We start from the raw sequence: 121,348 nt of genomic DNA on the forward strand, positions 1-121,348 counted from the left end.
TCTTTGGGAAGATTGGTGGTGGTGGTGGTGGTAGCTTAAATTTAGGGCTGGGGATCAGGACGGCACTATCGTGAATAAATGGGTTGGCAAGACGGAGGGGAAACTGGCGAAAGCGCCCCCAGACTTTCCATTTGCAGATTTCTTCAAATATTTAATAACGGTTGGCTTTAAAAAAAAACAACAACGGCAATTCCCAGGTGGTCAAAACTGGAAGGAAGAGGGAGCCTCTGAGCATACGCAGCATGCCCCCCTTTCCCCCTCCGCCCTGGGTAACAAACCCCTGCCTGCCCCCTCCCTTCCCACCGGGAGATAAAAGACGAAGGCGTCTTTCAGGTGCGAAAGAGGGCGTGTCAAGCCTTCCGAGAAGGGGAGGGAAGCCCCCGCTGAGTCTCGACCCTCCGCTCTTCTTTCCCTAGCGCGACCGCTTCCTTTGAAGGAAGGGAAGCCCCCCGCCTCGCAGCCCCGTCCGCCTAGCACACCCGGTACAGCACGGCTGTATGCGGATCTCCTTCCAGCCGCCGAAGGGTTAAGGCAGACGTCGGGGAGAATAACGCGCGCGCGCTCTCTCTCACACACACACCGAGACACCACACCATACGCTGGAGGTGTGCAGCCGACAGCCACGCTACGGTACAGCCGGTCTCTGCGTGTATGTGTGTGTGCGCGCGCGAAAGCGGGAGACATAACACAGACAAGCAGGCACCGCGGCGAGGGGATGAAGAGCCGTCAGGGGCAGGACGCGAGGAGGTAAACAAACAATAACCGCACCCCCCCTACACACACACAAAACACACACACACACCCTCCCTCCTTCCCTCCCACCGCCTTCAGTCTCCGGCCGCCTTCTATCCTGTCCTCCCCGATCCCCCGCCTCGTTTCGTTTGCCTGATCGAAACCCCGAGGAGGGGTGGATTTTCCTCGGCCGGAGCCCACCCAGCGCCCTCAAGATGAGGTCGAAGAAAGCTCCCTTCCCCGATTGGAGATTGGGTCGGTGCTGGGAGTGAAGATCCTCGGCCGGCCGCCGGCTGCTACACGCACACACAACACACACACACACAAACACACACGCCTCTTCTTTTCTTCTGCCCAGCCGAGCTCTGGATGGCAGAAAAATCAGACTCAACTCGCTTAACCAGAGGGGGACAAAAAAAAAATCGCCGCCGTCTTGGGGAGAAGCGAATGGTAAGGAATCCCTCCCGGGATTTGGGCAGAGACAACGGGGAATCTTGGGCGGCGGGAGGGTGTCTGCTCCTATTGTAGTTTGCAGCCCTCCCACCTTAAAAGTTTGCAAGGGGGGGAGCGAAAAGAGGGAGGGTGTGTGTTTTAGCCCTTGGTCCGGTCCTATATCCATGCTCTTGGGGCCTGGGGAGATGGGGGAGGAGATTGAAACTACACAAAAGGGGCAGAATTGGGCTGGGGGACCTTTGGCCTCCATAGGAATTTGCTAGCTTTGAGTCAAGCTTTGAAGGAAGCTTTGAAGGAGTGAGTGGGGCGAGGGGAGGGTCAGGGAACAGGAAAGGGCTTGGATTAAGCCCTTTTTATTTTCATTTTAAAGCAGATAATCAGGGCAATGCATGGTGTATTTCTGTAAAGTACCCTTTTTTTTGCCCCTGATGTTCCCATTTTACAGATGAGACCTTGGCAAAAGAAAGACAGGAATTTGCTGGGCACTTCTGGAATCCACAGCAAGGTTGTGGCCCAGAAAGGCCTATTTCAATGCAGCAGGGAATGTCCAGAGGGTGGGAAAGGGGCAGCATGCAAACTCGGGGGAGGGGGGGAGTATTTAACTTTTCCTTCCTCTGCAGGCCAGCCCTCTCAAATTGTGCTCCAGCACCATTCCAGTCTTTTGCAGGGCAGACCAGCATCTCGCATTTCACAATGACAATTTTGTGAGCTTCTGAATGGATATAATATAAGGGCAAGTTGGCTTTGCTTTCTCACAGGGAAGCACCTCCAAAGGATTTACCCTCCGGAATCAACAGAGGGCAGAGACTTCATTAGAGAGACAGGTGACACTTTGGGTGACTTTGAGGGTTCTCTGAAGTAGATTCTGTAGGTAACCTCTTTCCCTGCTTCCTCCAGTACAGAGCTGTGGCTCGGTCTGGGCTAATAGCTCTCTGGCATGAGCTACCTTGAACCCCAGAGCTTGAGTGAAAAAGCATGCCATAAATAGCTTTTCACTTTCACACTTGGAAACAACCCAGTGGAGAAGGAAATCCCACCAATGAACATTCACACTCTCCTTACCTGAGATGTGTCTACCTTTTTGGAAGTCTTTTGGTGCTATTTGGGGGAGAAAATCTCTTTAGAAACAAACTTCAACGAGCAGTGGCAGTTTGTTCACTGGAAGCAGTGACTCCGAATGCCTTATGCAAGATACTGATTGTGTGTGTTATTTTACTTCAAATGATCTTAGGAGGAAGCTTTTTGGATTATTACAGGTGCATTAACTTTATTTCAAAATAAATGAGCCATGTGCTGTGTTTGGGAGGCTGTTCTGTCCATTTGGCTGTAAAGGCCCTTGAACATCTGTCCCAAAGGAAATGCCACTGACCCTGATGCCAAATCTGTGACATACACACTCGCAGACAGACAAAAGCCATCTCCTATCGCAGGATAAACAGGAACCAATTAAACACTGAGTGAGTGAAACAAAACAGAAATCGGTAGGAGAGGCATTCCAGCCTGATATCAGGGGCAAAACAATGGGACGCTGTGGGTCCAAAGCTTACGTATCAGAAGGGTAAAAAGCCTAGTTGAAAAGGAGTATTCCTTGTCTTTGCTTCCTATTAGTTCGATGTCTAGCAGGATTAATGGCTGTCTCTGCTGGAAATTCAAACTTCTGAGAGCTCTTTCTAATCGCAAAGTGTTAGATCTGGGTAACGAGAGACAGACTGCGGACACGAAGTGACTTAATAGCTCTTTATTAGTGATAGTAGTGATCCAGCTTGTTCGGTAGTCGGAGGGTTCCCCTTTTATAGGGATTGGGTACGCCCCTCGACCAATCAGAGGGATACCTGTTTCCCGCTGTAGGAGCGGACCAGAGGGAAGACTTTCCCCGATATATGTTAATATCTAACATCCCTCCCCTCCTAGATGGGACGTTGCGGTAGGTAACATAATCCTTTAAGTAGGTGGGTGTTTGTCTTGCTCGGGAGGAACGTCGTAGTTCGGGTTGGCTTGAAGTGGTTGCAGGACTGGTTGTGGGTTGGTTTGAAGTAGTTGCAGGATCGGGTGCTTTTTCTATTTCCCGTTCTGGAGGTCTTGTGCCTTCGTTGCTCGGGCGTTCAGGAGTTTGTTCGGTTGCGTTGTCTGGGGGTTGCTCTGCTACGTGCGTGTAGTCCTGTTCTACGCTTGGCTCGCCGGCGTCGTTGTTTCCTATGATGGGGTTTTCTTGTGGCTGACTTTCCGTAGACAGGAAACTTTCGTCTTCATTTCGAAGGTTGGAGTGTGCTAGGCGACCCCGTAGTTGATCGATGTGCCTTTTCCAATTCCGCCCATCTTCTAGCTCTAGCAAATACGATCGTGGACCCGTGATGCCAATGACCTTTGCCGGCATCCACAATGTTCCCCCCGTGTAGTTGTGAGCGTATACTGAATCCCCTACCCTGAAAGATCGGATCTTACTTGTAGAGTCTGGGGGAGCCGTGGCAGAGTAATTCGGGTGGAGCCGGTCTAGGTGAGACCGTAGTCGACGACCCATGAGTAGTTCAGCGGGGCTCCTACCCGTCGATGCGCTCGGGGTAATGTGTTGAATGAGGAGGTAATGGTCAATGCGTGTTTGCCAATCACCTGGACCCATCCTGGCGAGGGCCTCTTTTGCGAATCGCACCATTCTCTCCGCCTGTCCGTTTGATGCTGGATGGAATGGCGCGATGAGGGCATGCCGGATTCCCAACCCTGCTAAAAATGTTTCAAAGTGCATGGCCGTGAATTGGGGCCCGTTATCGGATACGAGGAGATCTGGCAGGCCATGGGTGGCGAAGAGTCGCCGTAGAACCTTTACGACTGCCTCTGCCGTGGTTGAAGTCATTAGGACTACATCTAGCCATTTTGAGTATGCATCTACCACTATAAAAAAAGTCTGACCTTGGAATGGCCCTGCGAAGTCGATGTGTATTCGCGACCAGGGTGCTTTGGGTTTCTCCCATTCTGTGGCGGGCGCTTCCGGGGGTGCTGGTCTCGATTCCTGGCATGGGTCACAAGTGGCCACCCACTCCTCTATTTCTTTGTCCATGTTTGGCCACCACACGTAACTTCTTGCTAACGCCTTCATTCTAACAATCCCCGGATGACCCATATGTAAAGCATCTAGTACATTTTTACGTAAAGCATACGGAATAACAACTCGATCCCCCCACAACAAACATCCTTGTAATACTGAGAGCTCGTCCCGTTTTGACCAAAACATTTTGAATTCCGGGCCCACATTTCCCTTTGGCCACCCCCTCCAAACCCAAGTTTGAACTTGCTTTATTAAATTGTCTTTAGAGGAGAATCTTGCAACATCGTAGGAAGAAACCGGTCCTGAATCCAAACAGTCAATGAGCAATACCGGTACTTCTGGAGTGGGGTCTGGCAGAATGTCAGGTAATGGGAAACGGCTGAGTGCGTCTGCGTGTCCAAGAGTGGAGCCCGGTCGATGTATCAATTTGTATGAATACGCAGCCAGGAAAACAGTCCATCTGGTCATGCGAGGAGAAAGGGAGACCGGAGTGGGGCGGTTTCCCGCCAAAAGTCCCAACAGCGGTTTGTGATCTGTGATCAGTTCAAAATCACGTCCATAGAGGTATTCGTGGAAACGCTTTACTCCCGCGACGGCAGCCAGCGCTTCCCTGTCCATTTGGCTGTAATTCCTTTCGGCCGATGAAAGAGTCCTGGAGTAGAACGCGATGGGTGCTTCTTTTCCGTCGGGCATCCTGTGGCTGAGGACTGCTCCAACTCCGAAAGGTGATGCGTCGCAGGTCAATACCAGCGGTAGGGTCTGGCTGTATTGAACAAGCAGTGAGTCAGTGGTGAGCAGGCGCTTTACCCCGGCGAAAGCTGCAGCTTCTGATCGTCCCCATTTCCATGGTGCGTTCCTCTGGAGTAGACGGTGTAGTGGCTCAGCAACGGTCGCTTTCTGCCTCAGAAAAACGCTGTAGAAGTTAAGTAATCCGAGGAAGGCCTGCAACTCGGTCTGATTTCGTGGTGTGGGGGCGTCCTGGATCGCCTTAATTTTCTTTGAAGTGGGGTGTATTCCCTGACCATCGATTCTATAACCCAGGAATTCTACGCTGGGCACGTTAATTTGGCATTTTTCTTTTTTAAGGCGGAGACCCTTTTCTCTGATTCTGGCCAAAACAGATCTGACTCTTTTGTTTAATTGCTCCTCGTTTGCAGCTGACACCAAGATGTCGTCAAAATAGGGGACGACTCCTGGTATCCCTTGCAACAGTCGTTCCATGACGCTCTGGAACAGTCCTGGGGCAATGCTTACGCCAAATTGTAGCCGGTTGCATTTGAATGCTCCTCTATGCGTCACTATAGTTTGGGCCTCCGCTGTGGCGCTATCAACTGGCAGTTGCTGGTAAGCTTGTGCCATGTCTAACTTTGCAAATACCTTTCCTGGTCCCAACGAGTGCAATAAGTGTTGTACTACTGGCACAGGATATGCGCTCTGTTGTAGCGCGACATTAATTGTACACTTATAGTCCGCGCAGATGCGGACTGATCCGTCTGGCTTGACTGGGGTCACGATGGGCGTTTCCCAGCGCGCGTGATCTACCGGTTCAAGGATTCCTTGCTCCACTAACTTATCTATCTCTTTGTCTATTTTAGGGCGGAGTGCAAAAGGCACTCGTCTTGGTTTAAGTCGGATTGGCGCCACTTTGGGGTCTAAATTGAATGATATTGGTTTACCCACATACTTACCAAGACCGGGGCTGAACACGTCCTCGAATTCCTTAAAAATCTGTTCAGCGCTGCTGTTTCTTACGGCGTTGATCCCGGTGACTTCTAACCCCAGGGCTTCAAACCAATCAAGCCCCAGAAGGTTCTGCAATGGCGCGCTGGCGATGGTCACGGGCAGCTGGGCTTCGATGTCCTTGAAACGGATGTGGAATGTGCCTTGGCCCACGATGGGGACTTGGTTCCCCTGGTAGTCTCGTAGCAGGACGTCTGGGGCGTGTAGTTGGCTCTTTCTGAGGCTAGGGATAGCCTGCTTCATGGATGCCCATGAAATGATCGTCAGGGTTGATCCTGTGTCAACTTCTAGCTCGCAGGGTGAGCCCTCCAAGAGGACTGTGACTCTCAGCCTTTTTGGCCGCTTAGGGCGGACCTGATGTATTGTGGTGAGATACGTTCGCAACTCCTCTCTCTGGGTCAACTCTATCTCACCGTCAACATCCTGAAAATACTCTCGTTGAGCGTCTTGATAGAACGCTCTTTCAGCTCTTTGTGTGTATTCTCTCTGGGGATACGCTCGCTCACTTTCTTGTGAGTAATCTCTCTGGGAATACGCTCGTTCAGCTCTTTGGAAATTTTCTCTCTGGGTAAACACTTGTGGATTTCTCTCTGGGCGCCCTTTTTGGTTTCGCCAAGCCCCTGGGTTGGGCTTCTGTTGGCGGTACATGGGTGGCTGCCGTGAGGCAGGGACTCCGCTCCGGCACACTCGTGCGATGTGCCCAAGTTTGTTGCAGTGCGAACAAACAACGTTCCTGAACCTGCAAGTAGACCTGGGGTGATTCCCTCCGCAGCTTGCGCAGGGCGGCAAACGGGATCCGGGTCTCCCCCCAGGCCTCAAGTGACTGCTCTGCATTAGGTGACTGTCCTCGAACTCGGGATTCTCGTAGTCGGGGCTTGTGTCCTCATAGTGAACTCTGGTTTGTCTCGGTGCTGGCTGGTATGCGCTGGCCCCTCGTTGTATGGTCACCGCTGATTTCTCCGCTGATTCTGACGCTCTTGCTTCGTTTAACGCTGCCTGTAGGGTTAAATTCGGGTTTGCCAACATCTTCTTTTGCAACGAAATGTCTCTTACCCCACAGATGAGCCGCTCTAAGATGTGCTCTTCCAAATCTCTGTATTCGCAGTGAGCTGCTGCTTTTCGTAGGGCTGCAACATATTGATTGATTGATTCTCCCGCCTTCTGAGTCCTCATGTTGAATTCCTTGCGGCAGACATGGCGGGAAGGTTTTGGCGCGTAATGAGTTTGCAGAGTTTGTTGCAACGTCGTCCACGATACTGCCTGTATTGGAGTAGGCGCAGTGAGGTCTCTGGCCGTATTGAAGACTTCCTTCCCGCAGTAGCCGAGGAAGATGTTTTTCTTCCTCGCATCGGTGATCCCCGTGTATTCGTTTGCTTCGAGGAAACACTCGAAACGAATCATGAAAGCTTCCCATTCGTCGTTTTCTGGGTCGAAAGGAGCGGGGGGAGCATGCATCGCCATCTTCTCAGTTTGAATTTGCCGCGCTTCGGTGATCTGAGATGGCTGTCGGAATTGCTGCCGAATTCCTGGGCTGGATCAAATCCGGAGATTCTGGAGTAGCGTTCTTCGTCCTATCTGTCTCTCAATCCCACCCTCGTCGCCAATGTTAGATCTGGGTAACGAGAGACAGACTGCGGACACGAAGTGACTTAATAGCTCTTTATTAGTGATAGTAGTGATCCAGCTTGTTCGGTAGTCGGAGGGTTCCCCTTTTATAGGGATTGGGTACGCCCCTCGACCAATCAGAGGGATACCTGTTTCCCGCTGTAGGAGCGGACCAGAGGGAAGACTTTCCCCGATATATGTTAATATCTAACACAAAGCAATAGCTGGCCCAGTGCATGCGAACAAGGAATACATTCTTGCTACACTGACCTAGTTTGGTGTATCCTTCCCACTCTTCCTTGTACCCCCCAAGTGGCTTAACTAGAAGAAGCTGTGAGAACTGGGAAGGAAACAGAGTAATTGCTTCACCCTATTACATCAAATCAAACCAAGAATCTTGAGCATTTGCAGGAGGACCAATATATCACAGCATAAATTGGGTCCTCAGCTGAGAAGCATCTGCAACTCAAAATAGGTTCTCCAAGGTCCAAAAGGGGATTAGAAGCAGTGATGTTGTCAGCGTAAGACTTTCAGTAGAAGCATAGATTCTGCTCCGTATAATATGTGAAGCCTCAGCAGATCTCTTGGAAACAAGACACACACCATTGTATCTAAAAATGGGAAGGGAGAGAATCTAACAAGGTCTATAGATGTATATAATCTTTCTATGATTTTTTTCATAAAATTATTAACTATCCCACAGGAAGGCACTTCAAAACAGGAGGTCCAAATTGAAAAAAAAAGCAGGGGACCTGTTTTTTTTTTTTTGTGCCACGATAGCCAATTCCTTACAGGACTGCTCTGTTCCTCTAAAGAAGTCAGGGAAGGAGGAAATAATTTGCAACAGTTTAGTGACTATTTGATATTTATTTGCTTTGGGGGGAGTGCTGTGAGTTTGGGATAGGGTCCAAATCAAAGGATGCTGCAGTCAACCTGCCATCTGTCACCTTGAACTTACTGGCTGAAAAAGTATTATTAACAGGGAATTTTTTAAATGTACCAAAAAGAGCAAGATGAATTGAGCAGAAATTTTCCTGCAATCACATCGATGATTTTTGTTTCTTTTTAAGAGGGGAAGTCTGTCTCAGGACGTAGGATCTGACATTCTGTTGGTTTTCACACGCTGATCTCTGTGACAGTATTGGGTATTTACCCATTGTATTTTTTGTGCAAAGTGGAGATTTCCAGACTCCAAATCCACATTCCTTCATCCACCCTTTCCTTCTTTTCCCTTTCCAAAGTCTCCTGCGTTACAAGAGGGTTGGATGGGGCTGAGAACCAGGAATCCCGGAGCTCTTGAAAGAGAAAGGAGATCTGGCCGTTGAGTAGATTAGAAACTGGACTTTTGCCTTGCTGTGAGAAAGGATTTAAGGAGTTAAGCCCTCCAACTCTGTCAGCAGGGAGCTTAGCCCAGCTCAGTCCAGCTCCTGGGAGGGCCCAAGGCAAATTATCCTAGAAGGGTCAGGTGCTCTTCTTTCTCTTGCCAACTTTCTAATCCCCACCTTCTGTGGAGAGAGAGAGAGGAATGAATGGGAAGCAGGCCCGGGACTAGGAGATGGAAAAGCTTTCAGCTGCCTTAATCTGTTCTCCCCTCCAGTCACAGAGAGGGGAGAAATCTAATAGCCCAAATATTCTGCTGAAAAAAATCCTCAGATGTACAAGTCTGGGGAGAGATGGTTTCTCTCTCTCTCTCTCTCTCTTTTTTTTTTTTTGGCACTACTCCTTACTCTCCTGCATAGTTGCCAGAAGTGGGTTTCACACAGTTGTGGGATTCAGCCAGTTCACACCACTTCGGGAGCAGTTTGGTGAACTGGTTGTTGGAAGAAATCATTAGGGCAGAGAATTGGTTGTTAAGTTATTTGAATCCCACCACTGGTTTCACATAATTTTACCGCTGGTTCACCGCGCACTGAAAATGTGAGCGTGCGTATGCCTTTTACACATGCGTGGGGCCTTCCATGCATGCGCTTTGCTCACACACGCAGCTTGCATGCATGCACGCAGCTTAGGAAATGTGGCTAAATAGGACAGCATAACGCCAGGGCGGTTGAGCTGCCCTACCCACAAGTCACCACTAACGGTTCACCAGAACCAGTCCGAACTGGCTGAATACAACCACTGATAGTTGCAAATAATCAAATCACGTCTGGGCATCCCAAAAAGGTGGGAGAAGGGAAGGCTGACATTTCACCAAAATTGTTGGATGAAAAATATAGCTGGAGTGGGAGCTGTGGGAGGGGATCTACATCTCTGCATACTTGATTTCTGGTTTATTGTTAATGTAGTCCACCTTCTCTTAAGAGATATAGATGTTATATTATGTCATGCCCTCATATCTAAATGTTTACAATTCACGAGGATGGGTGGGGGGGGGTTCTTTATTTTTTACACAGAGTTTATCTTATATGGTGTTGTTATGGTAGACGTTTACCAGAAAGGTAAGCCGGTGATTGGGTTAAAATGGCGTTTGATTTGGCAAGATTTTTTAATCTCCTGTCTAGTAGGGGTAACATTAATTTCTTTTAAAATATTACAAGTATTGTACTTTCCTTGGGTCCTACCTATATGGCCAAGTTTATTACTGTAATTAAAAGTGCTTTGAGAGTAGAGCAATCAACATTTTTGACTCTTCGTTGTGGAAAATATGGATTGGGCGAGGGACAAAATTGAATTTGTATACAGTTGGTCCTCAACGTACAACCACACCATTTCTGATGCTTAGCAAAACATTCGTTAACTGAGTTTTGCCTCACTTTACTATTTTTCTGGCCACATTTGTTAAGTGAATCGCTACAGTTAAATTAGTAATACAGTTGTTGAGTGACTTTGGCTTCCTCCATTGACTCTGCTTGTCAGCAGATTACAAAGGGGGATCCCATGACCCAGGGACATTGCAACCGTCATAAATAAGAGTCAGTTGCCAAGCATCTGAATTTTGGTCGCATGACCATGGGGATGCTTCAATGGTCATAAGTGTGAAAAACGATTGTAGCTCAACTTTTTTCAGTGCTGTTGTCACTTTGAATGGCCACTAAAGGAACTGTTATAACTTGAGGACTCCCTGTACATGTCTAGCAAGACTTAAAGGACTTGCTTGATTCTTTAAAACAACCCCTTGAAAAATGGTGCTGTTTTCAAGTTAAATTATACTAGCTTCATTGAATATCTTGAAAAAGCCCATTTTTGTACTTCTGGGAAGAATATAAGAGGCTCAAGGCAATCACTTTGCTCTTTTAAACCTCCTGAAACATTCATGCTCCTTTCCATTCCTGTTGTATCATTAATTCACTTATTTTCTGAGGGCCAGAAATGAAGCACCCCGTGGCTCCTGGAAACGGCTAAGAGCATCATCCAACTGCAAGAAATTTGCCAAAGCGCAGACATTTCTTTGGTACTTATTTTGCTTTGAACAGGACATTTTGACTAATAATCTCAGATTATTGGATACAAATCAGCGTACAGCTAGAGACTTATCAATACAGGTAATCCTCAATTTACGATCACAATTGAACCCCAATTTTCCGTTGCTAGGTGAAACTTTTGTTAAGCGAGTTTTGCTTCATTTTACAATCTTTCTTGCCATAGAAATTAAGTGTATCGTTGTAGTTGCTAAACGAGTGACATGGTTTTTCAGTGAATCTGGCTTCCCCATTGACTTTGCTTGCCAGAAGTTCGCCAAAGGGGATCACAGGACCCCAGAATACTGCAGCCATCATAAATATGAGTTCAGCTGTCAATCGTCTGAATTTTGATCATACGATCATGGGGATGCTGCAATGGTTGTAACTGTGCAAAATGGTCATAAGTCACATTTTTAGTGTCATAACGTCAAACAGTCACTAAATGAATTGTTGTAAATCGAGGACTGTATTGGTATAAGACCAGGTCTGTTATTCAGGGTAGGGAAAATGATCAGTTTTGAGCTCATTCATTTCTCACACCTTATAGTTGTTTGAGTCGGCTTCTGCACCGAGTTTCATTTTTTTTCTTTAAAAAGTCACTACTCAAATTTAAACATGTAATTCTTCTAATGTTTGGCTTTCTGCGTGCAATCTTGTCTGATAATGTATTTTCGCATGCAATTTCCCTAGAATGCCCTTTCCCACACGATAGCTGCCGCAATATATGCTTTTCCCTCTCTCACAGGCATTTTTGTAAATATTATTTTATGGGAGAATTACGGAACTCAGCATGGTACAAATGTCAAAGTATAGCCGGGCTGTAGTCTGCCTTGTGTGGGAAGTATTGAAATAGCTATGTTCACCAAATTAATTCTTTTTTTTTTTAAACTTGCTGAGAAGATTTTTATAAAAATAAATGCAGTGACTTTAAAACAAAATGTAATGAAATAAGGTTAAGAAGGGTCAACTATATCCATAGTTACCTCTTCTGTGTAGAAATGTTTTTTTTTTTTTCTGTCAGGGCGACCTGGTCTACCCAAATAAGAGAAGGAGCATACTCTTTCCCTTTCGCCTTTCAGCCCCAATCCAGGAGCCTTCGCAGGCAGTCGCTTTCACAACAAACGATTTTGTGTCAGTAAATATAAATGTAACACTCTTCTGTGTAGCTAATTCCTTTTTTTGCGATGGGCATATACCATATTTTTCGTAGTATAAGACACACCTTTTTCCCCTCAAAAAGAGGCTGACAAACTGGGTGTGTCTTAACACTGAATACAGCACTTTTTGCCTTCCGAAACCCCATCCCCTTTGCAAAAATGGCAGTGCATAGCCTTTAGAAGGCTTCCAGAGTGCTCCTGGGGGCTGGGGAGGGCAGAAATGAGTGACAAATGAGCCCTTTTAGCTCAATTTTGCCTCTCCCCAAGCCCCTTGGAGCACTCTTCAAGCCTCCTAAAGGCTATTCATGCCTTTAAAAAAAACAGGCCCATTTTTGCGAAAAATGGGCCGTTTTTGGGAGGTCTGCAGAGTGCAAAAACTTTTTAAAAAAATTTGCCTCTTCAAAATCTTGTGCACCTTATACTCCGTGCGTCTTACATTCCGAAAAATACGGTATATATCTTTGAATATGGATAAAATGCAGAGCCTTAATTGGCAAAGCTTTCTACTTGATGGTGTGTGTGTGTGTGTGTGTGTGTTACTGTGGGTAGGTGCTATGGAGCTCAGGCAGATCTGCAATGCCTACAGGTGGCTCTGCAGGGGCTGTGGGTGAGCCAGGCTGGACTGCGACTGAATGGGTGGTCCTGTGGACAGATATATGCTACAGAGTGCAAGTAGACAAGATGGCGGGTAGCTGCTGGGCCCTACAGGTATCCAGGTAGTCCTCGACTTACAACAGTTCATTTAGTGACCATTCTAAGTTACAACACCACTGAAAACTGACTTATGACCGTTTTTCACACTTGCAACCATTGTAGCGTCCCCATGGTCATGTGATCAAAATTTGGAGGCTTGCTAGCTGACTCATATTTTATGACGGTTGCAGTGTCTCGGGTTCATGTGATCTCCTTTTTGCAACCGCCTGACAAGCAAAGTCAATGGAGAAGCCACTCCATTTAACAACCGTGTTGCTAATGTAAGAACTGCAGTGATTCACTTAACAACTGTGGCAAGAAAAGTCATTAAAAAAGGGAAAAACTCAGTTAACAAACATTTCACTTAGTAAAAGAAATGTTGTGCTCAACTGTGGTCGTAAGTTGAAGGCTACATGTAGAGAGTGTGGATGGATGCTATGGAGTACAATATCTCTGGAACCCCTAAAGCTGTTGTGGGATTTCTCCAGGAGGGAAAGTTTGCAGGGGCAAACTTCCTTGCCAGCTTCCCCATAGATTTTGCTTATGGAAAGTCAGCAGGGCAGGTCACAAATGGAGATCATGTGACTGCAGGACACTGAAACCATCATAACTGTGAGCTGGTTTGCCAAGTGTCCAAATTGCAAGCACATGATGGGGCGGGGGGGTGCTGGAACAATGGATCTTCAAGGACCAGTCATAAGTACCACTCATTCAACAGTGTTATAAGTTTGAACAGTCGCTGAATGAGTGGTTGTAACCCAGGGACCACTTGTATTGTAGACTTTAGAGTGATAGGCATCAGATGAGGTAATTGGACATTAGCTTGGGTTCAGTTTGAAAGATCATGATGCAGAATATGCAGCTTTATAGGTGGGGTAAGTATACTTGAAGCTTTAGGCCAGGGGTGTTAAACTAAAGGCAGGGGTGGGCTGGATCTGGCCTGTGGTGCCTCTGCCAGGAAAAACAGAGCTTGGGAGGGCCATGTGCAGCCCTCCCGGGCTCCGTTTTCAGCCACGACAGCCTCCTGCAGCCCTCTGCCAGCGAAAATGGAGCTCGATGATCTCCGTTTTCGCTGGCAGACAGCTGCAGGAGGCTGTAACAACCAAAAGCAGAGCCCCGGCGGGCCACGTTTGGCCTCCCCGAACTCCGTTTTCACTGGCAGAGGGCTGCAGGAGGCCATTGTGGTCAAAAACAGAACCCGGGCAGGCCGTGCGCGACACACACACGCGGCTCTGTTTTTGCTGGCAGAGGTCTGCAGAAGGCCGTCGCTGCTAAACATGGAGCCTTGATGAATGACATTGAACTCACCATGCCCCATGGCCCCCCAAGGTCAAACAGAACCCTGATGCAGTCCTCAATAAAATTGAGTTTGACACCCCTGCTTTAGGCCCTGTGTCTATTTTGAAAATTCTCTGCAGGCGATTAATGTAGCTGTGTTTTTAGTGTATCCTTCCCTGTCACCTGCTTCTTACAAAAGAAGTAAGAGGATGTATTTAAAAAGTGGAAGAAGAAAAAGAGGAGTGTATCATCATGAAAACAGAATATTCGTCCCCATTACTTGGACTCACTTGTACCATTCCATAACGAAGTACCCTCTGTGGGATTTTAGCCCTTGGCAGAAAATTTCCTGACTTATGAGGAAGAGATCCTGAAAGCACTTTGCCTTTTGCTCCCTCTTGATAGCTACTGAGTCAGCAGCAGCTGTAGTATAGTTGTCTTGCACTGGTGACCTGCGAGCTCCTTGTTTCTTACTTTACACAATGCTTGTCTTTGTACCCAGGATGCGTAAGTGTGCTGTGACCATATGTCTGAAATTAGGAAGCAGCGAATGTATGGAAGCATTGTTAAGTTGCAGCTGTTTCTGAGATGGGTAGACAAAGTTGATAGTAGTATTATTCCTCTCCTAGACAAAATGATTCTAGACTAGAGGGATTTGTAATGTTGTGTTTTGTTTTTGTCTCTTTGGTGAGATCAAGGTAGCGTTTCTTAGATCAGGTAATGGATAGGCACACACAGGCTTAATAGTAACAACGGCTCTTTATTAAGTACAACAAGTGAGAACAATCCAGCAAAGGTCCTTTTATAGGGAGCTGTCAGAACCTTTGACCAATAGGATTAAACCTCTGTTCCCGCCGGAACAGAGGACCTTGGTGGAAACCACTGAAGTTAGAGCAAGTATCTAACAGCGTTGATGATCTTTCTTTCTCTAGAGACGGAGACTCACTGCTTTGCCGTCACTGGTGAAATTTATGATGAAGGCATTTGAGTTGGATCTCCCGTATCAGATCCAGCAATATGACTTAGCAACTGGCATCTCAACTGCTTTGGGTGTCAAAAAACCCATTGATTCCCCAAAAGGGCATTCAAACTCCCTGCCCTCCCCTGCATAAAAATGGCTACCATCTCACATACCGTATTTTTCGGAGTATAAGATCAGAATATAAGATGCATCAAGGTTTTGAAGGGAGAGAAAGAGAGAGAAATTAGGTAGGTAGGTAGGTAGGGAGGGAGAGATAGAGAGTAGTTAGGTAGGTAGGTAGAGGGATAGAGAGAGAGAGAAATAGAGAGAGATAGAGAAATACAGTAGGTAGGTATGGAGAGAGAGTGTGTGTGTAGGTAGGTAGGTAGAGGGATAGAGAGAGAGAAATAGAGAGAGAGAGAGAAATACAGTAGATAGGTAGGTGTTTCTGCTGGCACAGCACTTGATCAATGTAATTTTCATCAATCAGTTAAAGTTTATTAAATTGGGTTAATAAAGTTAAAGAGCTAATAAGAGTTAATAAGTTAAAGAGCTTTCGAAAAGGAAAAAAAAAGTTTTTGCACTCTGCAAACCTCCCAAACTATTTTTCGCGAAAACGGGCACGTTTCTTTTCCCAAAAAGGCATGAATAGCCTTGGGGGGGGGCTTGCAGAGTGCTCGGGGGGGGGCGGCAGAAACGAGCAAAAAATGGTCCGTTTTTCGCAAAAACGGGCCCGTGTTTTGTTAAAAAAAATTGCATGCATAGCCTTATGGAGGCTTATAGAGTGCTGCTGGGGGCTGCAGGGTGCAAAAAATGGCCAATTTTTTGCTCATTTCTGCCCTCCCCAGCCCCCAGAAGCTCTCTGAAAGCCTCCATAAGGGTATGCATGGCCATTTGGTGAAGGGGTGGGGCTCTGGGAGGCAAAAGATGCTGTATTTGGTGTATAAGACGCACCCAGATTTTCAGCCTCTTTTTTGAGGAAAAAAGGTGCGTCTTATATTCAAAAAAATAACGTAACTACAAAGCCTATAAAATTCAGCATTCATGCATGAAGTCTACATGATCTGGACATTCTTGTATGAGCTCTCCAGGAATCTGGTCGATCTGAGATGGTGGCTACTTTTGATTTCAACAGAATACCGTATTGGGAGGAGATACTCAGGCCATCATGTGATGGTATCAAGTACCTGAAAAGGTGATGTACCTCTGATCTGTTTGAGCTCTTCCAGCTTAATGTCTCTCCAGATGTTTTGGAGGGCAATCCTTAACACCTCCATTCTGACAGGAGAAGGCCACTTTATGTACTATGCAATAGACAGAGGAATGCGTTCTTCAAAGGGGAGAAATGGCTGCTTCTGAAACTTGTTTATACTCCAAGTGGCTATCTCTGCTTGCAGGAGATTGCTATTTATAACTCTGATCTCTCAACGATGGCGGCTGCTGCTGCACCAACTCTCAAGTCGGAGGAGAATGAGGGAGTAGTGGCAAAAGAGGCCCACTCCATTATTGACCAAGAAGGAAGAAGGTTGTATGGGAGGATTCAGAGCAGCTTTGTTTCTTTGCCTGCAGACGATGAAGCAAGTTTCCTGTAGCAGGAAAACCCCAAGCACTGCACTGCAGTATTGTATAAAGAAACTTAGCCAGGAAAAAATTATTCCACATCAATTCTTCTCCAGCCTTTTATTTTCTTTTTGTTCTAGAGTTGAAAGAGTTTCAAATGTGACTTCCTCATTTAGTGTGGCTTCTGCACTGGGATTCAGTCAGACACAGAATTCTATATCAATATCGTTTTTCTTAAATCAGCGGGCGCTTATAGACCAAACATCATATCCTTGTGATTTACTCAGAGCTCTTAGTGTTGTGCTGTAGGAATTGTGTGCCGTTTGGAAGTTTGCAAACTTCAGTCTATCTCAGTCACAAAAGTGGCCTTTGGAGTTTAGTGAAAACTGCAAGGCAACAGGTTTTGGGGGTTGGACAATTACAAGACATGCTATGATTTTGTATATGCTTTGAATGCAGGGCCCAGCAATCATGGACAGGGTGATAACAGTCTCTCCCATCTCTTTTTCAACTTTGCCTAGCAAAACAGTGGAATTCCAAATCTATTATTCATGTCTCTTTATTTTCTGTCCCTGATAATGCCTGTGTGGTGGTCTCACAGGCTCCTTTCAAATTTGAGCTATCACTTTGCTTTCTTTTTGCTTGTCATTGTTCTGTTTCAAAAACCACAACTGCAATGGGCAGCAGTAAAGTGCATCTGAGATCACAATGTGGTTATGCCTCCAAATAGAGCACCTTAGATGAATGTTACCAGAAATAAGAGCGCTTCCGATATTTTTGCTCAGACCCTTCGGATGTCAAATAGACGACGCTTTCTCAAATGTATAAGGCTTTCTTCTCCATCCTGGTACCTTTTATACTAGGATCTCTGGGACTCGTAGTTCCAACCCATCTGCAGAATGCCAGTTGGGCAAGGCTGGCGTAAAAGCTTCTGAATTCAATCTCGCAAACTTTAAATCTTTTTTGTAACCCACACCCGGAATGATTGTGCATGAATTTTTAATTTCTGTGCTGTGTGGCTGGGATGATTAAGCAGCCAGTCTTCACTGTCATACCCCTTGACAATAGCTGCAAAGCGCTACGTCTTCCAACTGGCAGGCATTTTTGTTGGTTCATCCGTTTGCAGGCGCTGTGGCTGTGACTCCACGTTGATCTAGTGTTATAAAGTCAGGGATTGAACACATTGATTTGACTTACAAAGACTGAAATATATTGATTTGGTGCTAAACTGGGGTTTCTTTAATCTGATTTACACCTGGGGTTAATCCATGATTTTTTAAATCATGATTTACTGAATAAAACACAGTAGGCTGGATTTGTGCAACACACCATATCACAAACCCTGTTTTACAGAGCCACAGTAGCTATGTTCATATAATGCACTCAACTTATGACTAGACAAAAGCAAGCATGGCTAAATGTGATGTGTAAAGCCACTATTTCTGATCTTGCAACAGGCAGAATTCCTAAGAACAGCATATCATGCACACCATGCTCCTAAGGCGTATTGTGGTGATGTGCATGGGCAAAAAAAAAGGGGGGGGAAAGGTAATGTTGCAGAAAAATAGCCTTTATTTATTTTGAATTATAACCCAGGATTCAAGTTATGAAATATGACATGGTTCCTTGTCCCGATCCCCCCCCCAGTGTATTAGTAGGTGGAGTAGGCAGTAGGTGGACCTATCTCTTCGTTGCAACAAACATTTTGAATAAAGGAACTTCAGATGGGTTGGACACCTCGACTGTAAGTGCTTTTGAAGCAGGGGTGAAATCTAGCAGGTTCTGACAGGTTCTGGAGAACCAGTAGCGGAAATTTTGAGTAGTCCGAAGAACTGGTAAATGCTATCTCTGGCTGGTCCCAGGTTGGGTGGGAATGGAGATTTTGCAGTATCCTTCCCCTGGAATGGGAGGGGAATGGAGATTTTGCAGTATCCTTCCCCTGGAGTGGGGAGGGAATGGAGATTTTGCAGTATCCTTCCCCTGGAATGGGACAGGAGTGGGGATTTTGCAGTATCCTTCCCCTGGAATGGGGAGGGAATGGAGATTTTGCAGTATCCTTCCCCTGGAATGGGGAGGGAATGGAGATTTTGCAGTATCCTTCCCCTTGAATGGGGAGGGAATGGAGATTTTGCAGTATCCTTCCCCTGGAATGGGGAGGGAATGGGGATTTTGCAGTATCCTTCTCCTGGAGTGGGGAGGGAATGGAGATTTTGCAGTATCCTTCCCCTGGAGTGGGGAGGGAATGGAGATTTTTCAGTATCCTTCCCCTGGAATGGGGAGGGAATGGAGATTTTGCAGTATCCTTCCCCTGGAATGGGGAGGGAATGGAGATTTTGCAGTATCCTTCCCTTGGAATGGGGAGGGAATGGAGATTTTGCAGTATCCTTCCCCTGGAATGGGGAAGGAATGGGGATTTTGCAGTATCCTTCTCCTGGAATGGGGAGGGAATGGAGATTTTGCAGTATCCTTCCCCTGGAGTGGGGAGGGAATGGAGATTTTGCAGTATCCTTCCCCTGGAATGGGACAGGAATAGGGATTTTGCAGTATCCTTCCCCTGGAGTGGGGAGGGAATGGAGATTTTGCAGTATCCTTCCCCTGGAATGGGACGGGAATAGGGATTTTGCAGTATCCTTCCCCTGGAGTGGGAAGGGAATGGAGATTTTGCAGTATCCTTCCCCTGGAATGGGGAGGGAATGGGGATTTTGCAGTATCCTTCTCCTGGAGTGGGGAGGGAATGGAGATTTTGCAGTATCCTTCCCCTGGAGTGGGGAGGGAATGGAGATTTTTCAGTATCCTTCCCCTGGAATGGGGAGGGAATGGAGATTTTGCAGTATCCTTCCCCTGGAATGGGGAGGGAATGGAGATTTTGCAGTATCCTTCCCTTGGAATGGGGAGGGAATGGAGATTTTGCAGTATCCTTCCCCTGGAATGGGGAAGGAATGGGGATTTTGCAGTATCCTTCTCCTGGAATGGGGAGGGAATGGAGATTTTGCAGTATCCTTCCCCTGGAGTGGGGAGGGAATGGAGATTTTGCAGTATCCTTCCCCTGGAATGGGACAGGAATAGGGATTTTGCAGTATCCTTCCCCTGGAGTGGGGAGGGAATGGAGATTTTGCAGTATCCTTCCCCTGGAATGGGACGGGAATAGGGATTTTGCAGTATCCTTCCCCTGGAGTGGGAAGGGAATGGAGATTTTGCAGTATCCTTCCCCTGGAATGGGGAGGGAATGGAGATTTTGCAGTATCCTTCCCCTGGAATGGGGAGGGAATGGAGATTTTGCAGTATCCTTCCCCTGGAATGGGGAGGGAATGGAGATTTTGCAGTATCCTTCCCCTGGAATGGGGAGGGAATGGGGATTTTGCAGTATCCTTCTCCTGGAATGGGGAGGGAATGGAGATTTTGCAGTATCCTTCCCCTGCAATGGGGAGGGAATGGAGATTTTGCAGTATCCTTCCCCTGCAATGGGGAGGGAATGGAGATTTTGCAGTATCCTTCCCCTGGAATGGGGAGGGAATGGGGATTTTGCAGTATCCTTCCCCTGGAATGGGGAGGGAATGGAGATTTTGCAGTATCCTTCCCCTGGAATGGGGAGGGAAAGGAGATTTTGCAGTATCCTTCCCCTGGAATGGGGAGGGAATGGAGATTTTGCAGTATCCTTCCCCTGGAGTGGGGAGGGAATGGAGATTTTTCAGTATCCTTCCCCTGGAATGGGGAGGGAATGGAGATTTTGCAGTATCCTTCCCCTGGAATGGGACAGGAGTGGGGATTTTGCAGTATCCTTCCCCTGGAATGGGGAGGGAATGGAGATTTTGCAGTATCCTTCCCCTGGAATGGGGAGGGAATGGAGATTTTGCAGTATCCTTCCCCTTGAATGGGGAGGGAATGGAGATTTTGCAGTATCCTTCCCCTGGAATGGGGAGGGAATGGGGATTTTGCAGTATCCTTCTCCTGGAGTGGGGAGGGAATGGAGATTTTGCAGTATCCTTCCCCTGGAGTGGGGAGGGAATGGAGATTTTTCAGTATCCTTCCCCTGGAATGGGGAGGGAATGGAGATTTTGCAGTATCCTTCCCCTGGAATGGGGAGGGAATGGAGATTTTGCAGTATCCTTCCCTTGGAATGGGGAGGGAATGGAGATTTTGCAGTATCCTTCCCCTGGAATGGGGAAGGAATGGGGATTTTGCAGTATCCTTCTCCTGGAATGGGGAGGGAATGGAGAATTTGCAGTATCCTTCCCCTGGAGTGGGGAGGGAATGGAGATTTTGCAGTATCCTTCCCCTGGAATGGGACAGGAATAGGGATTTTGCAGTATCCTTCCCCTGGAGTGGGGAGGGAATGGAGATTTTGCAGTATCCTTCCCCTGGAATGGGACGGGAATAGGGATTTTGCAGTATCCTTCCCCTGGAGTGGGAAGGGAATGGAGATTTTGCAGTATCCTTCCCCTGGAATGGGGAGGGAATGGAGATTTTGCAGTATCCTTCCCCTGGAATGGGGAGGGAATGGAGATTTTGCAGTATCCTTCCCCTGGAATGGGGAGGGAATGGAGATTTTGCAGTATCCTTCCCCTGGAATGGGGAGGGAATGGGGATTTTGCAGTATCCTTCTCCTGGAATGGGGAGGGAATGGATATTTTGCAGTATCCTTCCCCTGCAATGGGGAGGGAATGGAGATTTTGCAGTATCCTTCCCCTGCAATGGGGAGGGAATGGAGATTTTGCAGTATCCTTCCCCTGGAATGGGGAGGGAATGGGGATTTTGCAGTATCCTTCCCCTGGAATGGGGAGGGAATGGAGATTTTGCAGTATCCTTCCCCTGGAATGGGGAGGGAAAGGAGATTTTGCAGTATCCTTCCCCTGGAATGGGGAGGGAATGGAGATTTTGCAGTATCCTTCCCCTGGAGTGGGGAGGGAATGGAGATTTTGCAGTATCCTTCCCCTGGAATGGGGAGGGAATGGAGATTTTGCAGTATCCTTCCCCTGGAATGGGGAGGGAATGGAGATTTTGCAGTATCCTTCCCCTGGAATGGGGAGGGAATGGGGATTTTGCAGTATCCTTCTCCTGGAAAGGGGAGGGAATGGAGATTTTGCAGTATCCTTCCCCTGGAGTGGGGAGGGAATGGAGATTTTGCAGTATCCTTCCCCTGGAGTGGGGAGGAAATGGAGATTTTGCAGCATCCTTCCCCTGGAGTGGGACAGGAATAGGGATTTTTCAGTATCCTTCCCCTGGAGTGGGAAGGGAATGGAGATTTTGCAGTATCCTTCCCCTGGAATGGGGAGGGAATGGAGATTTTGCAGTATCCTTCCCCTGGAATGGGGAGGGAATGGAGATTTTGCAGTATCCTTCCCCTGGAATGGGGAGGGAATGGGGATTTTGCAGTATCCTTCCCCTGGAATGGGGAGGGAATGGAGATTTTGCAGTATCCTTCCCCTGGAATGGGATGGGAATGGAGATTTTGCAGTATCCTTCCCCTGGAGTGGGGAGGGAACGGAGATTTTGCAGTATCCTTCCCCTGGAGTGGGATGGGAACAGAGATTTTGCAGTATCCTTCCCCTGGAGTGGGGAGGGAATGGAGATTTTGCAGTATCCTTCCCCTGGAATGGGGAGGGAATGGAGATTTTGCAGTATCCTTCCCCTGGAATGGGGAGGGAATGGAGATTTTGCAGTATCCTTCCCATGCCACATCATCAATCCACGCCCACAGAACCAATAGTTTTAAAAAAATGAATTTCACCACTTCTTTGATGCTTTTACACAGTTATACAGTGGCATTACGTACTGTTGAGTTTTTGGAAACAGAAATGTAGTTTACTTCCCAAAGGAGTTTCTATCTGGACGTGGAAGAGGCAACAGGGGAAATTGGGGGAGGATGAGGAAGAGAGGAATTAAGAGGGAGGAATGTAAGCAGATCCACCCAGAAACATTTGACTGGTGCTGTTAGTAGCAGACTGTTTGTGTGAAGGGTTAGCATGTGGGTTTGTTGTTTTATGGCGATGCTAGGGACTGCCAGAATGTGTTTTGCTAGACATGGCAACATTGCAGGTGAAGAGCGGCTTGATTTTATAAGCACTCAATGTTTCAGGCGGGTTTTCTTCCTGCAAGAAGTACATTATTCACTAGGGGGCATTGTGCTGCAAGTCTGCTCCCATTTCCAACATCTGAGCCCGTCTCCCTTTTCTAAAAACTGTGCTTGGTATGTACTGTATGTCTGGGTAGGTAGGAATTATTCTGAATATTTTAGAGTTACTTTCTTCTGCAGACAAACTGCAGTGTAAATGAAACAGTGCTTCATCTATACCGGTAGATTAGAAGCCGTGAATCATGTATTCCAAATAAGATTATTCACTTCTCTATTTCAAATACATTTACTTAAATCAAGGTATTCTGGATACCTGGAAATGGGGTCCCTGGACCCCTCCAAATACGACTGTATTCTGAGCATCCTAAATTCCAGACACTCATTAGATGGCAGCAAAGAGACACAAAAACCTTAACAGCTTTGCTGCTCTCTAGCAGCCCTGATATTCAAAAGCCCAGATCTGATAGCCTAACCGCTGTATCTTAATTCTTAATGTGACAGAGATTAGAAATTATTAATGAGGAATAATTAATTGCATGTAATTAGTTTGCATCACATTTGCATTCCATTAAGAATCCTTTTTATCCTTGTCTTAACCATTTTTAGAACATGCCCCTCCCTCAGGTCTGAGCCCAGAAAAAGATGGATGCAGCCCAGGAATAACTCATGATCTTCTGCACCAGACACAGCACTGACCCCTCAAGAAGCAATGCCAAAGCACAGGCTTCATTGTAAATGGAAGCCATTTCTCCTCCCAAAAAACAAATCCAGAATTGCTTTTGTGGAATAATTGAAATTTGTTGGCTGAGGAACCTGTAAGATCCAAAATAACAAATATCTCATTTCCTGCCATAAGAATAGATTCACCAAGGACATACCCCAGATACACTAGAGATGGAATCTCTTCAAATGGGCAGATTTGTGGATGGGGCAAAAGGGCCACTTACCGTATTTTTCAGAGTATAAGATGCACCCTTTTGCTTCAAAATTATGTGAAGCTCCGGGGGCAGCTCATTCCAGAGGGAAGGCGCTCCCACAGAGAAGGCTCTTCCCCTGGGGGTTGCTAGCCAACACTGTCTGGCCGACGGCACCCTGAGGAGGCCAACTCTGTGGGATCGCACTGGACGGTGGGAGGCTACTGGTGGCAGTAGGTGGTCTCGCAGGTACCCTGGGCCTAAGCCATGGAGCGCTTTAAAGGTCATAATTAGTACCTTGAATCGCACCCGGAAAACAACCGGCAACCAGCGCAGGCCGCCTAAAAGGGGGTGTAACATGGGAGCACCTAGGTACCCCCATGATAACCTGCGCGGCCGCATTCTGGACCAGCTGAAGCCTCCGGGTGCTCTTCAAGGGCAGCCCCATGTAGAGAGTGTTGCAGTAGTCCAGGCAAGAAAGGACAAGGGCATGAATGACTGTGCATAGAACATCCCGATCTAGGAAGAGGCACAACTGACATACCAGGCGAACCTGGTAAAAGGCCCCCATGGTCACAGCCGTCAGGTATTCTTCTAAACTAAGCCGCGTGTCCAGGAGGACTCCCAGATGGCGGGCCTTCTCTGAGGGGGCTAAAATTACTCCCCCTATCATCAAAGATGGAACAAGATGCACAAATCGGGATGACGGAAACCACAGCCACTCAGTCTTGGAGGGATTAAGCTTGAGCCTGTTCCTCCCCATCCAGATCTGCAGAGCCTCCAGGCATCGGGACATCACGTCAAGGGCATCATTTGGGTGGTTTGGGGTAGAGATGAAAAGTTGGGTATCATCAGCATATTGATGATACTGTACCCCAAAACCACGGATGATCTCGCCCAGCGGTTTCATATATATGTTGAACAGGAGGGGTGAGAGAACTGACCCCTGGGGGACCCCACAAGTGACATGCCTGGGGTCGATCCCTGCCCTCCAGTCAACACGAACTGCAACCGATCTGACAGGTAGGGGGAGAACCACCGTAAAACAGTGCCCCCCACTCCCAACCCCCCGAGTCGTCGCAGTAGGATACCATGGTCGATGGTATCGAAAGCTGCCGAGAGGTCTAATAGGACCAGGACAGAGGAGCAGCCCATGTCCCGGGCCCACCAGAGATAATCGACCAACACGATCAATGCCGTCTCCGTGCTGTACCTGGGCCTGAAACCCAAATGAAATGGATCCAGATAGACAGCTTATCCAGGTACCGGGGAAGCTGACATGCTACCACACTCTCGACAACCTTTGCTACAAAGCGAAGGTTGGAGACCGGACAATAGTTGGCTAAAGAAGCTGGGTCCAGGGAAGGCTTCTTGAGGAGGGGCCTCACCACTGCCTCCTTCAAGGCGTTGGGAAAGAACCCCTCTCTCAATGAAGCGTTGGTAATCGCCTGGAGCCAGCCTTGTATCACCTCCCAGGAAGCCAAAACTAACCAAGAGGGACACGGGTCCAGCACACAAGTGGCAGCACTGAGTCTCCCCATAATCCTGTCCATGCCCTTGGGGGTCACAGGGTCAAACTCATCCCAGATTGTCTCCACAAGATTCATCCCCGTCGACTCGCCCGAATCTACCCAGTCAGAGTCCAAGCCTGTCCGGATCTGAGTGATTTTATCCTGCTGATACTGAACAAATCCTTCAGCCCTACCCCGCAAGGGGTCTTCCCCAGTTCCTTGGTTAAGTAAGGAACGGGTCACCCTAAACAGGGCGGCTGGGCAGTTATCTGCGGACGTGATAAGAGCGGGAAAATGTTGCTGCTTTGCCGCTTTTATCACCACTAAGTAGGATTTAATATGAATTCTTACTAGTGTTCGATCAGATTCGGACTGGCTGGCCCTCCAACCACTCTCTAGGCTTCTTTTCCGGTGGGAAAATGGGCTGTTTTTTGCTCATTTTTGCCCCCACCCCACCCCCAGGAGCCCTCTACAACCCCCCCCCCCAAGGCTATTCATGCCTTTTTTTAAAAAACGGGCCCATTTTTGCAAAAAATGGGCCATTTTGGGGAGGTTTGCAGAGTGCAAAAACTCCCCCCCCTTTGGAAAGCTCTTTAACTGATTAATGAGAATTACATTGATCAAGTGCTGTGCCAGCAGAAACAAAGTCTTAAGTGCTGCAGATTGTCAGTGATTTCCTTCTCCAGCACATGGATAAATACACCTGGAAACATCTACCTACCTACCTACTCTCTCTCTCTCCCTACCTACCTACTGTATTTCTCTCTCTCTCTCTCTCTCTCTCTTTCTATTTCTCTCTCTCTATCCCTCTACCTACCTACCTACAGTCTCTCTCCCTCCCTCCCTACTGTATTTCTCTCTCTATTTCTCTCTCTCTATCCCTCTACTTACCTACCTACAGTCTCTCTCCCTCCCTCCCTACTATTGTATCTCTCTCTCTCTCTCTCTCTCTCTCTCTCTCCCTACCTACTCTCTCTCCCTACCTACCTACTGTATTTCTCTCTCTATTTCTCTCTCTCTATCCCTCTACCTACGTACCTATCTACATACACTTTCTCTCTCCCTACCTACCTACTGTATTTCTCTCTCTTCTCTCCCTCTCTATCCCTCTATCTACCTACCTACTTTTTAAAAATTTGCCTCTTCAAAACCTTGGAGCGCCTTATACTCCAGTGCATCTTATACTCCGAAAAATATGTTATCTCTGATCTTCCCTTTTTTTCCGGTCTTTAATTGGTAGGCATAGTTGATGTTTTTACTGGTTTGGGGCTTTTCTGTTTATTTATTTGCCTCTCCACCGATCTAGCAGGAGCATGCATCTTCTCCCTCCTTTTAGCATAATTAGAATACGAGAAGAATCTCTTTTGAAACACAGAGGATGAAAAAGAGTTTTCGGTGAGTCAAAAGCTGGGTTTGATGCATTGGGCAACCTCCTTCCTAACCAGAGTGCTGTTTTGCAGCCATGCAAGTGAAGGATCCCACTATCCCGTTTCTGGAGATGAACCAAACTGCCCATCTTGTGGCCTCCTTTGTGGTCAATGTCCTCAAGGCCATGCTGGACAATACATTCTCCTCCTCCAAACAGAGGAGTATCCTGTGGGAGTACATGGATTCTGATACTACCCTGCTACAACCCAAGAAATGGCATGTGAAATGTGCAATGCAGCAAGAATCACAGATGTTTTCTATTTAACCTCTCCCCAGCGCTTCCTATCAAGAACCACTCCGAGGATGCATTATTTTGAAGGAGAAGGGGAAAGGAGAAGCACATTCCAGGAAATGAATTTCATAAAACCCACAAACAATTTGTTCATTTGTGTCTGCTCATCCCATTCTTTCTGCCAAGTAGCACAGTAGCAGCACCTTCCCTTCGGATGTTTTGCTCCTGGCTGGTTTTTATTGCACAGTTTTGCTAAGTCCTTAGTCATCCTGGAAGCTCCATTGTAGGCAACAAGGGTGAGGAAAAGAGGAAGAGGAATTAATTTGGTAGTTTAGTGATGAAGGCAATAATTAAGACAGGATGTATCTGAGCTATAAGCAGATGAGAGAAGAAGATGGGATAACATAGAGAGGAAGAGGCTGTGTAGACAAGCATTTGCCTTGTCACTGCAATTCAGTACATGATGACTGACGAATCCTGACTGGTTGTGGTTGGGACATTTTCTCCTCTAGTTTTTGCTTCTAGTCATCATCCAACCTTCGTTCCATGTTTTAACACTCCACTCATCTTCCCCTGTTCTCATTTCAAGCCCCTTCCAACATTTTCTCTAGAAGAGGCTTCTATAGTGGTCCTTGAATTATGACCAGAATTGACCATGACAATGTGGTGTTGGTCATAAAACAGATCATCACAGTGACCAGGCCTGATTTTACAATGCTTTTTTGTTGTGGTTGTTAAGCTGTGGGGCAGTTTTTGCCAGAAACTGCAAGTAAATGCTTTCTGGCAAAACTGTCATAAATCACAGTCAATTTACCACAGGATACCACAAAGAGCAGCAAAGACAGGCTGGCGGCTGAGCACCCACAATGCAGTCACATGATCACAGGTGGGTAATATTGTAGTATAAAAACTGGGTCATGAGTAGCATAGGGGGTCTGTTGTAACTTCAAATGGTTGCTGAATGGCTAGTCCTAAACTAATTGTAAATTGAGGGCTACCTGACTGGTGGCTCTCATATTTGTTATGCTAAGGCTCACCATGAGAGAGTTAAGTGACTCAGTCATTAGGAATTTACCTGATCCAAACCACTCAGTGTCTCTTTCCCACCTCTGTGGCCTCCACATACCTTCACCTCTCATTGGCCTTAAAATTTGACAATCCTGTTTGAGGCTGCTGGGAATCTAGAATAACAATAGGTTCTAAAATATTGCAGGAAGTCCTGTTGACTAAGAAGTGGCTGGAATACTATATGTAATCTAAAACTGAGGAATGAATCTTTTCACCAAACTCAGATTAGAAGATTAAATTCCATTTTGCCTTACCTACAAAAATGTGGGGGATCTAAATTATTTGATCTGTGAGCACATTCACATCACTAATTGCTAGTTCCTAACAAAACTGTTATCAGTTTTAAACACATCCAAGGCCAAGCCATTTTTTTTTTTGCCGGTGCTTTGAAAGCTGACTGCATATGTCTGTTTCTGCATCATCTATTTGTCCATGGTTTACTCAATACTTTGTATTCACACAATAGGCTGAACTAAGTATCTAGAGGGGCTGGTTTGGACAACACGCAAGACTAAAATGTGGTTAGAGGAAAAACCAGAGACGGCAGGATATGTGATATTTCTATATATTACATTTCTTGGTCTAACGTCCTTGGAAGGGGATTCATAGCTTTCCTATCTTGCATTTTATTCTCACCTGCCTGGCAAATAGACAAAGGGAAAGGGGGACTGGCCCAGGTGTTATGGTAAATTTCATTTTCAAGTGAAAGATTGGAAGATAGATCCCTCCCAGTCCCATTACACAGTTTTGTGTTCATTGGGTAACACTTCAGCCCCCTGAAGCCCAGTAAGTTGAACCTGTGAACAGAGAGCAGAGGCAGAAGGGATTACCCCAGCTTTTTATGTTATAGGGCTGGGGTGTCAAATTCACAGCATCATGTTGTCATCATGTGATGTCCCCCCCCTCCGCTAAAACAGGGTGGGTGTGGCCACTGTGTGGCCACTGTGAATTTGACACCCCTGTTATAGAGCAATCAACTGCAAAGAGGATCTTGTGTGAATAGGATTCCAGGTTGTACGATACACACACTGACACTTTACCTATATGTTTGAACCGCAGGAGATGGGTATGCTACTGCATGTTCAATTTATTAACAAATACAAGGCCCATGTTTGGCTTTTGTTTCTACATTAAAATCCACGCTTGTGTTTGAAAATTCTAGGAGTTGTATTCCACCGTATTTGGAAAGGGAAAGAAAGCTCCATGGCACTGTCTGTAAGAAATTCTGTCTTTGCTGTTCTTCTTTCTGCTAGGATGCCATTAGATAGAGCCTGAGGCTGAAAGGACAGGATGGCTGCTTCTGAAGATACTCCAGGGCCATGTTTCCAACATGGGCTCTTTTCACTGTCGCCCTTGAATATATATATATATTTACCTGCAGGGCAGGAAGCCAAGAATGCAAGGAATCTGATCTCATCCCAGGCTAAGGCAAACACCCAGCATAGCAATACCTTGTGCTGGGTCATCCCATTTGCTTACAATGCAGGGGGGGGGGATGAGATAGAGCACTGCTAGAAGTGGAGTGGAGCCTAGTGGATTAAGTCACTTGGGAGTTTTTATAGGAGGAGCATATAGTCAAATTCACAAGGAAATTGCATCCTCACCTTGGAAGTTACAGGTTTGTATGGGATAACTAGAGATATTTGAAAGACTTCTTTGCATTGATTTTGGTTTCGGTTTGAAGAAAGTTTCTTTTTTTAATTTGTGTTATTCTCTGTGAGGATCCCTCTTCCCTGTTATATTGAAGTTACAAGATGTACAAGAAAGATCCAGTGCTCTTGTTTCCCCACAAATTGACTAGGAAATGGTTTACTAGTTAAGTAGTTTATGGTTTAGCTTTTACACATTTCCTAATATGCTTGTTCTGTACTGGAATTTGAAAGAGTATCAGTGGGCAGGGAGAGGTTAACAGATTCAAGGAGAAATATCCATGTCCTTGGTCTCCACAGAGTTCCACCAATTTCTGAAGGCCGCCTGGGATGAATTTACCTTCCCTTTTCCCTCCCCCCTTCTACAAAACATCTTGTCTGAGAGCGACAAGGTCTTTCGCCTGTTGAACTGCATCAAAGGACTTGTGGCTTTCTGCCTCTGGTATTTGATGCCTTTAGCTCTGAGGGTGGGCCTCTAAAGGAACCTTTCTGTTAGTTTGACGCTGAACTCTGCTTGACGGCTTCATGCTTTTGCACCACATCTCCAGCAGAAACAAATGGTAGCATCCTAAAATGGTTGAATTATACATTGTGCCACACCAGGAATGTGCAAAGCTAACAAACATCACCTTACAAGTCACATCAATAAACAAGGAGAAGCTAGGCTGGAACTGATGCTTATTTTTTCAGGATGTATTTTTTTAGTGGCATCATTCAAACAGGCATGTTTATAATTTGACATTCATTCTTTAGCTTTAGAAGTCTGCCATTTCAATCAGTTGCCTCTGCGTCTTAGCTCAGGTTATGCAGAATAAACTGGCAGAATCCTGGATTATAACATTGTAGGCTGCCCTATTGATGCATAATAAAAACCCTAAAATTGGATCTATGCCTGTAGCAAATTCTTATAGCAGCCAAGCGTTCTCTGATAGATAGCTTAATTAGGTGCAAGAATATTAACTCCATAATTTAATCAACTTTTTCAGAAAATACACCTTGGAGTCAGTCTTGATTTCTGGCGACTCCCTGGACTAACCCATGCAGTTTTCTTGGCATGATTTTGGAGGTAGTTTGCTATTGTCTCCTTCCTAGGGTTGACAGAGAGTGACTGGCTCTAAGTCCGTGATGGCAAACCTGTGGCACACAGAGTCGTCACCCCAGCTCAGCTCCACTGCGCATGTGCCTCCTGCCAGCCAGCTGATTTTGGGGTCTCTGCCATGCATGCGTGAGGGGGAGAACATGCGAGATATGCGCATGCATGCATGGGGAGTGGGGGTCGCCTGCATGCATGGTGGGCGGCACATGGAGGTGCACCCCCCAGCCTGTTTTTGCTCCCAGGAGGCTGCAGGGGGGGGCGCTACTAGGCCCAAAACAGGATGTGGGAGTGTGTGTCACACACGCATGTGCGGGGGTGGGGGGGTCATGTGGTGGGGTCGCACATGGATTGCATTATGGTTTCGGCAGCCAACGAGAAAAAGGTTAGCCATCACTGCTCTAAGTCATCCAACCAAAGGCAGAACTCAGGGTCTTCTGGTCCCTAGCCCAATGCCTTAACCACTACTACAAACTGACTCTCCAATCAACCTATTAGCAATCTCTGTGAAGCAACTTTAAGTGACATAAGGTAAAAGAAGATTTTAAAAAACAGGCTAAACATAGCTAACAATAAACAAATAAAAAACACCCATAAAACAATATAGGCCAATGGAGTCACAAATTGCTCCAGGGTTTGTTGGAAAAGATAGGTGGTCTAAAATTGCACAATTGGGACCATACAGATTTGAGCACAAGCTAATTCAAAAGACGGGGTCACCAAGAAAATGTATCTGAGCTTCCATAGGATGCATGGATTTGTTAATGGAACCTGGATCATACCAACTCTGCCAAATCTTATAGAGCGGGGAGAGAGGGGATTGCACTTCAGTGTGAAATAATCAGCCCATTCCTAAGAATATGCAATGAAAGCTCCTACCTCCAAGGTTCCATGGTCATACATACAAAGTCATAGGATAGGAGATGGAGCCAGCTCCTCAAAACAATTGTTTTTGTTTTTCTCCTTGTAAGAATTTTCAGATGCATCTATAGAGGCATCTAAACACCCACACCCACCCGCACCCTAAAAGCACCCATCATCATCATCATAAAGCAATAAATTGGAGAAGCAATTAAAATGATGAAAATAGCCCTTGGACAGCCCAAATAAGATTGCTTGTGAGCTAATTGCAACACACACACAAATCAAGAGCCTAGTAAAATACAGGTGAAACTCGAAAAAGTAGAATATCGTGCAAAAGTTCATTTATTTCAGCAATGCAACTTAAAAGGTGAAACTAATATATGAGATAGACTCATTACATGCAAAGCAAGATCGTTCAAGCCGTGATTTGTCATAATTGTGATGATTATGGCTTATAGCTCATGAAAACCCCAAATCTACCATCTCAGAAAATTAGAATATTACATGCAATCAATAAAACTAGGATTGTACATAGAACAATCTCGGACCTCTGAAAAGTATAAGCATGCATATGTACTCAGTACTTGGTTTGGGCCCCTTTTGCAGCAATTACTGCCTCAATGTGGTGTGGCATGGAAGCTATCAGCCTGTGGCACTGCTGAGGTGTTAATGGAAGATCAGGATGCTTCAATAGCGGCCTTCAGCTCTTCTGCATTGTTCGGTCTCATGTCTCTCATCTTTCTCTTGGCAATGCCCCATAGATTCTCTATGGGGCTCAGGTCAGGCGAGTTTGCTTGCCAATCAAGCACAGTAATCCCACAGTCATTGAACCGGGTTTTGGTGCTTTTGGCAGTGTAGGCATCTGGAAAATGAAGTCAGCATCCCCATAAATTTTGTCTGCGGAAGGAAGCATGAAGTCCTCCAAAATCTTCTGGTAGATGGCTGTGTTGACCCTCGTCTTAATGAAGCACAGTGGTCCAAAGTCCTGTTGCTCAGTGGTCCAAAGTCCTCTTTTCTAATAAGAGCAACTTTTGCCAAAAGCACTAAAACCTGGTTCAATGACTGTAGGATTACTGCTTGATTGGCCTCTCCATTCTTCCTCCATACTCTGGGTCCTTGGTTTCCAAATGAGATGCAAAAGTTGCTCTCATCAGAAAAGAGGAATTTGGACCACTGAGCAACAGGACTTTCACAATGAGGCATTGCCAAGAGAAAGATGAGAGACATGAGACCGAACAATGCAGAAGAGCTGAAGGCCGCTATTGAAGCATCCTGGTCTTCCATTAACACCTCAGCAGTGCCACAGGCTGATAGCTTCCATGCCACGCCACATTGAGGCAGTAATTGCTGCAAAAGGGGCCCAAACCAAGTACTGAGTATATATGCATGCTTATACTTTTCAGAGGTCCGATATTGTTCTATGTACAATCCTTGTTTTATTGATTGCATGTAATATTCTAATTTTCTGAGATGGTGGATTTGGGGTTTTCATGAGCTGGACGCCATAATCATCACAATTATGACAAATCACGGCTTGAACTATCTTGCTTTGCATGTAATGAGTCTTATCTCATATATTAGTTTCCCCTTTTAAGTTACATTGCTGAAATAAATGAACTTTTGCACAATATTCTAATTTTTCGAGTTTCATCTGTAGGCTTCTGCCTGGTGTTGAGGAATAGCCACTAGGCATCTGTCTCTGGCCTGGTGTCCCAGAGTTGGGGGACTCTACTAACCAGTCCTGAGCCCAGGTACCTTAAAGTTTTATTTTCAGTAAAACTGAGCATTCAGTTCAGAAAGTAGCCTGTGAACTTTGGGCTGGGAGTTTAAATGTGTCAATTCTCATTGGAAACTATTTTCAAGCTCATGGTTGCAACAATAGTCCTGAATGTAATAATATACTAGTATTTTTAAAAAAAATCTTATTCTGCCCTCACTCAATATCTGTGTTGGACACAGCTGGAGGGCACCAGGTTAGAACATGTAGCTGAAATCCCTGGGAGGGGCAGGGAGTTGTCTTGGTCTTTCAGCATTGCAAGGTTTTATAAGTGTGTTCCTGAATCCGGATTTGTGTGCCTGGGAACAAAGGTGATATCTGATCAAGTTTCTGCCCTAATAAATATGCTAGCGCTTAGGGAGCCATCGCACTTGTTGGTTTTAAACCTGTTACGCTTTTAGCATGTGGCACATTTGCATGTATAAATATACAGAAAAAGCTTTGTGTTTTACTGCCCTGTAGAAGGATTTCACAGGTTTTTTTCCCCTCACCCCTTCACTGTTGTCTGTTAAAAGGATGGGGAGGAAGGCGTCCCTTCCCTTTGGGTTGCTTAATTCGCTTCCTAGGCTCCCCGGCATTTTTTTTTAAATGGTTGAAGTTCTAGACAGGGAAACGAATCAACGGCGAGAGGCGCTCTTAGTCTGGAAGTAAGGAAGGAAGGTTTCCACGCCAAAGGGCGTAACAGGAGTAGCTCCTGGCCTTTTGGGAACTCGGCCTCTGCGGGCGGGCGCCTCTGGGCAGCTCGTGGCAAGGCAAGGGTTAAAAAGGAGCGGCCCCTCCCCCCCTCTCTTGTTGCTCTGGAGATTGATTCGCCGTCTCCTCCTCCGCAGTCACTTCGGTTTTGCCCAGCGCTTCAGCTGGATAGTTTCGGGGGCAGCTGAGCTGACTCCCCTTCTCCCGTTACGACCGGCGGCTCTCGGCTCAAGCGCGAGCGGCGGAGGTAAGTCGGAGCTTTAGCTACCTAAGGTGTCCTCTCGGGGAGATCGCGATTTCTCTTGCAGGAGTTTGGCCAAAGTTTAGCCAAAGTGGTTTGGTGGGGCCGGTAAAAGCGCGGTCCGATCCAATTTGCGCGGGGTGTGTGTGTGTAGGAATAAAGCGTCTTAGTTCGAAAGTTCCCGGAGTTTCCCCCTCCCCATGGCGGAAAGCTCCCGGGTGGAAGAATCGGCAGCTCCCTTCGCCGTTTCCTGGTGGAGGCGAGTCTGCGTGTCAAGGGAGGCAGGTGGGTGGGAGAGGAAGCTTGAGTCCCAGCGCGATCGGGAGGTTTCGATCTGGAGTCGCTCCCTCCTGTACCAGGAAGGTCAGTATTGTTAAGTGGGCGCGCTTGCAAACTTTTAAGTGGGAGGGATGGGGGAGATGTTAACTCGTGCCGGGGCGGTTGGAGCTAACGCGAAGTCCATCCAGATAGGCGACTGGTGGCCCATCAATGAGGCTGCATGCCGCGTGGAATTTGCTCCCCCTCCCAAAAAATACCTACTGCTTCCGTCTCAAGTCACGGCATCACCTGATTTCTCTCTCAGGCTTGTGAGTGACCAAACCTTAAGAAATCTCATGCATTTGGGGGCTGTCCTTGGACGGTGTTACAATCGTCAGGAATCCGATTTTAAAAACGATACAGCTAAGAACGGCTTAAGCCTTTCTCAGGGCTGGGGCTTGATGAAGGCAAGGGCACAGGGGCGCTGTAGAAATATTTGTGCTCTGGTTTGGGTGCAGCTGGAGAGTGGCGGGGAGGTTATAGTGGTGAAAGATTCTCTAGACAGGAAAATTGTATTTGATTTTCTTTAAAGATTTGTTATCTAGAAGAGGTAACAAATGCTTTGCTTTAATTATGGTTTGGCCCAGTCTTAGGGGAATATTGCCAGAAAATTGAGCCTGAGGGTGGGGGGGGGGTGAGATAGGCATACAACTTTGATAAATGTTTTAACCTTTTTATGGCAGAGGAGATTTCATAGATAGGTATTAATGTTTATTTGCTCTTGCTAAAGCCAACTAGAAGCAAATGCCTGGTTGGGACAGATTAATTGTATCTATTTTATATAACCTCTACTTCACACAACCAGGACATTAAACCATGAATGAGTCCCCATGAATTTCATCATGTTTGCTAGTTTTAAGCAAAGCTTCCTCTGCTTTGTCCCCTTTACCTCACTTAAAGAATAATTATAGCTACCTAGCATGGTTACTGTAAAGCAAAGGTAGCCACTTCAAATGTTGCTATGCTACAACTCCAGTCACTCTTGGCCATTGGTGTCCTAGAGTCCACTCGTGAAGTCTGATCAGATTATGCTGATTATGCAGAAACTTGGTTGGAATCACATCTCTGGCTAAATATAGTTAAGTAGTGGGTTGTATAAGCCATAATTGAACACATGAAGCAATGAAACCCTGTTTTGCAGGTCACAGGCGTTGGATTCATCCTATACGCTGTTGAAATCAATGTTCTAGTATCATTTAGTGCGATCCACATGCCAGGTATAACTACTGATGTGAGAAGTGCATTCTTTTGTGCATCTCTCCCTCCCTCCCTCCCTCCCTCCCTCCAATTGTCCTCAAAGTTTCCTGAAAGGAGACTCAAGTCTTTCTATTTTAGCAGGAGGGAAACTGAAGACAAGAAAGAGCTCATTCTTCCAGACAGAGAAAGACAGACAGCTGGATTCACCGTGCTTGTTTTAACCTGGGGGCTGTGTACACAATACATTGAACCCAGCAGTCTGAGGTTACCCAACCCACTAAATCACATACTCCATAAAAGTCCAAACAAGCCACCAAATGAAACATACCTGTCTTGTGCAGCTTTTGTGTTTTTCATCTGAATTAAGTGGGTTGTGTGAACCCACCAACCAAATTAGTTGGTAAAAAGAAGCATAAAGCACAGATTTTATCGAACTGTACTGGGCTGGCAAAGTTCACGACAGACGTATAATTTGTCCTTTGTGCAATACGAAGACCAGCATGAAGTGGGCAGCAGGTGAAAGAAAAGTGGGCTGCAATTCCCCTTAGTCATTAACTACATAGGGGCATCTTTGGCTGGGTGCAATCTCTTGCCCCCCCCCCCCACTTTCCAGGGCTGAGATGAAGATAAGTGCTGGGAGGAAAAAATTCTGAGCCCCTTGCAGGGTAAGCAAAGATGAGAACATCAAAAATCAAGAGGTGACCAGGCTCCCGATGGGAAGCAAATGAAAATACTTTTGGAAAGTTTAGTTCTGTAGCATTTGCTTCAAGTCAAGGTCGAAAGAGTTCTTTTGAGCTAGTCAGAGAATTGGGATACCTGCATTTGATCTACAACCTTCAAGAGAATCAATCCCAGGGAGCTTAATTTTGAGTGTAATACAGATAGACCTCGACTTACTACCGTAATTGAGCCCAAAATTTCTGTTGTTAAGTGAGACATTTGTTAAGTGAGGTTTGCCCCATTTTATGACCTTTCTTGCCTCAGTTGTTAAGTGAATCACTGCAGTTGTTAAGTTCGTAACCCGGTTGTTTAGTGAATCTGACTTCCCCATTGACTTTGTCAAAAGGTCACAAAAGGGGATCACGCGACCCGCCCCCCCCCGAGATACTGCAGCTGTCATAAATATGAAACAGTTGCCACGTGTCTGAATTTTGATCACGTGACCATGAGGATACGGCAAAGGTCATAACTGTGAAAAATGGTCATAAATCACTTTTTTCAGTGCCATTGTAACTTTGAACGGTCACCAAATGAACTGTTGTAAGTTGAGGACTACCTGTACTGGGGCTTAAGCCTGTTTAGATCTCTCTTCCTCCTTATGTTTTCGAGTTCCTTCTGCATGTAATGCACAGAATCTGACTCTTGGGGCACAGGTGATGCCTCTGCAACTGGATGCAGTCTGCACAGCAACCACTGGATGGCAGTAAAGAGTGTGCCACTATTGTAAGTCAACAGAGGACTGTTTCACTTTTCGCATTCAGGGATGCACTGAAGTCTTGAGAAAAGGATCTGAGGCTAAAATGAAGACCTGATGGGAAACGGGCGTCACTGAATTTTGTCTAGCACTCTTGGAAATCAATAGTTCCAGAAGCAAAGCAGGGGGTGGGGTGGGGGTGGGTTTGAGGAAATTGCTATCTTGCTGACTCTAGGAGGATGTGTTCCTGCCTGCTCTACTTGACTCTTGTCTGGGGATTAGGTGAACCTTTGCTGCGTGGCTGCCAGCCAAGATGACGTGACCAGGTGTTGTAAGGGTTTCCGGGGAAGGGCTCCACCTACTGAACTCTACACCAGCATTGTAGTCACCCTGCAGGAAATTCTTTCACTCTGGCTGGGTTTCACACCTCACACATTAAACTATAATGCCCTTTTGTTGCTTTGTGAGAACCCAGTCAAGCAGTTTATTCAGTAGGCTACAGTTTGGTAAGCTGGTTTCATGCAGCGTGCAGATACATAACTGTGGCTTAGTGCAGGCTTGTATTCGGATTCCACATTGCTTATCTTCGTTCTCCTCACCCCTGCTCTGTATGCAAAATGAGAAGAATAGCAATAGCACTTAGACTTATATACCACTTCACAGTGCTTTACAGCCCTCTTTAAGCGGTTTACAGAGCCCGCATATTTCCCAAAACAATTTGGGCTCTCATTTTACCGGCCTCGGAAGGATGGATGGCTGAGTCAACCTTAAGCCGGCCAGAATTGAACTGCTGGCAGGGAGTGGTCTGGCTGACTAAATTCCACAAGCCTCGAACATACAAAATAAGCTGAATTCAGGCATCACATTAAGCCATAATATGGTTTACTTGATTTTGGATTAGGAGACCCAAGCCCAGACAGTTATGGCTTATTTATTAAGCCAAAGCAAAGCAACCTGTAATGCAGAGCAATATATGAACTCAGCCACGAGATCTCATCTTTAAGCTCCATATACCCAGTTAGCTCCTGCTCCTGGTTGGCAGATGTCTGTTTGATTTTTCTAGGTTTCGCTTACTTCCATTTCTTTATTTCTTAGTAGAAATGGAGCAATATTTATAGAACAGCCTTAACTTCTGTCCTGGCTCCCAATAGTCAACTTCCTTATCCACTCCCTGAGAACTATCACTGGGAGGGGTAAGAAGGAAGGTGTTGACACTAAAGAGTCATAGAAAAGGAATTGGCTGTGCTAATCTCAAGAGCCTTGGAAGGTAGAAAATGTCAGTAGCAAAGCTGGTTCCCCCTTTCCTTTTGGTCCCCATATTGTTTTGTGAAAGTATGGCTGGACGATCTGTTCATTAACATGTAGAAATAGCAAATGTATGCTTATGCGTATCTGCAACAGAGGAGGAATTGTGGCTGCATGGATTTGTATTTGCTACACCTTGTTTTTAAGTGCTAGAAGATTTACAGGTAACTTTCTCAAGCTTGGCACCACGAGGAGCTCTGAATTATAGTTCCCACACTCCATAGCAATTGTAGGTTGAGTTTGCAGTGGGTAATGGAAGTTGTGGTGGAGCACATATGAACAACATGGAGTGGAGAGTGCTGGAACTTTAATGGTGAGATATAAGGGCAAAAACTTAGTCTGAAAGATGGCACATTCTACTTTTAATTGGTTTCAGTATTTTCAAATAAGCAGCACAACAATAAAAGAATTATAGAAAGGAGAAAGAACACTGAGAAAGTTGATTGAATTTGGAAACGTTACCATGCATGATATCGAACATTTGTTAGGCTCAATTTATAATTTTCTTGTGAATTGGGACTCAGAACCCAAACGTATCAATGACTACAATTAAATGCTACAGAATTGGAACACAATTGTAGATATACAACAGTGGGAACTGTAAGGGGAAAAGAACATTAAATTTACCTTGTGTATTATAGACAGAGAACTGGTACAAAATGTTTTACTGCTGATACGTCATTCCAGCCTTAATTGCTAAAATTAGTTATTTCTTTTCTGGGAAAGTGATGGAATTGTAATGGTTGGATCATTTTTCCTTGTGTGTCGGCAATGTTGCAAAGCTCGGCCATACTGGAAAATTATTTAATATCAAATGGAACAAATCGTGAAAGTTGTAATCCCATTGCATTCTGAGATTAGTTTTTTTTTAAATTAAATTTCATTCAGCCCTATATTTCTTCGAAATATTCTGAATTGGCATTGTATATGTTAATGTACATGCTTTTTATTAGAAAAGATGCTTGATTCCCCTCTTTGGAAGAATGGTTGGCCAAATTTTGGGAATATGCCTCAATGTCTAAAATAAGTTCACATTTAAAAACTAAATCTGATGTAGAATTTAATTCTATTTGAAAACCATTTCTAACTATGATATTGTACATAGAATTGTGCCACATTCAGGATTAAGGTTTTCAATTTTATATTTTAACTACAGATAGTCCTTGGTTCTTGGCCATTCAATCGGCAACTGTTCAAAGTTATGATGGCGCTCAAAAATGGTACTTAGGATGGTTTCTCATAGGTCCAGCTATCACAGTATTCCTGCAGATACAACATTGCAGCAAACTCTGGTCATGTGGTTGTAATTTTCAGCGTGCGCTACCATCATCCCATAAGCAAACGCAGTGGGGAAGCCAGCAGGAAGTCAGATGTTGTAATGATATGAGGTCCTTGTTTAACAATCTACACAGTCCTCATTTAACAATGGTAACTGGGACTGCCATAACTGTCATTGTTAAGCAACACAGTCAGGTAACATCACACTTTACAACTTTGTTTAGTGACAGCAATTCCAGTTGTTGATCTCATACAGTTTCTCTCTCTCTCTTTCTATATAGTGACTTGAATAGTGTTGGCCAAAGACCTTTAGTTTAAAGTTTATTGAGACATGTTTTGATTGGAAAATGGATATGAAATGGCTTATACTACTGGTATTATATGCTGTAACAATGTATTAGAACATGGTTAGTTCAGATTCGTTGGCTATCCACCACCCATATTTCACTGCTTATATTTGACTCTTCACCTGTTCTTTATATTTTCACAAATTTGTACTTATATTAGAATTACCTTTTACTGATAGTTTTAAAAAACCAGAATTAAAAAAAAAAGATAACATAGGCAAGGCCAGGCTGTACTGGACAGATGCTTCTCAAGCAAGTCTACCTGATCTGGAGGTTGTTCTTGGTGTGCGTTATGGCAACAGCTGTTCATGGCCTCAGCTGTGACTTGAACCTGGGTGGTTTTCTGGCCCTGCTCTTGCCCTGGACTCCCAGCTGGCTTGGCCGGGATCGGGTCTCACCGAAAAGCAGCTGCAGCCTTTGGCCCCAGCACAGAGATTGTGTAAGGCAGCGACCAGCTGTCTCACTGCCCCCAGACTTCCCATAGGGCTTGTTTGTCGGTTGAATTGGTAGTGAAGGAGGAGGAAAGCAGCAGGAAGCTCCCTTGTCTTTTTCTCCTGTTGGGGGTTGCCATGGGCTGGGGAAAGGGGGCAAGAGTGCAACTCTCAGTGGCTGTGCAAAAGTTCTCCGTAGGCCTGAAATGACCAGGGCTGCCCCCATCAAGAAAACTCATCAACATAACAATGTTATAGAATATAATACATGCAAATGTCTATTTAAATTGAGAGCACAGTGCCAGGAAGGCTTGAGATTGGCAAATTTTGCTTTTGAGAGTATTCCTGGCTGAGAGGAAGGGAATTAAAACATGGATAAAGTGAAGCACAATGTCTGCAAGCTCTGAATGCTGGAGGTTTGGGGCAGGTAGGGGAGCGTGAGATCAGTGGACACTTTTTTTCCTTTGCTTCCAGCCTCCTCCTGCTTCAAGTGTAAAACCGGTTTTGGTATGTTGGCATTTGAAGTAGGAAATCTCTCGTGCTCTTCTCCTTGCCGGAAAAAGCATTCATGTTTTCACAATACCATATCTAAAATCAACAACTCCTTGCTCCTTGCATATATGATTTCTGGGGTAACTCACATGTAGTCCTTGACTTATGACCAAAAGGGGACCCGGAATTGCCATTGCTAAGCAAGTTGTGGTTGTTGAGTGAGTTGTGACTAATTTTATGGCCTCTTTTTTGCCATGGTTGTTAAATAAATCACTGCGGTTATTAAATGAATCACAGGAAACGAACCCAGCTTCCTGGTTAGAGGCCAAGCAAAGGAAGTGGTGATCACATGACCCCCCCAGCTGCCGCAGCCATCATACATACATGTTACGGCAGTTGTCCAGTGCCTGAATTTTGATGCCATCAAAATGCTGTGGGGGATGTTGTGACCGTTGTAAGTGTGAGGAGAACTGGTTGAGAGTAATTTTTTTCAGCGCCATTGTATCTTTCAACGCTTGCCAAACAAATGATTGTAAGTTGTGGATTACCTCTCTGGCGCTTAACATTTGGGTGATTTCAAACATTTTGTACAGTCCCATCGTGCTTGGGGCTTTTTGTGTGAGGAACTGTTGGAAACGGTAGTCGACGTCTCTGGAAGGAGCCAAGGAGCCAAATTGAAAAAGATGGACAAAGACGCATTCCTCCCTTCCCTCTACAATTATAGGCATAACACAAGTGCCAATTAAAGCTAGTTAAAATGCTGCCCACAGTGCAGTCTTTCTCGTAATAAACATTCTCCAGATGCCTTAGGCCTACAACTCCCAGAATTCCTAAGTTGGGTAAAGCTTCCACAGAATCTTCTCCCGGGTGTAGTTGCCACACAGGCCACCAAGGTTGGGTGTGAATGGCTGTGTCCATCTCCAAGCTCTTGAGCGCAAGAGTTTGGAGTGACCTGTTGCGAGTAGTTGAATGCTACCGTTGACAGGAATCTCAGTTTGCCAAATTTTGTTGGTGAGGGGATGTGTTACCCCCACAAATTTAGAACATTATAATTCCAGCATTGACGCTATGCCTTGGAGGATTCAATAGGCCCCGAGGCAGCAGGACACAGGTTTGGTATTGCAGTTTTCCACCATTGACTCAGCAGTCAATGCTCCTGGGTCAAACAGTAGAAACTGCAAGTCATCTTTGGCTAGCGATTCTTCCCTAGCCTCACATCCTCCTGTTCTCCGTTCTGGCTATGGGAAGTTCAGTCCAACATGTCTGAATGATATCAAGTACTCTTAAGAAAACCTCTCCCCCCAAAACAGGCATCTTCCATGACGTTTTTATTTATTGATCTCTGCAGCTTCCGCCTTCCTCAAAAGTGAGCTCTTCTGAGCACACAATACCACTCCAGTCCCTGCCTGTCTGTGTGTGCTTATGTGTGCCCTCTGCCTCAGTCTGGCAGATTTCCTTTTGGCAGTATCCTGTCCTCTGCTGATGACTCACCTTGCCTGGGCCAGCAGAAGCATATTCCCTTTTTATTCCTCCTTTCTCTCCCTTTGACAGTAACCGTCTGCCGTCCTCCATCTAGGAATTCCGGATGGGTCTCAGAGCCAAGTGATTTCCCTTGGAGGCCAGAAAGAAGGTGAACTTCCCCAGAAGACATGGAAGTGAAGGGGCAGCTGATAAACTCATCCAGCTACAGCTCTTCAGGTAACCCCCTTCCCTCCACCACCTGTTCAGCATCCTTTCGGTGACATGCAGTGAATCTCAAGCCTTACCCCTTGTTCCTCTGCTCTCCCTTTGCTTCTGCAGAAGCCTTGCAGCGAGAGCTGTGTCCTCGGATTCGGCTAGAGCGGGTGCAAGAACTGCTGGAAAAGCAGAAGTCTCTCCAGCAGGTGCTCAGCCTGCGCCTGAAGGAACTGCGGCGGGTTTGCCTGCAGGAAGCGGTGCGTAACCATGGCAGGATAGGAAGCCAATGGGAGGGACTGAGGGAGCAGATCTGCTGCTTTGAGGAGCTAGACTTTCCCATCCTGGGGTTTATCATGTTTGTTAGACCATCATATCGCTGAGCGCTGGCCAAACAGGCTTTGTAGTCCAGGACATCTGGAAAGCACGATGAGGTTAGGTTGACGTATGCAGCCAACCCTGAATTTAACACTTTTCTGCTCTTTACCGGGATTCAAACTCTTCGAATGTTTTAGTTTTAATCAAGTAGGTTGTGAGCAAATGCTCCCAAAAAGAAACAAGGAATGGGCAAAGTCTAAGCTACCATGTTTCTGAGCACACAATACCACTCCACCAAACCCGTCCAGTAGGACCCCATGTGGCTGCCAGACCACTTCTTGAGTGGCCGGATGTGCAGGCATTAAGTTTGGCTTATTTTAGGGGATAGGGCTTATAGTAGGCGTAGTTGTAAGATGGTATGAAGTTTGTCTCCTTGGGAAAATTCTAATGTCAAGTTCCAATGAGTTCCCCTGTTTCACCTCTGGATCTCATACCTATTTCACGTGGCTTGCTTCTCTCGCCTCTCAATATCAGGAATTGACTGGAAAATTACCCCCAGAATATCCTCTGGAACCCGGAGAAAGGCTGTGGCCAGTGCGGAGGAGAACAATAGTGGCATCCCGAATTGCCCCTGCCTTGAAGAATGAGGTGAGCAATCAGTCTTACGCATAAGAGAATGAGGGAGCCCATGCATCTCTATTGCATGTTGGACTTTGGGGATGGTCTGATGCCACATCCCTATCTTTTTATTTATTTATATCTAAGGTTGACTCAGCCTTCCATCCTTCCGAGGTGGGTAAAATGAGGATTGTTGGGGGCAATAGACTGACTCTGTAAACAGCTTAGAGTGGTCTGTAAAGCACTGTGAAGCGGTATATAAGTCTAAGTGCTATTGCTATAAGGGACACGGTGGCTCAGTGGCTAAGACGCTGAGCTTCTCGATCAGAAAGGTCGGCGGTTTGAATCCCTAGCACCGCCTAACTGAGTAAGCTCCCGCTACTTGTCCCAGCTTCTGCCAACTTAGCAGTTCGAAAGCATGTAAAAATGCAAGTAGAAAAATAGGGACCACCTTTGGTGGGAAGGCAACAGCGTTCCGTGCACCGTCGGCGTTTAGTCATGCCGGCCACATGACCACAGAGACGTCTTCGGACAGCGCTGGCTCTTCGGCTTTTAAACAAAGATGAGCACCACCCAGGAACCACTAGCACATATGTGCAAGGGGAACCTTTACCTTTACTATTGCTATTGCTATGTCAAATTTGTGGACTGACCATCTCACTCGCTCTGGTGGTGTTCAGTTAAAACCTTAAAACATAAACATATAAATATGTGTTGTTACAATATATTATTTGTTAGCATAACATAATATATGTTAATAGTTTATATGTTAACATAATATATGTTATTGTAAAATCTTATACGTATTATATGCATGCTATGTATAACCATATAAATGTTATACTTTAGGAAAACCCTTCGCTGGAGGAGCTGAGCCAGGAGCTAGCCTTGCAGCAGCAAGTAGCTGAGGCTGCCCGACGGCTAACGGTTGCCCCCGACTTAACAGTTGATCAGCGCCGGCGCCGGCGCCAGGTCCAGGCAGATGCTGCCCAGCGTCTGCGGGAGCTGGAGGTGCAGGTAGCAGAATGCCGGGTGCGACTGAGCAAAGGACCCCTCCAGAGAGCCGCCCCCGGTGAGTTAAGCCGATTGCTTAGCCGATTTCTCAGCTGCGTCATTGGCTACAGAAATGCTAGGCAACATACTGGAGGGTGAAAACAGGGTGCAAAAACACAAGCAAGAGAGGAAAAAGGAATCAATAAGTGATAACAAACTACAGGAACCAAACAAAAGGATTGGTGAGTCTCAAAAGCAGGCTCCTATCCATCCTGCTGAAAGAAACAGTCTTTGTGGCTTTTGTAAAAAGCACAGAGGGGTTGGGGTTGAGAGCTTTTGATGGGGACGCTGTTCCCCAGGGCAGAGGCAGCTCCAGGGAAGGCTGTCTCTTGGGCCACGTAAGATGGCATTGATGTAACTATGGGACCTTTTAATCCGTTCTTTGGTTCCTCATTTCTAAAACCCAAATATTCTTATTCTTTCCTTAGATCCGCGATGGCAAGTCTATGGCATGCGTGCCAATGGTGGCATGCAGAGCCCGCCCTGTGGCCGTACGTGCCATTGTCTGTTGTTCTTTGCGGGGCTGCAGCACTGTTTTCAGGCCATTTGGGGGGGCATTTTTTTTGGCCCCCCGAATGGCCAAAAAACTGGCATACATGTGCCGGCTAACTGGTCTTTGGGTTTCCACGGCTCTGGCATATGCACACGCATGCACATACATTCCAGTTTGGGCACTCATTGCTGAAAAGGTTAGCCATCACTGCCCTAGATACTTCATTAGAAAGGCTGGCCATTATTTAGCTCAACAGGTACAGGTTGCTGCAGAGGGACTCAAATTCTGTGGGAAAACGGGGGGAGAACATGCTCCAAAGAGGAGCTTGGGGGGAGCTTCATGACAGCAATGATGGAGCTAGAGGGAGATGGGACTGGTCCTCTGCTCCATGTTGGAATTCCTTCAGATTGACAGCCAACATGGGGTACTGTTGCAAAACGTTTAGGGATTTTTTTAAAGACTTTGAAGATAAACACATTATTTTAGTGGTGAAGGTGTTGAATGGGAATATGGAGACCTGGTGTTTATGGTAGTTCCTCCTTAGGCCCCAGAATCTCACCGGGTGATATTAAGCCATTCACTCTCTTGCTGCGCAACCTATCTCGAAGGAGTGTTGTTTAGGAACAAGTAAGAGGAGAAAGTGCTATGTATGCCAATTTGAACTCCTGACTGAAAGATGGGATCAGAGGTGGTACTCAGCAGGTTCTGACCAGTTCTGGAGAACCGGTAGCGGAAATTTTGAGTAGTTCGGAGAACTGGAAAATACCACCTCTGGCTGGCCCCGCCCCCATTCTATTCTCTGCCTCCCGAGTCTCAGCTGATCGGGAGGAAATGGGGATTTTACAGTAACCTTCCCCTGCCATGCCCACCAAGCCACACCCACAGAACCTGTAGTAAAAAATGTTGAACCCCATCACTGTATGGGATATACATCAAATCAATTAAAAAAACCTAACACATTCAACAAATTGAAAGTCTTTTAAAAATCTAGTTGCCACACAGAGAACAATTTGCAAGGGCATTGAGCGTTCTGTGGAAGCATCATAGTGTTATGTTCTCTTCCTTTTTGAACTGTAAAGATACTTGCCTAAGCAGTGATGATTCCTCTTATGTTGGAAAAGGTATCATCGGCAGCAACAGCAGCTTAAATGATAGGTGAATCACGTTGAATGAGTGGCACAGGGCCTACTATCGTTTAGCTGATGTATTACATCAGTGTGTCTCAACTTTGACAACTTTAAGATGTGTGGACTTCACATTCCAGAATTCCCTAGCCAGATGGGGTAGTGAAGTCTACACATCTTAAAAGTTGCCGAAGTTGAGAAGCACTATTTTATCTTTCCCACTTTCTCATCCTTTTCTTCTTTGTTCTCTCTTTTGAAGAAGAGGCATTTCACTCGGAGAGCAGCTCCCTCTCTGAATCAGCCAGCCATGAAAATGGTAAGCATGGCCTAGTTGTCATTCTTGGGTCAAAGAAGAGTGCTTGATGGTCTGGGATAAGCAGATACAAACATTTCTGACAGATAAAATGGTCTGAAGAGTCAACATTTCCTAGATATTCTTGTCATTCTAATTCTTGAGGGATATTGAATGAGGAGACAAAGATGCTCTATAGAGGTACAGAAAATGACTCTTTGCCAATCAATGGGCCGATACCAAACCTCATGGGCTGTCCTTGTGTGCATGCGGTTGTCTCATTTAATGCATGTTTTGAGAAACTATAAGGCTGGTATTTTGCCTTATAGTTATGTCTCTACCTGGAGGGAAGAATTTGGAGAGAGTTACTCATGCCTTCTTAGCACTCTTAGGATGGATTACTGCAATGTGTTGCATATGCGGCTATCTTTGGAGACTACCTGGATGCTACTATTCGTACAAAATGCAGCAACCTCCCCACTGCAGTAGCATTATTGCAGGCACAAGCACAGTATTGCCACTGGTCTTCTGACTATAGTTCAAGGGACTGGTTTTCAATTGTAAAAGTCTGCTTTTCGGTGTTAAAACATGAAATTTTGGGTGGCAAGAGACAATATTTTTGAGCCATTCCTTGACTCCCTGGAGATCAGGAGGGTTCTGTTAAAAGAGAAGTGTGAAAACAGTTATTTCATGGAGCGTTTAATCTATAATGTTTCTGGAATTTTGGATGGAAAGGGTGGATTATTTTTTTATGGTATTAATTGATTTATATGTGAGGTCAGTGGGGTATAAATATTGTAATAGGTATTCGAAACAGAATTTGGGAGTTGATTTAACCATCATTTGGAGTCATGATTCTTGATTTTCATGATGGCTTATACATAAAAGACAAGAATTGTCCAACGCCATCTTCAAAGCCCAGGATATAAAAGACCCCTGAGTTTTTAGAAGAACAAAAATAGTTTAGAAGCTCACATATGTAACTTGGACCTCACAGCTTCTTATTGTACTTCCTGTACAATGCTGATACTTTTAATTAGCACCCTGGGAGTTTTCCCCATAATTTAGTTTTGTATATGTCTGTTCTATAGACATGTTGATGTCTAGAAGTTTCTCCAGGTGATAGTTGTTTGTTTAGAAAAAAAAAATCCAGAGTTTTGAGACTATTGAGGTTTTTATTGTGGGGGTGGTTCTATTTTGGTCAAGATGGGGATGTGTTTCTACTCTTATGTACTGTCTTCTGTCCTCAGATGACCCTCGCAGCTTCCATCCCTCCAAAGTCTCCAACCACCAGGCAGCTTTCTCAGACAGATCCTCACCTCCCAAGGCCCGAGATCACCTACGTGCCATCTCCAGTAGTCCTGACCGCCGGCCAGGCTGGCGAATTTTGCAGCCGGATCTGTACAACGAGGGCAAGGACCGCAGGAATTCTGTTGCCAGCCCTACCAGGTTAGCCAAAAATGACGGGAAGCTGGTCTGAGCAAGTGGTGTGGGGGCGGGTGGGGGGAGGGGAAGCAACCAGGCCTGACCTGTCAGCATTGATTGTTTTGTGTGGGCTTAGAAGCCTGATTTACATATGCAACAGAAATGAGCTGATGGCATTGCGGGATGCAATTATTTTAATATTTTGTTTACAAAATGATTCCTGACCAGCTTTGCAGGTGGTAGGGAAAAGAAGTGAAATAGACTTAGATTCTGAGGGCCTGTGGTTTATTTTGATAGGAGGAGTTCTTTTTTACCTTTTTTCTTTAACCACACAGAAGAATATGGAAATCTGCTACGTGGAAGGATGGTTAAAATAACACTGTCCTGGGAGTTTTCTGCCTTGTTCAGTTGGCTATGTAAGCTTGGCCCATTGTGTCTAGATTAGGAGCATGGCTGGCTGGGGAATCTTGGGAGTTGAAGTCCGCAAGGCTTAAAGTGGCCAAGGTTGGACACCTCTGATCAAAATTTCACTTATGGTTAGGAACTAGAGTGGAAACTGGTAACTACAGACAATAAGGGAAGGAGTAGAAAATCCCATCCAGCGCCAGAAACCAGAAGTTCATTTTCCAGTGTGCACATGCCCCCTTCCAGGTTGCGGCCGAGGCGAGCATGCATGCTCCAGGTTCACCATCACTGCCCTAGAGCTTGTTTTGTGAAGATAAAGGAGATCCCAGTAAAAAACATAGAGGGGGAAAAAGGTCCGCTAAGAGAGGGCAACTTTTAAGCTTCTTCTACCAGCCAAGCTGTGACTCAGCTTTCGGAGCACATTGGAAACTGGGTAATCATCCTCTTTGGTCTAAGTTTTTGCACACGTGTGAGCGTGCAACGTGGCTGTTGAAGCACGACGAGCCGAACCCACTTATTTAAAAAAGGATCCTTGTCTGTTTATACAGCCCCAACCGCACCCTCCCCAGGAGTATGTCCAGCTTTGAGGGCCGGAGCGTCCCAGCTACTCCAGTATTAGCAAGAAACGCATGCAGCGGAACTCACCAATTAAGGTAGCACAAATTCCTTTTCTTCTTTCCTTTTCTTCTGATTTGTTGGGTTGCTCGTACTGACGATGTTTGTTTTACTATTTTTTTCTATGCAGTAACTAGCAATTTGAAGCACAGTAAATTGTTGCTAGACTGTATGTCGAACTGCACTTAACCGAAGCTTTAAATTCAGGGGTGGGTTGGACAAGGAACCCAAAGGGATATTTGAGGGCATTGGCTGCGGGTAGCAAAAAAAGGACAAGATCAGTTTTCAAAGAGCCTGCAAAACTAATTATGAAGACAGCAGTGCCTCTATTGTTTTAGTCTAGTCTGCCTCATCCATAACCTTGCAAACTTTTGCTGCCTTTGCAATCTTTTTAAGGCACATACATGGGAGGAACATGTTTTCCCCCCCCAAAGTGGAATGTTTCTGCTGGAACTCCCTACTCTGGGCATGCCTTAAATTTGGAAGGAGAAGCCTTGATATAGCATTAGTAGTGATACTGTAATAGTAATTCAGGCAGAGAATTGAGAACCTATCATCCTCTTCTTCGGAGTGTGAGGAATCTTGAATTGCCCCAGTCATGCTGGATGCAAACTAACAATAGAGTTATCTAACCCAAAACAAGTGGACTGAAAAGGAAACAAAGCTAATTTGCACCCTGAGATGCAACAGGCAAAACAACTTCTCTGTAGATGCATATTTGGGATATGCAAAGGGTTCTTACTCCCCCTCCCTCAATTATGCATATACTTGCAATTCTTTTTTTCACAGCTATCCAGCATAAAATTAAAAGCGATAATTTCACCCCTACTTCCTCCTAGGTCAGAGGCCCCATCTCTCCACTCCCGCCAGTGGTCAGGCAGCCACGATTCCCAGCTTGGGCCCCCTAGCCGGGACACCAGTGCCGACAGAGCTTCCCTCTTTGCAGCTCGGACCCGTCGAAGCAACAGCTCCGAGGCCTTGATTGAACGAGCCCCTTCAGAAGACACCCTCCTGCCCACTGCCCCTCCATTTAAGAGTGCCGAGGCCCTGACCCCTTGCATCTCGGGCCGGACCCCTCGCCCACCGTATAACGATCTCCTGTTGGACTATTACCTAGAACGCCGGAGCTGTGGGGGTGGTGAGCATTTGTCTCGCAGGGACGGGCCTCCCCAGCTAGAGTGGGGAGCCTTTTCTGAAAGCCCGCTTCAGCGCCGAGCCCGACCCGCTGCCCGCACTAAATCCTGCGGGCCGCTGCTGCCTCCACAGTCCCGCGAGGTTGGTTATGGACCCCCCTTACCTCCTCATCGCAACTTCCACAAAGCGCTTGCTCTGGAGGGGCTCCGGGACTGGTACTTACGCAACGCCGGAGTTACCCAACGGGGGGCACCAGAGAGACGAGGACCATCTCAGTCTGTACATCAGCACCTGCGTGGCTACTGTGATCCGGGACCCTCCAACCCCGACGTGGGATATTACGGGGGGCCAGGAGGTGGACTGCCTCACTCTGTGAGCTATGCAGGGCAGCCACTCTATGGCAGGTATGCAGCCCGGTTTTTTCCTTTACCCTGATAAGCTCTGCTCCCCCTTTCCTCCCTTGCCTAAGGCCAGCCATGTGCCTCTTCTCTCTCTGCTCTCCCCACTCTTTCTTTGGCTTCACTCCCCCCTTTTTCAAAACAACTGGTGCTTCTCTGGCATTCTAAGCTGTTCGGAAGGCCTGGGTGAGGAAGAGAAGGAAAAGGAAGGAGGCAAGTATCCTTATAAAGCAGGTTTCCCTAAGTCACCTCCCCTCTGCTGGCTGGGGACAATGGGAGTTAATGTCTCAAGCAGGGGCCTCCAATCTTGGCAGCTTTAAGACTTGTGGACTTCTGGCTTTGCTGGCTGAGGAATTCTGGGAGTTGAAGTCCGTAAGTCTTAAAGTTGCCAAGGTTGGAGACCCCTGGTCTAAAGCCTCCAGAAAGCAGGTAGTTGCAAGGCTAGTTCTTTGTCATGGCTGACCTATTTAATGAAGCAAAGGAGACTAGAGTTGTGATTACTGTAGGGCAGTGATGGCGAATCTTTTTCGCCTCGGGCGCCAAAACGCACACCCGCTATCGCACGCACTCGCATGCCCACCCCGATAATTTAATGCCCCCCAAGCCGTGTCACCTGTCCTTGTGCATGCAACCCCCCACCTCGCTGCCCCGCGCATGTGTGCATGGCTTTCTTGGAGCCTGGGGAGAGCAAAAACGGCGTCCCCCACCCCCCCTGGAAGCTGGAAATGGCCTGTTTTATGACTTCCAGTGGGCCCAGTAGCTCCGTTTTTTGCCCTCCCCAGGCTCTAAAGGCTTTCTAGGAGCCTTGGGTGGGGTGGGGGTGGGGGGAAACAGCTCAACACGCAAAATGGAATTTTGTTCCCGAACCTCCGGTTTGCAGTTTTGGGAGAGGGATGCCTCTGGAAGATTAAAAATGGCCAAAAATCAAGGCCGAAAATCAGCTTGCCAGCGCGTGCATGCACGCTGGAGCTGACAGGGCAACGCCTCGCATGCCCGCAGAAATGGCTCCGTGTGCCACCTGTGGCACGCGTGCCATAGGTTCGCCGTCACAGGTGTAGGGTAAATTGAATTCAAAACAGGAGACAAACCAGAAATAAACACTTTCATTTGTTGCATGACTCCTTTCTGCCCCTTTGTCTAATTCTTTCTTTCTCTTTCTCTCTCTCTCTCCTTTCTTCCTGTGCTTTACTCTGCTCAGACCTTTCGCGGACCTGCTTTATCTGGAAGATTCTTCTGGCCCTTACAACTTGGATTCCACAGAGCACCCAACCCCAGGGACGTTGGTTTGATCCCCCTCTTCCCCCCTTTTTCCCCTAAGGGGATCTCTATCCGGAGTGCTGATTCTTTTTGTTTATCTTTTTCCCCTCCCCCTGCGCTGGTGCCTCTCCTTTTGGGTGTGACGCACCATTGTGGGGATGGGGGCTCCCTGCTGGCGGGGTAGGTCTCCACATGAGGGTGGGTTGTTGCATGTCACACTGGACACAGGAAGGGGGGGAGGGAGGAGTGTGTCCATAGTTCTTCCTACAATTGTTAACCCTCCCCCATTTCAGACTTTGTGGGGTGGGCGGGGGAAATCTGTGTTTACTGTACTACTTCTCCATCAAAGGGGTTTTTTCTGCTGTGGGTGGCGCCCTCTTGTGTTCACTGGAGAACAGTGCACTGTTACTGCCATGGTGCTCCGTGTTGGGATGTAGCGTTTATAAACCCTGGAATGTATAAATGGAGAGGTTTGTGCAATGTGTGTTTCTTGTGAAATGTTATATAGCACAGACCTGTCATCTTGCTAATGAACATCAGTCCTGTATAAAGTAGAAAGAAAGAAAAAAGGAGATCTATACCACTCCTGTTGCCCTCACTGTGAAAAACCTATTTTACTCTTCAATGTATTGTCCCTTCCTACTCATAGCCTGCTCTTGCAAAGCCTTGAGCGAGGACAAAATGCGTAGAGGTTTGGGAGACATCTGTACGATCCACTGGATGACCCTATTTCATGGCCCTGATCTTTCTTCTAGCAGGGGGAATCCACCATAGTGCTGGATATAGGAATGCAGTGATTAGCTCCACCCATTCAGTTTAGTTATTACCTCTCACAGGGGGAGGGAGCAGGAGAGCCCGGCTGAAGGCGCAATGCAGTCTGATCCATTGGGTGGGCTGTGGGAAACGCAGCCGCTTCCACGTGGCCTTCCCCAAAACAGCTGTGGGCTTACGTGCATATATCAAACCCAATTCTCACTGGGAGTGGGTTGCCCCCAACTGTAACAGGAAGTACAACCCTTAATTTTTTCTAAAACTACGGCTACTTTTCTTTGCCTGCTAAGCTGGACCGGTTATTTTCTCCTGTATCCTTGACCTGACGTGCTTCCTGCCTTCTCCCCCAATTTTTCAAAACTGGAAGGAACATCTTGCCTTTTCTCCCTTCGCTGTAATAATAACCATGATCATCCTCATAATGTGTGTAAAATGTGTGATGGTTTCCCCCTCTCTCAACAATTGCACATAAGAGGAAAAGTCACTTTGTTTAAACTCTGTGCCAATGGAATCCAGGTCACTCTGGAGCAGAGGGGAGGTTGAGAGAACCCAAGAGAGGCTCCGGTCTTCTCCCCCTCCCCTCCCCGGCTGAAGGAACAAGGGCCATACAGGAGTCACTGTCTTGTGTGTCCTTTTAATATACACTAATGTATAGATTATATATGGGGATCTAAATGTAAAACTTGAGCACTGTGCATAAGGGAGAGAAGGTTTCTATAATAAAGATTGTAAACGAGGCCCGTGATGTGTGAACGCTTCATGTTGACATCAGGATCATGGTGTAAACAGTACGGGACAGTGACTAGACAGCATTTGATCTGGGAGCTTAAAATTTTACTTAGTAACTGGAGCACTTTGTGGCTATTTCAGTGTGACTTGCTTTGAGGAATTGATATGAAAATAAAGCAGGTAGAAATGTGCCACAAATGCCTCCAAGTTTTCCTCCTGGAGGAAAAATGGCTAAAAGAATCTACGCCCATTTCATTTGGTTAGGGTCATCAAGGGGTAACATCGACAAGAAGGAACCCACTCTGATTATAATAGAAGAATTGAGTAACGCACACAACATCTGAAAGAAGAATGTGTTTTTAAAAGTTTCCAGCTCACAGGGAATTGGATGGACAGCACTTGTGTAATCCTCTTAGCTAAATGTCAGGGCTTTGCAAATCCTTTGCCTTGTAGTTGGGAACATGCAGGACTGTGTATGAAGAAGGTGTTTTTGATTTTTTTTTTTTTTGGATCATTAAAGCTGCCCACATCTTGTGCAGCTGCTTTGAAAGTTGCTCTTTCAGGAAAGGCGTCGCACTTGCAAAAGTGGTTGTAGAGCAAAAAGACAACAATTGTGAGGCTACGTGTGAAACTGTGTCATGAAAATCACAAGACTTTTATTTCCCATATGCGGGTACACTTAAATTGTACAGTACTGTTTGTTTGGTTTCTGAGAAAAATGTAACGCCGTGCTGTTCCCTTGTCTCTTTCTCTCTCTCTCATGTGTATCTGGATCTGATTGTTCCCTGTACCCACTGGGGCAATGATTCAAAAAAGACCTGTGTACGGTTTTTTGAAAAGCCCCTTTCATCAAATTTGAGGATTTCCACATGAGGAGCAATCTTCAAAGTTGACTCTTCTGCAGTAAAACTGCATTTACATACAGACCACAACACCACACAAAGCTAAAGTAACACTTTAAACCTTAATCTAAACTATCATGATTACAAACAATTGAAAACCTTTCTCCAATTCTATTGCTAGTTGGAAAGACGCCCTAGTGATTTCGGCACGTACAAAAGTATAAAAAGAGAGGGAACCTGCAGTTCACCTCTGTAATCAAGAAGCTTAAAAGCCCCAGAGACATTTGGGGAAAGCAACGTTCCCCATCCTTCAATAGACCGTTTGACGGAGGGACACTCTTCACCGCCAGATTCATGATTTCTCCCTGGCAAAACTCTCAGACCACCTCTGAGAGCTGAGCAAATGGTGAGAAAGCCACTTTCCATATCAGATGTTTCCCTTTTAAGCCTGGATCTCTCTCAGTAACCCAGGAAGAAATCCCAAAATGAAAAGCAACGATCCCTTCAAATGGCAGCTGTACACATTTTGGTCCCTTCAACTTCAATTAGGGGGTTGGGTCTGTATTTTCATGTTCTACATGTGAGGAATGCAGCGTCTAAAGCAGGGGTCTCAAACGCACCTCGTCATCGTGGCGTCACATGACATATCGGGACTTCCCCCCCCTTTGCTAAACCGGGCATGGGCGTGGCCAGCATGTGATGGGTTTGACAGCCCTGCTCGAAAGAATGAGGGAACATTCATAATCTACCATTGGGATTATGTATCAATACTTGTTACATAATTCTACTGGATTGTGAGTGATAAGAGCACCTTTCAGAAAAAAACACAAACTGCAATTTCCCACTTAAAATAAAGCATCTGTTCATTTCTTTTCCCTTCCCCATAAACATCCAGTATGCCACCTACAAGCAGTGGCATACATGCTTTGCATCCTCTAGGAAGGTTGCAAGAGGCTTGCCTCAGTTCTTAATTGATTCATTCAGAGGGGAGAACAGCCCTTTTAAATGATGCCTCAGGACAACTTGGTAGAAAATGGTGCCATGTAGTTTCTTGCCTTCTGCAAAACTATGTAGGCAGGAAGACAAGTATAGATACTTATGTCTTAAACAGAACATCTGTAGCTTAATGGCTATATCAAGAATTGCAAATCATACACCAGGAAGTCCTCTGCTAGGATAGCCAATGGGTGTGCCTCCTGTTGGATTTGATTATACTCCATACTGTCTAAATAATGAGCATATTATGAGAATTCCAATTCCAGCTGCCCCAGTTTGAGCAAAGTAATGTCTACCCGATTAACAACTCTTAAAAGTTTCCTCCATATTAAAAATGGGAACCAAAAGGCTGAGCAAAATCGGTAACTCACTTCAAGAGAAGTATCCACTGGCTTCACCCACTAGTCAACTGCATTTTGATCACAATGGGTTGTATGAATACATCTGAAGTAGTTAGTTTACGGCGCAAATGTGTTCTGAAAATCTAGAAAGACTTTTTGCTGTACACTTGTATAAGTCAGCTTATGTCTTGAAGTGTGTTTTCCCTTCAGCCCTCCACCCAAGGGAATTGTCCTAAATACATGAAAAGCCAGTAGTCTAATGAGATTTGATAGCTGAAGTGAGCTATTAAGGACCCCGGCTTGAGAAAAGTAAAACACACAACAACTAGCTAGCTAGTCATGAGACACAAAAATTAACATCTGGCGTATTGCACATATTCTACAAAATACAAAGGCAAATTGAAACTGCCCATATGCAGTTCCAGATACAACTCCCTAAATATCCAGCCAGCCCCGCTGATTACTTAAGGCTGAAAAGACTTGAAGGAAACATCCTAAGCAGTCAAAGTTTGATCAGAAGTGGAGTTAATGATTGTTATATCCTGCTAATAGCAAACAAGGACCATGCCTTTCCTTTAGAGGTCCTCCCAAAAACCCCGTACAGGAAGTATAAAAGAACCCCTTTCTTGCTAAATGATCATAAAAGCTTAGATGTAAAGTCCTTTTTAAGCAATATTATGTGTTTAATTATTGCTTCTTCCCATCATTTTCAAAACAGCATGATGAAAAGAATATGATCAGTATTGGAACATCTCATTTGTATGTATTGTGTACTACTTAGAACTGTGCAGAATTCCAGGTTTGGTCTAATTCTCTTAAGTTTTGTACAAGAACGATCTGAATTCCAAATGACTTGAATAGAGAGGATTGTTTGCCCTCGCACATAATGCAAAGTCAGATTTTAGGATTATGATTTGTGATTATGCTTTACACATCCTATCCTACTATACTGTGCATTTTAATCTAATCTAAAAGTAAACAAATTGAATTGCAGTTTATTGCCATTCATGAGCCTGGACAACGGTTTTGAAGTTTCTTAATTTGGTCTTGGAAAGAGACAAAAGTTTTTTTTTTTTGCTTGTTAAATATACTCAAAAAGTGGGGACAGCGTCACACTTTTTGATGTCATTTTGTGGGTTTTTTTGTACATCATCATAGCCTCCTTTACCAGCACTTGGGTTGTTAGCCTTCCCTTTTGCTCAAAAGTATTCATAAAAGAATTCCTTAAGATTTGTAAATGATTAGCCTCCATCTTCCATTCAAAGGTTTAGCTAAATCTTCTCTAAATTGCCTTGCTCCCTTCTACTGCCAAACTTCATCCAAGTTGCTTTACTTGCTGCCTCCATCTGAACACCAAGAGCCTAAAATCTCTACAGAAGTCCAAGAGTAAACAAGATAAATATCTATTCAAACTCCCCCCCCCCACATTTCAATCTCAGCTCTGCTATGAACATATGGGCCTGGGGCTGAAGCATTCTGCTCTACAAAATCTCAGCCCACTATGTGCAATATAGGGATAAATGATACTGGCCTAAGTAATGGGGTTCCTACACAGAGTAGTCATAATACTGTTTCTTAAGCCCTTAGAGCAGTGGAATTATGCAAATAATAATACATTGAAAGCCCGTTAATAATCCAGCCATCTACAGCCTCCTGCAAGTCAGGAAATTCCCAGCTAACTGGAGCATGTGGAAACTGTCATCTCGACATATCTGGACCATACCTTGTGGGAGAAAACTCTATTAGAACAACACTGATATCATTTGGTTCTGATCTCAATTTTTGTCCTTCTCTCAACCAGCAACTATGTATTCTAAACCAACAATTTACTACGGAGGGTTTTTTTTTTAATTCTAGTTTTCTTTCTTTGTGATTCCTTCCATTCCAAAGCAAAAAACAATGTGGCTTCCAATGGGAAATACTTAACATTAAACTGGAACGTTAGGCTGATTTCAGTCCATTTCCTCTCCTGGCTGTTACCCAGCCGCAGGTCAGGAGTTCTGCTGAGTTTGATGTAAGCTAGAAGCTACTGTATCTTCCACAGGAACTCACAGCCAGATTGCTAGATTGAGGCAAGCAGAACAACAAGCACACAGGCATCTGTTGGAGGAAGGAAAGAGAGCAGTCCCAGGGGAAAGAGAAACCAATGCTGATGATCTAGGATCCAGCCTCTTGCTCTTGGCCCACAGCTTCCAGGAGCAGCCCCATCGGTGTGCGCTTGAGTCCAATGTTCTCAATTTTGTTCTCAATCTTGTTTTTAAGGTTCCGCAGACGCAGGGAGGCATGGATGAGGCTCACTGCAAGGGAAGGAGGGGGTGCTCATTGGTAACACAAGAATAGGCAGAACCACCTCCTCCCGCTTCGCACCAGAAACTCACACTGCCTATTCCCCTGAGGGCAACAGAGCTATCCTCCCGAACGGAAAGTCGGTCTGCATGAATTCCTTCCCGGAGGAGAAGATGCAGGATTGCAGATCGGTTTCAGTTTTATAAAAGGGAGCTTGGGGGGAGCTTGGAAGCCAAGCTGTCAACTTTCAATTCCCTGTTTATAAAACAAAACAAAACCCCTCTCTTTGTTTTCCTGCTCAGAGCATGGCATATAATAAAGGTAAAGGTTCCCCTCGCTGGTATGTGCTAGTTGTTCCTGACTCTAGGGGGCGGTGCTCATCTCTGTTTCAAAGCGGAAGAGCCAGCACTGTCCGAAGACGTCTCCGTGGTATTGTGGCTGGCATGACTAAATGCCAAAGGCGCACAGAACGCTGTTACCTTCTCACCAAAGATGGTCCCTATTTTTCTACTTGCATTGTTTATTTGCTTTCAAACTGCTAGGTTGGCAGAAGCTGGGACAAGTCACAGGAGCTCACTCCGTTACACGGCGCTATGGATTTGAACCGCCGAATTGACAAGCTTCCTGATTGACAAGCTCAGCGTCTTGGCCACCGAGTCACACTTTGGCTCTTTGGCATATAATAAGGGGGATTAAAAACAGTGACACCTGAAGTGCCACGGTTTCTTCACTCTGGTAGATCACGCAAGTTGTTTTAATGCTTGAAGCCTGAACAAAAATCTCTCCCCCTTCTTCTCTCTACGTGAAGCCATGTGCAGCATATGGGTTGCAGCATAAGATGGGGAAACCAGAGCTGCTCCTGGCTGCAGGAGCATTTGGCAGCAACTACGTCTGTGTTTTCATATTGATCCTTACTGCAGGAAAAGAGAAACGTGTTCTCTCCTCTTAAATGGAATCCAATTCTCTTTGTTTGCATGTCTCAACAAAATCCACCCTTGAAAAATTCTGTCCACGCCACAGTCTGAGACTAAAACATGTGTTCTGCACAAGCCTAAACAGAGTGGGAAGAGGCACAACAGACGCAAGGAACAGCAGGCATACTGGCTGCACCGACAGACTTCCCACATACACCCCAGCTGGGAACTCACACATTATGGGCAGAGCGATGAAAATCAAGAAGGTGGCAGAGCCTTCGAAGAGGGACACCAGGAAATACGCAGCGCCGAGGATGGCAAAGAAACACGTGCCAGGGTAATTCCGCCGGAAGCGTCGCACGGGGGCCTTGTTCTCGGCTGCCCAGACGAAACCTCCAAACAGCAGACAAACGAGTAGGCAGCTTAGCAGGATCAGCATGGGTTGGAAGTACCTGCAGAACGAGACCCCCAAAGTCAGCCTTCATTTCAGCCCATGTGGGGGATACCATATGCAATCCTGATGGGCATTCAGTTCAGTGGGTGGCCCACTCTGAAACCCTTCTGTAGCTGCTGATGGCTGGAGGTCTCCTGGAGTGAGGGAGACGGGTGAGGAACATAGGGAGGGCCTGGATATCTCTCAGCTCAGTGCCCCTCTAGTGCAGGGGTGTCAAACTTGATTACACCGAGGGCCGCATCAAGGTTGTGTTCATAGGTGGGTTTTTACCGGTTCGGCCGAGTAGGTAGTAACTCGGCCTGACACCCCCCCCCCGAACCAGTTCTCTGCCCTTAGGTGCCACCATCTTGGTTTTTTTAGTACTGCGCATGCACGCATCAAGTGCGCATGCACTGAGCAAACTGGCAGTAGCAGCAGCTGGAACCCACCTCTGGTTGTGTTTGACCTCAGAGGGCTGGGGGTGGATGTGGTCGGAGTGGGCGTGGCCATGATGGTTGTGACACGGGACTCCTGTCCGAGGGGGGGGGGGCACCTGTGGTGGCCAAGTGCTAAGGCAGAACTTCCCTCAGACTCTCTCTCACTCTCATTATACTCTCCTTCCTTCCTTCCTTCCTTCCTTCCTTCCTTCCTTCCTTCCCTCTTCATTCTAATTTCTTCTTCCTTCCCCTCTTTTCTTATTTTTCCTTCCTTGTTCTCTTGCCATCTTCTCTCCTTTTTCTTTGTCTTTCCTCTTTCCCTTTCTCCTTTCCTGCCCCTTCTTACACGCTCAAATGCAAAAGGGGAAACGTTTCTCCTTTTGTTTTTAATTTGGATAGCCCTCTGCCAGCCAAAACGGGGCATGGTAGTCCCCCAGCACCCTGTTTCGGGCCTGGACAGCCTCCTGCGCCACCCTGGCAGCCGCAATGGGGTAGGGAGGGTGTGGGCGGTCCCCTCCATGCCGCATTTTGGCTACCAGAGGCATCGCAGGCTGGTCATTTGCTATTTCCAGGCCAAACCCGTGGGCCGGATCCAAGCACCCTGGGGGCCGGATGTGGCCCATAGGCCTTGAGTTTCACACCCCTACTCTAGTGCGTTTGTTGAGGGTCTGAAATCCAAGGGGATGGCATCTATCTAATGCAGGGGTGTCCAAACTTGGGAACTTTAAGACTTGTGGACTTCAACTCCCAGCATAGCTGGCTGGGGAATTCTGGGAGTTGAAGTCCACAAGTCTTAAAGTTCCCAAGTTTGGACACCCCTGATCTAATGGGAGACTGTTCCCAAAAAGAGCCAGCCCTATATGGAAACATTATTTCCAGGATTCGTTCTCCTTGAAGGAAGGGGAACAAAGTCTGTTTTCCTCCTGAAAACAGGGAATAACCAACTGCTTCTAGATCATATCTGCAGGCCAACTCCAGCGGTGAGAAGCGGTGCTGCAGGGCAATTAACTTGGAGCCAAGTTATAAAGGGCTTTTATGCATTTACAAGCAGCAGTTTAAATTCAACTTGGAAGCTATTTAGGGAGCCTATGGAGGGACTTCAATGCAACTGTAAGCACCTGGCCCATTGCATTTGATGCCTACTGAAAATTCGGGTTAGTCTTGAAAGGCAGCCTTACGTACAAGTTAGTCCTTGATTTATCCTAGGCTGTTGTTGATTCATTCATGGTTGATTTTATGAGGGGTTTTTTTTGTCAAGTAAATCACTGCCGTTGTTATGTGAATCACACAGTCCTTAAGAGAATCTGGCTGCCTCCACTGACTTTCAGAAATGGCAATCGTGGGTGACCTCGGGAGGCTGGAACTATTGTGAGTACATGCTGATTGCTAAGTGCCTAAATTCTGATTACACGACCATGTCATGCGTGTAAATGAAAGGACCAGTCATAAGTCACTCTTTTCAGTGCCGCCGCATCTTTGAATGGCCGCTAAACAAATGCTTGTAAGCCAAGGACGACCTGAGCAATATGTTGCCCCAATCTAAACAGGGTGATGAGGGCAATGAGGTCCTGTAGCAAGGTCCTTACATCCGGGGAAAGGGGAAGCCGGCACACAAGCTAAAACGGGGGGAAAGCTCCCCCAAACCACAGCTTCCATCAGCTCTTTCAATACCTCCCCGGTGGCTTCACCTGGATCAGTGATGGCTAACCCTTTTATCATCGTGGGCCCATAGCATCCACACCCATAATGCAGTGCACACATGACACGCGCCGCCCCCCCGGCTCTCCGTACAAGCAAGTGCACCACCCCACTATCCCCATGTGCGCATGCAACTCCCCCACCCGGTGCCCCGTTTTGGACCTAGCAAGCCTCCCTGAAGCCCCGCGCATGCACGGATCTCCCGCATGCCCCCTCTGCGCATGTGCAGCGGAGACCCGAAAATCAGCTGGCCGGCAGGAGGTGCACACGCATGCGCAGTGGAACTGAGCTGGGGCGACAGCTTGCATGCCTGCAGAGAGGGCCCCACGTGCCACGCGTGTCTTAGGTTCGTGATCACGGACCTGGATAAATACTGAATAACGGGAGAAAGAACTGACACCTGTGGTACAGGTAGAGGTAGTCCTCGACTTAAAATCAACACAACAACACAACACAAAAGCAGAGTTGGAAGGGACCTTGGAGGTCTTCTAGTCCAACCCCCTGCCTAGGCAGGAAACCCTATACCATTTCACACAAATGGCTATCCAACATCTTCTTAAAGACTTCCAGTGTTGGGGCATTCACAACTTCCGGAGGCAACTTCTGTTCCACTGATTAATTGTTCTAACTGTCAGGAAGTTTCTCCTCAGTTCTAAGTTGCTTGATCATTCATTTAGTGACCAGAACAGCGCTGAAAAAATGACTCACGATCATTTTCCATAGTAGCAACCGCCGCAGCATTCCCGTGGTCACCTCGATCAAAATTTGGATGCTTGGCAACTGGCATGTACTTATGACGGTTGCCGTGTCGCAGGGTCACGTGATTTCCTTTTGTGACCTTCTGACGAGTGAAGTCAATGGGGAAGTCAGATTCACTTCGCAATCATATTACTAACCTAACGACTGAAAGGATTCACTTCACAACTGTGGCACGAAAGGTTGTGAAGTGGAGCAAAACTCACTCAACTGTCTTTCTGAGCCACAGAAAATTTGGGCTCAACTGTGGGCGTCAGTCAAGGACTATCTGTAGTCCTCGACTTATGACTCCCCACTCAGTGACCATTTAAAGTTACAATTGCCCTGAACGAAGAGACCTATGAAGAGTGACTTAAGTTACAGCTGTTGCTGATCCCCCGTAGTCAATGAAGAAAACCTATGACTGCAGGGCCATTTTAACTTACACCCACCTGCCTGCCTCCCCCTCATCCGTGCCCTTTTGTCCCCCAGCTGCCCTGTGCTTTGCTTCTCCGGCTGCTCTTCGTTGCCTTTTTCCGCTGCTGCCGGCAAGGCGCCCCCGGCCTGGCCCTTTGCAAGGCAGCTGCAGGTCCTGTGAAGTTTCCTTCCCCTGATCACGCACAGCAGTTTCCTTGTGAGACCTGGGGAAGATGGCCTTGGGTAGCTGGCAGCTGCTTCACAAGGCCAGGCTGGGCATCCCTCAGCAGTGGGAGCAAGAAGACAATGAAGATCAGCTGAGATGGTTGAGCACAAGGTGCCAGGGGCCTTGGAGGGCAGACTGGTGAAGGTGAGTCAGCTGTAGCTTTACGCTGTGCTTTTGGGTCAAGGTGGGCGTTGGCTTCATGCTGCGGTGCAGCTCACGAACTACAATACACCTGGAATTCCCCTAGCGCCACCCTGTAGGTTGGGGTTGGGCTTCACACTGCTTTATGCGGTCCTCAAACCACGGCACAGCACACCACGAACAACTGCAGCCCAGACCAAGAGCAAAATATAAAGGGGTTCCTTGGTGCACCCTGACTCTAGGGCAGTGTTTCTCAACCTTGGCAAGTTGAAGATGTCCGGACTTCAACTCCCAGAATTCCCCAGCCAGTACTGGGGAATTCTGGGAGTTGAAGTCCGGACATCTTCAACTTGCCAAGGTTGAGAAACACTGCTCTAGGGTCACAAAAAGCAATGCAACGCCTAGCCCCAGGCCAGCGCAGGAATGGAGCACGAAGGAGCACGCCACACACTACAGCTCTGGGGCTGCAAAAAGCCCAGGTTGGCCCTACAGCCAGGCCAGGCATGCCTCGCCAGCAGCAGGAAGATGGTGAAGGTAACCTGAGACAGCAGAGCACAAGGTGTTGACAGCAGCTGCAGCTGGGACTGGACTGAGCACCTGGGGCTTCCTAGGGTGTGACAGGTAGCCCCAGAGCCGCGCAGTTCAGGGGCTGTTTGCTGCCCTGTAAGGCAGGATGCAAGATGGACAGAAGACAGCGATGGGGAGATAGGTAGGATTTAGAAGCAGTCCCTTGACAAGGTTTGGAGGGATGAAGCCCAGAAGGGCTTGGATTGGCTTGGGTGCTTATGATTGGTGGATTTCACTTAACAGCAATGGGAGGTGCTGGGACTGGCATCACTAAGCATGTAATGCTTTACGTCCACCTCGCTTAGTGACAGAAACTCCATTCCCAATTATGGCCCTATAATGAGACCTACCTGCACCCCAAGGGTGTTAGTACCACACGAGCTCTTCGTCCCCACCAGTACTTGAAGTGACAGGTAGAAGACCATTGTTATTTCTTACTTACTTAGTGACATATCTTCACATTAAGAAAAGTCTAGAGAAGTTTAGCTCTCGTTCCTTGCCTGGTTTTTTTGTTTATTTTAACTGAATAAAGAAGGGGAAGAAATCTCCATGTAGCTTCAAAGCTTTTCTCGCCGTGAAAGTCTCAGACTTTTGATTCCCATCCCAGAGCCACGAGTCACCCAGTCAAGGGCAGGCCTTGCAGTCTTCAGACCATAACTTACAGGGCCTTGAAGTCATGGTGACAGGTTTTGATAAAAAACCTCAGGGTTGGGCTGTTGTTTGCCTGGAGCTTCTGCATGGAACCTAGGACTGGGTACTGTGGAAATTGGCACCCTTGGCGCACCTCTGTTATTAAGGAGCTCCTAGGAGCTTATAAGAGATTTTAATATTATCCTGCTTGGTATGTATTCCTGTTACCGTACGTTATGTTTTTAATCTGTTTGCAATAATAATAACAAATAACAAACAAAACTAATAGCAAAGTTTAAAATCCCTTTATTTACTGGGGTTCATTGTCTCTGGTTTCAAAATAACCAATTGCCTGCACACCTGATCACTTGGCCAAATACTACTGACTAAAATTGTCCACTAAAGAGCAAAAATACCATAAAATCTCGAAGTCCACCGAGAAAAAGGCCATGACCAGCCCCATACAGGGAACAGTGACCAAAGCTGTTTCAGTCACATGCCTTAGCCTGAACCTTGACTTATAAGAGGCCACACAATTTCATTTTTGAAGAGCTATGAAAACATAGTTTTCCAGGGCAGCGTTTGCAGACGCTTGAAGATTCTGCTGCCAGGGGACACATTAGGGTTATCTTGCTGTTACAGTTACACTATGGACGTTCTCGCATTGTACTTTTAAATTAGAATAAATTTACCTAGGACAAAGCTCTAATTTGCCATCTTCCAGATGCGTTATGATTACAACTTTGGTTTCTCATTTGTTGGTTCTATCACCCCATCCTGGGGTCATTAAAGACACAGAAACCTCTTTTGCATTGGACCATAGAATTGTTCAAAATTGCAGAAGCAATTTAAAAAAAAAAGTGGCAATTTTTCTATTTACATCACTTTTTCCCTTCCCAAGACTGAAACGGACATTGTTCTTAGCTTCCGTATCCCACCTTCAGAAGATGAAATCCCTTCTCCTAAGGAGCTCCGATTTCAAATCCGGTAGTCCTTGACTTACGACCACAATTGACCCCCCCCCCAAATTTCAGTTGCTAAGCAAAACATTTGTGAAGTGAATTTTGTCCCATTTTACAACCTTTCTTGCCACAGTCGTTAAGTGAAATCCCTGCGGCTGTTAAATGAATGACACTGTTGTTGTTAAGTGAATCTAGCTTCCCCGTTGACTTTGCGGATAAGGTGGTCACAAATGTTGATCACATGATCCCTGCAACCATCATAAATATGAGTCAGGTGCCAAGCATCCAATATTTTAACTATGGCACCATGAAATAGTCGTAAGTATGAAAAATGGTCCTAAGTCACTTTCTTCAGTGCCGTTTTAACTATGAATGGTCACTAAATGAAGTGGTGTAAGTCGAGGACTACTTGTAATAGTAAGTGGGGGGGAAACACCCTTCCCCATCTTGGTTCTGCCCTCCGCCTCCACTAACCAAGCCTGCCTATTGTTCGATATCCGAGTCTCCCCCTGCACGATCCCCGCCCCTGGTCGGACTTGGCACGATCGGACTCTCCTCCCGGCCCTGCTCCGCCCGCCGCCGTGGCACTCACCCGCCCAGCAGCAGCCCCGCGCCCAGCAGCAGCAGATAATTGCTCTGGTAGTACAGGAGGTTGTTAATCACGCGATTGTGCCAGCGCTGCAGGTCCCGCACATCGGGGGCAGCCAAGCGAGTGGAGCCCAGAAGAAAATCATCCAGCACCCGAATTGGGGGCAGCCGCACCTCGGACATCTTCGCTCGCTTGGGGCGGGAGGAACTACCATCCCCACAATGCATTGCGGCGATGGACCTGCCAGCAGGAAGACGCGGAGACAGGAATGCGCCGCGGAGGAGGTGGAGCAGGGCGTTCGCCTTTAGCGGCCGCTGGAGTTGCTTTCTTTTCCTTCTGGGACTTTAATTGCTTCCTAGCGGTAAGAAAGATGCGGCTCCTGCAAGGAAACATTAGGGACTTCTACAAAGACCTGCAGGCAACTATAGAAACTACTACTTTTACTGATACAATAAGCTAAGCTACCTGAAAACTCCGGCGTGGTTTTTGAAAAGAATTGGGATGGGCCAAATAGATGAAAGAAAATGAGATCTTTTGTGTGTCTTCTTCTGCTAGATTATCTAAAGATTAAATGGATGGCTGGATCAATGACTCCAACACCTTGCCAGATGCAAAATGCTTTATTACAGCATCTCCCAGAGATGGCCTCTATTTCAATGGCTCCAGTAAAACAAAGTCCACCACAGTTCCACTATTGGGTACCACTAGGATTTTTTCTGATTTTAAACCAAAGCCTACTTCTTTGATACGTGAACATGTTGTTCTTTTGGCCTGTTTTTGGAATAAGCCTAAAAAGCTTGCCTTGGCAGCTCTTCATATAAATGGAGACAAGCATTGCATCTCTCCACTGCCTTCTCTTCTCCACCTAAGTGCCTCCAAGTGTTTTTCCTTACAGGCCCTTTTATCATCTTGATTGCCGTCCTCTGAAAATGCTTCAGTTTGTCAAATCTTTAAAATGCAATGTCTGGAACTGGACATAACATTCTAGGGTGTCCTAAGCAATGCACAATAGAAAGGAGAATGGTTTCTCTTGATCCTGATAGTGTTCTTCGGTTGATGAAGCTTAGGGCTTGGCTTGGCTTTTTTAGTTTCAGCTGCACCACATCTATCTCTGGCTCAACTCATGATTCATGAAGATTCCCCCCCCCCAATCCTTTTTTGCCTCTGCTAACCCAGTATGGTCCTCCATCTTCAACCTCTAATTTTCAAAAATCACCTGAATTATTTCCACCCAGTGTTTTAGCTTTTGGAGATTCTCCTGAATCTTGATACTGTCCGGTAAGGTGTTAGTTCTTGTGTGATCAACAAACCTTGGAGACAGTCACGGGAAAGACACAATAAATAAATGGCAATGCCGGGATTGGAAGGTCGTGTTTTTGCTTTTCTTCATTGCAGTCCCATTCGTGTCTGGACTTTCTCTTTCTAGAAACATCATTCCATTTGTAAGATGCTCACATTTCGCTTACTGTATGTTGGGAGCCTGATTATATCAGTAATCACTCTCAACTCCCATTGTTGCTCATAGAAGTTCGGGGGTGGGTGGGTGTTTCCACAATGATTCTCCTACATGTATGACATCAAACCATAGGGCAGTTTTAATGTAGTATGATGTGCAAATGCATCCAAAATTAATGTCCCTCAAGTGCTAAAAAAAATAGTCAGCAAATTTTTCAGACAGTGAACAATGCTGTAAGATTTCTAGAGATGTGACAGAATTGAATTTAATAAATATACAAATAAAATGGTAGAATTTTTTTTTTTGGGGGGGGGGGAATCCAAAATCTCACCAAATCTTATTGTTTCTTAATCTTATAAAAATTTTTGAAGACAATACAGAGCTCGTGAGATTTTTTGACTTCAAAAAGTTCTGGCCAATGCTTATTAATTAGAATGGCAGGGGGGAGGCATTCACAATGGTAGTTATGAGTACTGTACTGTATTTATATAATTAAATACAATAATATTGTCATAGAAAGAGATCAGAAAGAAGGCAGCACTGAAAACAATTAGTAGAAAATGGAAATAATTTAAAGCCACACAGTTCATATATGAATGTTATCAGTTTAAATGAGACAAAAAGGAAGAACAAAAGAATCTGTGTGATTGATTTTCTGCTCTTAAAAACTACTTATAGAAGTAATAAGGCATCTAATCCACTCTAGCCTTTTTCCTCTATAAAGATGGGTTGCTATCTGGCCTTCTCCAATGAAGGATTACATAAAGAATGATATTTTCCACATACATATAGACAATGAGTAAGATTTCACATCATAATTTCAGTTCTTCAGAATTTCCTTCATCCTTTATTGATCACAGAATGTCAATTAAATAACATAAACATCTGTTCTTGATTCTTAATGTTAACTGTGCCTTTTTCCCTCCTCCCCATATCTGCACATCCAGATATGTACCTCCTAAGGTTCCAGGGTATAGAAAGTACAGTGATCTGGCAGGTTCTTGCTCTCCAAACTCAGCTGTCTGTATTTCTCAGTTCCAAATGAATACGGCAGCTGAGCTAAAGCAGCAGTAAGAACTGACTTCTGGAAAGGTGGCATCAAGAAAGAAAAAATGCAGCTGTTCTCCAGAATTCACTCCATCTTATAGCAAGATGCTTTCAGCATTTTCCATCCCAGCACTCTGAAAACCTTTGCAGTTTATCTAATGATGGTCTTCTGCCAGCAGAATTCCCATTCCCTGCAGCTTCCCCCCACACCTCCAAATTTGTTATGGAATATTAAAGAACCTTCTGGAACATTTGGGGGCAAAAAGTGGAGAGGAAAGGAAACTCCCGTTGCCGCTTGTGTAACACTGGATTTCAATGCTTCAGCCTCACATGCTTTTGGCCTGAACAACGGGAATGAAGCTACACTCAAAAGTCATCATCGTCGCATATATCCAAGTAGACATCAAAGGCCTCACGGTTGCAATTTCCATCAGGAGTGAAGACATACTTATGGAAAGTACCATCCACACAGATAGCTGTAAGAGTAGGAAACAGAACTGGATGTGGGTGAGAGATCAAGAATGGGATTCAGGAGAACTCGATGCATGAGGAGATGGCGGGGAATCTACAATGATGCCATTAATAAATATAAGGAAACCAAAACAGGAGAGGGAGGGAGGGGGTCCTTAACCTAAATACTCAATGGAAGAATTGGCCTGGGTCAAGGTTGTATGTGACACACTTCAAGAGGCCCACCACATCTACTGCCTCTTGTCAAGGCCACTCACCAATGACTGAATTGACGTTCTTGGAGGTGTTCCTCCCAAAAGCGCAGATGCAGGCAGACTCCGCTGGCACAGTGAAACTGGCCAAGCTCCACTGAGAATCCACATACTGACCTATCATGGGCCCAACCTTTCCCACACGGGCCAATCTGTGAGAGAGCAGGAGAAAGAACGGGATTAAGGTACTACGGGTGAGCATCTTTCATATACCTAGTCATCCTCCCTGCCCCCCAACCCCCCGTCCCCCGCCACCTACGCTGAGCGGCGGTTTAATCGGGTGTCCTTCAAGGCAAAGATATGGACAGTCCCTTTGTCACTGGACGCACAGAGAAATGAAGAGTCGTGGCTGAAGTTAATGCTGTGGGGAAGAAAGAAGTTTCATCTCACGATTCAAGGTTCCTTCCTATGATTGTGTATCTATAGTAACAAAGGCCTTATTTTCAGTCATCTTGTCTCTTACTCCTGAAGAGGAGCCTGGTGAAATATCTCTCTTGACTGAGCCACCTCTTTCCAGCAATAATTGGGAATGCAATTCCCATAATTCCTAGCCTTCCTGGCTACGGGGTAGGAGTTATGGACATCATTATGGAGATGTCCCATCACAATCGATTAAAACCATGGTGGTTTACATAGTAGAAAACAAAACATTCACAAAGCAACCATGTAACAGCAAAATGAGAACAAAATAACAAAAGAAAAGATGGTCTCGCACAGGTCAAAAAGGTCTTGTGAGCTCTGTCTTCAACATCTTCCAGAATGTCCTTGCAGCCCCAATTCTGGTTGAGCTCGGTTGATCTGTTATTAGTTTAGCAGTTCCTAAAACTGTTAAGATTATTACACAGCCACACCACTGGGGCCTCTGAAAGCACAACCAGACCTTGGATATGATCATCTCACTTGACACCCAGAACCCCTAAGGAAGGGTCGATATTGGAATGGGCCACGAGGTTGCCAATTTTACTACCATCTGAGATGAACCCTCTGAGAAACACATTAACAAGGAATGGGAGTGGCACCTGTTCATAGGGTTGTCAAACTTGGACCAAGCCGCTTGGATCTTGCCATGCTGTGCAATGTTTCACTTGCTCAGCTTGCATCACTTGTTACACGATAAGAGGGCAGGTTCCCTTACTTGCCTGCAGACTACTGGAGATGTACTGCTTTTTAGCTAGCAGGACAAACCAGTCTCTCTTGCAAAGACCTTGTGACCGGCAGTATTTGCACTTCCAGTAATAGTGCATTGATTGATGGATCGATTGATTTGATCTGCATGGGGCTTCCGCTTGACAAGTCACTCTCTGTTGTTAAACAACAAGCTTACAACAATGATACAAACAGCGAACTTGCTTGGTGCAGCACACATGTCTCCATCAATTGCCCTCTAAAAATAGGCTCACCTATCTTCCTGCCCAGTACTTGGGCAAAAGATAAATATTGAAACTTAAGAAGCAGGAAAGTTTGTAACTTGAGCCAGAAGCATTTTGTTCATTTTTCCATGCACAAAATAAAAATAGCGATCTCTATAATAATGTGGCTTGATCAGATCTTACCTTTTCAATTCAAAACTATTCTCAAAAGTTACTAATATTCATCCTAATTCCTTGGTGCCATTATCTGCCTCTGCTGCAATACCCCTGTGAGGTATTTGCCTCAGTTAGAAGTCTCATTATATAGGGCCTGGTTTTTCCCAAGAAGTAACATTAACAAGACTATCAGTTTCTAACCCCCAAGCCTGTAAATAATTCAACAATGCTGCTCATTTCCCTGTCTATTCTTTCATTTGTCTCCAGCAGTTGCGATTTAACAGAATATTATTTATTTCTCCACAGCAGGCCTGCACCAATTTCTGCCAGTGTGGTTTTTTTAAAGTAGTAAATTTACAGCCTCTGCCACTGCCCACCCCCAAAAAACATGCCACTAAACGCTTCCAGGCCTCACCACTGTCAGTTCCAGAAGTTCCACTAGCAGAACACCTGATCAGTAAAGGTAAAGGTTCCCCTCGCATATATGTGCTAGTCGCTCCCGACTCTAGGGGGCAGTGCTCATCTCTGTTTCAAAGCCGAAGAGCCAGTGCTGTCCGAAGACATCTCTGTGGTCATGTGGCCGGCATGACTAAATGCCAAAGGCGCACAGAATGCTGTTACCTTCCCACCAAAGGTGGTTCCTATTTTTCTGCTTGCATTTTCACATGCATGTCGAATTGCTAGGCTGGCAGAAGCTGGGACACGAAACGGGAGCTCACTCCGTTACGTGGCGCTAGGGATTCGAACCGCTGAACTGCTGACCTTTCTGGTTGAGAAGCTCAGCGTCTTAGCCACTGAGCCACTGCATCCCTCGCTGATCAGTAGTCCAGGTATTTCTTTCCAACCCATAAGGATTTTTAATTTATCTATGTGGCCCTTTTGATAGATTTTTCAGACCTGCTCTCTGGTGTGGATGGGTGGAGATTGAAGCAAGAGCTCAATGGAGGAATAGAATCTGAGATGCAATGTAGCCGTTCTAAGTAGCCTAGCCCAGGGAAAGGCAGAGCTGGGCACAGTTTGGAAGGGAGGGCCTGTGTGACGGGAGGACAGAGGGAGTTCTCACCAGTACAAAGTTGCTGGATCAGTCCCTCTCCTGAGCTCTACTAGTTTCTCTTTGGTCTGTGTGTCAAAGAGGCGGATGAGGGTCCCTTTCTTTGAGGCAGAGGCCACAACAGTGCCCTGCTGGTTGAGGGAGATACAGGCGATCTCGCTCTGATGAGCATTGATGGTGAATGGGGCGGACGAGGTTCCAGGCTTGGTGCTTGAAAGATCCTAAGGGGAAGACAAATCATCCTTAAGAACAAATAAACCAGAGTTGAGTTTAATCTCAACAGAATGGTTTGCAAAAACATGCCACATATTCCCTTCAGTCCAGGGCAGCCAATGACCATCCCTCACTAGCCATAGCTCATGTGCAAACCAAAAATAGAAAAGCAAATTCTGAAGGGGAGTCCGATTCTGGTTTGCACAAAAAGCATCTTATCAATTTGGGAAATTAAAGTCAGACCACATTAAAAGATGAAGAGGACCGTGCAAATCAGAGACTGCTTAAAATAAAACACCTGAATCAGACTTTGCTCACTATTTGCAACTGTATGTCTGTTTCATTTTCTACAATGAAATAAATTATGTATTTAGAAAAATAATATCTTCTAAGACAGCGATGGCGAACCTTTTTTGGCTCATGTGCCATAAGTGGGGGGAGCCCAGGGGGGTCGTGTGCGGGCGTGCCACACCCACAATGCAATGTGTGACCCCCCAGTGCGCATGTGTGCACTACAGGCGCTCCCCACATTTTTACATGCTTTTTTCGCCCTCCCCAGGCTCCAGAGCCTTTATAGGAGCCTCCCCCGTCCCCCCGGACGCCCTCCGGAGGCTCCAGGGAAACCTCCGGACGGTCCCTGAAGCCTTCGGAGCGCTCAAAACGATCCTCCGAGCAAACAGGACTTCCGGTTTGCTCGGAGGGTCATTTTGAGCTTTCTGAAGGCTTTAGGGAAGCTCATGAAGCCTCCGGAGGGCCTCCAGGGGGGCGGGGGAGGCTCCTTTCGCCCTCCCCAGGCTCCTATAAAGCCTCTGGGGCCTGGGGAGGGCAGAAAATGGCTTTAAAAAAGGGTGAACTCAGCTGGCCAGCGCTCACATGCGCGCTGGCCAGCTGACAGGGCAGCGCCTTGCGTGCCCTGACAAATGGCTCCGCGTGCCACCCGTGGCACGCGTGCCATAGGTTCGCCATCACTGCTCTAAGAGCACAACAGAAAAAACAATATTAAAAAATTAGAAATGATGGCACAAAGTTGGTAAACTACAAGCAAATATGGAAGGAAGTCAAGGATAAAGAATCCTTAAATTTTGTTTCAAGAGCATGTGTTTCTTTCTTGCTAGTATGGGAATGAAATCCATACCCAAAGCCCCTTCCCCCATATAAAATCAGAACTAATATCCCAATATACAAGAAAAAAAAACCTCTGGTAACTAACATTTCAAAAGCCTGGAAGAGCAATCGAGTCTTAACCTGGCAATTAGAAGAAAATGAAATATGATCCAAGTCTTTAGCAACTTCTAATCTTTCTCATGCTAAATGAAAGCAAAAGAGCCCGTCTGACAATCAAGTTGAAACTGGCTATATGAAATGTCTGGGAAGGCAACCCAGGAGACTCCAGCTTCTTTTTGTTTTTAGTGAAAGCCTCAAACAAGCCTAATAATGGAGGAGGGGCTTAGAGAAGCTGCCCTGTCTGAGTGTGTGTACTGCAATCTTGGGTCTGGAGTAAACATGACTAAGCCATTCTAAGCTAAGCTAATATGACTAAGTAAAAAAAAAAAATCAATCCCTGGCATTGCTCTTTGCCCCATTTTACACAATCAACCAACACAGGTGACTCATTTGATTTCTATATACAGGTAGTCCTCATCTTATGGCTGTCCATTTAACAACAGTTCAAAGTTACAATGGCCTCAGAAAAAAAAAAGACTTACAGTATAATCTATCCTTGAAGTTATGACCACTGCACCACCCCTGCAGTCACATGATCACAATTTGGGCGCTTGACAACCAGTTTGCGTTGACAACAGTTGCAATGCCTTTTGGTTATGTGGTCATGATTTGTTACCTTCCAACGAACAAAGTCAATCCGGGGGAGGCCTGATTTGCTTAACGGCTATGGGATTCATGGAATAGTACATGAGTTACTTAATGACTATGTTAAAATGGTGGTAAAATTTGATCTAGTAATGTGATAGCTCACTTAACAACCACATTGCTTAGGGGCCCCCAAAATTCCGAGTCCCAATTGTGGTTTTAAATCAAGCGCTACCTGTACAGGTCACTTTGTGTGATAAATAGCAGAAGATTCTGAAGTATTTCAGAATCCGATGTGGTTATTATACCTGCCTATGAAGAAATATTGTCATTTTCACTAGCTTACATGAGATTAAATTGTCTCCCTTTCGTATTAGCCATGGTAAAATTTATTAAGATTTCCTCGTGTCTATCCTGTCATCTCCCTCACCCTACCACATAACACTCACCACAAGCTGTAAGCTGCCACATTTATGCCCAGGGAAAACCAGGAGCTGTTTTTCCAAACTGGGGCAGAGATCGCAAAGCCCTGAGGTGAGAGATAGAGAAAAAAAACAGAGAGGCATCTGTCAGAGTTGGACATTGATGCAATAGGAAGGAGCAGCGGGTCCTTCATTTTTTTAATTAAAGGAAAACAGGAGTAAAATGAGGGAATCACTAAGTGAGTGAGGTTAATTTTACCTTTGGGGTTTTCTCTGGTGTCAAACTCAAAGAGCTTAGTGGGGTTGTCAGGGAAAGAGTACACATAGATTCGATTCCGCAGCACAATTATTATTCTGCAAAGATAATACAGGGACATGCAATTATAATACAGGAATACAGGTAGCTCTTGATGCACAACTACAATTGGGACTGGAATCTTGATCTGGTCATTGAGCGACCCAGTTGTGAAGCGAGATGTCACATGATTGCAATCAAGGCACTTCCTTGTGGTTATTAATCTCAGGGGTCACTGAAAAGATGTAATCCCAGGTAAGGAGCACGGGGTACCTCAGAGGGGTGGGCGAGGCCATGGGATGCCAAACATAGGGTATGTCTGAGTCAGGGTGTAGGTGGGTGATGATGACTACTGTCTCTGCTCAGAGGTTGAAACTCCTGCTTCGATTTTGGTAGGGAGGGTTTTCAGCTGTGGAGCAGAGAGACTTGTCCACAGCATCCCAATAACTTGTGCACAATCTCTGACAGCCCCCCCCCCCCAGGCATTCCCCACCCTCTTGAGACACTCCAGGCTCCTTGCTTCTTCTTCACTATGCTTGAATTTTGGCAGGAAGGATTTTCAGCTCTGGAGCAGAAAGGCTTGTCTGCATCACCACTACCTCCAACCTGTGCAGAGCCTGTGCTAAGCCTTCCGGGGTCTCCCCTACTCACATGAGGCTCCTGTGGTCCTTACCTTACTACACTTCCCCTTCACTCTGCTTGGATTTTCAGTCCCTGAGCAGAGAGACAAGTCTCTGCACTCCAGAGCTGAATTTCTTCCCTGCCAAAATCCAAGCAGAGCGGAGACATAGTGCAATAAAATAAGGAGCATTGGGGGGGGGGGGGGTGTAGAGGAAGCACAGGGTTAACAGAATTCAAGCTGCTGGGTATTGGATGTAATCTGTGGCTATGTAGAGATTCTAGGCTGATTCCTCTTTTGACTCTGTCCCAAGATCTGCTACTTCTTCTTCTACATCACCATTCTAGTATTATACAAATGTATTAAGGATATATTGCTGCAGAGGCAATTTTATTTATTTATTACATCTATATGCCACCTATCTTGCCTAGAGGCAACTTTAAGCAGCTTTCAAAGGGTAAAAAACAAGGCAAAATATTAAATTAGAATTGTATATCTTTACAAATTTATATTTGCTTCCAACTAATGGATCAATATGAGAATCTTTGATACAAGAATATAAATTGATACACATTCAAATGTTCTAATTACTTTTTTTCTGCTTCAATCAGTGATGCCAGTACAGACTTTATTGTAAACGAAGTGCATAGCTATAACTGGACTTTAAATATAATATTGGAACAAGTGGTATGTATTGTGGCCATCAAATTCAGATAAGCAAAAGGATATAGCATCCTACCCCTGTTCTGAACCCAGTAAAAAGAGAATGAACTCCAAACATACTTGTCATGTCTCATGCGGACAGCCAATGCTGGTTTGGTGAAGGTGAACTCCAAAACTAATTTGTCTTTGCCTTCTTTCCCTTCACGAGAATCATCCCAGATCAAGACTACAATGGAAGCATGAAGACACAGAAGACATAAATCAACAAGGACATAGAGAAACAGGGAGAAGATATGTCCCTGTTAGGGGATAATCAGAGATTATATTTGTTTGTCTCTGTATCACTGTTAGAGCTGAAATTTACAATTCATGATTCCTTTGCTCTGATTCCACTTCTTCCCTTGAGAATACCTACCTGAGATCTCCGAGAATTTAGGGTTGCCACCTCCTCCTACAATAGCAAGGAGATTAGATCGGTGTAGCATTTCAACCAGCCCTACGCTGCCCACCTGTTCGTGATCTAGTGAAAAAACAAACAAACAAGAAGTACTATTGTAGGACTCATCGCACAGGAGTAGAGATATTCCACAGTCCTGCATTTTTAGCCATCTTTGCTCCTTACCAAGGTGGCCCTTCTCCATAAGAGGTTCCACATTATAGATCCGAACACCTGTCTCCATAGCACAGCAGAAACAGCCTATTATGAGAGAGCATAAATCAACTGTGTGATATATTGGGAAGATCATGACTCACTGGAGTCAAAATGAAGACCATAATCTACTAGTGATATTAGACTACCAGCCCAAGAATCTCTGAAATAAAAAAAAATACATTTCCTAGCAAAAAGAAAGTATATTTCCATCAACAAGGCTATTCTCAAATGCAGGGATTAGAGATCGCCTTATGAGCTGAAAACATCTCAAAACTCTTATTTTGAAGGGCCTATGAATCTACATTACAACCCCCCTAATAAAAGAGTGCCAGACCTCCTGGGGAACACATTCAATAGAATTCAATAACTTACTCTGATCTTGATTGAAGCGCAGGCTATTGACCCCACGTTGCTGAGCCATAAGAGCTTGATGGGACAGCCTCAGTTGAGGCAGGCACACAATATTCCTGGTTCTTTTCCGTTACCCAATAAGGTAGCCATCATGGTGCAGAAGGACAAAATCAACACAGAGATATGATGCCAGTGGAAGGCCAAAGAGCCCAGATGACATTTTGAGTAGGTCCTAAGACTGTAGGAGCTCCCCTCCCTATGCTGTCATCTCAGCTGAAGAGACCAGCCATAAGGGCACCAGGTTGCACAAAAGACACCTTTGTGCCACTCATATCTGTCTCCATTTAACAACTTCCATCTCTGTTCAGTTGTTTCAATGTAACCTCCGTTCTTTCAGTTACCAACCCCGTTGCCACTCTTTCTTCTTGGGCTGACTCCAGGGTTTGTTCTCAGGATCTCTTCTACAGCCCACCAGCAATAAAACGATTCCCTCTCCTAATGGGGGATCTGATCTTATCCAACCCCTCAGTCACCATTTTTTTCTTCCCATTTAAGTGTTCATACCCAAACACTCCTGCAAGGTCTTCTCGAACAACGTACACTTCCCACTTCGGCGAGGTTACAGAGCCACCCGGTCCTCCCCTCTCAAAATTATTCAACTCAGTCTGTCCTAATAGGGGAGATGCCATTGCGGTTTCTTTCCTAAAAATCTGAAGAGGTCCGCCTGAAGTTGCGCCCCCCCCCCCCCGGTCCTCCCTCCGCTTCACCTGGAGGATTCCTTACCTTCCCCCACTTTATTTACATCGACATCAGCTATCCGTGCGGTAAACAACAGCAGGCAGCTGAAAGCTACTTCCGCTAGACCATAGAGACGAGGCAGAGAGCGCTCACGTAAGTTAGGAAGTACTAAAGTCTCGGCGGCCATGTTGGAAACTGGCAGGGAGCCCCGAGCTGTGAACATACGGGGTTTTCTCTCTTGCTACAGGGGAAGCGGCCGGGTGTTTTCAAGGCGGCCATTTTTCAGACTGGTAACACAAGTCGTTCACCTGTTCCGTTGCGGGAATTGACCAGGACTAAAGGGAAAATGTGTTTTATAAAAAGCTTAAATAATGTGGTAAAGTAGTTAAAACGCAGTTAACAACGCTGATCTTCAGAATTACATAAAAAATAAAGGTATGGATAAGGAAGAGAGAAGCACCTATTGCTTCACGGGCCAGATTTATCTCCAGTAAACAAGTGAACAAGCCAAACTGCATCCTTCAGTCCTAGAACAGCTGGCAGTTGCAACTAGCTTAACATATAGATTAGAAACACATTGGACTGACCTTTAACAGTCTTCACCTGGGGGAATCCCAAATCAACCTAAGTTTCCCTTCAGTTTATTTACTTATTTAATAGCAAGGAACCTATAATCCTTTGGAAAGGTAGGCAAGGAGAGAGAAAATTTTTTATTTCTATTAGAGATCCTTTTGTTCCTCAATGCCTTCATCCTATTCTTTCATTGTTTGCAAATGTTTTTATAAAGTTTTGAGATAAGGTAGTAGAAACCAGTAAAACCTAAGAATGCTGGGTTGTTCAACAGTGTTGCAATATCTCAGGTATTTGATTTGTGTTTTTTTTGTTTGCTTTGGAAATTAAAAACCACCTTAGACAGTGCAATTTACTGATCACAGTTTTAGTAACAATCATACAAAGAATAGGCAAAATAAGACTTTACTTATATTATAGCCCAAAAGAGAGTAAACTATCAGCGAAGTCCAAGAAAGCTATTTTACACATAGTAGTTGGGTCTGTATTCATTTTTACACAAGTGGCAGGAAAAATGGACAGTAACTTTACATGACATTTTGAGAGGGAAATGTACACATAAACCTATTCGTTTTAGCAAAATGAGACACCTGCCAAAAGATTATTCATATATATTCATTTCTGATGCTTATTTATGTTTAGGTCTATGATGAAAATAGACACTCCAGGATAATGTAAAATAAGTATTATTCCTTCTTCCACAAATCTTGTCAGTTTCTTCCAACAAAATAACTTTTGCAAACTTCTACACAGTGTAGCAATTCTCTTTTCTGACAACTAATTGCTTCAGGATTTTGTGAATATAAGTTCAATACAAAATGACCATCCTGAAAAAAAATCAGGAAAATACATTGGTTCCAGGTTCCATCCTTGAATGCTTAGAGAATTTTAGTTGAAGAGCAAGTTATTTCTTACATACATTTTACCAGCCTTCATCCCAAATTTTCCGATGACACAAATTGCAGTAGCTATTCTCTAGAAAAGAACTTAAGAGGTTGAAACTCCACCTTCCAAAAAAATAATTTAAAATGGAAGTCCATGAACCACTCGTTTCTAAATCAGAAATCTTTGTGCTAGGGGTGGCTTCATTTTCAGTCCTCTAGATCCAGAGTTGACCAGCAACTGTTTGATTATGCCACATAGTGCCTTTACGAGATCACTCGTCTTTGGCAGTTCCGGAGCATCATTGATTCAGAGATCTCTACGTGTCACTAGCCAAAAGTAACAGAACATCTAACACCTTCATTAGAAAAAAAAAAAACCCCAGCCAAATAACTGAATATGAATCATGGATTGCTGTGCATATGAAGGCTGCTTGTGGTGTGGTCTGTCATGCTTAATACTTCCAACACCACTCCATTGAGATGCCACATTACAGACTGGGCTCGTTATTTTGAACCCCAGAAAAGAAATTCCTCTGTTCTGTAGATGTTCTTTTTTTGGGGAGGAGCGGTAGATCTCAATCATCCTCAAAGCGACCAACATAGTGACAGATGGCATCATAATCCAGAGTCAGAAGCTTTTCCTCATCCTGTTGTAGCTGCACCACTGCACAATTCTGTCCCTTGTCTCGACGCAGAATGCGGCCCATCTAATTTAAGAGTGACAAAGCAGGAATGTGGTTAGTGTTTCTTTTTCTGGGGAAAAAAAATACATCTGAGAATACCAGGTGTGAGCAAGCTGGGGAGCTCCAAATAGTGTGTTATTCCAGTGATCAACAACCCTTACAAGTAGTAAGCATAACTCAATTTCATGTAATGTTGCAGTGCCAAAAAAAAAAAAAATGCTCCAAACCTTATTAAATGTGTGTTCTCACATACGATTTGCTGCATTTTAGTTTACTTTGTAATTGTTTCAAAAAATACATATAAGTACCGTATTTTTCGGAATGTAAGACACTCTGAAGTATAAGATGTACCTAGATTTGGGGCCAGCTCCCTCCTCTGCTCTTCTATACAAAAATAAAAAAGGGAGATAATTCTCTATGCACAATTTGGAGAGTCCAATCTATTTGACCTAGAACTGAGGAGATCCCCAAAATTAGTCCTAACGGGCAGACTGAGTTTTTAAACTGATCTCAATGAGGCAAAGGGAGGGTCAAAGAAAAATCTACTCAGTCCTAGGGCAGATAGACTGTGTTAACCCATGCTTGGACTCTCCAAGCAGCGCACAGGAGAATAGCCAGGTTCCATCTCACTGGATTAGTGACTTACCCTTCCAACATGCTCCCCCAGTACCACCATAACCCAGTCTGAATCATTCCGAGGAATTACAGTCTCCAGCATAGACTCATGGATACCTGTAAAAGAGGTCAAGGCAAGAACCTGAAGTCAGTAATACTACTACCTGGAATATCACTCTTCCATTATCTACCTGAAAAATCATGTAAAAGAGAATGTTTGAAACCTAGTGTCTCTAACTTTAAGTGAAACTGGGAACCAGGCTATCACATGGGTTTCTTCTTATCCTACTTTGGATTGGACCTTAAGCAGCACTTACAAAATGGCTCTCACACCATTTTCTTCCCAATTATCCAGGTAGTAGATTGATTGAAAGTTTTGGGCCAGTTTTTGATTGATGCTCCAAACTAAAGCCAGACTTTCAGTGGTAATGTAAAGCCTTTTGTGCTGAAAACTGAATGTACGGATGCCTTTGAACTGCGGTGGCATAAATTATGGCGTATACTATAGCCAGCCAGAGCAACCAACGGAGAAGTGCTGAATCGTATAAAACCAGAAACATCACTAGAAGCCAAAATTACAAGACTGTGTCTGATTAACTCTGGCCATGTCATGAATGCAAATTCATTGGAGAAGTCATTGATGCTAGGAATGGTAAGTGGAACAAGAAGAAAGGGCAAGCAATTTGCCCAGGAATGGAAGAGCGATCAAATACCAATGGATAGGGCAGTAATAAATAAAATTAATGAATGCGCAGAATCGGATAGACTAACAAAATTAATTAAAGGAAAAAAGGACTCAGAATTCTATAACTCGTGGAAGAGGTGGTACAATTGGGTACGGGAATGACCGAATAATAACAACTGAAGCAATAATATATGTTTAAATCAGATACTGGTAAATAATATTAATCAGAAATTAAAGGACGAATAAGAATTGATGATGTAGGTACGCTGACTAGATGGGCTGCATATAGTGTAAATGTTGGTGCTAAATATTAGGCCTATTATTAGGACGGTAATGTCAAGTTTAGTTATTTAAACGTTATGATTTCTTGCGCTGTGACGGCAATATGTTTGAAATTATGTTTGTATGATTTTATTTTTATAAGAATAAATAAAAAATTAATTAAAAAAAGAAGAAGAAAGGGCAAGCAAAGAACTTTCTGGCTTGATGCCCTCAGAGATGATACAAAGATGAACAATTGATAGAAATGTGCTTGACAGGGTTGCATGAAGAGCACTTGCTTATACAATCACCAAGAGTTGGACCCAACTGATTATATATGTTCTGCCTTCATCTGCTATGTTTTTTTAAAAAAGTGTTCAGGATTAGGTGCTGCAGTTTCTAATCTGACAGATCAACTGAATTTTTTTTGGGGGGGGGAGGGGGGATTTTAGTTCCATAACAGAAACTGTTAATCAGGGGAGACTATAAAATAATCTCCACAGCTGGAACCAAAAAAAACCTAGATAGTAAAGTAATTCTGCTACCAGTAGCAAGCATTATAGAAATAAAAACATTGCAAATGCCCCCATTTCTATCGGTATCTCAAAAAAGCAGATATGCTGAAATTCTGCTAACAGTACATTTCAAAAATGAATTGGCTTAATTTGGCAAACTGCAGATAATCTGCAGTCCTATTAAATGAAAGAAAATCTTGTTTAAAGTATTATGTATTGAACATCTCTTTAAATATGAATACCCGTATCTCCAGATACCAATATATAGTGTTCTTTATTATAAGATTTCAAAATCAAAGAGTAATCTTTATCTATAAAAGTATTAAAACGAACTGTTAAAAGCAGGACAAGAACTTTTAAGTGTTTTGAGAGCATAGGCAGAGAAGCAAAAGTAAAAGACAAAAGCACCATCAACCGTCTCTGAGAAAAAGGTAGTTCAGAAAAGAGTAGACGACCTTAGCATTTGGGCAGGCTGACATGAGTCTTTCAGAAACTTGGGTTCCCAAATCACAAATGTCCTCCTTAGAAGCACTGACTAGAACTTCTGCTCCAAAGTTGGACACTTGTCTTCCTAACCAGCAGGTTAAGATGCTGTTCCAAAAAATCAATGGTCAAGTCTTGACTCTCAGACTTTAAGCAGCAGCACTAATACACTCACCATCCAGAATTTGTCCCTCGGCTATTCGGCAAACACAGGTGTCTGGCTTGAGGACATCTTCAATTACCATCTGGAGACAAAAAACAACAACACAGGATTTCATACCTTCTGTGTCCTAACAATGGGGTCAGCTTATGTATTTATAACAGTTTTTGCCTGGAACTGGCCCTCAGCTGCAAGCACTCCCACCAGTTTTAGATCTGCCTTCACTAATTTGGTGTTCTCCAGATGCAATGGGACTACAACACCCAAAGTTCCTAGGAAGCAACCATGCTGGATGGAAATTCTAGGGACCCAGCACATCTGGAAGATGCCAATTGGGTCAGTTGGTTTGTTGGCACAGCAATTTATCCTTTTCTTCACCCACACTGTAAAAAATAATTACAACTCTAAAAAATTAGATGTATAATTTGTACACGCTAGGTTCAGATAGCAATACTGTATTAATGATGAGAAGCAGGTTTCGGCAAGTACCTTGGTATTATAATATTTTCCCCCTTTGTAGAGCTTATCTATAAAACGGACTCGCAGATCTTGGCGCAACCAGTGAGCAGCTCTGGAAGAGGAACTGTCCCCAGACTTACTCTGCTTCCCAGTATGGTTCTCTCTGTGGGCACAAGAGAAATTATTGAAGAATTATTAGTTGAAAAAGGTCTCTTAGGCAATCACCTAAACCCTACTTAGTGCAAGTATTCAGATTAAAGCAAGATGAATATATACAATTAGATGGCTATCTGGTCCCTGCTTGTATGCATCCCATAAAGGGAAGACCACCATTCCTTTGGGCCAAAGGTTCCCCTGTCAAGCTGTCTGTACTTGTCAGGATGTTTTTCTAATGTTCACTGAGAACCTGCCTTCTTATAATTTACATTCATTATTTTCTGTCTAGAGAGAGAGAGAAATAGGTCTTTGATACCTTCTGTGTAATGTCTTTCCAGGGCTTTGAAGAGGGCTACCTTATTTCCCTCGTCATTTTTTTCTTGAAGTCCAAAGAAACCCAAATCTTTCCATTCTTCATACAGCTTAGTTTCTGCTCCCCTGATCATCCATCTTATCTTTTTCTGAAATTGTTTAAATTTTTCTGGATTCTTTTTGAAGTGTGATGTCCAGAAGTGACCTGATCTGACCTTCCTTTAAATACTCAGTGGCTGTTTCATCCATAGGGCTTGAGCTCCAATGATACAAATTATCTTCCATGTCATTCCCTGGACTTTTTCTCCATTTAACTATCTTCCCTAGAGATCACTGCTTGCAGAGGTGGGTTGCTCCCGGTGCGGGCGAACCAGTAGTAGCAGCGGCGGGAGGCTCCACGCACCTGCCCGGACGCTTCTGGCATGCACAAAAGCATTGCGTGCACGGGAGCACACCTGAACCGCTAGTAAAAAAATTGGCAACCCACTACTGACTGCTTCCAATGTCCATTAGTCCAGTAGGAAATGATAAATCCTACTAACTTCTTATTAGCTGAAGTGGGACCATTTGCTTCTCCAACACTTTGGCTTTTTTTGCTATGAGATAGGACGATTAGCATGTCCTAAGTACCGTGTTTCCCCGAAAATACGACAGGGTCTTATTTTCTTTTTACTTACAAAATATGGCCTTGGGCTTATTATAGGGGAGGGCTTATTGTTTTGGGGTTGCCGGGCGGCTGCTCCCTTGCGAACTGGCTCCCGAAGAGCCAGGCACAGGAGAGCGGGCAGAGGGCCACATGGCTTGGCGCCTTAGTGATAACCCCCTAGGTCAGTGAATGACACTCTGCCGGGCTGGAGAGAGGGTTTTCCGGGCGGTTGCTCGTGAGCTTGGTCACCCCATGGCTGCTTCGCCCCTGAGGCTGTGCCCGGCTCTTCGGGAGCCAGTTTGCAAGGGAGCAGCCGCCCGGGGGTTTTCCAGGGGGTTTATTTTCGGGGGTGGGCTTATATTTTTGCCCACGTGAAAAATGTGGCAAGGCTTTAGTTTCAGGACAGGTCGTATTTTCAGGGAAACACAGTGCTACAGCTTACAATTGCAGATTTGTGTCTATTTACTTTCACATTTGCTTCTCAGGACACCACCTGTTGAAAAACCACCTGTGTTTTTGGTTCCCTTTTTATGCTCTCAAGTTAACCGAGCCAAAACTCTAGCCTTAAGGCTTCCCATTTGAACTGGTTTCTTGATAATTTCCCATTTGCTCACTCACGAGATCTAAGTATGCCAACTTACACTGAATCGAAAACAGAAATAGTGGGATAAGATGACATCAAATGGGATTTGATTACAACGATTAGAAACACACATTTTGGAGTCAGCACTGTAATCTCCAAAGAACAGGCACTCTTGCACTAATATACATTAGATTCTAAAATAATTGTATAAGCCAAGTGAGGTCTTTTCTCATTTATCCCTTCCCCACCGTTGGAAGCTGTACTCTGGCAAATGCTTGATCCAACCACCTGCAACCACATAGCTACAGGTTTTAAAATAGCTCCCAGCACTTGCAAGAGCAGAACACATTTACCTATCTGAATCCGCTGGGTGCTTCCTTTTTTTGTCCCTGCTCTCGTTTTTTCCTTTGGAGGCCCTGTTATCAGAGCTGTCCTTGGCTCCATTTCTTTCTTCCTCCTCCTTCTCTTTATGAGCTTTGCTGAGGCGACCTATACTGGGGAAAAGCAAATAGTTGAGAGAATAACCCATGTGGGGAACAGATATTTATAGCAGATTTTTATCCCAAGTTCTGCAATCAAGATGACTTGGCTTTTATATTGACAAGGAGGACCACTATGATAGGACAGGTAGTATTAGTACTTAGCATCCCCAAAGAGCATATGTCTATGTGGGAGCAATGGGGAAATCTACTGTAACTTACTTAAGTCTTTAGCCAGTTTATCGTATTCTTTCTGGGTAACAGGCTGTACTCCATGTTGACTCACAGTGACCACTTTGCTGCCAATTGCCAGTTTCACCATGACACGGGCATTATCTCCATCAACACCTTCAATCTACAAAAGACACACATCAGGGCCCAGTCATTAAGTGAGTGTGGTGGTCTGATCCTTCTAGTGCTAGATTGAGACTAGGAAGCCTTAGATTCAAATCCCCCGTGGAGCCTGGAATTCACTGGGCAAATTCGTATAATTCTCTCCCAATTCAGTCTATCTCACAAGGTCACCACTAGGAGGATAAAACAGTAAACTCCATATTAACTACCGTGAACTCTTTCAACAGAAAAGTAAGTACAATAATACATGAATAAAAAGAAATGCTATGAGATGTGGGTAGCTGATATGACAGATTGCACATAATCTGTGCAATGCCTGCGCTGCAAACTGATTCAAAGCCCTGTTTTATCAGAGCTTCCTCATTTAAAATAAAACTCTCAGTAGCTTGCAAAGCCAAGATTAGGACCAGCCTATGTTTGCACAGCAATTTCACAAGCAAATGAATTGTCATGAAATTAGCATTATACACATTTGGGAATTAAAAATATTTCCCCAGTACTGCCACAGCAAAACTCATCACTAGGACACAGGCAGAGGCTGTCTACCCAAGATAAAAGGGGAGAGGTTGCAGAGAAAACGGGACACCCCTCCATTCCAAAAGAAGAGCAAAGGGACTTATTTCTCAACTTGTGCCCACTTCCCAAATCTTATTTGGAGGGGGGTGTGTGTGTGTGTGCTTCCATTCATATCAGTTCAAAAAAAACAACTAGCTTAAGAAAAGCGTTAGTTTACCTTTCCATACAGCTCCTTATGAGGCCCACTTTCAATGAAGACGGCACCTCCTGGGACCAACCCCAAAGGCTCATCTTTGCTCTTTGAAGGTTCCTCGCCTGGCTTTGGGGGTCGCTGGGATCCTGAAGGTTTCAAGTCCTTAGCTGCTGAGCAATCTGCTCCAAGGCCCAAGCCCTTGGGCCGAAGACGGTTTTCTGCTGGCTTCACATCCCTAAAGTAGGCAACAAAGCAGAACAATGGGATAAAAGGGAAGAAGTGAGGTCACTCCACCTGCAAAAACGCAAAATTATGTTATCTATCAGAAATAGCATAAAAAAGACATGAAAGCACCTGGTTCAAATCTTAGCCCAAGACCTGAAACCTCGAAATGAAGTTCTTATAGAGGAAATATGGGCTTGATAATAATTGAGCATCTCTTCTTACAATGTTAGCAGCTTTTACGCAATTAAAACTTATATGAAATAATGTAATTGAAAGGGTTTGAAATTGATGGAAATAAAACTTATATTGCTGTGCAATTACATGTGGGGTAGACCCAATCCTTTTGTTCCCATGCCCAAAGCATTCCCATTCTGTCAAATAACTTTTCTACAATAAAAAGTTTTAATTCCTTTCCAAAGGCATGTGCATTTCTTTCCCTTGCTTCTATTACAGTCTCATGGAAGATCTTGAGGAATTATGTGATGAAATCAAGGTACACTATGGCTACCATTTTCCTGTGGTTAAATAAAGTGGCCGTTCACTCTATCAAACAAGGAGAATAGACCAGTGTGGCATGATTCATTACAGATAGTCCTCACTTAATGACCACTCATTCAGTGACTGTTCAAAGTTACGGTGGTGCTGAAAAAGTGGGACTTACAACCTATTCTAGTAGTTACGGTTGTTACATTGCTCTGCAGTCCTTCACTGCCAGCTTCCCATAAGAAAGGTCAATGGGAAAGCTGGTAGGAGGTAGGAAATGATGTTACACTTTACAACTATGGAGGAATTGCTTTACAGCCTCAAGAGGAAGTGCCGGAATGGTATCATAAGGCAATGTCCTCATGTGATGCTATGGCCCCAATCATTGTCATTAAATAAGGATGAGCTACCGTATTTTTCGGAGCATAAAACGCAAAGAAAGGGCATGAATAGCCCTTAGGAGGCTTGTAGAGTGCTCGGGGGGGGGGGGGGGCAAAAACCAGCCCATTTTTCATGAAAATGGGCGTTTTTTTGTCAAAAAAAAGGGGGGGGGCATTAGGAAGCTTATAGAGTACTCCTGGCGGCTGGTGGGGCAACGGTGAGCAAAAAATGGGCTGGTTTTTTGCTCATTTCTGCCCTCCGCTGCCCCCAGGAGATCTCTGAAAGCCTCCTACAAGCTATGCACGGCAATTTTAGTGAAGGGGGCGGGGTTTCAGGAGGCAAAAAATGTTGTATTCAGTGTATAAGACGCACCCAGATTTTCAGCCTCTTTTTTGAGGGAAAAAGTTGCGTCTTATACTCTGAAAAATACGGCATATTAACAAATCCATGCTGACTTCTGCCAAAGAGTGCATTCTTGTGTACGTATTCTCAAACCAACTGCCTGATAGGTAAGCCAGACTGACTGATCTGTAATTATCCAAGCACTCTTTCCCCCCTTCCTGAAAATAGGAACATATCTGCTCTTCTCCAGTCCTCTGATACTTCACCTGGCCCTCAGGATACCTCTTTTTCATTCTGAAAAGTTTCCTTGGATGTCAGTGGTAGCAAGTATTATTGCTACAATTAATCTGATAATATTGCTTCCAACAATTCAAGACACTTAATACTCTTAAATTAGTTTTTGACTGAGTTTTTAAAGCATTTCAGTTAGATTACTTTAAAAAATAACCTTACGCATTAATAATGTAATAATAATGAGCATATATGTAAAGAACACTTACTGTTTAAATGTGCGCCCAATGCCTTCTCCTGCCTTCCAGCCCATGCCCTTCAGCATAGCAAGACCATAAGCTTCCACTGGTACCTCTTCATAATCCAACTCAGTTGACTGCCAGAATTAATATATAGAGAGAGAGAAAGAAAAAGAACAAGAATTAAACCAACCAAAGTAGGAATTCTAAGAATTGTGCAGAATAATGCAGTTTTATTCTTACCGATTCTGGGCGCAGGCTGACGTCCACTTTGTCCCCATCTTCAAAGCCATCAGGCACACGGTTTACCATGAGGAGAGGAATTGCAAAGTTGGGATCTACCCTGCTTCCACTTTCCCATTGCTCCTGTGATTTCTTGGATTCTAAACAGCAGTGAACCAAGGCATAAGAGTTAAGTCAAGAAAACTCAGAGTCAAATATTTGTTTCCTAGGTCCAATGGTGGGAAATTAAGAGCTACTGAAATCCAACGTAATCTGGATGTTCATTACAATAGATGTACCAGGAAAGCAGCAATGAAATTATCGGTTTTATCAGGTTGCATACTTCACAGCTCCTGCAACAACCGGATTTTCTGTTTGTGGTTTAGAAGCATTGGTATTAATTTAAATGCATCATCAGCAACTAAAAGAAATTTAGTACAGAATGCAAGCACAAGTTATACAGTGCTATAGTTCAATGGTGTACTTACAAAGAATGCCTCCAGGTGGGGAACTATGGCACTTTTATGACTTGTGGGCTTCAATTTCCAGAATTCCTGAGCCAGCCAGTTAACTCTTCTGAAGCTTAATGTTTAAATTATTTTACTATTAGTGTGTTAATAATCTTTAGTCAATGCTGTATAAACGCCACTATACCCAAATAATATATTATTATTTATTAAATTTATTTGCCACCTGCCCATTTTGTCACGGGACTATTCTGAGCGCTTTACAATCAAAATGTAAAACTATAAAAGAAAATGTAAATGCAACATTAATAAAAATACATATAATTACATATAATTAAAAGATGTGTGGGGAGAACAGGATGCAGGGTGTGTGTGTGTGTGGAGTGTGTGTTAGGTGGGATTGTGCTATTAGTCTAACAATCAATTCCAGTATGGTCCTCCCCATTGGGTCCCCAGGCCGAACTGGCAGCCAAGTCTTCAGGCTCTTACAGAAAGGCAAGAAAGTGGGGGCAGACTTCACCCCAGAAGGCAGGATATTCCAGAGGGCAGGAGCTGTGGCAGAGAATGCTCTTCTCCTGGATCCTGCCAGCCAGAATTCCTTGACCAACGGGATCCACAGCACACTTCCTCTGCCAGCATGAGTGGGGCGGACTGTCCTAGCAAGTAATCACCTCCATTCATGAATCACCATTCAATAGGTGACTTTGAAAGATTTTCTCTCTCTCTCCCCCCCCCCAATTATGCTAATTCATGTTTCTAGTCGATGGGGATGGTGTACATGTTCATGGAAGGGAGGTCCAGGCTAAAACCTTGAGATACTATCTTCTAACAGAGGCCAGAATTAATTTCCAGCAACATCACTGACAAACCATCTATTGATTCCTCCACAGTCTTAAAATTAGCCCATTGGGTTCCTGTAATTATAAACTGGGGGGAAAAAACCCATCTCCTATTCTGTTTTTTACTAGTGGACAAAGTTGCAATTCTGTCCTGTATTCACCTTCAATGAGTTCTTTGACTGCTTGTGCATCAACACCATTAAGCCCATCCTGCTCCTGATGGGTTGCAGAGACCTCAGGCTTCTTCCACTGATTCTTCCGGATCAAGGGAATGACAAGCTCTTTTGGCTGAGGAGCTGGTCGAACACTGCAAGGAAAGAAAGAGTGTCAATAAAAATTGCGATTGGGGTTTTTCTATTCACATACATTGTGGAGAAGTTTCAAGAGGCTAAACTAGTCAAGCACCATCCTCTCACAGAACTATGGTCCTTACTGTATGCTGGGGGTGGATGAGGGTCAGATCTTAAAAAATTACATCAATATGGAGACCAAATTTTTCAAGTAATACTTAATATGTCCATATTAAATATTTAAAATGTACAGTGATTTTGAACATACAGCAAAACCTTTACAAATTGCATTATTTTTCATTGCTTCACATTGCAAGAAGACTTAGGCAACAGGCTCAGCAAGAAAGTACTGTAATGACTACTTTATGTATAAGAATGAATTACTGAAAGAAGAATTACAGTGACAGAGGGAACCTCTACAGCTCCTGTTCCTTTTTTGCCCATCACTACACTTAAAATGTAAAATGAAAGACTGAGCGCCAAAGAATTGAGGCCTTTGAACTATAGTGCTGGAGAAGACTCCTGCAAGTCCCTTGGACTGCAAGGCGATCAAAACGGTCAGTCCTAGAGGAGATCAACCTTGACTGCTCTTTAGAAGGCCAGATCCTGAAGATGAAACTCAAATACTTTGGCCACCTAATGAGAAGGAAGGACTCACTGGAGAAGAGCCTAATGCTGGGAACGATTGAGGGCAAAAGAAGAACGGGGCAACAGATAATGAGGTGGCTGGATGGAGTCACCGAAGCAGTAGGTGTAAGCTTAAATGGACTCCAGAGGATGGTAGGGGACAGGAAGGCCTGAAGGAACGCTGTCCATGGGTCAGACACGACTTCGCAACTAACAACAACACTTAAAATCTCATGTCTACAAAGCTTTTACCTGGCTACAGACATAACCAATCTTTATTGTGATAGGCACAAGTAGATCAATTTTCACAGGTGACTATCAAACATTAATTGATAAACCTGACCTGTTTGGCATGAAAAAGAGGACAAGATGGTCAAAATAAGTAGATGCATTTGATTTGCGTGTGAAATTCACTGGCAGGCACACAGTTTTTGGTAGCAAAAAAGAAACAAGAACCACTTATACTGGATTTGTTGAGATGAAAAGCAATTAGCACCACTGCATTTACAGTAACGTCCTTGTTTCACAGAAGACAAAATATGCCTTTTATTTGTATTATGATTCTTTCACTCCTTTCTCTGTCCTGCACATTACTAAAGGATAGACTGGAGTAATAGGGAATTGATTTTAGGGTGCTCCATTGGCAGGCTATATAACAGGATGCAATCAATCAATCAGAATAGAGCTGGAAGGGATTTTGGAGGTCTTCTAGCCTAACCTCCTGCTCAAGCAGGAGACTCTATACCATTTCAGACAGGTATCCAGTCTTTTCTTAAAAACCTCCAGGGATGAAGCACCTACAACTTCTAAAGGGAAGCTGATCCATTGGTTAATTGTCCTAACTGTTAGGAAGTTTCTCCTTAATTCCAGGTTGCTTCTCTCCTTGATTAGTTTCTATCCATTATTTCTTGCCTTCTGGTGCTTTGGAAAATAAGTTGACCCCCTCTTCTTTGTGGCATCCCCTCAAATACTGGAATACTGCTGTCACGTCACCCCTAGTGCTTCTTTTCTCAAGACTAGCCCAACCCAATTCCTGCAACCATGCTTCCTTCCTGTTTTTGTCTCCTCTTTAATCACCCTAGTTGTTCTTCTCTGCACTTTTTCCAAACTCTCAATACCTTTTTTGTAATGTGGTGACCAAAACTGAATGCAATATTCCAGATGTGGTCTTAACTAAGGATTTATAAAGGGATACTAATACTTCAGGTGATTTTGATTCTTTGCTTCTGTTTATATAATCAAGGATTATATTAGGTTTTTTTGGCTGCTGTCGCACTTACAGGATTCAACAATTAAACTTACAGGATCATTCAGGCAGCATTAACTAATCCTCACTAGAGTAGGGAAACCGTATTTAGCTTACCCTCTTCCAACAACAGCTCACACGACTGAATACTGTACAGATAGTTCTCGACTTACAACAGTTCATTTAGTGACCAAAGTTACACCACTGGAAAAAGTGACATGACCATTTTTCAGTGACCACCTCGGTAGCATCTCCATGATCATGTGATCAAAATTCAGATGCCCGGCAATTGGTTCATTCTTACAACCGTTGCTGTGTCCCGGGGTCATGTGCTCCCCTTTTGCGACCTTCTGCCAAGCAAAGTCAATGCCGAAGCCCGATTCACTTAACAACTGGATTTTTAACTTATTAACTGCAGTAATTCACTTAACAACTGAGGCAAGAAAGGTCGTAAAGGTTCCCCTCACATATATGTGCTAGTCGTTCCTGGCACTAGGGGGCAGTGCTCATCTCCGTTTCAAAGCTGGAGAACCAGTTTTGTCCTAAGACGTCTCTGTGGTCATGTGGCTGGCATGACTCAATGCTGAAGGCGCATGGAATGCTGTTACCTTCCCACCAAAGATGGTCCCTATTTTTCTACTTGCATTTTTACATGCTTTCGAACTGCTCGGTTGGCAGAAGCTGGGACAAGTAACGGGAGCTCACTCTGTTACGTGGTGCTAGGGATTCGAACCACCGACCTTTCTGATCGACAAGCTCAGCATCTTAGCCACTGAGCCACCGCGTGCTTATAAGAAAGGTCGTAAAACAGGGCAAAACTCACTTCACACATACCTCACTTAACCACAGAAATCGTGGGCTCAATAGTGGTTATAAGTCGAGGACTACCTGTATTGTTTTCTAACATGGACCTGAAACAATCCTCCACGAAGCCGCCTCCGCACCACAGATCCGCCTGCTTAATCCCAAAGCGCGCAGCCCCCACCTGCCCCGGCCGAACCTTTGCAATTCTTTCCCTTCAACAGCGGAGAGGAAATCGGGCTCCTGTTTCGCTTCGCCGCCAATCTGCCCGGTTACGTGGAGGAACCGCTTCCGTCCGATGGTTCGGGAAAAACTGAACGAGACCGGAACTGCTGCAGGCTTCTCCCTTCCCTCCGCCATCTTCCACGGGCTGCCTAGGCCCCGCCCCTCTCCCCACCACGTGGCTCCGAGGCATCCTGGGAAACGAAGTCCCGCGTAGAACGTCATCTTCTCCTTCAGCGCTAGGAAACCCGAGAGAATTACGCTTTAAAAAAAACACTCCCAGAATGCAGCGGGATACAGTCAACTCCTTCGCCGGATAACTTGTTGCAGCTGTGTCGGAGCTTTGCGGCAAGAGCGCGGGGGTTGCGTTTTCGGTGACGCCCGTTGTGTGTGTGTCAGTTACATTCGGAATCCGAAGGTGTTTTAAGAGCTACCGCAGTCACCAGCTACACCTAAGGCAAGATGGGACGCTCCTCCAAAGACAAACGCGACATTTACTACCGTCTGGCCAAGGAAGAAGGGTGGCGAGCTCGCAGCGCATTCAAACTTCTGCAGCTGGATGAGGAATATCACTTATTTCAAGGTGGGGGAGAAAATGGGCTTGCAGGTTACGTCATGAGTTGTGTGACTGACACGTAGGTTGAAAGCAGCTGTTTTCCAGATGTATCGTACTACAGTATAATTCCAGCCACCACCGGCACTTTGAAGGGGCTGCATTGGAAGATATGTATGAGTACATCTGAAAGGACACATTTTAGATCCATGGTTTGCCTTATCCCACGAACCTGTAAAAGGGATTTGTTTAATACTTCCAGCTATTGTCTGTCTTTCAAGAACATAAGAATCATACATGATCTTCTCCACATTATCTTCACAATAGTCCTGGCAGTAAGCTGGACTGAGAGATAGTAACTGACCCAAAGTCATCCAGGAATGGTCAAGTAGGGATTTGAACTTGGATCTCCAAACATTTAACTGTAACTCTATAAACATGAGTATCTTTCCATTAAAAGAAAAATGGCTTTCCCATGTGCTGTTGATCCTAAATTTCAGGGAGTTAAGATTGCTACAGAAGACAGCATATATATATAGCTTATCAAACAGTCCTTATGTTTCAAGATTTATGAGCTTGTGCCTTCAACCTCATACATTGTGATGATTACCTTGAAAGAAGCAAGCTATCCAAGAAAGTAATATTACCACTGAACATGTGCAGAATGCTACTTGTTCGCAGAAAAAATAATACTATTTGGGAGGCAGAGATAAGACTTCTGGAATTTTTGCAAATGTTTTAAAATAAAATTTTGCAAATTGTTTAGTTTTTTTTTTTTTTTGCAAATATTTCCAAATTTTTTTACAAAGTGTACTTTGTGTCAAGAAGACCAAGCGGAAGCTATGTCTTGTGATTTTCCTCCTGACAGTTGTATTGCAATCATGCCATGATTTCTTCTTTTGCACTTTCCAGGGGTCTCCCGGGCCGTGGATCTCTGTGCAGCACCTGGTAGCTGGAGTCAAGTTCTGAGCCGAAAGCTCAAGTAAGGAAACCATTTGACCTTCTGTGGGGTGGAGGGTTAATGCCTCTCAGGGAAAGAGCATCATCATCATCATCCTACTTTCTCCCCTTTCCCTTTCTGCAGAGGAGAAGATCCTAAAAATGCAGATATCAAAATAGTGGCAGTAGATTTGCAAGCCATGGCTCCATTGCCAGGAGTCATTCAAATCCAAGGAGATATCACCAAGGTACATGTTGTCTAATAAAGCCATATAGGAAATAACCCCATGTTCTGCTCCCATCTCCTATCTCAGGGCAGAATATGAGCCCAGTTATTATTATTATTTTTTTAAAAAACAATAACCTCCCATGGTTCCTCTCCTCCTCCTCTTCTCTTTCTAGGTTTCAACAGCTCAGGAAATCATTCATCATTTTGAGGGGCAACCAGCCGACTTGGTTGTATGTGATGGAGCCCCTGATGGTAAATCTCAATCCAGTCTTATCAGGGATTGCCAAATTTGGCAGCCTGACATCTGTTTTCTTGGGGGGGGGGGGGGGGAGAAGCTGCATTTGCTAGCCTTAATGAATGTTTCCTTTGTTCTTTCAGTGACTGGACTCCATGATATAGATGAGTACATTCAAGCCCAGCTATTGCTTGCTGTATGTATATTCTAATTTTATTCCCATGTCTGATAACCAAAGCAAACCACATGAGGTGGTGTGGGAGGGTTTTTTTTTTTCTAAATTTCTTCTTTTCCAAAGTACTATGAGATCGTGGTAGCTCGCCACAGAAACATCAGCAGACCCTAGAACTGTACTTAAAAAGACGATTGCGAAATCAGAGTAGAAGTTATTCTGCAAATGCTATAAAAATGCTATAACAAGGCAATAAAGATTATTTTTCCTTAAGATTCTTTTTTAAAAAATACTTCATCTGAATTAGCCATCCCGCTAACGTTTTTTCTCCCTCTTTTATCCAGGCCTTGAACATCACTACGCATGTCCTAAAGAAAGGGGGGACATTTGTAGCTAAGGTGAGCCATGCAGACAAAGAATCATTGGATATAGCAAAGCAGTTCTACTTATACAAGCCTGCTTGTACCCAGTAGCTCAGCAAATAGTAGTTTTCCAATACCAGTTCTTGCTTTAAAGAACTAAGTTATTCAGTGCTGAAGCAACTGTGGTAGGATTCAGTGAGCAACTGCAGGTCTGAATCTGCTGAGCAACTGCAGGACTGAATCCTACCACAGTCTGATCACGGTGGATTTCACCTATTTCAGCAACGATCCGGGGAATAGTAGGTACTTCCAAACCTTGGCTAGCAAAGTAACACTGATAGGACTTTAAATCATGTGCAAACATATTTTCTCATGCTATCTTGGACTGTTGGGAGCTGTTGGTCACCAATAGAGTTACATTATATTACTTCTGTTGTTGACAGAAGATCTCTGAAAGTTTCAGTTTTGTCATTTGCATTGTAATTGATGGGTTGGTGATCTTGAATTTCAGACTGGGATTACTACTAGAAGTACTAAGTTACTGCACCTAGCCAAGAGGTTGCATTTCTTTTAGAGATGCCCTGGATTTCTCTTTCTGCATCTGATACTCCTAGATTCATTATACCCCTAACAACTTCTCATTCAGTTTCTGTAGTTTCTGTTATAGTGTAACAGGGCAGATAATCCAGACATAAAATAGCATTTTGTTCTCCCATTTCAGATATTCCGAGGGAAGGATGTCACTCTTCTCTATTCCCAGTTGAAAATATTCTTCCCTGATGTGACATGTGCCAAACCCCGAAGTAGTCGCAACTCTAGCATTGGTGAGTAGCAGTTTCTTACATGATGCTTCCTGCATGCATATTGACCATTCTTGGTTCATGGGGAATCGTGCATCAAATTTGACAGAATTGGAAAGCTTGAATCATGGATATGTTATTACTTTGGGTGGCTCTTTTTGGATTCATTGATATCATAACTGGAAAAACGTGATATATTGGACTTGCTTATATTTAATAAGGTGTTAAAGTTTGTTTCACTATAGTTACTTTATGTATCTAAACTTTATAGCAATTAATCTGGCTTTGCATTTAACCATCTTTTTATTCAAAGTAAGAAAGTTTGGTGAACGTTTTTTTAAAGGAGGAACTATTTTTCTTTGTTATGCTAAATCTCAGTCTTTTGTTTATATTGGGATATTGGGATTCATAAATACACATGTTGATTTGGTTGTAGTTTATAGTTGAGATGTAGAATGTTTATTTCAATTGGATAAGTTGCTATTTGGAATAGGCTTTTTTGGAAGTATTGGTATTTATAATGAGGAAAATATTATATGTTGGAGCTTGTGTTTCATAAAGAGAAATAGTCTGTCGAGTTAAACTTTGATTTTTTAATTTTATTTGTGTAAAGATATCCAGACCATCTTATGCCTTTTAAATGGGATTTTATTACAGAAGAGTTAAGATATGGATTGTTTATATATGTTCATTAATGCTACTATTTTAGAGCTCTGGATGTTTTGCAGATAATCTGATTGGAGATGAAGTTACTTGGTTATTGTTAAGAAACAAGTTCTGGGATAAAGAGTTTTATATTAGTTTAAGAGGAGGTGAAAAATTGTAGAGGATGGGAGGTCATAATGGGAGGAACTATTTATTTTGCTTTTCTTACTTTCTTGCACTTTTGTCCTTTTTTAAATTGTATTATTTTTATTGCTCTTTTGAAAACTTTTAATAAAATCCTAGTTTTCGTCTCAAAATAAACATCCATCTATTTCCAGGCAAATAGTTGAAAGACTGAGCATCTCTAGAAGGAGGATGCCATCTTCATGCTATAAACAATCTATGAATTTCTCCTAACTACATATTTATATTACCCATTAACCAGACATATTTTTTCTTCCTCTTTGTTCTTCTAAAATAAAAATAAAAAGTATGTTGTGGGTATAGAAGAAAACATAGGGTACATCCTGAGATCTTAAATGCAAACAAATGATATTGGCATTGAGTTCTGAATGGAAAACATATAATTCTTTTTTCGAGTATTCTGTATCCTTTAGTTTCTGAATAGTTTTTCTGGGTTTGATTCAGTGACTTTGGTGAAATCCTGTTTGCTTCAATACAAAAAACTCCCACAAAATTTTATCTGTGACGTTTCATTATATTTCTAAGACGTATATTTTTTCATTTACTTTTACATATAATTTATAGAGTTACCATTTAGTGTTACCGTTGCATCTGACTTCTGTAGCTTTACGCCTAATTCCTATGTGTCAAAGAATCTGAGTTAAGAGGATAACCCATAGAAATGTAGGAGGTAGCCTATGTCTGGACCCATTAGTGAGTCTCCTATGCATTGTAAGAACAGCAAGGTTCCCTTTCTTGCCGATCCTCAAGTCAGCCTATTCTGCTCTGAAAAATCCCACGACAAACATTTCCAGCAAAGCCCAATTTTCCCTGTATTTTTTTTCTTGGCTATTGTACTATCCAGTGAGAGTTTGGTCTATGAATGTACAGTATATATATAACTTCAGTTGTAGAGTGTAACCTTATTTGAGGCAGATAGCGGTAGGTTGTTTGCCCTCTTCCGTGACTTAATTGAGGGAACTGCAGAGGACTGACGAAGAGGTATCCAAAGCTTTAACTTCCTTTCCTTTTTCAGAAGCCTTTGCTGTTTGCCGAAACTACAGTCCCCCTGAAGGTTATGTGCCAAACATGTCCAATCCCTTATTGGATCATTGCTATGGTAAGAAACCTTGAAGGGAAGAGGGTATTGTTGACGGTGATATGCTGGGAAATGTGGGAGAAGGATGCTGAAAGAAGTGGGTGAATGGTTTAAGTTATTTGTAGGGAATTGTAAGTGATGCTATTGTCTTGAGAAATAGCAGATTTTCATTCCCTACTAGCTTCTAAGTAGAAGGTGGATGTCCATCTATCTGGGATGCAATGCTAATTGATTTCCTGCATTGGAAAGAGGTTGGCCTAGATGACCTTGGCTGTATTGTCCTTGATGAAATTGCTGCTGCTGGGAATTAAGGAGGAGCTTAGAGTCTTAGACTGCTATCCTTTTTCTCAGGGATCTCTGAGCAGCAACTGCAAGCAGAACTTGTTTGGTACCTGCTCTTGAAATCAGTTGAAACCTCTTGAGAAACTTAGAAGGTCAAGGAAAGGAAGGAAAGAATCGTTGGTGAAAGAAGGAAGCGTCTCGAACTGTCTTTAATGGAGGAACCAGAAGGCAAATTATAATGGCTCAATTTTGCTGTTTCCAACCAGCAAGAGCTACACCTGGGCAATTTTTGCTGCCCAGACCTTAATTGTAAGCCTAGATCCGTAATGGCGAACCTATGGCATGCGCTACCTCTGACAGCACGCGAAGAATCACTCCAGTTCAGCTCCACCGTGTGCGCGCTTCTGCTGGCCAGCTGGTCTTTGAGTTTCTGCCACACATGGGGCGGGGGGCGTGCGGGGGGATTGCATGCGCGGGTGGGGGCACGAGCAAAGGGTTGTGCGCATGCAGGGGGTTGTGCGCATGTGTGTGTGCGCGCATTGCATTTTGGGGGTTCGGGCTTGCACATGTGCTTGCAATTGCGTGCACGTACTCTTTGGGCACTCTGAGTGGAAAAGGTTAGCCATCACTGGCCTAGTTTATAATGCAGTTTAATGTAAACTACCCTCAACTTTTAGAGAAAACTAGACAGCCTGTGATCCATTGGGTCATTGTTCAGAGATATTTCCTTCCCAGATTCCCCAGATTTAGAGATATTCAGAGTGTTTCTGCCTTGAAAGGAACCCGTGTTAAATTGCATAGCACAGTCAAGCACAGGAGTGTATAGCACAGTGTATAGCACAGGAGTTGACCATAGGAAACGTTTCATGACATTTTATATTACCATCATAAAAATGTTTTATAACATTTGCCACATTTTAATTCCATAGGAGTCATGGGTTCTGGATTTTGAACATATTTTGTAAGTTAGCCCATTCAAGGTACCTTGGTCAAAAATTTGTTGCCCAGTGACGCGCCATTTTGCCTAGTTAAAGGGTATGCATAGACAAATATGAGAAGTTAGTGTTAGAGGTGAGGAGGAGGAGGGAAATTTGTTTATTGTTTCTTTGAACAAATCTCAGAACACAAACAGCCACAAAAACTACCTCTGCCCTAAAAATGAACCTTCCTAAAAAAAATTCTGCATTGCATGAAACTTAATTGTGGAAGAGAAGCACAAGTAAAACAAATCTAAGAATATTTAGGTGACGCCAATACCTAGGAGGAGGTCTTGTTGCAGGCAATAACTGTCATCTTGCTTTTATGAAATCTCTCCACTACAGATGTGAATTTTAATCAGCTGGAGGGTCCCAATCGGGTCATTGTCCCTTTCCTGGCTTGTGGCGATCTTAGTGCTTACGATTCTGATCGGACCTACCCGCTACAGGTAAAGCTCGGTGTCCTGCTGGTGTAGCAGGTGATCTAGAAATAAGCAGAGATGGCTCATCCAAAATCATTTTCACATGAACCAGACTTGCTGAGTTTTGAATTTGTGAAAAATTCAAACCCGACAACTAAGCAGCAGGTTTGCCCTGTTTGAATGGATAGATGCAGATCCCATTCTTTGGCCAGCTTCGGGAGTAGTAGTTGCAACCCGTTTCTCCAGCAAGGGGGCCACAATTGGTGCAAAGTTTTGAATCCAGAACTGAGAGCAGGCGGAGAGCAGGTGGAGAGAAAGCTGAAAATAGCAATAGCCCTTAGACTTATATACCGCTTCACAGTGCTTCACAGCCCTCTCTAAGCGGTTTACAGAGTCAGCCTTTTGCCCCCAACAATCTGGGTCCTCATTTTACCCACCTTGGAAGGATGGAAGGTTGAGTCAATCTTCAGCTGGTGAGATTTGAACTGCCAAACTACTGGCAGCCGGTGATCAGCAGAAGTAGCCTGTAGTATTGCATTCAAAAAGAAGAAATGTTGGGGATCTGGTGTTCCAACCAGGGGCAGGTTCCAAATAAAAGCTAATGTAAGCCTTTCTCTTTCTTCCATTGGGTCAGCTGGATCCTGAGAAGGAATATACCTACGTGCCCCCGACCCAGCCGCCCATCCGTCCTGCCTACGAAGAAGCCTGCTTCTTAAAGAAACACAACCTCCTTACCAAGGAACAAGGGTCCCACTCTCAGCTGCCAGAGCAAGGGGCTTCAAATGTTCCTCTAGAGACTGAGGTCGCAGATGCCCTGGAGGAGCTGTCAGTCTAACGTCATCACAGGACGAGCAAGAGAAAAATGTAACCCTGTGCTGGGTTGAAAGACTACATTTTATCTTCTGAGGGGCAAAAGTGGGAAGGATGGGCTTGTCTTCAGAGTTGGAACTTTGAGGGGGCATGTTCTCAGGGACCATGGGTACTATCAAAAGCCTTTGGAGTCACACTGAAATGCAAAGGAACTCTGCCCCTCCAATGTATACACATAATCCTAGACAACCTGGCTATCCAGGAGCAGACTGCCTGTAGCAGAGATTGGCCGGGGCTCTCATGCAGGGCTGTTGCGTTAGTCAACCTGGCTGTTCGAGAGCAGCTTGAGAGGCTGTCTCTTTCCTCCTCATTTCTACCTTTTTTTCCCCCTTTCCAAAGGGGAGAACTTGTAATGGTTGAAACTACGGTCACTTCTTCTGCGTCCCTTTTTCAGTTTGCTCCACTCCAGGAGTGAAATCAACTTACCTTTGCTGCCGGCTCGCAAGTGTGACTGCATGCTCACGCGTGCCACCTTCCGTGCATGCACAGAGCATCAAAAATGGGATGTGATTATGTCCAGGCGGAGCCTCTCGCCCCCACTGCTACCGGTTCGCCCAAATCTGATAGAATCGGCTGAATTTCACCACTGCTCCACTCCCACCCCCAGATCTGCAAGAGGGTGGCAAATGAAGCAACCACAAGAGATGGGGTGTTTTTGCAGGGCTCTTTAATTCAATCATAGATACTGAAAGTGAAGGAAGGGAGTGTAGTTTCATTCCAGACAGTAATAAGCCTCTTGAGGTAATTGAAACCTTGGCAGGTTAGCATTTAAACCGTTATACAGAGCCTCAGCATCTTTGTCATCTCTGTTCTAAAGTGAGATAATGGGTAACTTGAATGCTCATAGAATGTCAGTTCTAGGAGAAAAACTGCTCATGAGCTTGCTGTTATTTAAAAGATAATAACTTAATTCCTGTTTAGTTCACACCTTTTACTATTTTATTGCTCAAAAAGCCTAGGAAATTCCTCTGTTCTTATACTGCAACATTTTAATACAATTTTATCATTTCTTCAGTGCTTTCTCCAGTACATGACTGCCGACATTTCTCCTTTCCCTATCCCCCTCCTGAAATTTTTGTATAGCTATAAACGGGACTTTCTTAGATTAAGTAATTTGACACGTTCCAGGAAGATACTCAGAGTGGCCTATGACAAGAGACCTTTAATCAGCAACATTCTTCGTGAATTGATCAGATGTTCCTAATTTCTCTGTTCAGCCTGTTTTAATTTTTTTCCAGTTTCATTACACCGACCGTGGACTGTTTGCCAGTTTTTTCTCTTAAAGAAAGCACATATGAAAGTATAGTCTTCAGATTGAATCCAAGTTTCTAGATTTTCCCAGAGTGCTGAATCCTAATCTAATTATAGTCTCCGGGTTTGTATGATGCATGACACCGTAAAGTAGCCAACCATATTTTAGCTTAGTGAGTACTACAAACAGAGTTGTAATGTTGAACAAGGGGTGGGGGCGTTCACCCTAATTTCCTGCGTCACTGGAAAAGTTCTTCCCAAGAAAGTAAGTTAGGCTTCTGGAAAGAGGAAAAGGAAAAATATACAGGGTTGTTACGGAGGAACAGAACAATGGTTCTATTTTCTCAACAGGTCTTCACAATACACCCTGAAGCAGTTTAGCCACGGCTAGAACAAAGGTTCTCCACCTAATGCAGAAGCACTAAAATCTCCCACAAAATTATATTTCTGAGCTTATCTGCACACAGGTCTTGCCTGGTCATACCTGAAGTTCAGTATCCCTCCACACCAGTCTGGATGCCTTGACATTATGCATTCTTCAGGATTCAGCTCTCGCTGTGTCTCTGTTCTTTAAAGATGGCGGCTATACAGCAGAGGCTCCATTGGCTTCCATTTTCTTAACATGGGACTGGATTTGGATTTCATTTGATGCTTCAATTCCCGTTTGTTGTAGGCTTAACTTAAGTCCCTCTGTCCTCGGGGCTCCCCCTCTCTGGCAGCCAGGTCCCCAGCTTTGCTGTTGTCTGTTCACAGGCTCCTTGACAATGAAATCAAAGTGGTCCAGGGGAGAATGTTCAATCGTACAAAAAGCCTCATCACAGAGGTAACCAGGGTTTGTTCCCTCCATAGATACACCATCAGCGGGGCTGCAACGACCAGATGGGCCTTCCTGAGTCTGGGAGGCTTGATGGTGAACGACCTGCTCAGCTTCCATGGAGGGTTCGATTCTTCGGAAAGAATAATGAGCAAATATGCCAATAAAGAACATCTCAATGGCCAAAGCATAGTAGTAGATCACTGGAAAGTTAAAAGAGAAATAGGAAGATCAGTAGCCTACAGAAACAATGTCCCAATTGACTATGATAGTGACCCCCAATCTTTTGGGCACCAGGGACTGGTTCCATGGAGAGAGATTTTTCCGCGGACCAGAAGGGGTGTGGTTTCACACACTGCCTTCATTCTGCAGATAGGGCATCACTTGTTTCCACGGCCTGGTTTTTGGCATGCAGCGACCCGGTACCGGTCCACAGACCAAGGGTTGGGGACCCCCGCCCTAGGCACATAAACAGACGACTAGAAGAAATCAGGTAGAGGAAATACGGTCTACGTATTTTGATTTTGCACAAATCCTGAAAAGGGTCAATGTGTGCAAGTGAGCTTCCTTTTTGTAAAGGTAGCCACAAAAGTATTATTGAAAATGTATGGGCAATGCCTAAGGAAAACAGAAAGGGCTTTATTGCTTTCCAGAATGCCTCTTTTTATAGAAGAAATAAAGCTACAACAAATTCTGCAAAAAAGGGCATTATATACATTCACTCAATACTGCAACGAGACCTTCCGCTGCACTCTTGAACTATTCATTATGGGGGAGGCGCGGCATAATCTTTGGAAAGGGGCAGAGTCAAGCGTTCAGGCTCCTTTTCTGCAACTCCAGGGTACAACAGCTAACTCCAGCTAGCACAGAAGGTGGCACATTGCTGCTACCTCTGCCGCTGCAGAAAACAAAGTCGCTGGGAAGGTGCACCTACCTTCAGGCAAGGAAGTCACGCTTCATTGTACCTGTGCTTCAAAGCCAGGCTCATCAGCTACTGTTCCCAAGTTTTTTTTTCTTGCTCATGTCTACTGGACTACTGTAATCTGCTCTATGTGGGGCTACCCTTAGAGAAGCTACAATTGACACAATGCAGCTGCATGGACAGTCCTAGGGTCTCCTAAGTTGGCCCATGAAACACCATTATTGTGTAAGCTGAGTGGCTCCCAGTGTGCGTCTGGGTGCAATTAATGGTTTTGGTTATTACCTTTAAAACCCTTAACGGCATGGGACCTGGCTACCTGTGGAACCATCTCATCTCTTTTTTTTAATTGAAAAAGTTTTATACAAACAAATTTTCCCCCTTTTAACCCCCCCCACCATACAATGTAAATCTCATACAGATGCTATACCCCCTCCCCTCCCCCTTCATCTCAATGGGATGGGCCCGTCCACTGACTCCAGCAGAAGAGGCCTGTGGTAGATCACGTCAGTCAAGGAACCTTTTCTGCCATGGCTCCCACCCACAGGAACATTGTGTCGATGGAAATGAGATCCGCTCCCACCCTCTAGGCCAGGGTTCCTCAACCCCGAGCCACAGACCAGTGCCAGTCCGTGGCCTGCCAGAAACCAGGCCACACAAGTGAGTGAAACCCCATTCAGACACATGGGATGCAGGCAACGTGTGAAACTAGTCCACCCACCCACCCTGCCTGTGAAAAAACCATTCTCCACGGAACCAGTCCCTGGTACCTTCTGAAAGGGCCTCAAAACCTGGCTGTGTCAATGACTTTTGGGGGTCTGATGGGAGTATTCCATGCTGGAGGTAGTTAAGCGGACTAGGAAGATCCCAGCTCCATCTTGATCATGTACTGGTTCCTAGTTTACCCAATTTTTGTTAATTTTAACCTTTAACATTTCTAAGGTCTTAATGTTTTTATTTTATTGTTTTTTTATGATGATGTAAGCTGACCCGATGCGGTGGCTCCATGGCTAAGACGCTGAGCTTGTCAATCTGAAAGGTCGGCGGTTCGAATCCCTAGCACCACGTAACGAAGTGAGCTCCCGTTACTTGTCTCAGCTTCTGCCAACCTAGCAGTTCGAAAGCACGTTAAAAATGGAAGTAGAAAAATAGGAACCACCTTTGGTGGGAAGGTAACAGCGTTCCATGCGCCTTCAGTGTTTAGTCATGCCGGTCACATGACGACAGAGACGTCTTCAGACAGCGCTGGCTCTTCGGCTTTGAAACGGAGATGAGCACCGCCCCCTAGAGTCAGGAACGACTAGCACATATGTGCAAGGGGAACCTTTACCTTAAACTGCCCAGAGTCACTTGATAATGAAATGGATGGCATACAAATTTAATAAATGTATGTATGTATGTTTAGGTTCCTCATTTTTCAACTGCTAAGGGGAAAAAAACCCTACAGTACAACCAGCTAGATTAGAGAAGGTACAGAGAAAACACTCTTGCTAAAAATCTTAACCGGCCACTTCCCAAAGTCTTTGCTGGTTATTTGCTGCCGTATCGTCAGAAAGACATCTCTAAGTCCAGCTGTTCCACTTGTAAACCCCACTGTGCCTCATGGAGATGACTTACTTTGGGAACGGGTAACAGGTGAGAGAGATGGGCTGCAAGGAATGGCCCCTAAGGCTCCCATCGTTTCCACGATTCCACTCTGCAGCCCGCAAACGACAAGAACCAGAATGATGCAGACAAACTTGTAGCGCAGGTTGTAGCCGTCAAGGGCTGGCTTGGTGGCCTTGTAAAATAGCAAATAGCCATAGAAGGAGAGGAAGGTGGAGATGGCTATAATGACATTGATGTAGGAATTGGGATTGGTGTAGCCCACCTGGAAGATAAAAAAAATCACGACACTAAGGGTCTTCTCTATTGTGTCCCACAGACACGCGTCAATTGATTTTAATCTTTGGCAAGAAAGGCATGCCGAAAATCTTTCCGCTCAAGAAACATTATCTCTCTAGAGCAGTGTTTCTCAAACTTGGTGACTTTAAGTCCTGTGGACTTCAACTCCCAGAATCCCCCAGCCAGCTGGCTGGGGAATTCTGGGAGTTGAAGTCCACAGGACTTAAAGTCACCAAGTTTGAGAAACACTGCTCTAGAGCAACACTAGGATATTGTGCTACAGTGATTCTATGAGAAAAGACTTCTGCTTTTCAACATGCTAAGACTATTAAAAGTATTGGTTTCTTCCAAAACTCTATAATATATCAAAGCAGAAGATCCACCATCCTAAGGAAGGATTTGTTTCATTTCCTTTAGCTTTTTACTGGAGCTAAATACTTGAGCCTTTAGGGTCCTTTCTTCTTCACTCTCTTTGGATTACTTGCCAGGGAGTAGAAGAAAAAGTTCAGTGAGGGATATGCGTCTTTAATGACATTGGGATGCAAATTTACTAATAATACAGGAAGGGATGCAATGGAGAAACCTGAAAAGGAGCCTCACACACTATAGTGTGGCATTTTGTTGCATTCCACATTACTTTCACAATGAGACAGCCATTATCCATAACATCATCAATATATTTCCATTATATAGAAGTTTAGCTGATCTCGGGCTGATTTGTTTACTTTAGCCAAATCTTGGTGATAACCAAGACAAGCTTCATTGCTCCACAAGATGTAATCCTGTGTTCATTCCAGTCACCTCAATCCAATGGAAATATCTATCAACCAAACATGTAAGATAAATTACTTCCACCCACCCAAGAAAATATCTCTGGAAAAAGCCTCTAGAGAAGTGAGGGTGAATGTTTTTGGCATCAAGTGCCGAAAAGGTCACACGGAAATGTCGCACGCACCCGCTGGCTGGTGCAAATGCACAGGGAGGTTTTTGGGACTGCTGCACGCACAAAGGGATCGTGCTCCGGAAAAGCTGAACTTCCAGGTTCTAGTGCTCATACGCACCCGACAATCAGCTGCCCAGTGCACATACGCACACCAGTTTTCGGCACTGCTGCATGCGCAAATAGCTGATCGTCCCATGCGCATGCACATCAGATACCCAGAAGACAAACTACCAAGGCCACGCATGCAGGCAATATGGCTTCACATGCCACTTTGGTCATGCATGCCATAGGTTTGCCATCACGGCTCTAGGGTCTAGACCAGCAATGGTGAACCTTTTTTGGCTCACGTGCCACAAGTGGGGGGAGCGCAGGGGGGTCGAGTGCGAGTGTGCCGCACCCATAATGCAATGCGCGACCCCCCCAGTGCACATGCGTGCACAACATGCGACCCCCCCATTTTTACATGCTTTTTTTGCCCTCCCCAGACTCCAGAGGCTTTATAGGAGCCTGGGGAGGGCGAAAAGAGCCTCCCCTGCCCCCCCGGAGGCCCTCCAGAGGCTTCAGGGACCGTCTGGAGGCTTCCCTGAAGCCTTCGGAACGCTTAAAATGACCCTCCGAGCAAACCGGAAGTTGCTTGGAGGGTCGTTTTAAGTGCTCCAAAGGCGTCAGGGAAGCCTCCGGACGGTCCCTGAAGCCTTCGGAACGCTTAAAACGACCCTCGGAGCAAACCGGAAGTGACTTCCGGTTTGCTTGGAGGGTCGTTTTAAGCACTCTGAAGGCTTCAGGACCATCCGGACGGTCCCTGAAGCCTTCGGAGCGCTCTAAAGGATCCTCCGAGCAAACCAGAAGTGACTTCCAGTTTGCTTGGAGGGTCGTTTTAAGCACTCCGAAGGCGTCAGGGAAGCCTCCGGACGGTCCCTGAAGCCTTCGGAACGCTTAAAATGACCTGGCTGGCTGGGGAATTCTGGGAGTTGAAGTCCAGACATCTTCAAGTTGACAAGGTTGAGAAACACTGCTCTAGACCATTCTCTAGCTTGCAGGAGTTATCTCTTTTTTTGCTCACTATCTATGAATTTTAGCCAGATTACTCACAGCACCGTAGTCGTATTCATCATCCGTCCAGAGGATAAGGGTGATGAAGAAGAGGATGGTCCGGATGAGGGAGAGCTGATACACTGCCACAGTCATACATCGCAAGTTTGGTCTGCCGGGATAGGGGAGGGAGACGGAGAGAAGAAGGGCAAAGAGCGATTTGCTAGGTTATAAAGAGGCGGGAAAGTAAGGGAGGTTCAAAATGGCTCTTACCGATTGGCAGGAATCTCAGGGAGGCAGCAGCAGCAGCAGCACGGGAAAGGATTTGGAGAAACCTGCTGTCCGGCCAGTTGCTGGACCATGCGTTCTGAGCCACCAAAGAAGTCCCGGATCAATGCAAGGAACTTCCAAAGGGTGATGGAGTGGTAGCTGCAGCAATAAGAATAGGAACACTGCATAAAAAGTACACCAGCTAGGAGGTGGAGGAGAGGAGATCTGAGTGGCCTGTTTAGCTTCCCTGGGATACCAAACTGAAATATAGAATGTTTATTTTCAACTGTCAGAGACAAGCCTGCCCATTTGGAAAACAGGAAATACAACCAACAAGCAATCATTATCAGGAAGATTGATAAGGCAAACTGAGAGTTGGGGTGCAACTCTATGATTTCTACTCCTATGGCTATTTTCAAGGCTAAGAGAGACCTATAACACATGGTCTCCAATGAAGACTAAAATACTGGGATGTCAATTTGAGACCCAATTACTAATTTCAAGGGAATTGATCCACATACATCTTTTGCATCTGTGTGCATAGGGTAAGAAAGACACTCATATGGCAAAGGAATGAGACCCTATCATCTAAATGGCCCAGCCATACATTTTATTGTTATGTATCTTAAACAAAAAGCAAAAGGATTGTTGTTCAGTTAGAGAGCAGATGCTTTCCATGTGGGAAGTCTCAAGCATCTTCAGCAAAAATACAGTAAACAACCTGTTTTGACCCCAAAGGGCTACAGGCACTAAGATGTCAGGGCTCACCCCATTCTTAAGGAGGTGTGCATACCTTCCCTACATACCTTCCCTGTCTTACTGTCCCCATTTATCTTCCTTTGTTCGTGATTATGTTCATACCTATACTTGTTATCTTTTACATGTTTGACAAACAAACAAGCAAATAAATGATGAATATTTCCACTGCACGTAAGTTAGATAACTACACATATATTAATGCATGAATTTGCACACATAGCCACCTTCCTCACCCAAGTTTTAACACAACTGAGTTTGCTAGGAAAAGAAAATTTTACCCCATATCCCTTTTTGATTTGGAAATGTAGCCGTTGTGAGTTCTTTGAAGGCCTCTGGTCCCAAGTCTCAGTGATCAGAGAGTCTCTTCAATAGGTACAGGACTCACTCAGAAAATTCTACGGTTACTGAGTTTCAATATGAACTTGCAGCAAATCAGTGGGTGCAACAGTAACATCAATAAACCAACTATTATTTTGGAGAGCCCGAAGAGCCCCCGTCGGTTAAAAGATGCAAAATTTGGATTGTGGACAAATAGTTGCCCTTGTCATGAAGCAGCTCCTTTTTCTCTCTCTTCTTGAGAACAGAGGCTTCCAGCTTTCTCAGGAGCAGAATCACCTTTAACGCAAGCATCTATTTGGAGCATGATTTCTATTCTGTAATATAAACCCATTCAAGGCTTAGCCCGCATTAATAATATTATGATGGGTTACAATCCCTCTCTCACAGTGGTGGGATTCAAAAAATTTTACTACTGGTTCTGTGGGTGTGGCTTAGTGGGCGTGACTTGGTAGGCATGGCAGGGGAAGGATACTGTAAAATCTCCATTCCCAACGCACTCCAGGGGAAGGTTACTGCAAAATCCCCATTCCCTCCCAATCAGCTGGGACTCGGGAGGCATCGAATAGATGGGGGCGGGGCCAGTCAGAGGTGGTATTTACCCGTTCTCCAAACTACTCAAGATTTCCGCTATTGGTTCTCCAGAACTGGTCAGAACCTGCTGAATACCACCTCTGCTCCCCCAGTTGCAGACTAATAGATAGACATGGCACTCTCCAGGTGTGATGGGCAATAACAACCAGGAGTGATTTAGTTAAATGTGATGGGAGCTGTCAGGAAGAGGTAAGGTTGGAAAAGGCTTCCCATGACTAGGACTGGAGAATCATTACTTTCCAAGGCTTATTTGGCCTGCTAGGTTGGCCAAGTAAGTTTCACTTGCAGAAGTCCACTGCTTCCACTCCATGGCCCAAAGAAAGGCAAAGAGAGGCAATACTTGCAAACACTACACTGAGACCAGCCTTTTCTTAACTGGGTGCCATCCAGAATTCTCACAATAGCTTCTGCTGGGGGAAATACATACTTCAAGAAGGCTACCCAAGGAGGAGAGATGGGGCTGACGTCGCTACAACACAACATGCAATCTTGGAGCTCCAGGATTGCTGTTGATCTCTCTGTTGCTGGATGGTCCTTTTGGACCTAAACCATCCCAAAGAGACAGTGATAGAAAAGAGCATGTTCTGCTGATCTCAGGGACATAGCAAAGTCCCTGATCGAGCCAGGACAAAGCTCTTTTTGCCGGCTACAACAGAAGCAGCCATTTTTAAGCTGCATAAGGTTGGGACAGACCCCTGAATGGAAGCTTAGCAGGAGAGAGAGTGTGTCAGAATTGGTGAGATAAATTTTACTTTTAGGGAACACCCAAAAAAAGAGTAAAGTTAAAATTGAAGACAGAAGAGAGCAAGCGGTGGATTAGCCTGAATTAAGACTATTGTGTTATCTTTTTTTCTTTAATTTTGTTTCCTCTTTATGGATGAAATTTTTACGAATGCCTCTTACTTTTTAAATTGGACTGGTCTTTTTTCCCCCTTCTTCTTCTATTTTTTCGCATTTTTTGTATTTGTGGAGTAAGGATTCCTTTCTTATCTTTTCTTAACGCACGGCAGGATTGTCATTTTTAACCATTTTTTTTAGAGGCTGGAGGCTTGGAAAAATTTTTATAGATATTTGACATATATCTCATGCTTCAAGGCTTCAGAATTTATTTATTGAAAAAATAGTAGGAAGAGTACAGTTTGTTAACACAGGTGCCCTTCTGGAATATTATCAGTAGCTAGACTGCAGTAAAGAGAAAGCCTTGACTTGAAAGATTATAGTGAATTTATTTGAAACCTAGTGAAAGGCCTTGGATGTCCTAGTGGCAGTGTTTACAATCTGGAAAATGAGGCAATATGAAGAAGAAGAGGAAATAACTTTGCAAAAAATTATGCTAGAAATTCAAAAAGTCCTAATAAGGATAGAAAGAATTGAAAAGAATTGGGGGATTATAGAACAAAGAACAGAAAGAATGGAGGGTTGAGGATATTGATGAAACAATGATGAAACTTGAAGATAGAGCTCAAAAAATTGCAGAGAAATATGAACAAAGTGACAAGAAAATTGTTGATACTGACAGCAAACCGAGAGTGGAGGGAAATAATACGTATGGAATACTGAAAGGAGAGATAGAGGAGCTGGATCTCTATCTCATGCTTCAAAACATAGATGAAGAAAGGGCAGAAAATTTGGCAGAAACAATGGGAGTATCTTTGGCAGAAGCACCAGTGATAACCAAAGGCAAGCTGGTGAAAGGAACAGTTGGAGGGTTTCGAGTCTTTACAAACTATGCAATGAACAAGTTGCCAAGAGAAGTTCGCATAAGACTTATCAAGAAAACAGCTAGAATACAGATTTTACCAGTGACGTGCGGTGACGTTTATGACTGGTGAGGCTGGTGACGTCATCAAACCACGTGGTTGCTCCGATCGCAGGGGCGCAGCCCAAACGGAGAAGTTTCTTCAGCTCCAGCCTCAATCAGCGCAGCCGCGGTCCCCTTCATCTTGCCTCAGGAAGGAGGGGAATGGGACCACGTGTGCAGGGGAAGGGGATCGCGGCTCTGCTAATCTGAGGCTGTGCGCTGAGGAGCCGCCTGCACACGTGGTCCCATTCCCCTTGCAAGGATCCCGGGCTCACCCGATGCAAAAAATGCCTGGGTACCGTGTTTCCCAGAAAATACAACCTGTCCCGTGCTCACTGACCTAGCGTTATCCCGAAAGCGCCAAGTTACAGGAGCTGGGGTTGGGGGGAGCGCTCACGTTGCTTGCCGCCTTCGGTATACCGCTAGGTTGGGGAGTGGCATTCTGTCCGGCCAGAGGGGACAGTTGCCGGGCGGCTGCTCTCTTGTGAACTGGCTCCCGAAGAGCCGGGCACAGCCTCAGGGGCGAAGCAGCCATGAGGTAACTATGCTCATGAGCAGCCGCCCAGCAAATCCCCTCTCCAGCCGGGAAAAGCGCCATTCACTGACCTGAGCAGCCGCCCCGCAAATCCCCTCTCCAGCCAGGAAAAGCGCCATTCACTGACCTGAGCAGCCGCCCCGCAAATCCCCTCTCCAGCCGGGAAAAGCGCCATTCACTGACCTGAGCAGCCGCCCCACAAATCCCCTCTCCAGCCGGGAAAAGCGCCATTCACCAAGCCCTTGCGCAGCTCTCCCAGGCCACCGCCGCTGGCTGCTGCTGCCCGCCGCTGCCCGCCGCTGCCCCGCTCCGCTCCGCGCATAACTTCCAAACTCCAAAACTTCCAGCATCGGCCGCTCTAGGAGTGCTCTCTATGGTGGGCCGGCTGCCGGACAGAGAGTTTTCCGGAGAGTCTTCCAGCAGCCGGCCCACCATAGAGAGCACTCCTAGAGCGGGCGATGCTGGAAGTTTTGGAGTTTGGAAGTTATGTGCGGAGCGGAGCGGGGCGGCGGCGGGCGGTGGTGGGCGGTGGTGGGCGGCGGCAGCCAGCGGCGGTGGCCTGGGAGAGCTGCGCAAGGGCTTGGTGAATGGCGCTTTTCCCGGCTGGAGAGGGGATTTGCCGGGCGGCTGCTCAGGTCAGTGAATGGCGCTTTTCCCAGCTGGAGAGGGGATTTGCCGGGCAGCTGCTCATGAGCATAGTTACCTCATGGCTGCTTCGCCCCTGAGGCTGTGCCCGGCTCTTCGGGAGCCAGTTCACAAGAGAGCAGCCGCCCGGCAACTCTCCCCTCTGGCCGGACAGAACGCCACTCGCCAACCTAGTGGTATACCGAAGGCGGCAAGCAATGTGAGCGCTCCCCCCACCCCCGGCTCCTGTAACTTGGCGCTTTCAGGATAACGCTAGGTCAGTGAGCACGGGACAGGTTGTATTTTCGGGGAAACACGGTACCCAGGCATTTTTTGCATTGGGCGAGCCCGGGATCCTTGCAAGGGGAATGGGACCACGTGTGCAGGAGGCTCCTCAGCGCACAGCCTCAGATTAGCAGAGCCGCGATCCCCTTCCCCTGCACACGTGGTCCCATTCCCCTCCTTCCTGAGGCAAGATGAAGGGGACCGCGGCTGCGCTGATTGAGGCTGGAGCTGAGGAGCCTCCTGCACACGTCCCATTCCCCTTGCAAGGATCCTGGGCTCGCCCGATGTAAAAAATGGCGAGATCGGCACACTTGGGGCTGCTGCTGAGATGTCCAGGGAGGCTAAACCAAGCCGCGCGCCTCTCCCAGCCACTTTCATGGCTTCCTGGAGTAATTCTTTTTTATTTTCATGATGAGAGTGGTGAGGCTCCACCTCCCCTGCCTCCCCTGACTGCACGTCACTGGATTTTACAAATGACAAGAGATGTTGGATTACACTACTACTGGAAGGATACAGGATGATGAAATGAAATGTCACAATAAAATTAAGTTAAACTTAGTTAAACTTTGAGTATTATGTATAAGACAAAGTAATAATAGTTATAGTCAAATAAATGATTAATAATAATAATAATAATGCATTTATATATACTAGATTGATATATGGAATTTTACATAAGTTGTAAATGAGGACCATGGAGATGATGTGGAAAAGCCTTTTTTTAATAAAAGATAAACAATTCTATATAGAATAGAACACAAAGATATAACACCATTGGATGAGTCCAAGATGATTTAATGAAATGTCATAAATCTACTTTAAATTTAGTATGCTTCACATAAAAAGGATGTAATAATAGCTATATTTAATGAATGTTTAGTTATCATAACTGTATGCATATATATTAGATTGATGATATGAACAATGGAATATGCAAAAATGAGTAAGTTGACATATGCAATTAAAGAACAAGAAGATAAACAATTTTATAGGACATGGGATCTATTTAATTAGTGGTAAGATTAAAAAAAATAATATGGAATTGAAAATTTATTAGAGAATGTTACCAACACCAAAATAAGAGAACGATTTAAAATAGGATATAAAAAAAAATACTTATTATTGGATATGTTGAAGATGATGTAATGAATTATTATAATATAAATGAACCGATATTTAGAATACCTTGTTTAAAATGAAGAAATAATAGTGACAGTCAAACATATGAAGTACTATAATAATAATGTATACAAATATACTTGATTGACAATACGTGACTTTATATAAAATTTAAGGGATGATTATGGAAAGGATGCACAAAAACTTTGTAACCAATCGACACACTGTACGGAATTGAAGATGTTTTTATGTTACGTGTTTTGTTTGTTTATATTTGTTTTAAAAAATAAAAACATATATATGAAAATATATATAAAAAACATTCTAATCCCAGTAAGGGTATGGCTAGCTGATGAGAGCTAATTAGCTCGAAATAGATCTATCCTAGTCTCCCTTTATTTATTTATCAGTACAATTACAACACAAATATAAAAAGGCAACAGTAAAAATAAAAATATGGTTTTCTGCCTGCATGGTCTTTGTGATAAGCCGAAGGACAGAAAGAGGGAGTAGTGACCTTCCTCCCATATTTAGTCATACCAGGGGTTGTAACACAAATACATATATATATATATATATATATATATATATATATATATATATATATATATATGTGTGTGTGTGTGTGTGTGTGTGTGTGTGTGTGTGTGTGTGTGTGTGTGTATGTATGTATATATGTATATATGTATATATGTTTTTATGTTACGTGTTTTGTTTGTTTATATTTGTTTTAAAAAATAAAAACATATATATACAAACACACACACACACATATATATATACCATTTGTCTGAAATGGTATAGGTCAGTGGTCGGCAAGCCGCGGCTCATGAGCCACATGCGGCTCTTTACACACTTTAATGCGGCTCTTCTGTGTGCCGGGCGCCCGCTCCCCTCCCTCCTCTCGGGCGGCCGCCCCAAAAGTCAGGACTCTGCAGCTAGCCTCTGTAATTGCGCAGCTGCTCCACGCCGTGGAAAACATAGGCGCAATTACAGCCCAGAGCAGGAGCAAAGCCCCTTTCCCAACTGGCCCTTCCTCCCTCGGAACGCTTCGGACGGAAGCTTCTGCAGTCGCCCGGGCTTTTGCAGAAGCTTCCCTCTGAAGCGTTCCGAGGGAGGAAGGCCCAGTTGGGAAAGGGGCTGTAAGCTTCCCTCCGAAGTCTTGGGATATTCTGAGGAGCCCCCCAAGGCAAAACGCCACTGCCAGGTAATTAAAAGTACCTCTCTGATTCTGTCAGACTCTGTCAGTCTCTCTCTGATTCCCTCTCTCACTCCCTCTCTCTGTTCCTCTCTCTCTCTCTCTGTCTGTCTGTCTGTCTCACTCACTCACACACACACACACACTGTGGTCACCTTGTTGAGTGTTCCAATCACATTTGAAACACTCAACAACTGGCTTGCATTTATGGTATTTTGCAGCATTCTGCAGTCATAGGACAGAGGGAGAGACAGAGACAGACACACACACACACAGAGTGAGTGAGTGAGAGACAGACAGACAGACACACACACACACACACAGAGTGACAGAGATGGGGGAAGGAGGAGAGAGAGACAGAGATACAGAGAGAGAGAGAGAGAGATAGACACCCAGAGAAAATGACAGAGGGAGAGAGAGAGAGGGAGGGAGGGAGAGAGAGACAAAGAGCCAGAGAGAGAGAGAGAGAAAGAAAAAGAAAAAAAGAAAGAAAGTGGGAGAGAGAGATGAAATTAAAAACAACAACATACAAACCTGACTTACTCAAACTATCCAAGGAAATGCAAGGCCAATGTTCACATTAGTGGTTGTGACTTTGTCAGTCATTGTCAGGATGTAATTTTCTCTACATTGTAAGGCAAATTTTACGGAATTTAACGTTATCGATAAATAATATCGTTCTAAAGTTTTTGTTTTATTAGTTGTGTTATTTGTATCCTCCCGACCTATGTGGATACTTGCATGCAGAATATTCTCAATAAAAACTTATTGAAACTAAAAACAGTGTACCATCCTATGTATTTTCGGTTTTAAAAATGTGGCTCTCAAAATAAATTTCAATCGTGGTTTTGGCGAGATTTGGCTCAGTTGAAAAAAAAGGTTGCCCACCACTGGTATAGGTTTTCCTGCTTGAGCAGGGGGTTAGACTAGAAGACCTGCATAGTTTCTTCCAACTTGCTTATTCTGTCAGAATCTAGGAAGATAGTTTGATCGTCAAAGACAGAGTTTTTCTTTATGCAGATGGCAATTTCCATGCGCTGGACAACAGATAGGGCTTCAGGGAGAGGAAGAGATATTTCCCTCCACATTTTCCAATATACAAAGGGTGCAGGAGAAAGGATTGAGAATCTAAAGCCTGTTTGGATTCAGTTTCCTGCTTTTGCTCTAAAGCAATGATGGCGAACATTTTTTGGCTTGTGTACCAAAAGTGGGGGGAGTGCAGGGGGGATCGTGCATGGGTATGCCACACCCATAATGCTATGCGCACGACCTCAGTGCGCAAGCACACATGACCAATACTCCCCCCACATTTTTGACGTGCTTTTTTCACCCTCCCCAGGCTCCAGAGGCTTTATAGGACCTGGGGAAGGTGAAAACAGCCCCCCCTGCCCCCTCTGAGGCCCTCGGTTTGCTCGTAGGGTCATTTTTTGCCCTCTGGAGTCTTCAGGGAAGCCTCCTGAAGCCTCCGGAGGACTAAAACTGGCTCTACGAGCAAACCGGAAGTCCATTCCTGAACTTCCGGTTTGCCCATAGGGCCAGTTTTTTGTACTCCAGAAGCTTCTGGAGGGCAAAAAATGGCCTCAAAATAAGGTTGAAGTCAGCTGGCCAGCGCGTGCATGTGCGCTGGCCACCTGACAGGGCAACGCCTCGCATGCCCTGACAAATGGCTCTGCGTGCCACCTGTGGCACACGTGCCGTAGGTTCGCCATCAGGGCTCTAAAGGATTAAGAGTGAAATTCGGAGCACTACAAGGCCTAGCTCAGATAACCAACACAGCATAATTCAATGCCTGCAGTTAGAATGCTGAAACTCTTTGCATCTATTTTCAAGGGTGAAAGCTGCTAGTACAGCAAGTCCTTTGATGAGCTGGAGCAGAAATTGTGGTACAGTTGGAGTTTGCTGCATTCCTCCCCTCCCCCCCCCGCTCCGTTGTCCCCATGCAGAGAAACTTACATAGAAGCAACAAAGTTACAGACAAAGGAAGCCCGAGGGATGTACAAACAGATGAGGGAGGTGAGGTTGAATACCTGTTTGAAAAGAATAGACATAGATTTGTACCTTTTAAATTCTAATTTGTCCATAGCTAGCTACAAGTATTCCTATGCACTCTATCTATCATTCCCAAGATTACGACTAAATACTCTTCTTTTTTTATTATTGCTCCACCCACAAGAGATGATCGAACATCTAGGCAGAATTTACACATTTTATTTCCCCATAGTGTGATATTTTCACTGTCCAGTTTGACCCACTGGTATTCTGAGATGTATATTTTCCCAAATCCCAAGTGAAGGATTGTTACATTTAGAGCTCAGATCTAGCTGCCCCTGAAAGAAAAATCTTTCGTGATGATTTTTGTTGCTATAAGCAAAGGCCATCATTCTATCTTCCAGTAGCAACTGGTGTGGCTTTGTAAAGAAGTGGCTGTCAATGATCTATCACAAGACCTGAATCGTGGCCTGAATGTAAGGCCTATATGTATGTGTCATAACCACGTTTTTCTTTGAAGAAATTACGAGGAGTAATCTTGAGCAATGCTTTGCTGCAGTCCTACTTAAAATGGGAGCTTGCTTGTAGCAGCTGCCTCAGATTTACTAAAAACCAACTATTTTATGGAGGAGTTCAGTGAGCTTTGCAAGCCTTCCTTTGTACGATGCTTAGTGGTGGTGGTCCTCTCCATTCTTACCGGATAAACTCCCAGGATCCAAAGCAAAACGCTGGTGCGATGGGAACTCTTGCCATGTCGTAAGAAGAAGCCTGTTTGTTCCAGAAATAGGCCAACTTGCACAAGACCCAGGAATACTGGGATTAAGAAAATCCAGATCTGAGCCTTCATAACTGTGGGAGACAGGCAAATGTGGTTTGGAGAGATGAAGACTAGATTCTAATCTTCATTCCTAATTCCTGTTGGAAGTCATATTTTATTGAATTCCCTCCCTTTTAATCCAAAAAAATGTCATATAGCAAGCTTGCTCTCATAATGGAGAGACTTTGCATTGAGCAGAATGCTCCCATTTTACTTGGCTATCATCAGCAAAACTCTATCTATGAGGCTAAACTATGGGGAACTTTGAATGATGCCTTTGTTCTGCCTTCTCTCCATCTTTCACCCTTCATTACCAGAACCTCAACTTGTCCGGCTTGCAGCTTTCCACAAATTCCCCATCCTCACCTTGGAAGATCTCGGATGACAGAGGCAATTGATCGCTGATAAGGGAGCAGTTTGGGTCACGCGCCATTTTCTTCTCACTGGGACAGGTACCACTCCCCAGCCAATGACTTCCTCCTTTCTCATCATTAGTCACTGAATTAATCATTGACACAGGGTAAGGTCGGTGTCTTGGCAACGGGGCCAAGTCCAGCTTTCCTCACCTGCCATGAGTTCCTGAATGCATCCGATAGATTAAAAACTGTTACAGTCCTAATATTTTAGCAGTATGAATCTGTAGTAGAATACACTGCTATCAGGCTTGGAGTTTCTTCTAGAACAGTGGTTCTCAACCTTTTTTCACCATGGGTCCCCTTTAAATATCTTTTGGGGCCACGGACCACCAAGACTTAACTCAAGATTTAAATCATAACATTTCTTCAATCCTTCACGGACCCCTCCGTGACATCACGGCCCCTCCCCAAGGGCCCATGGACCATAGGTTTGGAACCACTGCTCTAGAGTGTAAGCAACTCTTTATTTGTAGAGCAGGTTTTCACAGTATTAAGTATTACACAAGCATTACAGTATTAAGCCAAACACAATTTGAAGATCCTATTCCACAAATAGAATCCTAGGGTCTTCTCAGTTGAAAAGATTTTGGGAGATACATATTTTCCTACACATAGAATGTCTTTTTGTGAATATCAACCACAATAGTTGAATCTCACAGACTAATTTTAAAACAATGCTTATGAGATCTAAACCTTGGATTTCTTGGCCCCTTCTCTTCATCTGCAAATAAACCAATCCACCACACTGGTAAGGAATGATTTTTTTTGTAAGGTGGCCTTCTGAGGTAGCTCAAGTTGCAATTAAGACAGCACTTGTCTTGTAATATTAAATGCGGAAGAAAGAGTTGAGTTGTGGAAGTAAGAGTTGAGAGTTGGCTAAAATTCCTGCTCAGCCTGGTGTCCACTCAGGAATGATGGGCTTGTCTCAAAAATATCAAACTCGGAGATCACTTCCGGTTTCTGAAGGCAACAGACGTTGGTCCGCTTTTCACTTCTCTGGTGGGCTCCTTTTAGGAGCACAGGCGGTCTCGGAGGGATCACCTGCCGTGGGGCGGCTTGCTGGAACCCCCCAGATAGGCGGCAGCCATGGGGGGGGTCTCCACTTTCACCTTAGGAGCCGGGGAGCATAGGGGGTGCATAACAGCACCTTTGCTGAATGGATTCCGGAAGGAAAGAATTAACTACATGCAGCGGCTGAAGTGTTGGAGGTGAGAAATTTGTTCCAATCTCCTTAATTGCTTTTAACTGACGAGTAGAGGCTTTTTTACAAGTTGTGGATTCAATCTGTTTGAAGTAGGAAGATTGGAGGGGGGTTGCTTTTTTCTTCTACCCCTCTCAGGCAAAGCAGCATTTGGACTGTCTCTCGATCTCGGACTGGAGATAGAGAGCAAAAAATTGAATTAGCCACTTGAACTAACTATGTGAAAAGATTTATCTCATAACTGCAAGAGCTGATTGCTGAGTTGTTTTGAAAGCTTTATGGAAGTTTTTAATGTTCTGCTCCTGATCCCGAGGAGGCGGCAAGATGGCCTGCTTCCTTCTTCTTCGCACTTATAAATGAAGTCTGCCTTTTAAAACTACCTTTGAAGAAAGTCTGGCTTTATATTATTCCCCCTAAAGGACTCTTGGAGCCTCTCCTGTTACGTGGTCTTTCTGGATTTGGACTATTTGATTTCTTTTTTTTTTTTTGAGTGACTTCTTAGCTTGGAACTGTGACAGAGGGTTAAATTTCACTTTTGGATTTGCCTGTCTTCTTGGACTCGCTCGGCTGTGTGCTTCACAGACGCCATTTCTTTTGCAAAAGATTTGTACTCTTTTGAATTTAGACAATGGGGCCCAGAGAACCACCTACAGGCAAAGCAGCCTCGGCACCGACCTCTACTGCATCCAGTCCAATGATTCAACAGACAAAAATTTCATCATTTTTACAAGAAGAGACTGGAGAGAGTTCAAAAGATTTATCTGTTACTCAAATGTTTCAAGCTATTATGCAGGGACAAAATGAGTTGAAAAAGGAGGTAGCAGATTTTAGATATGAGCTTAAAAGTGTGCAGCAACAAATAAACAGAGAATTGGTGTGCTGGAGGAGGGCGTGGCTGGGCTGGGGGAGGAGGTTAAGGCAGTCCAGAAGGGGAATATAGAATTGGAAAACTTTATGGCAAAGATAGAACTTGAAAGAATGTCCTTTCTCAGATTCCAGAACCTACTGGAGACAGAAGATGAAGATCTTAAGGATATTATGAGTACAATTTTAGCAGAATATATTAAAAGAGATAAAGAACAGTTGTGGTGGGATATGGATCTGGTTTATAGGATTAATTCAGCATATGCCAGAACACATAATGTTCCAAGGGAAGTACATGTTAAATTTCTCAGGAAGACCATGAGGGATAAGATTCTAGGGGCTCAGAGGGGGGGACCACTAAAATATAAAGATAAAGAAATTGCCTTTCTTAAGCAAATTCCGAAAAAAATAAGAGATAAGAGGAGGAAGTATCAAAGAAATTATATAATAAGGGAATTTGGTTTAGATGGTTATTGCCAGAAGGAATGCTGATCTTCTGGGAGGGAAACAGAATTAGAATTAACACAGTTGTGGAAGCAGAGGCCTTCATTAAAAAACATAGTGCCCTCCTAGAGGACGGAAATATAAGAAGTAGTGAAAAAGGCGACAAAACACAAGACATAAAGGAGGGAGGGGCTGCGGCTCCGCCTAGGGACAGGGGGGAGGGAACAATAATGGAAAGACTCAGGTCACAAAAATAAATATATCTGGAATATCATTCTAATTGTTGATATATTAGAAAGTGGCAAAAGAGATGATTGAACACATGGTTGATACAATGTATAATAAGATGCTGTTTCTGCTTATCTTTTATCTTTTTTTTTTCTGTAAAAAGTTGTGAGAATTGAAGAGATTCCTACCTCTAGCACAATGGAGCTGCCAAAAAAATTTTTTTTTGTATATCCACCTACCCTTTTCCCCCAAAAAATTTAAAAACCAATAAAATTCTTTAAAAAAAAAAGAAATATCAAACTCCAAATGTAGTACTGGTATATCTGGGGAAACAGATTAGTGAAATGGAAGCAAGAGAGAAAAAGTGATGATTTGGCTCTTTGTTCCTACATCCCCTTTTGTTCTGAAAATCAAAATTCCAACCTATTTAACACGTTTATATAACAGCGTGGATTCATGTATAACTTCATTCTATTCTATATTTTTTGCATCTCAGCAGGTATCAGCACTTGGTTATGCTCTTCTTTGGACTCAAAAGCTAAGCAGGGTCAGGCCTGGACAGGTGCTTGATGGGAGAACACCTGGAAATTGCAAGAGTGCCGTTTTCAGGAGATAGTTGAGAAAAGTCATCTGGGAAAAGTCAATAGTAAGGCATTTTATTGCTGCTAAGAATACTGCATGGATGTATCCATGAGGTCCCCAGGATTTTACGTTTGGATTTTGACTCTGGTTTTAATATTCAGCTTCTTGGTGAAGTAAGCATAACATGAATGAAATTGTTATTCTGATATCTTTTTTGAAAGGCTGACTTTATAAATGCAAACCTTTCTTAGCTTCTGAGGGAAATCAGACTGATTATAACCAACAGCACTATTTGGGCAGTCATCCTACCTAGTATAATGATACTAAGCATGCCTATACCTGACATAAAATTTACTTCTAGAAAAATATAGATCATTGATTTTCTTCAAGCCCAGTGAGAGAGTGCTGATAGCAACAATTTTCAGAGGTTTTTTTTTGCTCGCCTGCTGGGTATTTTAACTTTTTTGTTTAATTTTT

At 44.7% G+C, this 121,348-nt stretch overlaps 6 protein-coding genes across 17 annotated transcripts; 2 read left to right on the plus strand and 4 right to left on the minus strand.

Moving 5' to 3' along the window:
- Positions 1 to 402: 402 nt before the first annotated feature.
- CCDC120 (coiled-coil domain containing 120) lies at positions 403 to 53,259 on the plus strand. Of its 11 annotated transcripts, XM_081939522.1 has the most exons (10): positions 33,949 to 34,169; positions 42,522 to 42,643; positions 42,746 to 42,879; positions 43,472 to 43,585; positions 44,405 to 44,627; positions 46,485 to 46,541; positions 47,768 to 47,966; positions 48,896 to 49,000; positions 49,802 to 50,500; positions 51,693 to 53,259. In XM_081939522.1, exons 2-10 carry the CDS (start codon positions 42,595 to 42,597, stop codon positions 51,781 to 51,783), a joined length of 1,671 nt encoding a protein of 556 aa, XP_081795648.1. In that variant the 5' UTR covers positions 33,949 to 34,169; positions 42,522 to 42,594; the 3' UTR covers positions 51,784 to 53,259. The 11 variants fall into 11 exon arrangements, with proteins under 11 accessions (XP_081795652.1, XP_081795654.1, XP_081795648.1 ...); XM_081939526.1 differs by lacking the exons at positions 33,949 to 34,169; positions 51,693 to 53,259 and adding an exon at positions 403 to 1,182 and having other exon boundaries at positions 42,497 to 42,643; positions 49,802 to 51,517; XM_081939528.1 differs by lacking the exons at positions 33,949 to 34,169; positions 51,693 to 53,259 and adding an exon at positions 403 to 1,182 and having other exon boundaries at positions 49,802 to 51,517.
- A 139-nt stretch (positions 53,260 to 53,398) lies between these two features.
- PRAF2 (PRA1 domain family member 2) lies at positions 53,399 to 66,679 on the minus strand. The gene is made up of 3 exons (XM_081939533.1): positions 65,469 to 66,679; positions 58,865 to 59,082; positions 53,399 to 57,727 (listed from the first exon to the last, which is right to left on the minus strand). The coding sequence occupies exons 1-3, from the start codon at positions 65,690 to 65,692 to the stop codon at positions 57,588 to 57,590; spliced, it is 582 nt and encodes a 193-aa protein (XP_081795659.1). The 5' UTR covers positions 65,693 to 66,679; the 3' UTR covers positions 53,399 to 57,587.
- Positions 66,680 to 67,479: 800 nt separating this feature from the next.
- On the minus strand, positions 67,480 to 77,199 carry WDR45 (WD repeat domain 45). 2 transcript variants are annotated; one of them, XM_081932666.1, is made up of 11 exons: positions 77,075 to 77,199; positions 76,313 to 76,413; positions 75,911 to 75,985; positions 75,704 to 75,808; positions 75,409 to 75,514; positions 73,971 to 74,065; positions 73,739 to 73,818; positions 71,280 to 71,488; positions 68,950 to 69,051; positions 68,697 to 68,842; positions 67,480 to 68,444 (listed from the first exon to the last, which is right to left on the minus strand). In XM_081932666.1, the coding sequence occupies exons 2-11, from the start codon at positions 76,359 to 76,361 to the stop codon at positions 68,335 to 68,337; spliced, it is 1,077 nt and encodes a 358-aa protein (XP_081788792.1). In that variant the 5' UTR covers positions 76,362 to 76,413; positions 77,075 to 77,199; the 3' UTR covers positions 67,480 to 68,334. The 2 variants fall into 2 exon arrangements, with proteins under 2 accessions (XP_081788792.1, XP_081788791.1); XM_081932665.1 differs by lacking the exon at positions 77,075 to 77,199 and adding an exon at positions 76,856 to 77,051.
- A 751-nt stretch (positions 77,200 to 77,950) lies between these two features.
- Positions 77,951 to 92,382, minus strand: GPKOW (G-patch domain and KOW motifs). The gene is made up of 11 exons (XM_081944978.1): positions 92,176 to 92,382; positions 89,174 to 89,319; positions 87,728 to 87,867; positions 87,515 to 87,621; positions 85,608 to 85,818; positions 84,743 to 84,875; positions 84,395 to 84,530; positions 82,375 to 82,507; positions 81,901 to 81,970; positions 79,813 to 79,898; positions 77,951 to 79,190 (listed from the first exon to the last, which is right to left on the minus strand). Exons 1-11 carry the CDS (start codon positions 92,334 to 92,336, stop codon positions 79,059 to 79,061), a joined length of 1,455 nt encoding a protein of 484 aa, XP_081801104.1. The 5' UTR covers positions 92,337 to 92,382; the 3' UTR covers positions 77,951 to 79,058.
- A 94-nt stretch (positions 92,383 to 92,476) lies between these two features.
- Positions 92,477 to 101,440, plus strand: FTSJ1 (FtsJ RNA 2'-O-methyltransferase 1). Its single transcript, XM_081945001.1, has 10 exons — positions 92,477 to 92,781; positions 93,664 to 93,733; positions 93,836 to 93,938; positions 94,093 to 94,171; positions 94,298 to 94,350; positions 94,671 to 94,724; positions 95,410 to 95,512; positions 97,353 to 97,436; positions 99,020 to 99,123; positions 99,731 to 101,440. Exons 1-10 carry the CDS (start codon positions 92,661 to 92,663, stop codon positions 99,929 to 99,931), a joined length of 972 nt encoding a protein of 323 aa, XP_081801127.1. The 5' UTR covers positions 92,477 to 92,660; the 3' UTR covers positions 99,932 to 101,440.
- A 189-nt stretch (positions 101,441 to 101,629) lies between these two features.
- Positions 101,630 to 117,628, minus strand: LOC309388022 (organic solute transporter subunit alpha-like; the record flags this gene model as incomplete). Its single annotated transcript, XM_081944987.1, is given in 8 exon segments — positions 101,630 to 102,234; positions 104,568 to 104,820; positions 106,870 to 106,981; positions 107,083 to 107,238; positions 116,284 to 116,357; positions 117,017 to 117,168; positions 117,503 to 117,593; positions 117,596 to 117,628. Coding segments are annotated over 8 exon segments (1,305 nt in total). The 3' UTR covers positions 101,630 to 101,800.
- Between the last annotated feature and the right edge of the window lie 3,720 nt (positions 117,629 to 121,348).

This window comes from Natrix helvetica (assembly GCF_964273705.1).
Source record: "Natrix helvetica genome assembly, chromosome: 1".
Lineage (NCBI taxonomy): Eukaryota > Metazoa > Chordata > Lepidosauria > Squamata > Natricidae > Natrix > Natrix helvetica.

Coding starts and splice junctions, on each gene's coding strand:
- CCDC120 (XM_081939522.1), top strand. CDS start 42,595: ATGGAAGTGAAGGGGCAGCTGATAAACTCATCCAGCTACAGCTCTTCA. Junction 43,586..44,404: donor CCCCTGCCTTGAAGAATGAG/GTGAGCAATCAG, acceptor GTTATACTTTAG/GAAAACCCTTCGCTGGAGGA. Junction 44,628..46,484: donor CCTCCAGAGAGCCGCCCCCG/GTGAGTTAAGCC, acceptor TCTCTTTTGAAG/AAGAGGCATTTCACTCGGAG.
- PRAF2 (XM_081939533.1), bottom strand. CDS start 65,692: ATGCATTGTGGGGATGGTAGTTCCTCCCGCCCCAAGCGAGCGAAGATG. Junction 59,083..65,468: donor GCGGGGCTGCTGCTGGGCGG/GTGAGTGCCACG, acceptor CTCGTTCTGCAG/GTACTTCCAACCCATGCTGA. Junction 57,728..58,864: donor CATCGCTCTGCCCATAATGT/GTGAGTTCCCAG, acceptor CTTCCCTTGCAG/TGAGCCTCATCCATGCCTCC.
- WDR45 (XM_081932665.1), bottom strand. CDS start 76,980: ATGGCATCTCCCCTATTAGGACAGACTGAGTTGAATAATTTTGAGAGG. Junction 74,066..75,408: donor GTCCGCATGAGACATGACAA/GTATGTTTGGAG, acceptor TTATCTTTGCAG/AATAATAATTGTGCTGCGGA. Junction 73,819..73,970: donor CACCAGAGAAAACCCCAAAG/GTAAAATTAACC, acceptor CTCTCACCTCAG/GGCTTTGCGATCTCTGCCCC.
- GPKOW (XM_081944978.1), bottom strand. CDS start 92,336: ATGGCGGAGGGAAGGGAGAAGCCTGCAGCAGTTCCGGTCTCGTTCAGT. Junction 87,622..87,727: donor TCAGCCTGCGCCCAGAATCG/GTAAGAATAAAA, acceptor TAATTCTGGCAG/TCAACTGAGTTGGATTATGA. Junction 79,191..79,812: donor TGGGGGAGCATGTTGGAAGG/GTAAGTCACTAA, acceptor CTCTTAAATTAG/ATGGGCCGCATTCTGCGTCG.
- FTSJ1 (XM_081945001.1), top strand. CDS start 92,661: ATGGGACGCTCCTCCAAAGACAAACGCGACATTTACTACCGTCTGGCC. Junction 94,725..95,409: donor GGGGGACATTTGTAGCTAAG/GTGAGCCATGCA, acceptor CTCCCATTTCAG/ATATTCCGAGGGAAGGATGT. Junction 95,513..97,352: donor TAGTCGCAACTCTAGCATTG/GTGAGTAGCAGT, acceptor TTCCTTTTTCAG/AAGCCTTTGCTGTTTGCCGA.